At 44.2% G+C, this 133839-nt stretch overlaps 1 protein-coding gene and 2 non-coding genes across 3 annotated transcripts; 2 read left to right on the top strand and 1 right to left on the bottom strand.

The window, feature by feature from the left end:
• Positions 1-31657: 31657 nt before the first annotated feature.
• LOC145406425 (uncharacterized) lies at positions 31658-89104 on the bottom strand. Its single transcript, XM_080277581.1, has 7 exons — positions 89026-89104; positions 86872-86995; positions 44309-44433; positions 43978-44097; positions 41584-41726; positions 32103-32216; positions 31658-31789 (listed from the first exon to the last, which is right to left on the bottom strand). Exons 1-7 carry the CDS (start codon positions 89102-89104, stop codon positions 31658-31660), a joined length of 837 nt encoding a protein of 278 aa, XP_080133707.1.
• LOC145406514 (5S ribosomal RNA) lies at positions 51153-51271 on the top strand. The gene has a single exon (XR_013898539.1). It is a non-coding gene; the product is annotated as a 5S ribosomal RNA (ribosomal RNA).
• Positions 77305-77423, top strand: LOC145406531 (5S ribosomal RNA). The gene has a single exon (XR_013898554.1). It is a non-coding gene; the product is annotated as a 5S ribosomal RNA (ribosomal RNA).
• Positions 89105-133839: the final 44735 nt, after the last annotated feature.

Raw genomic sequence — 133839 nt, 5'->3', positions numbered from 1 at the left:
ATTCAACGACTTCCCATCTACTCCATATATTCTTAATATTTTCCACAATCCTTGTTGATCCACCCTGTCGTGTGTTTGCTCCAAATCCATGAAAGCTGCATACAACTTCTTTCCCTTCTCTAGAAACTTTTCCACTAAAGATCTAAGAATGAATATCTGATCTGCACAACCTCTTCCCCTCCTAAAGCCTTCATGTTCTTCTCCAAGTAATTCCTCTGTTCTTTCTCTAACTCTGTCAGTAAGTATCCTACCATACACTTTTCCTATTATATTAAGAAGACAAATGCCCCTATGATTACCACACACTTCTTTGCCCCTTTTCCTTTGTACAAGGGAATAATTATACCTGACCTCCAATCCTCTGGGACTCTACCTTCCTCCCAGGCCAATCTGCACATCTTCCACATCCATTCTATTACTCTCTCTTCCCCATGCTTCAGCATTTCACCACACACTCCATCACTCCTGTGGCTTTCCCCAATTTAACTTTCTTCATTGCTTCCACAACTTCTATCCTACTGATTTCTTCTTGTCTTCTCACCTCCCTCCTTCTCCCAGCCATTCCCTAACCACTTATACTCGCATTACTTCCATCCTCTGTGTTCAGCAGTTTCTTAAAGTGTTCTTTCCATCTGCTCGCCTTTTCTCCCTGCTCCACTAGTAATCTACCATTTTTATCTTTCACTCCCCTGCTAACTTCACTTCCACCCTGTCTTACTGTCTTCACCTCTTTCCAGAACATTTTCTTACAGTCCCTCCACTTTACACTCAAATTCCTTCCAAATTCCTCATGCACTCTCTTCTTACTCTCTCTTACTAATCTTTTCATCTTTGTCTTTCTTTCTACATATAACTCTCTCTTCCGGTTCTCTAATTCATGGTACTTTTCTAGCCAAACCATGATTGTTTTGTACATCGCGGTAACCAGCGACACATTTCCGAGGAGTTTTCCAGGTTGCGGGATCATTTACACTAGTTATGACTGGAAGCCAATCATATTCAAGCATGACAAGCCAGTCAGTGCTTCTCACCCATGCCTAACGGCAAGAGGGTGCACTAGTCCATCTTGTCGCTGCTACTACCGCCCTCACCTCGTGCTGAGAGGCCATAGTGTGCCTCAACCCTCTGAACCCCTCCCCCTCCCCCTCCCCCGTCCACTTAAGCGTTGTTGTCAGTCGGAGTCAGGTAAGAACCTTTCAATATTGTTCATTCCCATTAAATAAATGCATTAAATACTGTTTTGAAAGGGGGTTAGTGTTTGCTGGTGACTAGTCAGGTGTAAGGAAGTTAGTCAGGGGGCTACTTTGCCAAGAGGTTAGACTCACAAGTAATTTTCCCCATGTCATGTTATTTATAATTCATGGAATTCCTAAGTCACAGTAGGTACGGTATTAAGACAAAAATAACTGCGAACGACTCGAGTTGACTGTATACTGTACAATAATCCCCCGATTATCTGGATGTCCATTATCTTAATGATCTTTTACCGCAACATGGTGATTTGGCTGTATTGAACCACCATTCGTACATTTTTCATTTTATCTGGACAAAATGCTTGCCTTCCTTACAACTAATCCTTCTGCTTACACTGTTAATCTTTACTCTCTTCTGGGTTCCTCTGATCACAACCTTATCACCTTAACCTGTCCTATCTCTCCGGTACGGCCTGTGGACCCTCCAAAGAAACGTCATCTGTGGCACTTTGGAGCTGCAATGAATATTGCTTCCATGGCCGGGAGCCATCTGTGTGTGCCTTGCGCATTTTTTTTTTTTTTTTCTTTTTTTTATAAATAACAGAACAAAGGAAGGAAAAACAAATGGGTAAAAAAAAATAATCCATACACCAGATTACTGGTGTCCTCTGTTCATAAAATATCTGTAACAATTAGACTTGAACAGTTGTGGGTTGAAATTTGGAGGAAAACAACTCTGGGGAAGCGAGTTCCAGAGAGATGCAGTTCGGGGAATGAAAGAATTCTGATAGGCAGAAGTTCTGCAATATGGTTGAGTGACATTCCAGTCATGAGCGCTACCAGATGCCCGTGTAGCACGAGGGAAGGCATAGAGAGGTGGCATCATGGACGCAACTTCGTCTGAGCATTTGCCAAAAAAATATCTGTAAAATAATGCAAGGGAGGCAACATTCCTTCTTACTTGCAGGGGAGGTAGTTTATATGTAATGGCAGGGTTGTTAATGATTCTAACAGCTTTATTCTGAAGTTTGTCTAGTTGTCTTAATGCAACCTCTCCACAACCATTCCACAAGGGTGAGCAATGTTCAAGCTGAGAGCGCACATGACTCTTATAAATTATAGCTAACTGCTCATCGGCGAAGAAGTTACGGACTCTGTACAATAATCCAAGTTTCTTTGAGGCGGTTTTAGCAAGTAATCTGACATGAGAGGTCCAGCTCAAGGCACTGTTAAGTGAGACACCAAGAATTTCAATACTTTTGGAGATGGGAATATTAGTAGCACTGAAGGTAATGTATGAATCTGGCAATATCTGTCTATTAGTAAACTGTATATATTTAGTTTTACTAGCATTAAAAGAGACAAGGTTGTTTTATCCCCATTCACTGATTGTAGATAGATCTTGATTTATCGAGATGGCTGTACTGAGTTGAGAGGTAGAAATATTAGACTTTGTAAATGGATGTCTGAGTGTGAATGAACTATGTAGTGTTGAGTAATCTGCATATGAGTGAATGGAATTGTGAGTGACAGATAAGAGATCATTAATATGAACCAGAAATAGGGTTGGCGCCAGAACTGATCCCTGCGGCACGCCAGCGTTAATTGAGTGGAAATTCGAATATACATCATCTACTTTTATTTTCCTGTCACTAAGATAAGAAGAAATCAAAGGAACAAAAGACGTTAGTCCATAACAAGGGAGTTTGGACAGCAGGGAATGGTGCCATACTCTGTTGAAAGCTTTAGAGATATCAAGAGCTACTGCATGAGTTTCTCCAAAAAGATCAATTGATTGATGGATGGAATGAGTTAAGAGATTGAGTATGTCAATGGTGGATCTTTCATGGCGAAAACCGTATTGTCTATCACTAATTAAGTTGTTGGATTCAAGATGTTTAACAATATGCTTATTAATTAAAGTTTCAAATACCTTACCAAGAGAAGATGTGACAGCTATTGGTCTGTAATTGGAGGGGTCAGACGAACTTCCTTTCTTCGGAACTGGGTGGATATTGGCTTCTTTCCATGAATTTGGGAATAAAGAAGTACGTATGCATAACCTGAATAATTTAGCTAGGACAGAGGCAAGTTCAGGGGAACACTTTTTCAAAACAATTAGCGGAATTCCATCTGGGCCTGGAGCTTTGTTGGTAGGTAAATTGTCTAGGATGGATTTTACATATCTTGTCTGTATTTTAAGAGGGGCAATTTTGGTAGAATCAAGTTCCAGTACTGAGACATTCTGGCTGGTATCATCTATGGTAGAGTTTCTGGCAAAGGTACTAGCAAAGATATCTGCTTTCCCACGTGGGTCATTTGTAATATTGCCATCTGAAGATTTTAGTGGGGGAATGGAAGATGACTTGTTAAAGTTATTATTGAAAGAATTAAGAGTTGACCAGAATATTCTATGGTCATTAGGGTTGTTAAGTAGTTTTGATGCTTGCTTTTGAAGAAAGTTTGATTTAGATAGATTTATTACAGCTTTTGCATGATTTCTAGCAATTTTAAATTGGGAGAGTGATTCAGATGTTTTTGATTTTAAGTAAGAGTTATATGCTAATGACTTTTGGGCTGTTGCTCTGGCACAATTGCCATCAAACCATTTTGGAGAGTTTGATCTTTTAGTGAATTGTTGACTTGGTATGAATAAATCCATACCAGCTAGTATTAAGTCGCAGATGTGGGACTGGGTAGAATTGGGATCACTAGAGAAGAAAGACTGCCATGGAATATCAGCAAGATAATTTCTAAATCCATCCCAGTCTGCCCTGTCAAAGTGCCATCGGGTCACCCTGACAGGTTCAGAATGGGGAGGTTTAGGAGGGTTAACTAATGAGGCTATTCTCACAGGCATGGAAGCATACATTCCTTTCTCATATCCTTTGACTAATGCAAGAAATCCTTGGTTTAATCATGCTTGTTCTAATGTCCGCAACAAGGAGAGGGCATTTAGAAGGTACCAGAGCCAACCCACCCCTCAGTCACATCTTTTATAGGTTTCTGCCCAGAATCGTGCTAAGTCTGTTCTTCGCTTTGCTAAAAATAATTTCATCCGTACTAAATGCTCTCAACTCTCCTATTCGAATTCTTCCCACTCCTGGCACCTTGCCAAAATCCTTTCTAACAACTTCACCTCATCATCCTTCCCTCCTCTTTTCTTCTCTGATGGCACTGTAGCTATTTCTTCAACTGATAAAGCAGATCTCTTCCCTCAGACTTTCTCATCCAATTCCACCTTAGACGATTCTGGTGCTGTTTCTCCATCACTTTCCCCCTCTGACTTCCTCATGGCTGACATTAAAATTTCTTCAATTGATGTATTTTCTGCCATCACAGGCCTCAATACTAACAAGGCAATGGGCCTGATGGAGTCCCTCCTGTTGTTCTCAAGAACTGTGCTTCTGTGCTTACACCCTGCCTAGGTAAACTCTTTTGCCTTTGTCTCTCAACTTGTACCTATCCTTCTTGCTGGAAGTTTGCTCTCATTCAGCCAGTCCCAAAGAAGGGTGACCATTCTCAACCCTCTAACTATCGTCCAATTGCTTTAACATCCTGTATCTCAAAAGTTTTCAAGTCAGTTCTTAATAGAAAAATTTTAAGGCATCTTTCCTATCACAACCTTCTTTCTGATCGTCAGTATGGGTTCTGTCAGGGACACTTCACTGACGATCTTCTCACCTACCTTTCAGACTCCTGGTCAACCTTCTTTCGAGACTTTGGTGATAGCTTTGCCATTGCACTTGACATCTCAAAGGCTTTCAGTTGAGTCTGGCATAAATCTTTAATTTCCAAACTGCCCTCTTACAGTTTCTATCCTTCCATCTGTGCCTTCTTCTACAGCTTCCTTTCTGGTCATTCTGTAGCCACTGTTGTAGACGGCCATCATTCCTCTCCTGGATCTATCAACAGTGGTGTTCCTCAGGGCTCTGTCCTATCACCAACTCTCTTCCTTTTATTCATCAATGACCTTCTAAGCTGTACATCTAACCCTGTCCGCTTATATGCTGATGACTCCACCCTTCACATTTCCATTCTGTTCCTGCAACGCCCATCTCAGCAGTTACTTCAACAAACAAGGGATGAGGCTATGACACACTTGATGTCTGACTTGGCTCGTATCTCTGAGTGGGGTAAAAATAATCTGGTTGTTTTTAATGCATCAAAGACTCAGTTCTTACACCTATCAACCCAACAAAATCTTCCACAGGTATACCCAATAATGTTTAATAATATTCAGCATAATCCATCATCATCCTTGAACATGCTTGGGGTTTCATTTACTCGGGACTCTTCTTGGAAAGATCATATTACATATCTTGTAAAATCTGCTTCCAAGAGATTAGGTGTGCTAAGCCAACTCCATTCCATCTTTACCCCTGCACAATTGTTGACTCTATACATGGGTTTTATTCACCCCTGTGTGGAGTACAACTCTCGTGTGGGGAGGTTCCCCAAATACAGCTCTTCTCAATGGGGTGGAGTCAAAGGCATTTCGTCTCATTAACTCTCCTCCTCTTGCTGACTTCCTTCAACCTCTGTCTCTTCACTGCACTGTTGCATCTTTATCTCTTTTCTATCGCTACTTCAATGGTCACCGCTCTCCTGAACTGTCTGCATGCATTCCTCCACCTCTATGACGGTCTCTTATCACCAATCTAGCAGCAAACTCTCATCCCTTTTCTGTCCAACTCTCTAATGCAAGAGTTAACCATTACTCCCAGTCCTTCATTTATGCAACAGGTCAACTCAGGAACTGTCTCCCTCTGTCTGTATTTCCTGCCTCCTATGATCTCCAGTCTTTCAAATGCAGTGTGTCCGTGCATCTCGAAATGATCGAATCCTAAATTTGGCTCTCTCTTGTGTTTTGTTTTTCTCTTGGAAGGAACAGTTATTTTAGGCTCATGGCCTTTGGTTCCTTCTTCCTTGCATTAAAAAAAAAAAAAAAAAAAAAAAAAAAAAAAAAAATTATGGGCACGTGAACATTTTCGCCTGCCTGGGCGGGAATAGCCAGGCGGTGCCATGCTGTCTGGCTCAGTAGTTCACCCAGCGTCTGCTAGAGACCCCTTTGGTCGTTCCAAGTTCCCGCCTGGTGACCGTGTAGTGAACAGTTCCTCTCAGACAGTTGTTATGGCGGTGCCTGTGATGGCTTTTGTGATTGTTTCTTACATGCTGAAGGCTTTGCTATTCCATGCATGCCTCTCCTAGGATGTGCTGTGCGGTTAAACAGCTTCGCCAACCACAGTGCAACAGTCAGAGTCAAGGAGCTAGCGGGTTATTCAGCACGACTTCCTGCAAAGAATCATGAGTGCTGACGATTTTAGCGTACTGTACTGTGCCATGATTTTATTCTATTTTACCATGATTTTATTCCATTTTACCATTATGTTTTGTGTGCCCACTGCATTGTTCTTGTGTATCCATTTTTTACATGTTTTTTTCATGTCACTGCAGGGTATGGCCCTGCAGTGATGATTACTTGTCTGTGGTTGATGGGTCTGCTTGACCATGGTAATTGCATGACTGGTTTATAGGTCAGCTTGACCAGATAGAACAGTGTTAAACAACAGGAAGAAAGGATGTTTGATGTACTGTAGTGGCCTTTTACAATGGCTTTCAAAATTAGGATATGTATGAAGTGAGGACCAGGGGAGAGGTCCATTATTCATCTGGACCCACTTTCTGGACATGCCTTTGGCTCTGTTATGTCGAATAATCAAGGGAATACTGTACTGTGTGTATATATATATATATATATATATATATATATATATATATATATGTCATCATCATCTAATTCTGCATTGCCCCATGAGGAGTGTAGGAGCCTAGGGCTAGGCAAGTAGGTCCTGACATTTAAGATGAGAGTGACCAGCCTCACTCATTCCTGAGTGGCATTATGTGAACAGTAAACCCCAACTACCCCTTGGATATACATCTGTACAGGCTCAATCAAGTTGGAGTGCTGTAATTACCCACAAAACCACCAGATGCCATAATTTGGTTATATGGTTACCACTCAGCATAGTAAATGGTTTGCTGGTGTACAGGATATCATTTGGCTTGTCACTCAGTGTAGTCACCCAATGAAGGAAAGTAAGACAGAAGAGGATGGAAGGAAAGAAGGAAGGAAGAGAGGGAAGGGTAGTCACCCGAGAACAGCACGACATCAAGTATATATATATATAGATAGATAGATAGATAAATAGATAGGTGGATAGGTAGCTAGATGAGTATACAGGTATAATTATAATTGTCATACTGAAATGTGTCCATGGCTTATATTGAGGACTACCAGTGTACAGTACATTACAGTCAAACACAAAAGTGTGTTCTTCTCTGTTTTTCACTCATTACAACCCCGTCATCCTCCATCCCCAGACATTGCAACACCCATGTCTAACCTCTCAATCTGCAAGAGAATGTGCATTGTAATCCAAGCATCTGTGAATTCAGTAGTGAGAGAGAGGCAGGAGAAACGAAAAGGATTTTTGTAGTTGACATTGCTGTATAGCTACCAGTCTGAATCACCTTTTACCACTTAGCATATCACATCCTGACCTCATTTGTGCTGCTTGTCTAGGTGGCCAAACCAGCTACCCATCACATGTACACGTGATACAGCAGAAATATTGAGATGTCTCTAGTAAATTTAGTTTTTTATTTCTTGTGGCTTTGGAAATTAACGCACATCAGGTGTAACTTGGTAAGTTTGTATTTTTTAATACAGTATATGCAAATTAATTGTAGTACTATGCATTTTACTCTGGTTGGGGTTATTACAGCACAGACTCTACCAGTGTATCATAATTTGTTCGTGACCTTAGTCTTTTGAGCTTAAGAGACTTTCCAGCTTGTCATCCATATAAGTTTCTTTTGTATGTTGCATATAAATAATCTTTTGTACAGGTGTCAAGAGGAATATCATGCCAGTTTGTACTTGAACAATTATGAAACATCTTACACAATACACTGAAAAGGTTGTTGATAACCAAGGATCACATCACGGTTTTGAAAGGGAATGCTCACCGTCTGTATATTTCAAAAGGAAGTGCGTTGATATTCATGTCCGCAACCGTACATCAGTCGTGTCTTTTCATTACTGACATACTGTAGACTGCATATCATACCCCTCATAAAAAGACTGCCCAAGTCATTTTTTCAACTTTTCAAGAGAAAAAAAAAAAAAAAGTCTCATTTTCTTAATTTTCAATGACTTAGGCAGAAACCTGAGGTGCATTTTAGACCACTCACACCCTAGACCTGACAAAGGCAGCTATACCAATAGATGCACCATGTGATGAAGAATTGATTTAGGCAAAAATCCAGAAATCGCCGAAAAATGACAGGCAATTTCTTTATGAGGGTGACGATATATAACACAGAAGGCAGTATTGATTTTGTGTGTGTTGAAATAAATTGGGAAGAATGTTCTAGGGAGCCTTCTTAACTGACGAGTATGGGCCAAAGTTTTATCATTTATCCTCAGGCCCATGCTCCTCGGAAGGGATAGTATGGGATTAGCTGCTACCATTACTATATCTCTTAGCCTTCTTCAATTTTTCCTCTTAGTGGCAGTGACATATAGTAAATACCAGTTCATGGATAGTTGTACCTGAATAACAAGGCCCTTAATATTCATATCATCTTTAGCAGTTGACAGAGTGTAGATTTCATCAGTTACCATGCCAGTTGCCATCAGCCCCTTTTTTTTTATGTACAGTATTTAAATAGTACTCTTTTTCCTGTCCTTTGAGTTTCATTGCATATAATTTCATTTCTTTCCCATCCTTTCATTTTCCTTACCAATATTTGATTTACATTCTTTTTCCTGTCCTTTGGATTTTATTACATATTTCATTTCTTTCCTATCCTTACATTTTCCTTATTATTATTTGATTTGTGTGTGAGTCATAGGAAGAATCATGTACATAATTTAACATGACAGTACATAAATACTATCCTCACAAAATCGTAATGGTTTATGTTTTATTGTTGTGCAATTCTCTTTGCTTTATCTTCACTTGGACTTAAACTGTCGCAAAAGATGGAAAGCCTCATGTATTAACTTATACACAAATCATTTAGTGGCACTGCAGCTCCAATACAGTTCCCGGTATTTTAATTGTAGCCAATATAGAAGCAGTAGACTGCAACCCATGATGACAATACACTGATATTCTTTTAACTGTAAAATGGAGGATTTTGCAAGAAATTTTTAACAGTTGAATTGAATGATAATGTATTTAAGCTATCTGATTAGCAGCATGTGCAATATGACAATACCATTTATTGTTAATGTTTGTCCCCTGAAAACTAAACTACATATTCTGTAGGTTTGTTTACTGCAATGACCTTTTCAGGCTGACAGTAGCAAGTCAATAAATATCTTCCAAGGCTGTTTGTGATAGTACATTAAAATTAAGATATAACTGTTGTTTGTTAAAGAGGTTGTACCTTACAGAAGAAATATAGCTGATAATAGTTAAGAGAGTACCATAGCATATATATGATAATATGTGAACTAAATTTTTAGTGTCAGATATGTAAGAATACAGTAGAAACTAGATGCAATGTAAGTTTTGGCATCAGATCAAACATTTCATTTATGATGCTCACATTCCAGTTGCTGTTGTAGAGAAGTTTGCAAATATCCTTTTTAAAGGTTGAGTATTTATTATATATTTACTGTATAGCAGTTTTGTAATAAACAAAACTGAATCACCACTAACCTAAGTTATTTCTCATTTTCCAGTGCATTTTAGAATATCTGGCCACTGTTAATACCTTTTTTATTAACTATTAAGAAGAAAAAAGTACTGTACAATACTGACAGTAGGTATGCTTGATTCTCTTGAAAAAGATGCAGATGAAATTGAACTGCAAAAGTGTGTGTGTTGAAAGTACAGTATAGGATATGAACACAGAAAGAAGACAAGATTGATTCAAAATAAAATAGAAATATAGGTACTGGGTAAGAGCTAGAGATCTGAAGGCTATGCAGAAAAGTGGTACGAAGAAGGGGGTGGTGTACTACTGGAACAGTATACTGTAGGAGTGCTGTATATCACTGATATGTGTTGTAAGAAAGTGATAGGAATATATACTTTACTAATAGTTAAGAATAAAGACAGCAGTAACAGAAGTGAATGAGTGATTAATGACTTGAAAATTTTGATGAATGAGTGAATAGAAACTGGTAGGATTAAGGGTAAAAATAAAGTGGATGAGTTAGGTTGCTAAGAGCATTTCATATATACAATACACATGTTGGTTAACAATGATTTAGAGTATATTTGGGATTATTGATCTCACCACCAGTTGGTGTATAGTGATACCTGTCTCTCCCATTCTGTCTTCAAAAATTTAATAACAGAGACACAAATGGAATGAATCTGTTGCATCTAGTTCCTACTGTGTTGGTGTTTGCATTTCTTTCCCCCTTTCTGTTGGATAAAGTTTTTTTAATTTAAATAATCTACCACCAGATGATTTTAATTAAGTTTCCTTCACCTGTCATAGTTAAGGGATTAACAAAGGATATGTCTGACTCCCACGTTTCAAAAAGTCTCCCCCCAAGCTTGGTAAAATATCTGAGGTTAGCAAGGCTAAAATGTAAGATATATCCTCAGCCTGATGGAGCTAACCCCTTCAGTCAGATTATGTAATATTCAGTTTTATCCTTGCAACCACCAGATGACTATATTCAAATTAGGATGAACCTCTAGTAATGAAGAGACTATTCGGTGTTGTATCATAATTTCTTATGTTTGAAATGCCTCCTAAACTGAATCCAGAACTGAATAAAATAGTCTGGTGGTAGTAGTGGTAGAATGTAAAATCAGACTGAAAGGGTAAAAGGCTTCATTACCAGCAGCAAGATACTAGTGTAATGATGGTTTAATTATGCAGGTACTTTATAGCTTTTGCACAAGGTTAGTTGATTTTCTTTAGGACAGAGTAAAATGTCCTTTTTGTCTTATATTTACACTAGGTCGGGCATTACTTTTCTTGTGTAGTATCACCTCATTTGTTAATGCTCGAACATCCTTCGTTTTTTATGAAGGCTAACTACTTCTATAGTGTATCATGCATTTATTTTGTAACCAAAACTGCATGAATTATTTAGCAGGCTACGTTCATACAAGTTCACTTTTGTGTATTTTTTGTAATACATAATCATATAGCATTATTATCATTATTTGTACAGTATAATGTATATAACCATAACCTAAATGTGGACAAGACATTGTCATACAGGACAATGTATTAACACAACTCTAATTTATTTTCTATAAGAGCTAATGTTGAGTTTTGTTTATGACTAGGGACAAGGTGAAATGAGACACATGTGTAACCATTCTAGTGACCTGAGCTGAGACATTTCATTGAGTACGTAATTTTTATGCAGTAAATATGACAAAGCAATCAAAGGGATGGGTCACTTAGTGTATTCACTTAGGATCTAAGTCAGTTCAACTCATGATTTGTGCTGTACCATTGAATCTTTAGAATAACAAAGGGTGATTTCTTTTGGCTTAAATGATCCGGACTACATTAACCAAGCCTCTGGCCCACCATGGTCTCCAGCCATCCAGGATATAATACAGTAAAGGACAACCGTGAAATATTTTGCATACCATAAGTACTGTAAATAAAGTATTCCATCTCTTAACTAAAGAAAGACCAGAATCTTAAAAAGTTTTTATACGTAGTGAAAAGTTCTGCACAGCATTCCGTCATAGCAATCATATTAGTATGTTATCACTCAGATATGGTACCAGCTGTGTCAGATTCAGACTTTAATTATGATTTTGTGCAGAAATTTCCTTCTGGCTAAATGATCATTATTACGGAGGCAGAACTTCATATCTTTTTCTCTGCTCAGTTTGGACCAGTTTCATAGTTAAATTGTTGCTGCTGGGCACTGCTGTGGCATCATATCACTTATTAGATAGTGGAGTACTACATTACTGGTACTGTAATATGCAGTGCTTGCTCACTTGATTACAATAATATGATAATTCTGTTTATTTGTAAAACTCCAGAGTACTTGTACAACTGCTGAGTATGCTTACAGTTCTTGAAGAAAAATCAGTAACCCCTAATGAGGGAGGAATATATATATGACATTATTTTCATACAAAGATTTTTATTAAATAGTAGAGCCTCCAGATTCAAGTGGATCATTTGTTTGTGCTGCATTCATCAGAACTTCGGTTTAGTCCCAGTTGGAGTTGACATGTAATATTTATAATAGTTGTTGTTCTGTATTGGCAAAAGTGCCAGTGCTTTTCAAGAAAATTCACTACCTATATTGCACACAAAAAATTTAAAATCATAAGTAAATGTAGTAGTGAATATGTCTTGACATGTATTACCAAATGTTATACCTTGTCCACTTCCCCTGATGATATATGAGGCCCTTAGGACCACAGGAGCACAACCCCCCCCCTCCCCCCTGGTCACTTTGTTTTTTTTCTTATTCTATTTTTCCTTTTTTCCCCTCTGTCTGAAGAGAGACTGTCTGTCCCAAGGGGGAAGTAAACATAAGGCTGGAAGTCACAGTAACCAAGGTGGGTGGTGCATCCAAACCTGCACCAAGCACCTGCAAGACATTCATTTCGGGACTACACAGCAGCTCACAGTGGTGACAAACCACGTTGATGTTTGCAAAGCCAGAAATCGAAATCTGGACCAATGGGAGTGCATCCTGTAAAAGCAGAGCTCAGGGGTAGCATTTTAGTACAGTAGAAGTGAGATGAGGTGTATATGGGGGAAGGAGGGGGGTGAGAGATAGAGGTAAGGAGGAGAGGTACCAGGTGGTAGGGGGTGAATACTGTCCCCTACACCACCAATCAGTCTTTTCTCTACTGAATGTCTGCCAATGAGAGAGCCATATTGTGGTGGGAAAGAGAGAGGGAGCAAGTAAAAGAGGAAGGCTGTAGGAGGGTGGGGGGGGTAGTACTGGACTTGTGCTAGTGTGTGTCTGGCTGCAGTGTTGTGAACCTGCGAGGAGTTGTACATGCTTGGCGGCCAGTGGGTTTACTGTTCTCTCATGCCGTTATAATGTTATCTTGGCATGTCAGTATGATTATTTTTTTTTGTTTTCATTGCTGACAGTGACTAGTGGAGGTAGAAGTTCCTGAGTGGCAGATGAGAGTGAGGGCATTGGCATTAGCAATATCAGTGCAGTTGTCTATCTGTCTTTCCACCTGTAGGTGTTTGCTTATTCTGTTAACATTAAATTAGAGATAAGTACGTATGTTTTTTACACTTTTAGTTACTCTGTGTGATTATTAGTCTCCTTGTATAACTGTATGAGCATCATTTTTCCCTACTTTCAACATTTGGTCTGGCATTGTGTTTGTTGTTTTCCCCCATGGCTTCTTCCTCACCCCAACGTTTCCCTCATGGCTTCTTCCGCACCCCAACGTTTCCCTCATGGCTTCTTCCGTGCCCCAATGTTTGTCCCTCCACTTCCCTTATTCCAGGTCCAATTCTTCTTCCCTCATTCTCCATTCCTGGTTTTTAGACCATCTTTCCTGCCATTCTTCTGCATTCTTTGTACACACAAATGGTTCCAAAATGCCAGACGGTGTTGGTTTTGCAATTCTCTTTCCTGACACCTTTTATCGCTTTGGTGTTCCTGGTTATGCGAGTGCTTTAATGGCCGAGTTGTATGCCCTTTTGTTTGCGTTGTGGTATATTTGTCACTCCTCCTCTTCCTCATTTGTGATATTCTCTGATTCTTTTGGTCTTCTGTCCTTTCTTCAATCGCCTTCTGCTTCTCACCCTTTAGTCCCTCATATCATAGAATGATTGTTCTGTACTTCTTCTTGTTACAAATCTGTCCAGTTCTGTTGGGTCCCAGGACATGTAGGCATCGCAGGCAATGAACATGTTGATCAGTTGGCTCGCACAGCTGTTGCCAGAAATGCTTGTCCTTCTTTGCTCATTCCAGTTTCTGAATTCCTTCCTGTCCTATCTTTCTTTGTTAAACATCGGGGGCAGTCTTGCTGGGACTCTATCACTAATAATAAACTCCAATGTTGTTAAACCCTTTGTTTCTGTCTGGTTGACCCCTTGCCACTGTAATAGGAGGTGGGAAACTGCTTTAGCCCGTCTTAGAATTGGCCATACAGGTTCTAGGTTTACTCACTCTTATTTGATGTCCGGTGACTACCCTTCTTCTTCACTCATTGCAATACCATCCTCTCCATACACCATATTTTCCCTGATTATCCTCTGTACACTTCACAGTGACATGTTACTTTTTCTTTCTTGACTCACCTTTGACATCCCGCCCTTCTTGAAGACTTCCTCCGAGAATCACTGTATATTTCCATCCATAATATCATATCCTTTCTTACCTCTCTTGGTATTCTTTCTGACATTTAATTCCATTTCCTGTTTCAATAGTCCTGCTTGTAATATGATATTCTTCTTCTGTTAATAAATTTCTTCAAATGCGCTGCATCAGTGCTCATGGCCCACCCAATATAGCTGATGATCCGGCTCAGAGCTGGATTTTGGTAGTATGTTCTTATTGTTCTTCTTCCCAAGGTGATCAGCAAATGTGAATAGGCATGTTTGCATCATTGCAAGTGTTTTTGAGGAAAGAAGTAAAAGGTAAAATGATGGTGATGAGTGATGAACACTCATGGTAATTTTGTAAAAAGAACTTCTATTTTAAAAATAGAAGTACATTATAGTACAATGCATCATATTAGTTTAAGGAATTGGGATATATCCAGTGGGTTGAGATACCTGTATGCATGTAATTGTGATTTCAAGTTGTATTGTCAACAAGAGCACATAATGATAAAAAAGTTTAAGTTGAGGAGCAGAGAGGCAATTCTGGTTGTTACATGGAAAACTGCAGTTCACTTCATATTTGATAGCAAAGTTATGAACAGGATCTAAAACTTACTGAAAATATTTTGTTTCCAGTTGCATCATATACTGAATTTTCAGTGAAGATGTATACTGTACATAAGGAGAGTGGGCCTAAATTAAGATACAAGCCTAAGTACAGCACAAACTTTGAGTAGGATGGCTTTAATCCCAGAGTGGAAAGTTTCCAGTCAAATGAAAGCTAGAAAGTCTCTAGTCCTCACCATGTTATATCAGTCATGAGCTAGCCTACTTCATCTGCACATTGTTGTGTTCATGTCTTAGTCATATAAGTACCTCAAGTTTCATTGTCTGGTGCTTCAGTAGTGACATCTAGTTACCCCTTAATGTGTAGTTTTCATATACTTAAAATAAGGGGGGAGGGGGAATAATATAAACTATTTTTGTATCGGTGCAGATTGCATCAAAAATAACAAACATTACGCTTTGAGATGGCTTGAGAAAAGTGCTGATAATGTGATGATTCAGAACTTATATTGTTCAGTATATATTATCCTGACCATTTACTCCTGTACCTTCATTCTTTAATAAGTAGAGTACAGGGTCAGAATATTTGTATACAGTATTGATGTGAAATGTCAGTAGTTTGTTGGTGTTCATAGCCTGTAGAAGTTGCAATATGTGAATGGGGATAGGTTCATGACCAAATGAGTTGGTTAGTTCATTTATGCTTGGAAATCAAAGAGTACCACCAAGCTCAACACAGTATGACATGGAAGTTGCTAAGTGACATTTTAATAGGGTGAGGAGACTTTGTTTTCAGTGTTGTTACAATTGCTGGTGACATTTTACTGAACTCTTCAGTGCTTCGCAATATTTTGTAGTGGAGAAGAGTCCTCCATACCATTAACTACATCAGGCAAGTTCCTTACCCAGCTGTGAACTGGGAGATGTTATTTTGTGTTTGTGAAGTAGGCACTCTTTGATTTTCCACATGTATATTAAAGAAACACAGTATGACAAACTTCATACATGGAATTACTAATTTATCCTAACTACGCATGTGTGTTATAGCTCATTGATATAGGAAGTAGGTTAAAATTATTTATGCTGTGTAGATTATACTAATGCAGTATTGAGCTTGAAGTTTGTGTACAAGTATTAGCATTTGCATTTATAAGCTGATATCATAGCGATGAAGATAACCATGATGTTAGTTATTGGTTTTGATAAATTTGCAGGTCAGTTTGATATGTAATACACTTACTATACAGTGTAATGGACAGACCGCTGACACAGTAATGGACAGTGTTAAGTACATGAACTCTTCCATTGTACTTACCTGGGATGGTAGTGCTGTAGATATTATTACATTGCTACTCATAGATTTTGATTTATCATACTATATATATATATATATGTATATATATATATATATATATATATATATATATATATATATATATATATATATACATACAGTAATCACTTGCATATCCGAACACACAATATTCAAACCTCGACATTTTCCGAACCACCATATTGAATAATTAACAGAACTACTGTAATAAATAATAACAAATACACGAAAGAAAGAAATTTTAATTTTGTGCGCATGGTGAAACTTAAGCAGTGGCTGGTTGGTGGCAGAGCAAATCAAAACAAGCCACCCCTATGCCTAAGGCTGGGAAAGTCAGGAAAGCCATTGAGACCCTCATTGATTATTGTGAGCACCCAGATTCTGTATCACCCTTCCAAAAGGCCCCAAGCTCCCTATGAAGTGTTTGTCAGAAATCAGAGCAAATGGGTGTTCAAGCAAGCAACAATCGACACCTTCTTCAAACCAACCATTCCCGTAACATCGCCTTTGTCTTTACCTACATCGTACAGCCAACCTTTCACCTCAACAGCACCTTATCCAACCACAGTATCCATGAGTGACGACAACAGTGAGGATGAGGTTGAAGACGCAGGCTTGTAAATTGGTGAGCAGTGTAATGCACCAATACTGTACGGCCAGTTGTATGCCTGAAATACTTGCAGGTATTTGTCATTATTCAAATTTTTTGCTTTATCTGACCCTCCTTTGGCCCAGTTAGCTCGGATATGCAAGTGATTACTGTGTATATATATATATATATATATATATACAGTATATATATAAACACAGTAATCTCTCGATTATCTGGACAGCCATTATCCGGACCCTCCATTACCCGGATGCTGTGTTCTGGCTGTTCCAAACCATTATTTATACATTTTTTCCCACTATCCGGACAGAATGTTTGCATCAGTTTCAAAATTATAGTCTTGTGAAAAATTTCCACCCAAACAGGCGAGAACAGCCAGGTGGTGCTGCCGTGTCAGTCAGGCTGGCTTGTTTACCCTACATCTGCCAGACACCCCCGTTGCTCACTCTTAGTTCATGCGCGTCACTTGTGTAGTGAGCAGCTCTTCCCAAACTGTTGTTATGGAGATGCATGTGGTAGTTTTTGTGGTGATTTCCTACCGGCTTCAGGCCTTGCTATTCCCTGCATGCCACCTCCTAGAGTGTGTGATGATGGCCACTTCACCAGGGAAAAGGAAGAGGGTAGTGCTGATTCTTTGGAAGCAGATCCTGGGTAAGTTTGATGCGGAATGGTTGAATCGTGAGTGTTGACATTGATTATATTCTGGCTTACTGTACTGTACCATGATTTTATTCCATTTTACCATTATGTCTTGTGTGCCCACTGCATTTTTCTTGTGTAGCCAGTTTTTTCATGTCACTACAGGGTATGGCCCTTCAGTGGTGATTGCTTGTCTGTGGTTGATGGGTCTGCTTGACCATGGTAATTGCTTGGCTGTGGTTCATAGGTTATCTTGACCAGACTGAGTAGTATTAAACAACAGGAATGTTGAACAATGTACTGTAGTGACCTTTTATACTGTCTTTCAAAGTTAGGTTCTGTACGAATGGGCGCCAAGGAAAAACTCCACTATCCAGACGGAGCCACTACGTGGACATGCCTTTGGCTTTATTACATTGGATTGAGGGATTACTGTATATATATATATATATAGTGTATTTCAGTTTGAGCAAAATGAAAACTGTCAGGGTTGATCAGCTTTATAATCCAATCATCCATAAAACTGAAGAGTATGATATTTAGTATACTTTATATTTTCTTGTTTAATTATTTCTTTATTCAGAATGATTCTTTTAGCATTAATAAGGGAAAACACAAGCATATAGTGGCTGTTTCATGCATGTAACCAAAATTATCATCCTTTTTGTTTGAATGACATGATTATTAGAAAGTTAAAGTGTGGGTGATACCCAGTGATCTGTATCACATTATATACTAGGTTTGCACTGCAGAACTTGTTCATTGCCAAAAGTAAACAAAAAAGAAGATATGCAGTCAGAGTTACACAAGCTTATATTTACCTTCATGTTGCTGCACTGGCAAGGTAAGCCACCTGGGCCCATGTGGCTGGAAGTAGTGCAGATGCCTCAGAACAACAGTGCAATACTTTGGTGTTAGGAATGTCACTTTTATTTCATTAATATTTCATAGCATTTGAAGAGTGTAATGTTATAATTATTTGGTGTTGACCAAAGCTGCACTTAGAAAGTTGTCCTGTGCAACTCCTGATAATGTTATGGCTGAGCTGTCGTAAATGTTTTAGATATAAATAGAATCAAGGGACAGTAGCATGTGGTAACAGCAGTGACATAGAGCAGGTGGCAGGATGGTTACACATTTTAAAGTTTCTGGACTGTGGTAGCCTAGCTCCTTGGGCTCCTGCATCTCACAGGAGGTAATATGAGACTTGCAGTTGCCAATAGTGTTAGGAGTGTAGATGAAAGCTGATAGTTGAAATACAGGTCCTCCATTCCAGCTGATCATGGTGGAAGCTTTGATGGAAGCTTTTTATGTGAAGCTTTGATTTTTAACCCCTTCATTCTGATGATGTATTTTTCTTTTTTTAACCCCTTCATTCTGATGATGTATTTTTCTTTTTTTTAACCCCTTCATTCTGATGATGTATTTTTCTTTTTTTTAACCCCTTCATTCTGATGATGTATTTTTCTTCTTTAACCCCTTCATTCTGATGATGTATTTTTCTTTTATATCAGGTTACCACCAGATCTAATCATACTTAAGGTAAATATCTTTATAATGATGGGGTTATTGAAGGCTTTAACCCCAACCATTCAAAAACGAGTTTCCTTATCTGAATAAAATAACAACTGGAGGTAGCAGGAATAGGTTGAAAATTACATCCCCAGACTAAAGAGGTTAATCATGTAGTCAAGATTTCCAAGCTCAGTTTGATAATCGATTCAAGAACTGTTCATCCGAAAGGTATATTTTGGAGATGCAGCCTTATGTGTAGTTCAGAGTCAAGATTCACAGAGTAATTTAGGCTCATTTTTTGGTCATGACTAAGATTTATTTTTCCAGGAAGAACAAGAGACATGGAAGGATTCAACACTTTCCTTTCCCTGTCCCTTTTCCCAGGAAGAACAAGAGATATGGAAAGATTCTGCACTTTCCATTCCATGTCCTCTTTTCCATGAAGAACGAGAGACATGGAAAGATCCTGCACTCTCCTTTCCGTTTCCTTCCTGCATAAGTAAATCTTAGTTTTGGCAGTGAGTTGGTGGTAAGTTTGTGAATCATCCTCCTGATACTTTTATGAAGTCCTTAAATACACTACTGTAACCTGTAGCCATACACATAGTTAACCTCATCTTCATATTTAAAGTACAGTACCTGATCAGTAAAATCAGGAGTTTATTGATTATGCATTACATTATTCATTTTTGATAGCCCCTTCACTACGAAAGGTCTTTCATAAGTTAAGATTATAGGGTTTGATAGTTGCAGAAATAAAGTACTATATAAAAGGGATAATCTTAATCTTCCAGCAGCAGAAGTGACATATTAAAAGGTTAATGTACTCATAGATTGCATTGACCCTCACTAAAAGAAGTCTTTCCAAAGCTTAATTGCTATTGCCATAGAAGTAACAAGATAATAACACAAAATGAAGAAATAAAAGAGGAAAAAGGTGTCATTGTATTGAAGGGGTCAATTGTTGTGAAATACCTAATTTTACATTATTTTGTTTGTTTCTATTGATGTTATGCTTACATCTTGCACTATCCACTGGGGTTTGTGATTCACCTTGTTGATGGCTGCACAGCACAAAGTGTGGTGGCAACTTGGACCAGAAATAGAAGCATGTGTGTTGTTTTTGTCATTTAAACCAAAGAGAAGTGAGGGAAACTGTTTGCCAAGCTTCACCCTGAAAATTGTTACATGGAGGGACTGAGGCTTGTATTCTAAGTGGCCTTGGAGAGATCTTAACACTTTTACCCTAGAGATTTTTTCTGCGCCTTACACATCAATACCCTCTTGTACAGTATGTTATGCAAAGTACATCAAAATGCTGCTACTGCATCAGACACGACTGAACACAGACCAAGTGGACTGCAGACTGAAGTTGTCCATTCCTTCAGTTCACAATCCTCCTTCAAGGGAAAGGGAACTAAGGGATGTTTTTGTAACATACTGGTATCACTTCATATTGTTATGCTTACATCTTGTCCAATACCAGATTAAACTGATATAAATAGCATACAAGAGAAACTTACAGTGTGATATGCAAAATAAATCACTATGGAGAGGTGTAATTAAGGTTCCTATACCACCTAGAATATGGTCTGGTTTGCAGTACACATATATTTTTATGAATGTCACTGAGTGAGAGGAATCATGTATAATATTATGGGCAATATTCCAAGTAGGATAGGAGATTGTAGCACGTCTCTCCAGATGATTTACCATACATATTACAGCCACATATTCTGTTTTATGTTACTTATATCCTGTATTTCTAGTGTCAACACAGTTCAGTGATCCACACTTTAGTCAGAAAATTATGAAACATGTACACAATATTCCAAAAAAACAGACAAGATTCTAAAAATTACAGTACTGGATGCTGGAAGTCTTTGCCCAATCTCCAGTTCTGCATAATACTGAAGTGTATCAATATTTATGTCCACAATTGTACAAGAGGATAAATTAATATGTACAGTAAATTACTGAGCAAGAGGTGCTACAAAGTGTTGTATGCCATTTAGAATACAGCCCTGTTAGTGGTGAATCAGAATTTTATAATTTTCTTTTTCAGAACATTGTATAACCACAACTACTTTTTTGTGTTAGGAATACTAGAAATTCCATAATTATACTAATTGATTAATAAGAAATGTTATTTTATATTTATGTATTTTATCTTGCATTTAAGCATTCATTGTAACACTAAAATAAATTTGTGCATTTTCTTCAGATGTTGCAATATACACATCCTCATTTGTTGGGCTCCTTACAAATTACTTAAATATTTTATTAACCCGTTAACTGCTCATGGTGGATTTTTGGAGGAGTGTGTGGTGCTCAGACATAGGGGTAAAACTGAAATTTCCCAAAGGCCAAATTTTCTTACAAATTGAGAGAATACATGCCAAAGTATATAGTAACAAAATATTAGCTCAATATTTACCTTGGTAAAGCCATGGAAGAACATCGAGGTGTCTGATACCCAATTGGAATGTATGGTTTTCATTTTTGTTTGCCGTTTTGAAGGCCCCAACATGCTTGCATGCATCGGCCTTGGTCACCATGGCGCTATATTTGAAATGCACCTGCGCGGGCAGGGCTGTATTGAGCAGTCACACTCGGAACAGCCCAGTCTGCATAGAGTTAACGGGTTAAATGTATGATTAAATGTGGTAGGTGGGGTCACTCATTATCCACTCATTCAGTGTAGTGTTGCCTTATGGTCTCTACACTAAGTGACAAGCCAAATGATTTCCTGTACTCACGAAACCATTTGCTTCGCTGGATGGGAACCATATAACCGGGGTTTTTGGCTGAGTTAAGTGTTCCCCAGATTCCTCTATCTAAAATCACTAAGTCATGGCAGACGTTTTGGAGAGCCTCAGAGGGCCCAATACCTGCCCAGGGCCCCAACCAAATGGGCAGACTCGCATGGCCATGTGGAATGTGAGAGGTGTGAATGAGCTGAGCAAGAGGGTGGAAGTAATGAATGTGTTTAGAAGTGAGATATGCTGTGATGTCACTGTGTGAAACAAAGATCAAAAGGTGTGCAGTGGGAAGGTGTGAAATGTGTAAGGTCGGGCATGAATGAGCGAGGTAGATGCAAGGAAGGAGTTGCTTTGTTGATGAATGAAGTGGGGCAGAGTGGAATGAAAGACAACAACTGTGTCAGCTTTGAGATGTATGTACGTCAAGTTCAAGTCTGATAAGGTGAAAGTGGGGATGACTGTAGCATATGCACTGTGTGATGACAAGGGTGAGACAGAGAAATACGGGTTTTAAGATGAGCTGGATAAAGTAGTAGGAGAAATGGTCAGGAGTTATAAAGTGCTTGTAATGGGCAACATGAATGGGAGAGTTGGCACTGGTCCTGTGAATGATATAATGGGTAAATTTAATGGAGCACTAGGAGAGAATGATAACAGGAAGCAACTGAAGAACATGTGTCAGGAAAGGAGGTTGTGCATTTGTAATTCTGATTTCAAACAAAGATGCACATAAATATACATGGTACAGTATAGAGAAATGGAGATCGTGTCAAAAGGAGCCTGATTGATTAAGCCCTTGTAGAGAAATCAATACTGGGAAATGCTGCTGATACTAGGGCATTGAAAGGATGATGTAGAGGTCTGTCAGATCATATGATTGTGGTATGCAAGATTAAGCTGAGAAGAGTGAGGTGAACCAAAAGAGAGAGAAGCAGTCAGGGAGACTGAAAGTCGAGAAGCTGAGGATCAAAGAAATGGCATATGAACACAGGGCCAAAATAGGAGAAGCAGTGAATTGGAATCAAATGGATTTGGACAGCTTGTGGAATGCATACAGGGATCACTTAGTTAGAAATGCTAAAATGGTGTGTGGTGTGGCAAGAGAAATGGCAGAGGAGAAAGGTATGGTGTGGTGGGATGAAGAGGTTAAGAGAGCAGTGGAAGAAACAAGGAAAGGGCTAGAATGGATACATAAGTGGCTAGAGTGGATACACACTAGGGGTTCAGTTGAAATAACTGAATATACTGAGATCAAGATGCATGTACAGAGACTAGTGAAGAGGAAAAAGGAGGTAAATGATACTCCTAGAAGATATATTGAATGTATATTACTCCGAAAATTGGAAGTTATTCTGGAAAGAGGTGAGGAAATGTAGAAATGACAGTGGAAAGAAATGTGAAAGTGTGAAGGATGTAAGTGGTAAATTATTAACCCATGGGGATGAAGTAAGGACCAGATGGAAAGAATATTTTGAGAGTCGGATGAATGGGTATGGAGAAAGCAAAGTGACTGTTAACATGATTGGTTTGGGGGATGTGCAGAGAAAGAATCCAGTGCCAGGATACATGGCACTCACAGAGATGAAGAACGCTGTGAAGCGGCTGAAAAATGGGAAAGAAGCTGGGGTTGATGAGGTGTATGTAGAGATGATTAAGAGTAGTGGAGAGAGTGGAATTAAGTACTAGTTGGAGATAATGTGTGAAGGCATGGAGGAGTGAAAACTGTGCCAGTTGGGCAGAAAAAGGCTGTGACAGTACCCCTGCGCAAAAGTAAAGGTAACTGAAGCAGGTGTAAGAATTATCAAAAGTAACCAAAACCAACATGAAGAAATGGAGAATGGAGAGATACATTATCATATATACATGGAAAAATTTTGAAAATCTAATTACACTGCCCAAGACAGAGCCCATCCTACCGTCAGAACCACAAGAGGAAGCAAGAACAGGGAGAAAATGTATCCAAACTCACCTTCCATTGGTATGCCCTGCCAGAATCAAGACTGTCCAGTACAATAACTTATCTAGAAAGGGGGCAAGACTCTTTAACTGCCTTCCTGAACACTTAAGAAACATCACGGTTGTGACAACAGAGGCATTCAAGAAGAAATTAGACAAGTTCCTGACTACCATCCCGGACCAATCAGGAGTTCCAGGATACACCTTGTCACGTCCAGCAACCTCCAACTCCATTGTGGCCCAGCTGGAATACCTGCAACATGGTTAAGGGTGGTGGTGATGTCATGGCCTTGCCTCAAGAATAAATGAGGGATCAACACCACCTTGAGGCAGAAGCACTTCAAAGTAAGTTCAAGGTATCGTGACACAAGTCTGTTGAGTGTTGTAGGGAAGCTGTATGGAGGAATGTTTATAAAGTGAGACAGATGTCAGATGTCCTAGTGAATGATGATTAAGGTGGCTTTAGGAGTGGCAGAGGATGTGTAAATAAAATATCTGCAGTGAGACATAGTGGAGAAGGCTTGTGAGAAGGGCTATAAGGTGTTTATAACATTTATGGATCTGAAAAAAGCATATGACAAAGTAGATACAGATGGATTGTGGAAGGTTTTGTGCATGTACAGTGTAGATGGTAAGCTGCTGGGTGCCATCAAGAGTTTTTATGACAGTAGTGAGGCATGTGTAAAGGTAAATGGGCATCTACATGAATGATTCACGATCAGTGTAGGCATGTGGGAGAAATAAAAACATGAATAATGGAGAGAGGGATGGCGTTGGTAATGGATGGTGATGGATTGAATATCTCAGACTTGTTGTACAATGATGATGCAGTGCTACCTGCAAATACCAGACATGAGCTTGGTAGACTAGTGTAGAGTTTTGTAGATGTCTGTGATTACTGTGCTTTGAGAGTAAATGTAGAGAAGAGTAAAGTGATGGTTATTGAGAGAGAAGGTGACTCCCAGTGTGATGTTACAGTGAATGGAGAGAGGCTGGAAGTGGTGAGAGTTCAAATACCTGGGTTCAGTGATAGAAAAGAGAGGAAAATGTGCAAAAGAAGTGGAAAGTAGAGTACCACAAGGAGGGAGTGTAGCATGTGCTATGAAGGCCTTGATAATAAACAGAGGCTTGGGTGTTGCAGCTGCACGTGGCTTACATGAAGGAGTGTTAGTGCCAGCTTTAACATATGGATGTGAGACTATAGTGTGGCATGAATATGAAAAGTCAAGAATAAGAGCAGTGGAGAGGGACTGCTGAGGAATGTATGTGGAGTACAGAGAGTGGATAGGATACGGAATAATGTGATTCTTGAAAGATGCGGAGAGAGCAAGTCTGTGGACACCAGAACTGAAGAGAGAGTACTGTACTGAGATGGTATGGTCATGTGGAGAGAATGGATGATAACAAAGTAGTGAAAAAGGTATATCTGTGCGAATTTGAAAGAGGGAGGAGGTGAGGCAGGTCAAGAAGAAGGTGGAGGGATATGGTGGATGAGGTGTAAGGAAGAGAGGTATGGAAGTTGGTGAGGCTAAGGGACTGACAAGAGATCATGCTGGTTGATGAAGTTCGTGTGAAGTGCATGACCAGGGAGTTGGCACCCCTTTTTAACGTGACAGCATTCAGATTGGCTCTATCAGATAGGTATGAGTGAAACTACAGAATGGGGTGGAATTTCATGCAGCCTATCTGACAGAGCCAGGATTTCAAGGGCTTGAATGATGAGTGAAGCTACAGAATGGGATGGAATTTCATGCAGCCTATCTGATAGAGCCAGGATTTCAAGGGCTTGAATGATGAGTGAATGGAAGCAGGGTCCACGGAACTAGGCAATCTTTGGCTGTCTGGACGTTACCACTCTTCACCCTGCCTTAGGATGGGAATGGAGGTCCGGATGATGATTATAATTAAATGTGTGAAGAGTGGGATAATATAAGGGATGAATATGAAAAAATGCTAATACTGTAAATGGTGAAAGATAAATATTGTACAATACTTGGCAGATGGATCAACTTGAAAAATTGATAAATGGGAGTGAGAGAAGCATGGTGGAAAGTGGCATATTGCTATAGTCTATTTGATTGACCTGTGCAGGTGAGATGTATGGGGCAAGTAGGGTGTGCTTGATTCACAGCTGCTGATTGGCTGCCAATGATATAAATCTACAGCTCTTCTTATTTTAACAAGTATATATTTATATTTTTTAACTGCTTGCAATTTAAGCAACCAGCTTTAATATGGATTAATTTCCAAAGCTAAAGAGGTCAAAATTAGCTTTAAAAGTTTACTGTTATCAAAGAAAATTAAAGTTGATTATAAGTTTTATAAAACGGTGAGTGACGTTTGAAGTAAATTATTCACCAACCGTGTACACCCACGTCCGCATGTTGCACTGCATCCACCCACAGTGTACACCTGTGTCGGCACATAGCACCAAAATATCCACCCACAGTGTACACCAATGTCCACATGTTGCACTACAATACATGAATGCATTTACAGTACTTTAATGACACCATCAGCAGCCATGAACCAAACACACCCTACTCGTTCCATACATCTCAGCTGCACAGGTCAGTCAAATAGACTACAGTATAGCGTAGGCTGGTGCACAAAGAATGAATGTTTCGTGCCTGAGAATGTACTGTATACTGTAAATGTTAGAAGTGAAGAACATGGTGACCGGGCTGAAGAAGGCCATGTGTTGATGCAGTTAACTGTGCAGTTTTTGTAAATGGTAAAATGTAATGGAGACAGTTCTGTGATGTGTTTATACAAAATACTGTATACCAAAATGCGTTATGAGTGGAAGTGTACAGAGAGACACACGTATCTTCCCAAAGTTTGACGAACATATAATGGAAAATTGAACCATTTGAAACATGCACTAGCAGGGATAGGGTTTTCACTGTATTTTGCCAGGTGTAAATTTTCTCTAGACAGAACTGGGAAGATAGTTATACCTTTGATTGTACCTATGGAGTAAGAAAATGCTTCAGTTTTACCATGGTTATTACAGCTGTTCCCTGTTGCACTTTATGGAACATTTCTCTGATCAAAAGTAAGACTGTCCTGTTTACTGAGGTAATGTATTAGCTTCACTATCCACATTGAGTTATTAGATTTCTGGTGGTCTAGTGAGGTATGGCACTTCAACAAGATGTGGTTTATTAAGGTGTGGTTCCAAGGAATGGTTTGTGTTTGTTGCTCACATAATGCTGCAACAGGATGAGCAACTGGTCACTCACCTTAAATGTTTGGACTAAGTAGCAAGGGCCCCAGGCCCCTGTGCTCCCGGGATAATACAGTATTGGCCTGGATAATGTATGGATGGATATCAGAGGTGAAAATTTTGAAGGCTTGGATGATTAATGAATGGAAGTCAGTCATTTTAATGGCTATGAGATTGATTTTTTTTTTTTTTTTTTTTTTTTTTAACCTTTGAATTTACCACTAGAAATGAAATGAAATGAAATGAAATGAAAAGATAGTACCAGGTAACAAAGACCATATGGCACTAAGTCGCATCACAGAATGAAAATATGGTAAAGGATGAAAATAAGGGAAAAACAGAAGATAAAATTAAATATCATATAAAATTCCTAAATGAGTTAAAAAGAACATTAAACGGGTAATAGAAAAATACCGAGACTCACTTAAAATATCGCTTAAAACTGGTGGTCGGCAAAGGGAGGATAAAAACGGGAATAGTTGAAGGTGAACTCCTGTATGTCGGGGACTGAGAATGTGGTGTACTGACAGGGGAACATTGCAAGCAGGGCAGAAAGGCAGTGAATCACAAGACATCAAATACTCATGAGCAAGACGTGTATGACCAATCCGTAACCGAGCGAGGGCAATCTCCCAATGGCGGTTACAATGACAAGGATTGGACCACGGAGAAACAGAAGATTTAACAGTCTGGAGTTTATTACCAGTCAACAAGGACCAGCAAGACTGCCACCGCTGTCAGAAGAACACTCGGAAGATAGGAAAAAAATCAGAAACTGGAACAGACCGAAAGGGCACAAAAGGGGACTGGAGGGCTTCGCGAGCCAAGGCATCCATGGTTTCGTTACCAGGAACGCCAGCATGACCTGGCACCCAGCAGAAAGACACTGATTTTTTCTTGATAGACAGACGAAACAGCCACTATTGAATCTCTAAGATGAGAGGATGGAAGTGCAAAGTTGACTGCAACAGATGGAGTGCACTAAGGGAGTCAGAGAATAGAATGAAGGACAATGAAGGATGGCTGTAACATTTACGCGCCGCAAGTAATAAAGCATGAAGTTCAGCCGTCATACCTGAAGCTATTGAAGGAAGGCTATACTGATATGAATGATCAGGAAACTGAACTGCAAACCCAGTACCATGTGCCATTTTCAATTCATCTGTACAGAGACATGGACTGCAGAAGCATGTTCGACAAGACGTGCATGATCTGATGGGAGGAGGTACTGTAGGTCCTGCAAAGCCTTCATGTGGTGGCACCTTTATAACCAGTTAGAACCACTGCCCATTCATAACCTATTCCCCACAATGTGTTTATACAGTACTGAAATGAATTATAGGCTGGTGTTGGCCAGAACCACTGCCCATTCACAACCTCCTCACCACAAGGCATCTACATAAAATGGAACTATCTCAATGATAGCAACAAAATCACTATCACCACACTAATTGGTTTATAGTGTGTTTCATGGCAAATAAAACCCCTTGGTGTTACCCACAACAAAATACAACAAGACATTGGAGGGACACAAGTATTACTTTTACCCTATTAATATCACAGGGGGGGACTGTGGTATATTATTACATGCATTACATGGCACTTAATATTAACACTCCCTCTTTTAAGTGTAATGTTTGCTGGATTTTACTGTGGATAATGCCTCAGGGTTTCATCTGCCTGAATTCAGTCTATATTACAGTAAAGCCAACAAATGGATGCCTGGTGGTTTAGTGGGTTAATGTGCTCTAAATTACTGGGATGGAGGTTATGTGCACGACCTCAGGAATAAGGGATGAACAGAGAGGCTGCTAGAGACTGAGCAGTATAGAGACCTGATAGAGGTTATATGTGTGACCTCAGAAATAAGAGACTGAACCGAGATTTTACCACCAGAGTTTGGATAATTATGTGTTTGATCATGATTAACATTATTATTTTTTTACACACACAAAAAAACACTATTACATTCACAATACAGCACTTTTATGTACTGCCAAATCTTTGAATTTTAATTCAAGAAAGCACATTTTATAGTGAACTTTCCATTGTATTTTGGATGACTTCATGAGCTCAATGAAAAAATCTGTCCGTAGAATGATGTAGTGAGAGATTAAATACAGTAACTAATCTTCATTGTTTTAAAGTGTAATGAAATATTTTGATGATGAAACAATCATTCATGGTAATCCATCCATCCATCATCCAATCCTATGTTGCCTCATAAGGAGCATACGAGTCTGGGGCTAGGCAAGTTGGTCCTGACATTTAAGATGAGAGTGACCAGCCTCACTTTGGGGGAGGCGGTGGCTCAGTCGGTAGAGAGGTGGCCTGCAGTCCTACAGGACCCAGGATCAAATCCCCACTGGGGCAGGGAACAGTTTAAGGATTTGAATTTCATCAAATCAGACTTTACTGATCTACCAGAAGACCACTGACACATCGTAAAAATACCCCCCCTAATACCAATACACCAGTCCTGTATGAGACAGCCCTAGCATGTGCCCAACATGGACAGTGGGTGTTAGCGCCAGAGTGGTGACACGTAGGGGTGGATGGTACGTAGGAGGACTAACGGACCTTGATAGCAGGCTGTGAAGCCTATGCTCAGTCGGACACATACAAAAAATTAAATAAATAAATAAAAATTGCCCCTGATTGGCATTACATGAGCACTAAACCCAAACTACCCCTTGGATATAAACCTACACAGGCTCAATCTGATTGCAGCACCTTAATTACTCACTAAACTACCAGCCACCATAATTTGATTATATGGTTACCACCCAGAACAGTAAATGGTTTCCTGGTGTACAGGAAACCATTTGGCTTGTAACTCAATGTAGAATCACCCACAGGCAGAAGGAAGATGAAAGAATGAAAGAAAGAAAGACAGATGAGGAAGTGTAAAGTCACCCACAGGCAAAAGGAAGAGGAAAGAATAAAGGAAAAAATGACAGAAGAGGAAAGAAGGAAGAGAGGAATGCGCAGACACCCAAAGGAGCACCACATCGAGTGAATGGTGAGCACCTTGACCTACCACAATTAAATACATAAATACTGAGGTAAATACAAGCTGCTTTATAATTCTTTTTAAGTCTTGGATTCTTCTGCAGTGATCCTTGTTATGAAGTAAAAGCTGTCTTATAATTCTTTTTAAGTCTTGGATTCTTCTGCAGTGATCTTTGTTATGTTTTCATGGTAACTTAGCATTTGGTGATCATAACATTCGAGTGTAATTGTGTCCATGAAGATATGGTGTCCAGGTATGCACTACAGTGGGGGAAACAGTTCTTATACAACAAATATGCAAAGCAGTAGCATCTGAACATGACAGTGGGTTCTTTAAAATATACAGTAATGGAATTTGATATGACAGCATAGGTATTTTTAATGATAATATGCACTAAAAGACAGCCAATGAATGCTCTTCCAGTGATCAAAAATATACTTTTTCTGGATTGCTGGTGGATGGCATTTTATTTATTTATTTTTTCTTGATGAAGAGATCAAAAGTTTGGAACCCACAAACAACTGTCTTTCCCAAAAGAAATCACAAAATAGTGAACCAAATTTAAGATTGGTTCTGTTCATTATTTCTGTACTCAGTACATATGAAAGACTGGAAGGGGAAAGGGAAATATTCCTCCAAGCTAGACCTTATTAGATCATATAGCCCTGCTAGGTGACAGGAGGGCGTTACCCCTCCCAGCATGGCAGCTACAGGATGTGGCTCGAACTCACAACCCCCCGGTCCTGAGTCCAACGCTCTACCACTGTGCCACCCTGCCCCTTTGGAAAGACTGGAAGATGGCTGTCTCAGAGCTGACCAATAGAATACTGTACAGTCAGCCCTCCCCAGAAAGTACCGGTATCTGAACTTTTCTTCTGTATACATTTTGAAACAGTGGATAAAGCATTTGAAAATAATCTCTGGTAAATTTCATGAATATGTTTGCCTGTGGTTTTTATTAATGTACCATAAAGTAGGAATTTTATGCAACTTAGGAAATACTGTACACTATCTTAGAAATTATGGTATTACCATAAAGAAAAACTTGCAGAGCAACAACATTTACCTGGAACAGTATTATGAAATCTTGAATAACTTGGTTTATGATTCTTTTCTTGACTGCATATACAGTATATGAAAGGCTAATACTGGACAAAAAGTGTTGTGTGTAGGTGATGATACAGACATTCCCCATTTAAAGTTGTATCACTTTAAATGGTTCCATAATAAAGTTATTCATGAATTAAAACCCATCCTTCATTTATAGTTGTTCGTGATTCTTTGTAAAGTTGTTCTGAATTTAATCATTACTTTTTTTCTTTTTTCTTTTTTTAACTACTCTGTAGTAAATAAGAAGTATGTTGCACATGAAGTCATAGTTTGCCTGCATAGCCTTTAAGAGAGAACTGACTACTGATATTTTCAGGAGCTGGCCTCGTACTTGGGTTACAGGTACACTGTTTCTACTGGAGATGGTGATTTTCATAAAGTCTTCATAAGCCGAAGTGTGCTGAAGCATCCTAGCACTTGTTTTGAGTGTAGGAAATGCTGGGATTCTGGTAGGCAACACCACCAGTGCTCTGATGATCATTGCCGTTGTCATAGAAACCCAGGTAGAAGTATTGTAAGCTCTCCGAGAGTGTGTACGTCAACTGAAATATATGGATTATATATATTAGAATAATTATTGAAGCAAAGTGTACATAAAAGTATATGGTACAGTATATTATAAAGTTTGAAAGAACAGTACCATAAATATGACACCAGAAGTAATGTGCAGATAAATATCATATTGTACTGTGCTGTATTGCGATACTGTACTTCCTCGTAAAAATGCCCAGTTACAGAAAGTTTTCATTGCATTCTTCATTATTTTACTGTTAATGGTGATTCTGTTTTGCTTTTTTTTCTAAAAGTCAGTATTTTGCATGCATTTACAGTTTACAACATATTAGGAAAACATACCGTATTGGTTTGTGGAGGAGAATTGGAGCAAGCTCTTACAAGAGCTGAGGTGCCAGGACGTTCAAAAAGGTCAGAACATTGGGGTAGGAATCTTAGAGATTCCGAGTAAGTAATCTGAAGGAAAAAACAACTAATGATTAACTTAAGTATCAAAGGAAAACTCATCTGCATTTTGTATACATTTCTAACTTAGTTGTATTGGTTATCCAAAGCAATATGTCATTTGCTTGATTTTGTTATGATTATTAGGAAGATAACATGATAGTGTTTGGTGATGTGCAGAGAAGGAGTGTTGGTGGTAGATGAGGCATTCATTCATCATCTAATCCAGTGTTGCCCCATGAGAAGCGTAGAGACCTGGGGCTAAGCAAGTTGGTCCTGACGTTTAAGAGGAGAGTGACCAGCCTCACTCATCACTGAGTGGCATTACAGGTGCAATAAACCCCAATCACCCCTTGGATATAAGCCTGCATTGGCTTTATCCGACTGGAGTGCCTTAATTACCCACTAAACCACCAGGCGCCATAATCTGGTTATATGGTTACCACACAGCGTAGTAAATGGTTTCTTGGTGTACGGTAAACCATTTGGTTCATTATTCAGTGTAGAGTCACCCCTAGATATAAGGAAGGGGAAAGAATGAAGTAAACAAAGACAGATGAGGAAGGAAGGAAAAGAGGACAGGGCAGGCATCCAAGAACAGCATGATATTGATACAATGAATGTGTGGATAGTGAATGCATATGCTAAAAAAAGAGGTTGAAGAATGGGAAGGCAGCATGTGTTGGAAAGTCATGTGTAAAAGGGTAAACTGCACCGGAGAGAGTGCATTGACCAATTTATGCGAATGTAAAATGAAAGAAAAAAAAAAAGTAAAGAAATGGAGTTGAACTAATTGAGTGGAAGAAGGCTGTCATCATTCCCACTTACAAACTAATGTAACTGTCACTAAAATTTGTGCAGAAATTATTGGAGGATAAGTCTTCTGCTTGTTTTGGGAATTATGCAGCATATGAACAAAATGCAAGAAATGGTAAAGAATGTCTGGTGAGGATGAACAATGTGGTTTCAGGACTATTAGGAGATGTGCATATCAAAAATTTGCATCAAGACAGAAAACAGAAAGCAGATGGGACTTGTAAGCATAAGCCTGTAAATGAGCCATCACAAAAGGCCAGCTGTAGCAACAGCTTAAAGTGGCATTTCAAGATATCACACCTAATTTGAGAGGAGCATGCAGAGTCACATGGAGAGACAGACTGACCAATGAGGAAGTGAAGGAGTGTTGTGGTGTGGATGTGGATGTGACAGGAAGCATTAAGAGAAACACACTGAGGTGGTTTGGCCATGTGGAGAGGATGGAGAGTCAGAGACTGACGAGGAGAGTGTATGTGAGTGAGGTGGAGGGGGGGAGAGGGAGGGGGATGCAAAGGATGAGATGGAGGGATGGAGTGGAGAGGTATTTGAGAGAGGGGGGTGTGAGCTGGGAGCAGGGCAGTGAAATGGATTTGGACGGGGTGACATGGAGGCGATTTGTATGTGGCCACCCCTTAGGAGATTAAGACGTCTGGCAACAGATAGAGATAGACCCCTAATGTTTTACTCACTTTTATTTCTGTGCATTTCTATGCCACTCCAAGATGGCACCCCTAATGTTTTACCTCCTTTCTCTCACTCCTGCATATTTCACTACTATTTCAGGATGTCCCCCATGTTTAACTGCCTCGAACCTATTTCACTGCCACAGCAAGATATGATCCACCATGTTTTACTGTCTTTCAATTTCATGCTTATATTTCCTGCACTTCCTACTTATGGTATTTTCATGTGATCAATTTTTTTATTTTTTTTTATTACATGTTCTTCAGTCTTCTCCAAATCAACCTTTTCCTTCAACCCTCCCAAGTCCATATGTCATTGACTATGCAGCATCAGGCAGGCTATTATTATGTATAAAATTACTGTATTTATATATCTATCTATTGGCAGATGCCATAATCCCATAAAGGGCGGCCATTTGACTTTGAGTTAGTTGTTTTACAGGGAGGGGCACAAACCCTCTGCCAACCCATTTGTTGACTCGTATGGGCTGGTTATAAGGTTACCACCCAGCATTGTAAATGGTTTCCTGGTATTAGGCTTGTCAATCAATGTAAAGCCACCTGAAAAGGAATGGAGAGTACTAAAGAGTAGCAGGAAAGATGGGAGAAATAGCAAGAGAGGAGGGCAGACACAGAAAAACAATGATGAAGGTGAAGGAAAAAATAGGCAGCATTACATCAAGTGTGTAGATGATGGTCATCACCACCTACCACTGTGTGCTGTAATGAAATACAGTATTCTGTAACTTGACTATTTGCAGTGCTACACTGTAGGTGAGCTGCCAAAATCATGTTAGAGAACTTAAAACTGGTGAACATTTTTTTCTTCAGCATGACTTGCCCTTCCAACTCTGCCCCTCCTCAAAATCCCACAGTGAAACTTGTACGACGATGCCAGATGACCTTGTGGTTATAATGCGTGGCAGGAGTGATGGCCTCTCTCCAAGAGGAGACTTTTTTTTTTTTTTCATATTAACATCTAATAATGCTACCAAAGTGAGTAAGGTGGTGGTCTACCTATAAATGTAGTGGACTGCAGTAGCCTAGCCTTTTGTGTCTATACTTCCATGAGGATGAAATGGGATTAGCTATTACAGTACTCTTACTGAGACATCTAGCAGTTGTTAAAAAAAAAAAAAAAAAAAAAAAAAAAAAAAAAAAAAATGAGGGTGTGTTTTGGGACTGTATGTTGCTGATATTGTTACGGAGACTTGTGGGGACATTACAGGAAAGAGATATTGTGGGACTAGCTATTAATGTACTGTGACAACTTTACAGGAATGATATTACGAGAATGGAGTTACTACATTGTGACAGCTTTACAAGAAGGATATGGTATAATGAAATTGGCTGTTATTGTACTGTGACTTTACTATCTATCTCTTTATTGCCAGATGCCTCAATCCCGTATAGGGTGGCCCCAAACAAATCGCCTCAATGTCACCCTGTCCCTTGCCAGTTCACTGCCCTCCCCCCAGCTCACACACCCCTCTCTCATATGCCTCTCCACTCCACCTCACTCATATACACTCTCTTGTCAGTCTCTCACTCTCCATCCTCTCCACATGGCCAAACCATCTCAGTGTATTCCTCCTAAAGCCTTCTATCACATCCACACCACATCACTCCTTCACTTCCTCATTTGTTGGTCTGTCTCTCCATGTAACTCCACAGGCTCCTCTCAAATAACCTATTTCCATTGCTCTCACTCTTGTCTTGTGTCCTTCCAACATGGTCCAAGCTTCACTTCCATATGTTAGGGTTGGTATCACAATACTGTCATGCAGCGACTTACTTACTTTCATGCTCACTTTTCTATTTCTTATCACTGCTTTCAAAGAAGCAGCAACTTTTCTTCCATGTTGCACCCATTCAAGCACTTCATCCTCCGAACTTCCATCCATACTCATCACACTACCCAAGAACTTAAATGCACCCACATTTTCCATTTCATCATCATCCATCCTCACTGTACATTCAGTGACTTCATTTCTCTCAAAGACCATAACTTTAACCTACAATCACCTTTAGATTTTGTTTCTTCACACACTCCCAAACTCATTCACTAAACTTTCAGTTCCCCTTTGTCTTCACTTAACAATACAATATCATCTGCAACCAACAGTACAGAAAGTTTCCAAATGCTGCCCTCTCTCATTAGGGCTGCTTCAACATTCTCTGCCCTACCTTGTAGCTCTTATAACCTCTTACATATACAGACTGAACAACCTTGGAGACATGACACATCCCTGTTTCAATCCAACATTCAGATAGAAAAATTCACTCAGTTCACTATCCACATGCACTGCAGCCTTAGCACCCTCATACAAAGTTTTCAAGGCATTCAACAACTTCCCATCTGCTCCATATATTCTTAATACTTTCCACATTCCTTGTCTATCCACCCTGTCATGTGCTTTCTCCAAATCCACGAAGGCTGCAAACTTCTTTCCCTTCTCTAGAAACTTTTCCACTAAAGATCTAAGAATGAATATCTGATCTACACAACTTCTCCCCTTCCTAAAACCTCCCTGCTCTTCTCCAACTAATTTCACTGTTCTTTCCCTAACTCTGTCAATAAGTATCTTACCATATAGTCTGCCTATTACAATAAGAAGACAAATGCCCCTATGATTACCAAACACTTCTTTTTCCCCTTTCCTTTGTACAGAGGAATAATTATACCTGACTTTCAATTCTCCGGGACCCTACCCTCCTCCCAGGCCAATCTGAATATCTTCCATATCCACTCTACTACTATCTCTCCCCCATCTTCTATATCCACTCTGCTACTATCTCTCCCCCATGCTTCAGCATTTTACCACACATTCCATCAATTCCTGGGGCTTTCCCCATTTTGACTTTCTTCATTGCTTCCACTGCTTCCATCCTATTGATCTCTTCCTCCCTTCTCACCTCCCTCCTCCCAGCCATTCTCCAGCTACTTAAACTAGCATTACATTCATTCTCGATGTTTAACAGTTCCTTAAAATGTTCTCTCCATCTGCTGACATTTTCTCCCCACTCTGCCATTTTTATCTTTTACTTCCCAACTTCCCTATCACCCTAATTCTCTTTACCTTCTTCCAGAACATTTTCTTACATTCCTTCCACTTTATACTCAAATTCCTTCCAAATTCCTCACCCACTGTCTTCTTCCTCTCTCTCACTAAACTTTCCACCTCTTTTTTCCTATCTATCTATCTATCTATCTATCTATTGCCAGACGCCTCAATCCCGTTCGGGGTGGCCACAAACAAATCGCCTCCACGTTGCCCTGTCCCCCGCCATTTCACTGCCCCGCTCCCAACTCACCCCCCCCTCTTTCATATACCTCTCCACCCCATCCCTCCATCTCATCCTCGGCCTCCCCCTCCCTCTTCCCCTCTCCACCTCACTCACATACACTCTCTTCGTCAGTCTTTCACCCTCCATCCTCTCCACATGGCCAAACCACCTCAGTGTATTCCTCCTAACGCTTCCTATCACATCCACATCCACACAACAATGCTGTTTTATATTCTCATTTGTCGCCTGTCTCTCCTTGTGACTCCACAGGCTCCTCTTAAATAACTCATTTCCACTGCTCTCACTCTTGACTTGTGTCCTTCCAGCAACGTCCAAGCTTCACTTCCATACGTTAGAGTTGGAATCACAATACTGTCATGTAGTAACTTTTTCACTTCCATGCTCACTTCCCTGCTTCTTATCACTGCTTTCAAAGAACCAGCAACCTTTCTTTCCTGTTGTACCCTTTCAAGCACTTCACCTTCCAAGCCTCCATCCTTACTCATCACACTACCCAAGTACTTAAACATACTCACATTTTCCAATTCCTCACCATCCAACCTCTCTGTACATTCACTGACTTCACCTCTCACAAAGACCATCACTTTACTCTTCCCTATATTCACCTTTAGATTCCGTTTCTTACACATTCTCCCAAACTCGTCCACCAAGCCTTGCAGCTCCCCTTCGTCTTCACTCAACAACAAAGTATCATCTGCAAACAACAGTACAGGGAGTTTCCAAACACTACCCTCTCTCACCAGGGCCACTCCAACATTCACTACCCTACCTTGTACCTCTTTTATTACCCCATCCATGTACAGATTGAACAACCATGGAGACATGACACATCCCTGTTTCAACCCAACATTCAAAGAGAAAAATTCACTCAGTTCACCATCCACATGCACTGCAGCCTTAGCACCATCATACATACTCTTCACAACATTCAACAACTTCCCATCTACTCCATATATTCTTAATACTTTTCACAATCCTTGTCTATCCACCCCGTCATATGCTTTCTCCAAATCCATGAAAGCCGCATACAGCTTCTTTCCCTTCTCTAGAAACTTTTCCACTAAAGATCAAAGAATGACTATCTGATCTACACAACCTCTTCCCTTCCTAAAGCCTCCCTGTTCTTCTCCAACTAATTCCTCTGTTCTTTCTCTAACTCTGTCAATAAGTATCCTACCATACACTTTTCCTATTATACTAAGAAGACAGATGCCCCTATGATTACCACACACTTCTTTTTCCCCTTTTCCTTTGTACAAGGGAATAATTATACCTGACTTCCAATCCTCCGGGACTCTACCTTCCTCCCAGGCCAATCTGCACCTCTTCCACATCCATTCTACTACTATCTCTCCCCCATACTTCAGCATTTCACCACACACTCCATCAATTCCTGGGGCTTTCCCCAATTTAACTTTCTTCATTGCTTCCACAACTTCTATCCTACTGATTTCTTCCTGTCTTCTGACATCCCTCCTCCTCCCAGCCATTCCCCAGGCATTTATACTCGCATTACTTCCATCCTCTATGTTCAACAATTCCTTAAAGTGTTCTCTCCATCTGCTCACTTTTTCTCCGTTCTCCACTAGTAATCTACCATTTTTATCTTTCACTCCCCTGCTAACTTCACTTCCACCCTGTCTTACTCTTTTCACCTCTTTCCAGAACATTTTCTTACAGTCCCTCCACTTTACACTCAAGTTCCTTCCAAATTCCTCATCTGCTCTCTTCTTACTCTCTCTAACTAATCTTTTCACCTCTCTTTCTTTCTACATATAACTCTCTCTTCTGCCTCTCAACTTCTTCCACGCCCCTATTTCTCATCCATTCATTGTATGCTTTCTTCTTTTGTGCCACAGCCTGTCTCACCTCTTCATTCCACCACGCTGTTCCTTGCACACCCCTCTGTCTTCTCTTCATCCCACACACCACATCACATGCAGCACATATTTCTTCTGTGAATATCCTGCACACACCTTCCACATCCCCCATCTGCTCCATTTCATATATGCCCAATCGTTTCTCCACTTCACTCTTATACTCTGCCTTTTTCTCATCCTCTTGTAACCTTTCCACTCTCCTTACAAATACTCCTTCTTCCCGTCCCTCTCTTCTTCTATTTCTCCATCCTAATTGGACCTTGATTCTGGCCACCACCAAGTAGTGGTCAGAAAGTCCACTCCCCCAACCTCTATAAGCTCTTGCATCCATTACACATTTTCGCATCCTTTCATCCACACCACACATAATCAATCATTGCCTTCCTTTCATTCAGTTCACCACCCAACCTTCTCATCACTCGCCATGTATGCCTGTGGATCATCTTGTGCCTGAAGAGGGTATTGGCTATCACCAACCCCCTCCCAGCACAAATGTCCACTAACACACTGCCATTCTCATCTATCTCAGCAGGCACACCCCACTCACCAACTATTCCATCCACCTTCACATTCCCTACTTTACCATTCATATCACCGATCAAAAACACTCTCTCATTCCTTCCAAACTTTTCCATGCACACTTCCACATTTGTCCAGAACCCTTCTCTCACTCTGCTTGCATGATTTTCCGTTGACACATACACACACACAATCGTCCACATTTGTATTCCAACTTTCAATCTTACCCACACAATCCTTGACCCAACTGATCCATACTGTCTTATGCTCTTCTTCCATCTTTTACTCACAACTATACATACTCCTTCTTTTGCCCTCTCATTCTCACCTACTCCTGCACATATACCCCTTCCATACGCCCATTCTCTCACACTCACTCTTCCATTTCGTTCCAGTTATTCCCCATACATCAACTTTCGCACCCTCAAGCACCTGGACAATCTCTCTCTCACCTCATCACTCGCTCCCCTTACATTCCAAGTTCCGATAACCATGTTCCTTGTCCAGTCCTTGGTCGTCATCTTTTGGTCAGTCCTTGTCTGAGGCTTATTGTTTGTCTTTTTAGTTAGTTGTTTTCCGGGGAGGGGCACTAACCCTCCGCCAACCCTTTTAGTCGCCTTTTACAACAAGCAGGGATACTGGGGGAGTATTCTTGAAAAAAAAAGACCTACCCCCAGGGGTACTTTTTTCCTCTCCACATATAACTCTCTTCTGTCCCTCAACTTCCTCCAAGTCTCAACTTCCTATCCAGTCACTGTAGATATGCTTTCTTCTTTTGCACCACAGCTTGTCTCACCTCTTCATTCCACCATGCTGTTCCTTGCACCCCCTTACATCTTCTCTTCACCGCAAACACCATCTCACATGCTGCACAGATTTCTTCTGTGAATATCTTGCACACACCTTCCACCTCCCCCATCTGCTCCAAATCATATATACCCAATTGCTCCTCTTCTCTCTTATATTCTGCCTTTTTTTTCACCCTCCTGCAGCCTTTCTACTCTCATTATATGGACTACTTTCTCCTGTCCTTCCCTCCTTCTATTCCTCCATCGTACCTGAACCATGACTTTCACCACCCCTAAGTGGTGGTCCGAAAGTCCACTCCCCCAACCTCTGTATGTTCTTGCATATTACATAGCTTCTCATTCTCTCATCAACACACACACACACACACACACATAATCAATCATTGCCAACCGTTCATTCAGTTCAACAGCCACTCTTCTCAACACTTGCCACATATACCTGCAGATCATTTTGTGTCTAAAGAGGGTATTGGCTATCAACAACCCCCTCCCTGCAAAAATATCCAGAAGAGCACTGCAATTCTCATCCACTTCTGCAGACACATCCCACTCACCTATACTCCATCCACCCTCACATTCCCTACTTTTCCATTCACATCTCCAAACAAAAACATTCTCTCATTCCTCTCAAAGTTTTCCATGCATGCTTCCACATTTCCCCAGAGCTCTTCTTTCACTCTGCTTGCATGATCTTGTGTTTGTGCATAGACACACAATTGCCCACATTTGTAATCATACTTCTAATCTTATCTACAATCCTTGAACCAGCTGATCTATATCCTCCTATATTCCCCTTCCATATTTTGCAAACAACTATACGTACACCCTCTTTTGCCCTCTCATTCTCACCTACTCCCACACATATACCCCATCCATACTCCCACTCTCGCCACTCCATTTATTCTCCGTTAACCCACATACGTCCACTTTCACACCCTCAAGCACTTGCCCTATCTAGATCTCTTTCTCCTCATCATTCGCACCCTTACATTCCATGTCACAATCTGAACCATGTCTTTTGTCCGGTCCTTAGTCGTTACCTTTTTGTCCCTCCTGGTCTGAGGCTTCTTGTCTGTATTTTTAGTTATTTGCTTTCCAGGGAGGTGCACTAATCCTCCACCAACTCACTTGCTGACACATAGAGAACACATGTTGGTTGGTTATCAGGTTACCACCCTGCATATCAAATTATTTCCTGGTTTACAGGAAATGATTTGGCTTGCCACTCAGTGTAGAAGTACCCCGAAATATAGTACCACCAAATTGAGTGGGTGGATGATGGGTGCCCCCACTGACCATAAAGAATGGTATTATAGGCTGTTCCCATACTGTAATATTACAAGGAAGAATGAAGTTGACTCACAGTGCAGTAGCCGGCCTCCCACCGCACACACATGGCGTAATTCTGGTTATCAAGGTAGTACCAGTTGCTACCAGGGTCCACATTGTTCCAGGGCTCCATTTTGTTGGTTGTGCCCCAGTACCACTGACCACATCCCTGGGGTGCTGAGAGTCACAGAGTTTACAATACAGTACAGTGAGTCACTACTTCTAATTGTTTTGGAGGTTACAAAGTCCACAATGTATTACACTAAATTGACCACTAAGTTCTGTTATTATCATTATAGTTGATACGCCAGTTCCACCTAATTTTAAAACCAAATTCTACCATATGAAAAACTTTGTAACATTTAGAATTGCCTGTTCAGAACTGCCCAGTGTCAAAAATGAATCTTGTCTTTTTTTTTTTTTTTTACTATAATCAAAACATCTTTAGTACTTTTTCCAGCTACTGCCAGGTTATTTTATTGAGCTAAGAGTAAGTGAAGGAATCTGAGAGTTAATATCAGCCCTCTCATGCTTGGAGAGTTCTAATATACTATTCCAGCTAATGTCAGATGATTTGGTTTATCTTAGTGACTGGAAGTAGCCTGAGAATATTAACCTTTAAGACACAATGTTCAACTAAAGTCAAATAAAAAAATCAATTATTTTTCTTTTACATAAGACAGCATTTTACAGCACAAAATATTGGTCTTGTCAACTGTTTTTCACAGATACAGATGCCCCCTAATCAACTTAGCACAGAAAAGGTAATTTACAAGAAATTTTCAACAATTTCATTTTTCGGCAATATTTTGACAGTCTACCTGGGTCTCTACGAACCGTTGTATCTAAAGGGTTAATCTTGTTACTGACAGGCTGTTGCATTCATCTTATGAGCAACTTCATCAAACTGAAAGTACAGCCTTTATTAAGCCATCCTTTACAACAGGCTGAGTAAACTTCTGTGGGAACTGAGTAATTAATGTAAGTTATGAAAGGTGCAGTGTGTTTGTTTCTTTACTTCTTTAAATGTGATAGCATTACTTTGTGTCCAGTGATATTAGACAGGGATACTGTAAAACAACACCTCCATGGCAGAAGGGTTTCATGTTTTATGCGTTGCCTGTATCTGGCTCTGGCAAGATCCTATGTCACATGCCACTGAGTAAGGTCAGGTCTGTGTTGCATGCCAGTGGATCAGGTCAGGTCTGTGTCATATGCCAGTGAGTCAGGCTGGGTCTGTATCGCATACCAGTGGGTCAGGTTGGGTCTGTATCGCATACCAGTGGGTTAGGTTGGGTCTGTGCCACATGCCAGTGGGTCAGGTCAGGTCTGTGTCACATGCTGCTGGGTTAGGTCATGTCTGTCACATGCTACTATGTCAGGTCAGGTGACAAATGCTACAGGGTCAGGTCCAGCCTGTGTTACATGCCAGTGGGCCATCTAGGGTGGGGTCTGTGTCACATGCCATTAGGTCAGGTAGGGACTGCATCATATGGAGGTACACAAACGTACATGGCTAATGGTAAAGATCACATCCGTCCATCTATCATCCAATCCTACATTGCCCCATAAGGAGCGTAGGAGCCAGGGGCTAGGCAGTTGGTCCCGATATTTAAGATGAAAGTGACCAGCCTCACTCATCCCTGAGTGGCATTACATGAGCAATCAACCCCAACCACCCCTTGGATATAAACCTTCACCAGCTCAATCTGATTGGAGCGCAATAATTACCCACTAAACCTCCAGGTACCAAAATTTGGTTATATGGTTACCACCCAGGAAAGTAAATAGTTTCTTGGTGACAACACCTAAAAGACTGAGGACCATTGCCTTATCCTAACTGACCCAATGGCATGCGATGCAGTCACCTGCCATGTCAGGTAGGTACTGCAACACATGCCACTGGGTAAGTTGGGATAGGGCAATGGTCATCAATCTTTCAGGTGTTGTGAGATCTTTACCACTAGCCATGTACAGTTTTGTATCCCCAGTGCCATACCCATCCATAACTAAGGACAGTAAGACCATATAACCTTCATGCACTGCAACTTTAAAACCTTTACTAAAATGCTTTAAAAATATTGGGCAACTAGCCTAACGATGACAAAAAATTTTTACCTATTAAATTTCTTTGGCTTAGTAATGACCATTGTTACAGTGAGGAAATTGTAAGTTTCCCTTACCAGTCCCATTTTTGCACACTCAGCTTTTAAGTAGAGTATTCCCCCACCCCCCATTCCTTTTCTTTCAAAGATACATAAGCAGAACAAAGTGATTACAGGACACCAAACACAGATTAGTCAAATATCTGAAGGTGACCTGTATAGCCTACCCCTAGCCAGAACTTCATGTATCCAAGGTTTAGAAACAATGGAAAGAAGGTCAGTAATGTCCCTGGGTCAGATAGGATAGAGTGAATTGCACTTGCCATTAGTACTCATGAAGTCACAGGTTAGCTGCTGGACATAAATCTCCCAGGACCTGGTGTAGGAGATATCACCACTCGTGTGGAATGTGAACACAACGTCATCCTGAACGTCAATGTAATCTGTAGACAACATTTACGTGTAACATCTTTTTGCGCTTTTGTTAGCAGTAAATTTGCAATAAGAATTATACACCCTTTCATGTATCATCATGTTGTTCTTGCATTTACATGTTAAGTTGCTAATAAAATTCAAATATCAGTTACACACCCTTCTCAGTTTTTGTATTCACATATGATGTTCTTTGTTACACCCAAAACAGTTCGTACTCACAGTGGATGTCTTTAGACTGGCCACACACCCTATCAAACTTGTTATCTTGGCTGACGGTCATATAGTCATAGAAGCAGGATCCATCACTTTGTGGACGGTACAGGTTCAACTCCTTTACATCCAGCCTAGTGAGGAAAAGGGAAACAACAGGTGAGATGAACAAGAACTTAGTTTTAGTAAGTCAATGCTTCCTTCCTTCCTTCCTGTTTCTTTACAGTCTCATTCTACTAGGGGCTATCCAACCTCCTTGGTCCTACCCACCCATCCCTTGACATGGTTAGTGTCATGTGTTTCTCCAAGCAAACTATCAAACTGAAAAAATTTTTGATTTTTATGATTGTCTTTTAGTTTTTCGGATGTGTATAGCAAATGAGTTATTTAGGCAAGTTAAGGAGGGGTTCGTTAATGTGGAGGGTTCATGCAGTCACCAACAGATTTACCATTATGATATCAGACTAAGTGTTCTTTTGTACTACTCTGTAAAATACCCGGGAATCCAGCTCAGACAGAAAAGTATACCACCTGCCTCCAACTGCGACCAGAAACCACCACCGGGTAGCTGAAATACAAGTGAGAAGGACACAAAGAGCCAGCATGCCCAGCATCCAGAAGTCTCTCTAGCCTGGGGCTGCTGCACCACCACCACTGCAACCCAGTACCAATGACAGCAGGGGCTCGTTAGCTTAGTGCCTGCTAGAGGCGGGACAACCAAGCTTGTTAGATGCAGTTTGGCAACACAGAAGGAGCTCCAGTGTTCCAGAGTGCTTGCTAGATGTAGCACAACCGAGCTTCCTAAAGGCAGCTTGGCGACGCAGAAGGAATTCCAGTGTTCCAGTGTGCCTGCCACACGTAGCACAACCGAACTTGCTAGAAGTGACTTGGCAACACAGAGGGAGTTCCAGAACACACACTCCCCGGAGTCCGGCAGCTTCCCCATCGTGACGCTGAAGCTGGAGTCAGTCCCCCCCCACACACACACATCCCCACACACACATAAAGAGTGCCCTCCTACCCCTGGAAAAGGAATCCTGGGCTTAGCAATATAAACCTCTTGTCCCGACCATCTCGGGTCCCTTCTAACGTCACTGCTAGACCCACTCGGGGTACAGACTACACTACTCTATCCCCAGGCTGAGAGAGAGAGAGAGAGAAAGAGAGGGCCAGACACTGGGTCTCCACTTTGCTGGAGCCAGAGTCGTGATCTATTTCCCCCTGGGTCCTCCCTCAAATAATTCACTATGCACCAACATCCCCTACAGACGTACAGACAAAACCCGGCCTCATCCTTTTCCAGAGTGGTCTTTGTGATGGGTGTCAGTGTTATATGTAGGATATCCCCTCCAGATCTCTATTTCTTCTATACAGATTCACGATACAGGAAGTAAGGTTGTATATAGAGGTCAGTGTAATAATTCATTTTTTGTCCTGCCATCTGGAGTTCCTGTGTTTGCCGTGTACTCTTAAGGGGTTTTGAATCATGCTTTGGTGTTCCCCCCTGTTTAGAACTCCACTAGACTAGGGGACTCTAGCATAATACTCTGCATAGTAATTTTGTGTTAAATATGAATCTTCCAGTGTCAGCACATTTCTGGCACAATTCTAGCATATTCTAGATCAGAAGGAAGAAAAATCTGGAATACTTAGCGACCAGTTCTCATTCACCTTTCCTCCCCCTTTGATGAAATCATAGGAATGTGCAAGAATATATATTATTTATTTAATTTCCCCAACCACATTTCCTTTGTCTTTTTCCTATACTAATGCCCCTTAAAATGATATCTGTTAGTGAAATGCGTGGCTTGCAAATCAGTGCTCCTGGAGACGATGTGAGAGAAGAACAACATAGTGCCCCCAGAAACACGGAAGAACAGCGTAGTGCCCCCAGAAACACGGAAGAACAGCGTAGTGCCCCCAGAAACACAGTGAGAAAGAAACAGTGTAGTGCCCCCAGAAACACACCGACACCTTTACCCGGACCCCACAGATTAGCCACATCCACACTAGGGGACCCAATACGACAACGGCATAAGCCAGCCTGGGCCGTGCGCCCTTATCACACTCAGCCATCGCACCGCCACCATAGCAGACGGAGGACACGGCCTTCGGAAAGCAGGACTGCCGAATCAGACTGGGGTGGAACTAATACTGTATTTCAATTTCCGACAGCGCCCCTCTGGAGACAGCCGATTGCCACTCCCGCCTTCGTCAGTCGGCCAAGCGTCGCACTGAAGGTGTTTCTGCCGAGACGGGCGATTGCCGCTCATCTCTTCTGCCCCAGGAGACAGCCGATTGCCGCTCCACCCTCCTGCCGAAGGAGATGACCAATTGCCGCTCTAGAGGCGCTGCCCCTGAGATGGCCAATTGCCGCTCAACCCTCCTGCCGAAGGAGATGGACGATTGCCGCTCTAGAGGCGCTGCCCCTGAGACGGCCGATTGCCGCTCTGGAAGTGCTGCCCCTGAGACGGCCGATTGCCGCTCTGGAAGTGCTGCCCCTGAGACGGCCAATTGCCGCTCACTTCTGCCGAAGGAGGCGGCCAATTGCCGCTCCAGAGGCACTGCCCCTGAGACAGCCAATTGCCGCTCCAGAGGCACTGCCCCTGAGACGGCCAATTGCCGCTCCAGAGGCACTGCCCCTGAGACGGCCAATTGCCGCTCCAGAGGCACTGCCCCTGAGACGGCCAATTGCCGCTCCAGAGGCACTGCCCCTGAGACGGCCAATTGCCGCTCCTTCCTCCTGCTGAAGGAGATGGCCGATTGCCGCTCTGGAAGCGCTGCCCCCGAGACGGCCAATTGCCGCTCTAGAGGTGCTGCCCCCGAGACAGCCGATTACCGCTCACTCCTCCTATTGAAGGAAACGTCCGATTGCCGCTCTGGAGGTGCTGCCCCCGAGACGGCCGATTGCCGCTCCATAGGCGCTGTCCCTGAGACGGCCGATTGCTGCTCCCCCCTCCTGCAGAAGACGAGCCCACGGCCTCTGGAGAGATGACCAGAGGTGCGCTGACTCCCCCACACAGCCACGGCCTATTGCCGGGCCCTACGACCAGACAGAGGTGCCGACATCGCCCCTGCGTGAGACAGACGCCCGGCTCCCCAGCACCAGAGGGACCCTGCGAGGCCTAACGGCCTCCCCTGGCCTCCGGTCCCTACGCCTGGCCCTGGAGAAGACTCACCTGTTGGGCCCCAGCACGAGACGGTGCCGCAGCCCCCACCTGACGGCGCCCCTTGATTTTGGGGACTGCAGCCCTCAGCCTCCTCGGGCCCTCCCCAGGACTCCCGGGCGCAACCTCTCCATGCCCAAGAGATGGCGACGGACCTCCACCTCTGGCCAAGACAGGAGCCAGAGACTCCTAGACCTGTTTGGCCCCAGCCCTGAGGGCCACACCCCTAATCCCAGTCCAGAGACTACGGGCCCTTGCGCCACGTGCAGCCCTGGTCGAGAGAAGACGCCCCTGCGAGCCGCCCCGTGCCCTCTCGGCACACCTTTCCCTGGCGGTGCCCCTAGCCTGGCCAAATAGATGCCGGCATGTCTCACCGTTGCCCCCACGACACGAGTGAATATATGTTAAGTGTGGTATTGCCCAAAGACTAGTGACGGAAATTATATTAAGTGTGATGTTGCCCTAGAAAACAGGTTACAGTGATATAGTGACTAAATGTATGTCCAGTAGCAGGGCGAGTGAAATCACGGGCGAGTGAGTAAGGATGAGAACAGTGAGTGAATCCCAAGAACTCTGACTCATAAGTGATGCCCTCATAAGAAACCAGTAAGAACTCTTCCCCTGAGGAAATCTCTGTAGTGAAAATATACATATGTCCCTTGTTGTCAGAAAACCATAGAAAAGTGAGAATAATATCCGTCCCTTTGTATTACCGTAAACACAGTGAATGTCCAGTGCCCCGCTAGTCCCTCTCTCCCTACAACATCCCCTCCCCATAACTAACGTAATATAAACGAGAGATAGATCAAATGTCAAAACCCTTTTTCTATCAAGTGATACTAAGAGTGAATTAGAAAGACGTATCCTTTCCCAATATTACTATAACTCTGTTCCGGCTCGTCGCGAGCCCTTCCCCCCCCCATGTGAACTCCCCCCTCCCGCGCTCTCACGTGCACCCGTTCCCTGTACACCTGTTCACTAGACTTCTGTATTGGCAACCATAGTGGTTAAGTCAGTATCCTGTGAGATACTAATATCCTAAGTAAGGTTTTTAAAATACCCGCCACCGGACTCTCCACCCTGCCACCCCCCACCCCACCACCGGGCCGCTACCACACCACCACCCCAGGAGGACACAACAGTGGGGCTAGTGACCCACGTCAAGAGGGTCACCGGGACACTACTGTCCTGAGTCCCTTTTCCCCGCAACTACCCCAACACCAGGTGACCGGAAAAAGCCAACGACCTTGCAGGTGGGACAGCCATCGCCAGAATTGGGGTGGGACTGAACAAGATTCAGTCCCAGGTAACACCGTGTTGACAGCTATTGTTACACCCTCAAGGGCAGGAGGCCCAAGGCTACGGCCTAAAGTGTGTACCAGGGTAGTGAGACCCTCGGCTACGGCCTTAGTGCACACCGGAGAGAGAGTTGCCTCTGTGGATCCCTTTCCCACTGTTCTATCCTACGGGAGCAACACCGCCCCGATGGCCGCTGTACGTGACGGGGAAGTAGCGGCCACTGTACGCCCTTCGGTTGCTTCTCTACGGGAAGATCAGCTCCCGGCTAAGGCCAAAGTACGTACCAGGGTAGAGAGGCCCTTGGCTACGGCCTCAGTACATGCAGCTTTTCCCTACTACGGGAGCAACACTGCACCGACGGTCACTGTACATGGCAGGGAAGGAGCGGCCACTGTACATGGCGGGGAAGGAGCAGCCACTGTACGCCCTTCAGTTGCTTTTCGTAAGACAGGTAGGTTAACGGCCACAGCTGAAGCACGTACCAGGGTAGAAAGACCCTTGGCTATGGCCTCAGTACGTACCGGAGAGAGCGGGACCCCTGTGCACCCCTCTCCTGCTTTTCCCTACTACGGGAGCAACACCGCACCGACGGCCACTGTACGTGGTGGGGAAGGAATGGCCACTGTACGCCCTTCAGTTGCTCCTCGTACGACGGGTAGGCTTACGGCCACAGCGCAGTACATACCAGGGTAAGGCGACCCGAGGCTCCGGCTTCAGTACGTACCGGAGAGGACATGAACTCCGTGAATTCTTCTCCTACCTCTTCCCCCTGTGGGAGCCCTTCGTCACCATCCGGGAGTGTTGCCCCGGAGGTGTCGCCAGAGTGGTGGCAAGGCCCTATACCGGACCTACCTCCTACGCCTGGGAGATCTCTGTTCCTGCCAGACACCAGACGGAGACGGTGCCGCAGCCCAACCCCGTCGGCGCCCTCCCTATAGGCGACCGCAGTCCCAGGACCCCTAGGCCCGATCAGCAGACTCCAGACGAGGGCAACCCAGGCTCCCTCACCCCACGGAGCCAGAGACGACCAGCCCGCCTCCTCCAGCTGTTCGGCCTGTCCCGAGGGCCACCTCTCAGGTCGAGGCCCCCAGACAGGAGGGCCTCCCTGCACCCCACCAACGAGGCTCCAATTCTAGGGCCACCTCTCAGGTCGAGGCCCCCAGACAGGAGGGCCTCCCTGCACCTCACCGACGAACAGGACCCGGGCAGTGACTTCCCTGCGGGTAGTGTATTGCCCTTTGCAGGCCGGGTCCCCCTAGGGTTCTCCCCTCACGCCCATACTACGGAGTGAACACTACCCAGGAAGTACAGGTAAATAGTGACGCCTCTTGTACCGAGAACAAACCAGGGGAAATAACAGTGAACAGTGACCGAGTGAAGACCAGTGTAAAACCAGTAACAGTACTATTAGTCTAAAAGAACTCGATACCCGGCAGAACAGAAAATGACTTAAACCCTCAGTAAGAGAACTTATAGTAATTGTGTGAGTCCCCAAGTAAAAGAACTTTCAGGAACTGTAAACGGAGACTGCTGGGCCTTGATAGCAGGCTGTGAAGCCTATGCCCAGAGTCAGACACATTAAAAAAAAAAAAAAAAAAAAAAAAAGTGCGCGGGCGAATCAGAAGTCTGTGTGTAAGTGCCGCCGCGAATAAGTGACTACAAGTGTTTCGATCCGCACCCTGTCTTATTTATAGTAGTATTTCCCCCACGGACTCTTAATCTTGTTTATTCCCCGTTTCCAACTAAATATATATTCTGCCTGAAGGTGAAATACGGGTATCAATACATATAGTTCAGGACATTAGTGTAGCCTACATGCATTATACCGTGTGTTAAGTGTGACTCTGCATTGTGGTGTCAAAGGCTAACTCTGTGTCCCTGTCTCCTGTATCTCAAATATCACTCTGTGTTGTATTGTAACGGTTTTAGAATTAAGGCAATAGATGTGTTAAGGTATACTGCCTAGTTTTGTTCCTCTGTTGGTGCTTTATTTCCGGTCCGGAAAGAGGACCCCGCTCAGTCGCTAGTGCTTTTAGGACGAGAAGTCGACCTAAATACACTCAGCATAACAGTTTTATTTCTGTGTCACTATTCGTGTTGTAATATCTGTATTTTGTCCTCTGTCTGACTGTGGGAATATACGTGTAAAAGGTTATTGCCTAGAGTTTTTGTGTCCTGCCTCTCTTTCGTTGCACTAAGCTCCGGTCACGAAAGAGGACCCCGCTACACGTTAGGTGTTTTAGGACCGAGGAGTCGGGCCTTTTTCACCTAGCATTACAGTTAGGTTCCTTTTACACAGTCTCCACTATGAACTGTTTGCCCATCTACAGTTTTCCCTATCCTCTTGTTTTTTCTATTTCCCATTTTATGCTGGTATTTTTATGCCTGCCAACGGCCATACCACGTTGAGTACACCGCTTCCCGTTCGATCAGCGAAGTTAAGCAACGTTGGGTCTGGTTAGTACTTGGATGGGTGACCGCCGGGGAACACCAGATGCTGTTGGCATCCCTACGTCAAGTGGGGTTGGTGGAGGATTAGTGCCCCTCCCTGTAAAACAACTAACTCTAAGCCCTTGGCCACCCTGTCTGGGATACATGGCGTCTGGCAATGAATGAATGAAAAAAATTTTTATGCCTTGGGCCTCACACTTAACTGTCAAAATTCGTTTCCCTTATTCTCCTAGTTTTTTTTAAACATAATTCCTTGTGGCTGTGCTTACTGTATCTAAATACTTTCAGTTCATCTGTACTTACTGTATCTAAATGCTTTCACTTCATCATTGGCATCTTACTCGTCTCATAAAGCTGTGTCTACCCCTTTTGAAATCTTATTTGTACGGGTTTTCTTTCATCCACAGTAAATATTATATATATATAATCACCTTGGTAATAGGGTAGTTATAATACTGTACGACCCACACACAGTTAGTGCATATTTCAAATTGTTTCACTTAATATTGCTTCATTATTAGGTTGCTCATAGTTAAATAATTATTTTTCTGGTGAAATTGCTCACGATTCATCATTGTTTAGAAGTCAAGGTTTGTGTGTGTGTGTGTGTGTGTGTTCTTACCTAATTGTATCTTTACAGGAATGAGTCAAGCTCGTACTGTCCCGTGTTTTAAACCATATTTATCGTACATATCCTTAAATTTGTGAGTTGTTTTGGCACACACTATGTCATTCGGTAGTGCATTCTCCTGATCAATTGTTCTATTTGGGAAACTAAATTTCCTCACGTCTTTATCACCTCTCTTTTTATGCAGTTTTTTGCAGTGTCCTCTTGCTGATGCTTCCCCTTAGGTTAAGTAATCATTTGTCTATTTTCCCCTTCCCTGATATGCATTTATATAGCATAATCATGTCACCTCTTTTCCTTCTCTCCTGTAGTGTTGGTAGATTTAGTTTATTTAGTCTTTCTTCGTAGCTTAGATCCCTTAAGCATGGTACCCATCTTGTAGCGGCCCTTTGAACTTTGTCAATCTTGTCTGTGTTTTTTGAGATGAGGACTCCAGACTACTGATGCATACTCCAAGGTTGGTCTGATGAATGATCATATTATCTTTCTTAGCATGTTTTCATTTACGTATGTGAATGCTATTCTCATATTTGCAAGCAGTGTATACATGTTCCATACCTTCTCATTGATGTGGTCAGCCGGAGATAGTCTGTTATTGATAATCACACCTAGGTCCTTCTCTCTTTCTGATGTGTGTAGGGTTTTATTTCCTAACTTATAATCCCAATCAGGTCTTTTTCCACTTTTACCAAACTTGATTACATGACACTTGTCCACATTGCATTCCATTTGCCATGTATTACTCCATTCATTTATTTTATTTTATTCTTCTTGTAGCTCTTTACAAGAATCAGTTAGTAATTCTCCTTTGTATTTTTGCATCATCTGCAAACATATTTAGCTTTCATTTCCAGTGTTGCTGTCTATATCATTTATGTACACTAAAAACATGATTGGTGCCAGCACTGAGCCCTGTGGAACTCCGTTAGTCACTTCTCTCCATGAAGAGTAATTTCCCCTTAGTACTGTTCTCATTTCTCTTTTTATGGGAAAATCTTGCATCCAACAATACAGGTTGCCTTGGATTCCTCCTTGATGGTACAGTTTCCATAAAAGTCCTTGATGTAGTACTGTCAACTTTATTTATTCTGGAAGCCAGTAATTATAGGCCTACATACATACACCAGCCTATATATATGTTTAACCCGCGGCGTCCCGTCGACGTTCTTTAACGTCCACATGTTTTGTCACTGCCAATCCCGTCGACGTACATGAACGCGAAAAAATTGCAAGGTCCGTAATTTGCACAATTTTCAATTTTCGTGAGTCATTTTTGGTACGTATACACGTGACAGCTTCCTCAACAAGATGCCAGGCAGGGACAATGCCTTACCCAGCATGACCTCCTCCCCCCCCTGCATGCCATTGTCTCAGCAATTCACCTGTTATCAGTGACCTGGCCAGTAAAGCCATGTCATGCCATGGTACGAAATTCAGGGCCAGAGTGATTCCCCAATCAATGACAATGTGGAGGACAAACTTTACATAGCATTAGAGGAAGAAACAGTTAGAAATGATGATCAGGTAATGTGGCAAAAAAAAGGTCAGGTATTAGTGAGTGAAACAATGCTTATAATGCCTATATTACTGCTTGAAAACCAATATACTCTTGTACTACATATAAATTCGTACCAGTTAAATAAATAAATACCGTTTATGAGTGGTGTGAAATAGTTATCCTCCCATAGAACTCGTTTTCTTTGGTGCCAGCCTGATAGAAAACCCAGTAAGGTAAGGAGGTACTCCTACCTGTAATGAGTATTTTAAACCTCAGGTGAGCGATTTCTCTATGAATTTTCGATGGTTCTCACCAAAAGTGAAGGTTTGAGCCAAAAAAATATTTTTCCTAAAATGGTCGGGATTGGGGGGAGTCAGTGGTGGAAAAGTGGTCGGGATGGGGCGGGTTAAAATAGTTTAACATAAAATGCATAATTGACAGTATATGTCAAAACTGTCAAGTTAATTTTTATGTTGCAACTGAAACATAACATTGGCACAAATTTAAATTAAGGTCATTTATTTCATTCTGATGAACACCACAACTTAGAGACTTCAATATAATTTTAATGATTTTACATTTTACATTAACAAAAAAGTCATAGCACATACCTCGTAAAAGATAAATATAAAGGGCTGATGATAAAAGTACAGTATTTATTCTCTCATGTGCGATTAAAGTATTTTTGTACTCAGTGAAAAATGCATATTTAACCCCTTAACCACGGGGCGTCACTTTCGTGACGCATGGGAGCAAGGGATCATACCGTGGGGTGTCACTTTTATGATTCTGTGTTATTTTGAATTCGCCCAGGCTTTCAAGTGGTGGCTTGTATCATCTATCAGTACTTTCAGTGACCAACAGTAGTCAGCACTCCTAATCTTATCTACTCCCATCCATTGTTGACAAATTAGCCATTTCTCCCTGTTCTTGACTCCCCTCCCTACTTCCCCTCCATTACCCTCTCCTCTCGCCTGCCCGGCCGTGCTGCGCTAAGTAAATCTTCCCTGCAGTTTTCTACTGATTTCATCCATTGAAATAAGCCCCATGCCCTATTCTTATACCAAATAATATATAAAAAAAAGAAACAAAGTAAGTGATAGTGCCATACACCTGGAATTGGCTAATTATAACCTGACAACACCTCAAGTGCACTCGTTCGCTAATTTTGGCTGTTTATTTCCCCTTGAAATATGCCTTATAATCTATTCTCGTGATGAAAATATATATTAGAAAGGAAGGGAGAAGCCTAAGTGATATTTACATTCACCTGGAACTACCTAATTTATTATGTATTGTCTAGCTTTCCTGCCAATCATTTCATAGCGTATATATTAGCAGCTGTCACCATGCTGACATTGGCAGCATTGCACTCCCCCTAGGCCACCATAGTGTTCAGTTTACTGTCGTCTTTCAAGGTGAAACTACGTCGGATTCATGCCTGTCCAATTCTGTCGCTTTTTAGTCCCATGTAAAGGGCTCTGTGACCTCTACCCCCTACTAAACCTCATGTGGGAAGGGGTAAAGGGCTAAGTGACTGCTGTGGAAACGTGAACTGGTTAATTTATCAATGAAAATGATGGACAGTGACTACGATCCTTCTGGTGACTAAAAGAGTGCAAGTGGAAATGTAAATAATGTGTAAATAGCAAGTGAAAGCAATGAATGTAAATATAAGTGAGCAGTGGAAAATAGTTTTATAAGTTACTGCAAGTGACAGTGCATAACACAGTGTAAATAAAATAGAAATGTAAATAATGCAAATAAAATAGAGAATGTAAATAGAAATGTAAATGAGTAGTATTATAAGAATACAAGTATATATACTAGGAGTAAGAAAAGTGAAAGTTTCACTCGAGCATGTATGAATACTATGAGTTATGAAAGTGGAAGTGAAAGTGACAGATTTGCTCTCAACGCTAGTATACAGGACGAGAAAGTGAATGCTACATATTTTACTGAAAGAGAAATTGAATGCCTACAGTGACAATAAACTACTATTACTGAAGGAAACTTATGAATAAAGACTGCAGATATATATAAGTGTTATATAGTAATAGAAATATAAAGTGTGAGTGTTTTTATGAATAATAAATGACAGAACACCAGCGGCGAACGAGCATAAGTGGGAAGGTCATACGCGCTTGTAATTTTCATTGCTTTCACAGTGTTTTTTTGGAGTATGGATTCCAAACTATTTGATAATCATAGAATAGTGCTTCTAGTGATAATATCAGGCAGTGGTAATCATATTACGGGTTATCGGGAAGTGTAAAGTGGAGACTTCGTTACCCAACTTCAGAGGTCTCCACAGGTCCTACGGTACTTGACGAAGGCTCAACAAACATCCCAGGAGAAAGCTGAAGGTATGTACCATATGCATATTTAATTTTAATATTCTAGGACTAATAACTGATTTTTGGCAAATATTTTTAGAGAGTCTGTCGGAGTGCGAATATGCTCGCGGGACACGCAAGTCAAGCCAAAACAACCCTGTGGTTTAGGGGTTAACTGGAGCATGTACTGTATTGCAAGTTTGGCTTTCAGTGGAGCAATAGAACTGAAAATTGTACATAGTATTAGTAATTTGGCTTTCAGTGGAGCAATAGAACTGAAAATTGTACATAGTAGTATTAGTAATTATGTTTTAGCTGTAACTGAAACATAGTTTAGCATACACACTCACAGTGGGATATTACAGTTTTACATTCAAGTGTTCAATAGTGTTCTGAACTGCACTACTGTTAAAGTGACCCACCATGACACAAATACCAGTTTCAAATGAATCACACTGAAAGACATTTAATTCTATCCATCTATCTATAGCCTGACGCCCTAATCCCGCAAAGGGTGGCCGCAGACAAAACGCCTCCAAGTCGCTCTGTCACCCACCATTTGACTACCCTCCCCCCAACTCACCCCCTCCTCCCTTATATACCTCTCAACTCCATCCCTCCACCTCATCCTCGGTCTACCTCTTCCTCTCCCTCCCTCCACCTCACCTACATACACCATCTTAGTCAGTCTTTCATTCTTCATTCTCTTCACATGTCCAAACCACCTCAGTGAATTTCTCCTAAGCTTCTCAACCACATCCACATCCACCCCACAACGTTCCTTCACTTCTTCATTCGTCAACCTGTCCCTCCACGTCACTCCACATGCTCCTCTCAAGTAACTCATTTCCATTGCTCTCACTCTTGACTTGTTCCCCTCTTGCAAGGTCCATGCCTCGCTTCCATACATCAGGGTAGGGATCACAATACTATCATGCAGTGACTTCTTAACTTCCATACTCACCTCCCTATTTCTCATCACTGCTTTCAGTGTACCAACAACCTTCCTTCCCTGCTGTACCCTTTCACGCACTTCATCCCCCAAAGTTCCATCCTTACTCATCACACTACCCAAGTACTTGAATGCACTCACATTCTCCATATCCTCACCATCCAACCTCACTGCACACTCTGTGACTTCATTCCTCTCAAACACCATAAGACATAAACTTTCAGATTCCTCCTCCTACACACTGTCCCAAATTCATTCACCAAACCTTGTAACTCCCATTCATCAACACTCAACAGTACTGTATCATCAGCAAACAGCAACACCGGAAGCTTCCAAATCTCACCCTCATTCATCAGAGCCACCCCCATATCCACTGCCCTACCCTGCACCTCCTTTACAACCCCATCCATGTATATATTAAGCAGCCATGGAGACATCACACAACCCTGTTTCAGTCCCACATTGAGATCAAAGAACTCACTCAGCTCACCATCCACTTGCACCGCAGCCCTAGCTCCCTCGTACATACTCTTCACAGCACTCAACAATTTCCCCTCCACTCCATATATTCTTAATACCTTCCACATACCTTGCCTATCTATTCTGTCATAAGCTTTCTCCAAGTCCATGAAGGCAGCATACACTTTCCTTCCCTTCTCTAGATAATTCTCCACTAAACATCTTAGAACAAATATCTGATCTACACACCCTTTTCCCTTCCTAAATCCCCCTTGTTCTTCTCCAACTAGCTCCTCTGTCATATGCCTAACCTTATCAATGAGTATTCTACCATATATTTTACCAGTCACACTAAGTAGGCAAATACCTCTATGGTTACCACATACTTCTCTCTCCCCTTTTCCTTTGTATAAATGAACAATTATACCTGATTTGCAGTCCTCTGGAACCCTTCCCTCTTCCCAAGCCAATCTACACAACTTCCATATCCACTCCACAACAATCTCACCCCCATACCTAAGCATTTCACCACACACTCCATCAATTCCTGGGGCCTTTCCCAACTTCATCTTCTTCATCGCTTCCACTACTTCCGCCCTACTGATCTCTTCCTCCCTCCTCTCATCTCTATCTTATTTAAAAAAATAAAAATTTAAGTTTTAACCTAACCTAACCTAACCTTCACCTAACCGGTAATTTAATCAATTTTACTTAACATCTAACATTCTTGATCATCCCTTGCTATGGAGAATATAGATTGTGTCCAATTTTTGTTTGGGTGAAACTCTGGAATAACACCAAAACAAAGCCTGTGACATGGACCCTCCTCCTGTTTTCACACACACACACATGGCCAAATGGGTCTTGTACTCTGTGACATTAACATAATTAGGATATCCCATGACATCTGCAGCTACAAAGAATGATATGCCCGTATCTACTCACAAATCATAGGCTCACCTGACATGAATTGCTTGCTACAAAGCCAGGTGTAGGCCAATTAAGATATCCCATGACATCTGCAGCTACAAAGAATGATAAATATGCCCGTATCGGCTCAATGATATGAAATGCTTGCTACAAAGTCAGGTGTTGGCCGTCGGCTGCCAATTCTCCCTCTTCATGGCACCTACCCACTTACATCGTCTTTCCTCATTGGCTGGAAACCGGTAGAAGTGTACCCCACTTCCTGGTTTCCGCCTTGGCTTACAACCGATTGCACAGCAGTAGAATACCATTGTGGGATCTGCAATTCTCTCTCGCTGTAGACTACCGATAATTTTCCGTTCAATATGGCGATGTAAACAAAAGTCACATGATTCGTGACATCACATGGAAAAGATCTTATTGTGTGCAATTACCATTTATTTTATCACTCTAACAGCATTAAGTATTAAAAAAAAAAAAATCGTGGCTGAACAAGAGATAAAGGCAGGACATTTTAACTTGCTGCTAGCGTTAAACCAGCCAAGTTGGCAACACTTACCAGCTGACGAAAACAATAATGGTCTCTCTATCTCTCTCTCTTCATTACAGAGTTTAATGATATATTAAATTTTTCGAGATAAAGTGATGCAAGCAAAAATTCCGGACCTTTACATGTCACACAAGTGTATTATAAAGCAGCGTATATCCCGTTCTCCCTACGTGTCAAGTGGGGTTGGTGGAGGATTAGTGCCCCTCCCTGTAAAACAATTAACTCTAAGCCCTTGGTCACCCCGTTTGGGATACATGGCGTCTGGCAATGAATGATGATGATGATATATATCCCGTCTGTGTCATGCGAGTGTATTATGAGTGATATAATATTGTGTTCATGTCACGTGAGTACACTGTAATGTAACGTACATCCTGTTCATGTCACGCGAGCGTACTGTGAGAGATACCCTGTTGCATTCATGTCACACGAGTGTACTGTGAAAGTGAGGTAATATCCCCGTCCATGTCATGAGTATGTGTCAATACCGAGATAGACTGTGTCGAAGGCCCTATTGCGCCCACATCCCTACGAGCGTTCCAAGAAAACATACTTAGCGGCCTATAAATGCCGTCTGTGTATTGTATCGTGGTGTATAGTTAATGTAAGTGTGACTCGTATTGCTCTGTATTGTTTAATATATTCGTACTGTGTAGGATTGGTCATGTACTGCTGCTTGTATTGTTGTCAGTGTTTTTGTACTTTGTTCATTGTTTAATATACATGCACACTTGATTAGTTTGTGTTTGAGCCTGACATCTTGTCTGCATACTCTGGCCTGGTCAATAACAAAGAATCCAAGGCCTGCACCGTATCTGAACTCAAGGAGCCGGGTGCAGAATACACTGTATAACACTTGCCATACCTTGAGTCTCCTACCTAACTCCTTTTTATTCCCTGTGTGTGTGTGTTTTCTTATCTAATTCTTCATACCTAACTGTATCTTTTCAGGAATGGGTCAAGCCTGTACTGTCCCTTGTTTTGAACCATTTTTATCATACATATCTTTGAATTTATGAATACCATTAGCACACACTGTATCAATAAGCAGTGCATTCCACTGATCTATTGCTCTGTTTGGGAACTGAATTTCCTTACGTCTTTATCATCTCTCTTTTTGTACAGTTTTTTGCAGTTTCCTCTTGATGTTGCTTTCCCATAGGTTATACTGTCATCTATATCTATTTTCTTTTTTCCTGTGATGCATTTATATAGTATAATCATGTCTCCTCTTTTCCTTCTCTGTTGTAATGTTAGTAGGTGTTGGGGTGAGGACCTGGCGGAAGACAGAAACAGCGAGGCCAGCTGGAGATTCATTCTAAGAGGTCCAGGCATGGGCGCTTTGTATCACTAGCACGGCCTGAGTCAGACTGTCCACCAAGTATGAGTGGGCATATCGATACCAAAATATCGATACTTGTGATAGCTACCAGCTATTTAAGCTTAAATATCGATACTGGTGCCTAGGTATCAATATTTCAATTACTAAAGAAAAATGTTCCAATTTGGCAGTTTTTAAGGAGAAATTTAGTAATTTCAATATGCAGAGAGAAAAATAAATATTTAGTATGCTGAAAGGCAGGGATAATATTTTTGAGTCTGGCAGGCCGGTGTCTTTATCTCCTGTTGTACCGCGTCACCGGGCTTGTGACTGTTCTGTATAACAATCAGTCACACCACTGACCTTGACCGGAGACCACTGTAACAGCAGTGCTGGCACTCCCAGGCTGTATATAAAAAAATAGCATTAAGCAAAGATCTACGTGTTGGTATCGGTAATTGATACCATCGATACTAGTAAAAAAAGTACAGTATGAAATGCGTGGCTTTGACGGACACACATACGGTACTCCGGAATATTCCGGAGAATACCATAGTATCCCCGACAACGAGGCGAACCAGAAGCAGCGGAGTTCGCCCTCAAGAATGCCGACACCCCCACTCGGACCCCACGGGGTAGCCGCCACCAGCCACCACCACTCCGGGCAACAACGACGTATGTCAGCCCGGGCCGTGCGCCCCTGTGACATTCAACCACCACGCCGCCGCCACCGTAGGCGAAAGACACTACCTTCGCGTGGCGGAATCACCGAGTTAGCTAGGGGTGGAGTCAGAAACAATCCTCCAGGCAGCGCCCCTCTGGTAGAGACGATCTATGGTCGCTCCCACAGTGAACAGGTAGAGACGATCTATGGTCGCTCCCACAGTGAACAGGTAGAGACGATCTATGGTCGCTCCCACAGTGAACAGGTAGAGACGATCTATGGTCGCTCCCACAACATCCAGGTAGAGACGATCAATGGTCGCTCCCTTAAAACCCCGGTAGAGACGATCAATGGTCGCTCCCATAACACCCAGGTAGAGACGATCAATGGTCGCTCCCTTGGCCCTCCGGTTGAGACGATCAACGGTCGCTCCCACAGTGCTCGGGTAGAGACGATCAATGGTCGCTCCCCCAAAATCCAGGTAGAGACGATCAATGGTCGCTCCCCCAAAGCTCAGGTAGAGATGATCAATGGTCGCTCCCTTAGCCCTCCGGTCGAGACGATCAATGGTCGCTCCCCCAAAGCTCAGGTAGAGATGATCAACGGTCGCTCCCCCAAAGCCCAGGTAGAGACGATCAATGGTCGCTCCCTTGGCCCTCCGGTAGAGATGATCAATGGTCGCTCCCACAGTGCTCGGGTAGAGACGATCAATGGTCGCTCCCCCAAAATCCAGGTAGAGACGATCAATGATCGCTCCCCCAAAGCTCAGGTAGAGACGATCAACGGTCGCTCCCTCAGCACTCTGGTCGAGACGATCAATGGTCGCTCCCACAATATTCGGGTAGAGACGATCAATGGTCGCTCCCCCAGTGTCCAGGTAGAGACGATCGATGGTCGCTCCCAGGGTGTAGTGAGGAGAGGGACGTCTCCACAACCGGAGGTTGAACTCCAGGGGTCTCGCTCCAGAATATCTCGGAGAGACCTCCCTGTTTCCCCTGGCCTCTGTTCCCTACGCGTGGCCTTCGAGCAGACACACCTGTCGGGCCCCCGTGACAGCCGCTGCCGCAGCCCTCCCCTGACGGCGCCCCTGGTCGTGGGAGACCGCAGTCTGTCGCCTCTTCCGGCCCGCCCTAGGACACCCGGGCGAGACCTCACCGCGCCCCCGCGACGCCGGGACCTGACCCAGAGGTTCCTAGACCTCTTCGGCCCCAGTCCTACGGGCCTTACACCGGAGCCCAGTCCGGAAACCCCCGGACGCGAGAGGATGCCCTCGCGAGCCGCCCCGTGCCCTCCCGGCTCGCCCCGCCCGGACGACGCCCTCAGTCCGACCGGATCGCCGATGACGTGTCCTTGTTTCTCTCCATGAGGAAATACGAGTGACCCTGTAACAATCGTGAAGTAGGTTAAGTGTGAATCCCTGTCTCTTAGAATAAGTATTGTGCAGTGACTTTATGTAATCTCCATTGGGGTAAATCAGAACACAATATCCAGTTGAAGGACGAGAATGTGGGTTGAGACCTAAAGTGAAAATACGTGCGAGTGCCACCCCGAATCTTTCTAAAGACATATCTCTAGAACCCGGAGAAAGACTAAAATATTACTGGAGTTCTATTGGCTAGTCGCTATGTAATATGGTGAAATAGTATTTACGAGTATTCCGACTTTGTTACGCGTTGTGAAGCGAGAGTCTACATATCATACCGAGGAGATGTGTAACGAAGAAGTGGTGCCTACAGAAAACCATATTTCCACCAAAATATCAAGGAAGGCGAGTATTAACGATATTCCCCACCTCCGCCCGCTATTTCTAAAAACTCTCCATTCCTCGCTCCCGCTCTTAAAGCCAAAGTAAGATTCAGAGTTATTTGTCAAAGAATCTTCGCCAACAGAAAACACCTAAACTCCCTTGCTAACATCGGGCATCCTTCAATATTACCATAACTACCTCCTCGCCGTTTTAAGTCACTCTCCGTGTCTCCCCTACCTCCTCCTGGTGGATCACAACCCCCCCCCCTCATGCGCTCCGCGCGCACCTGTATTTACTGCACTCCTAGTACTAAGATTTGTTGTATTGTCATTAGTATCTAGAAAGCTAGTATCCTGCGAGATACACAATATTTTAGATAAGGTTTTTGTATTGCTCTATATTGTGTTGTAATATCTGCTGAAGTGTCCTGTGTCTGACTGTGGTAATATACGTGTATGGTGTTGCCGAAGGTTTTTATGTCCTACCTCTCTTTATTGCACTAGCTCCGGTCTCAAAAGAGGACCCCGCTCCACGTTGGGTGAAATAGGTACGAGAAGTCGAGCCTAATTCAACCCAGCATTACACTGGTGGCCAGCGGTGGTTCTAGATCCGAGCGGAGAAGAGAGGTAAATAGGAAATATTTGGGAAAATGGCAACTAAACCGCACGTTCAGTTACCCAAGTTTGACCCTGACCAGTATGACATACACACATATCTTGCAATAGTTAAACCGTTACTAGATATTGCCTTCGATAATGACCAACAAAAAATTGCAGTCACACTACCACTACTGGGTAAAGCCGCAGCGAATATTGCGCCAAAAATTGTCCCAGAACTCACGTGGCAGAACTTTACCAAGTTCGCGGTCCAAGCCATCACCCCATCACTAGGGAAAGTGGTGGCTCTATCCAAATTGGATAGCTTTACTTATGACGGGGATTTAGATAATACCCTGTTGCAGGCAAGACGCCTGATTACTGCTGCCTACCCGGAGACAGACGAAGAAACCCGGGATCAGCACACCTTCAATACTCTGCTCCGAGTACTCCCAAGTGTTGTGAAGCAACACTTTACTATCCACGACCCGACAGGAGACATGGATAGGGATATACAGCTGATACGGCACCTCCTGACCGCCTGCCCTCCTCCACAACAAATTAATGTTGTCAAGAAATTCCCCACCCGACCCCCGGCTCCCCCAGCCACACCGTGTCCGCCCCTGCCCCACACCAGCCCGACCCCGACGCCTAGCCCACCCAGGGCGCACCCCTCTCGTCGGCGCCCCGCCCCGCGAGAAAACCCAAACTTAATTCTGATCAACCCGTGGGAATTCACAGCCTGCAACTCCCGTTGCCCCCTTCTTGACATACGGGACCAGCTGAAAGCTGCTCGCCGCAAAAGCACAACCCCGGGTTCGCGTAAGGTTTCCGCCCTAGAAGGCGAAGCCCCTGGGGACGAGCTGGCGCCGGCGGACGACCCCCCACCAGGAGAACTAGAGCAGGAACAGGAGCAAGAGAGCCCTAGCCAGCTGGATTTTTAGGCCCTCCCCCGCACCAACCCACGGTGGCGGGGGCCATCACCCCTAAGTATCGCCCCCCAGTATACCACAAGATGAAAATCAACGGCATGAAGGCCAGACTACTAGTTGATACGGGAGCAGCCAGATCCTGCCTTTACAGCCATTATTTCTCCCGCTACAAATCATGGTTTGGCCCGCTCCGCCCCACTACCACTCACCTTATAGACGCGGGGGATGGCCCCCTGCCCATCCGTGGGGAGACTCGGGCCCTTCGGGTCGACACCCACCAGCCAGTATCTGCCCAGCACCCCTTCATCATTTTTTATTCCTCCTGCCGGAGCTATGACGGATATTTAGGGCTAGACCTACTTCAAAAACTCGGAGCCACTATCGACTGTCGCAACCGACAACTCCAGTTCCGCCCCCAACCCCGCTCCGCTCCAGCCATTTGTACCTGCACGCCGCAGCCCCGGCCGGAGGACCCACACAACCCCCCCCCCTGCACTCTCTCTCTTTTTTCCCCCCTTCTTCGCCCCCCCCTTCCCCCGTGCTGCCCCACCCACTCTTGCCCCCTCCTTCCCTGCCACCATTTCCGCCGCCATTACCATCCCCTCACACCACGAGGCATGGGTGCCCCTGAACAGGCCCTCGGGCCCATCCGTTTTGTTCTCCCCCCTCCTCCCTGCCGGATCCCTTTCTGCCTGCCCCGTTTCCCCTACCTTTCTTCCCCCCCACCGCGCTGCCATTCGCATCGCCAATCTCGCACCATCCCCTCTCACCCTCCCCAAAGGGCTTATCGTCGGAGAGATAGAAGAAGCCGAGCCCTGCGTCCCGTCCCCCCCCCACCGCCCCGCCCCCCTTCCCCCCATCCCTGACCATCTCTCCGACCAACAGTCAGACGCCTTATGCCGCCTCCTCCTGGAGTTCCAGGATTTGTTTGCGACAGGGCCCGCAGATATAGGACACACTACGTACCTGTCTCACGAGATCCATACGACAGGCCCTCCGATACGACAACCTTCCCGACGTAAGAACCCCCGACAGAGAGAAGAGGAGGACCGCCAAGTGCGCGAAATGGAAGAGGCGGGTGTTATTTCCCCCTCCACCAGCCCGTGGTCCTCCCCCGTCGTTCTAGTAAAAAAAAAAGACGGCACGATGCGGTTTTGCATCGATTACCGCCGCGTGAACGACGTCACGATTAAGGATGCTACTCCCCTCCCCCGCATCGACGATTCCCTAGACTCCCTATACGGGGCGTCTTGGTTTTCTACCCTTGACCTCCAGTCTGGATATTGGCAGGTCCCCGTCCACCCGAATCATCGAGGCAAGACGGCCTTCTCTACCAGTAATGGCCGACATTATGAATTTAATGTCCTGCCATTCGGCCTCTGCAATGCCCCTGCCACGTTTTCCAGGCTGATGGAATCTGTCTTAAGCGGCCTCACTTGGGAGATATGTTTGGCCTATCTTGATGATGTCATTGTTTTTAGCCAAACCTGGGCCGACCACTTGCAGCGCCTTCGCCGAGTTTTCACCCGAATTCGCCAGACAGGCCTCAAGTTACATCCATCCAAATGTGTCCTGGCCGCAAAAACCGTCGCGTTTCTAGGCCATACAATTTCCCAAGCAGGAATTTCCCCAGACCTCGACAAGCTGCGTGCCATAGCGGACATACCACCTCCGCAGGATGTCCACGGCGTCCGTGCCTTCTTGGGGCTCACATCCTACTATCGCCGCTTCGTGAAGGGGTTTGCACAGATTGCTAAACCTCTTCACGACCTGACGAGAAAAGGGGAACCTTTCCTCTGGACAGAGGATCGACAAACCGCTTTCCAACAGCTGAAAGACAAGCTCATCTCGGCCCCCATCGTGGCCTTCCCCGACTATGCCCTCCCTTTTCGCCTCTACACGGACGTCTCCCTTGACGCCATTGGCGCTGTTCTAGCCCAGGTACAGGCCGGTCGGGAACACATTATTGCTTGTGCCAGCCGCACACTGAACCCGGCCGAGAAAAATTATGCCGCCACCAAGCGAGAATGCCTCGGCATAATCTGGTCCCTCCAATATTTTAGAGCTTACCTTTCCGGGACCCAAGTCACTATAATAACCGGCCACCAATCACTCCAGTGGCTGCGACAATCGGACTCCCTGAACGCTCAAATCGTCCGATGGCGTGACACCCTAGAGGAATTCCAATATGAGATCTCATACAGACCTGGGAAGCTCCACACCAACGCAGATGCCCTCTCCCGCCTTCCCATCCGCGCGATCCAACCAGACCGGGACCTGCTAGAACTCTGGCACCACAAGGAACGCCCCCCCCGGATTCCAGCCCACCTGTTTCCCAAATTGTGCCGACAGGGCGACCACCTTTTAATCCCGTCTGGACACATCCTCTTGGCCCCCGATGCGGCACGTGACACCCTGCACCAATTACACGCCCACAACAGCATCCATTTGGGCACAAAAAAATTGCTGCAGGTGTTTAATGACGTCTACTGGGCCCCGAACCCCTCCACCCTCGCCAAGGAAATTATTCAAACTTGCCGCGCCTGCGTGCTCGGGAAAGACATTACCCGGACCGCCGGGCCTTCTGGCCATATCACCGCCCACAAACCCTGGCAGCTCCTAGCAGTCGACGTGGTAGGGCCTCTCCCTCCTAAATCGGGATATAAGTACGTGATCACTTTTGTCGACACGTACTCCAAGTTCGTAGTAGCCTGCTCCGCTAAAGAACATCATGCCGTTGCTGTCGCTGATGCCTTACTCCGACATGTTTTCCCCTACTTTGGCATTCCCCAAGCCATCCATTCCGATAATGCCCCTGAATTCTCCGGAAAAGTCTGGGAAGAGCTGGCCAGGATTTTTGGATACGAAATCTCCCACTCCTCACCATATTGGCCTCAAGGGAACGCGGTGTGTGAACGCAGCCATCGTACCTTGGCAAATCAGCTACGGACCAGAATCAAGGCTACAAAAGACAATGATTGGCCAGCACACGTCAAAATCGTCCAGTGGGGCATGAATTCGTGCCCCCGAGAGGACGGGGTTTCCCCCCACGAAAGGATCTTTGGCGAAACCCCCCTCCTACTACCTTTACGCCATCATCTGCAACCGCCCACCTCCGCCCCCGCCACGGACCCGCTACACTTGCTAAAAAGGCGGATATACCACCTACAGCGGAACTTAGATCTTGAACCCGACACAGCCACCAACCCCTTCAAGCCGGGTGACACCGTAGTCATCGCCCAACTCCCCACTCCCCACAAACTTGCCCCCCGTTTCACGGGCCCCCACACCATCACAAAGATCCCCAACCCTTACCAGGTGGTCGTGGACTACCACGGCACTCCCCGTACCCTCCGAAACCGACACGTGCGCCCCTTCCACACGCCCATTCCACCCGCCCCGACCTCACCCCCCAACCCCCCACGGCTCCCGCTCCACCATCTACAACCACATATGAGTGCTACATCTCCTCCTTCCCTTCCCCCTCTCCCCCCCTACCACCTCCACCTCACCTGCCCCAGGCGCCTCACCTGACGCCTCCCCCGCCACCCCCCCTCCCCCTCGCCCCACCCGTCCATGGCTTCCCCCTCAGTCCTCACTCCCCCATCTCCAGCCCCTGCCGCCACCCCCTCCCCCCAGCCCACCACCACCTCTTCCGCCCGCACCACCACCCCTTTGCCACACCCCCCTTCCACCCCCCTTCCCCTGCCCACCACCCGTACGCCCACTCCACCAATACCACGTTCTACCACGCCCACGGCACGAAAGACAACACGCCCACACCCAACGCCCCCCTCCCCCCCACCCCTACCCTCACCACCACCACCACCACCCGCTCCGGTCGCCTCTCACGCCCACCCGCCCGATATTCCCACACCCCTACACCACCCACCTCCCCGCGACTTCACACCGTCCAGCTACATCGGGCCCAAATCCCTCCTACCTGTACTCCCCAGAGACTCAACGCCGCATTACTGCCGCACAAAACCCGGCCTTCGCCCACTCTATCCAGCATTCAACCTCCAACCACACCGACAACCACACCAAGCAACATGAGGATTAAGTGGGCTGTATGGGCCCCTTCCTTTACCAAGAACCACCGGCTCTGCGGGCCACACCACCTGTTAAATATCCTCCAGCACACCACCACCCCCTCCGCCCTCTTCCTCACCTATGACCAAGCACAAGAGGAAAATTATTACACTGTCGCCTGGCAGAACACACTCCGACACCTCCAGCCCGTTTACACCACCCCCAACACTCTAGCGTTCCACCTCCAGCCACAGGGACGTGGCTTTTTTCAAGAATACGGTGGTGAAATGCGTGGCTTTGACGGACACACATACGGTACTCCGGAATATTCCGGAGAATACCATAGTATCCCCGACAACGAGGCGAACCAGAAGCAGCAGAGTTCGCCCTCAAGAATGCCGACACCCCCACTCGGACCCCACGGGGTAGCCGCCACCAGCCACCACCACTCCGGGCAACAACGACGTATGTCAGCCCGGGCCGTGCGCCCCTGTGACATTCAACCACCACGCCGCCGCCACCGTAGGCGAAAGACACTACCTTCGCGTGGCGGAATCACTGAGTTAGCTAGGGGTGGAGTCAGAAACAATACTCCAGGCAGCGCCCCTCTGGTAGAGACGATCTATGGTCGCTCCCACAGTGAACAGGTAGAGACGATCTATGGTCGCTCCCACAGTGAACAGGTAGAGACGATCTATGGTCGCTCCCACAGTGAACAGGTAGAGACGATCTATGGTCGCTCCCACAACATCCAGGTAGAGACGATCAATGGTTGCTCCCTTAAAACCCCGGTAGAGACGATCAATGGTCGCTCCCATAACACCCAGGTAGAGACGATCAATGGTCGCTCCCTTGGCCCTCCGGTTGAGACGATCAACGGTCGCTCCCACAGTGCTCGGGTAGAGACGATCAATGGTCGCTCCCCCAAAATCCAGGTAGAGACGATCAATGGTCGCTCCCCCAAAGCTCAGGTAGAGACGATCAATGGTCGCTCCCCCAAAGCTCAGGTAGAGACGATCAATGGTCGCTCCCTTAGCCCTCCGGTCGAGACGATCAATGGTCGCTCCCTTGGCCCTCCGGTAGAGACGATCAATGGTCGCTCCCACAGTGCTCGGGTAGAGACGATCAATGGTCGCTCCCCCAAAATCCAGGTAGAGACGATCAATGGTCGCTCCCCCAAAGCTCAGGTAGAGACGATCAACGGTCGCTCCCTCAGCACTCCGGTCGAGACGATCAGTGGTCTCTCCCACAATATTCGGGTAGAGACGATCAATGGTCGCTCCCCCAGTGTCCAGGTAGAGACGATCGATGGTCGCTCCCAGGGTGTAGTGAGGAGAGGGACGTCTCCACAACGGGAGGTTGAACTCCAGGGGTCTTGCTCCAGAATATCTCGGAGAGACCTCCCTGTTTCCCCCGGCCTCTGTTCCCTACGCGTGGCCTTCGAGCAGACACACCTGTCGGGCCCCCGTGACAGCCGCTGCCGCAGCCCTCCCCTGATGGCGCCCCTGGTCGTGGGAGACCGCCTCTTCCGGCCCGCCCTAGGACACCCGGGCGAGACCTCACCACGCCCCCGCGACGCCGGGACCTGACCCAGAGGTTCCTAGACCTCTTCGGCCCCAGTCCTACGGGCCTTACGCCGGAGCCCAGTCCGGAAACCCCGGACGCGAGAGGACGCCCTCGCGAGCCGCCCCGTGCCCTCCCGGCTCGCCCCGCCCGGACGACGCCCTCAGTCCGACCGGATCGCCGATGACGTGTCCTTGTTTCTCTCCATGAGGAAATACGAGTGACCCTGTAACAATCGTGAAGTAGGTTAAGTGTGACTCCCTGTCTCTTAGAATAAGTATTGTGCAGTGACTTTATGTAATCTCCATTGGGGTAAATCAGAACACAATATCCAGTTGAAGGACGAGAATGTGGGTTGAGACCTAAAGTGAAAATACGTGCGAGTGCCACCCCGAATCTTTCTAAAGACATATCTCTAGAACCCGGAGAAAGACTAAAATATTACTGGAGTTCTATTGGCTAGTCTCTATGCAATATGGTGAAATAGTATTTACGAGTATTCCGACTTTGTTACGCGTTGTGAAGCGAGAGTCTACATATCATACCGAGGAGATGTGTAACGAAGAAGTGGTGCCTACAGAAAACCATATTTCCACCAAAATATCAAGGAAGGCGAGTATTAACGATATTCCCCACCTCCGCCCGCTATTCCTAAAAACTCTCTCCATTCCTCGCTCCCGCTCTTAAAGCCAAAGTAAGAATCAGAGTTATTTGTCAAAGAATCTTCGCCAACAGAAAACACCTAAACTCCCTTGCTAACATAGGGCATCCTTCAATATTAACATAACTACCTCCTCGCCGTTTTAAGTCACTCTCCGTGTCTCCCCTACCTCCTCCTGGTGGATCACAACCCCCCCCCCCTCATGCGCTCCGCGCGCACCTGTATTTACTGCACTCCTAGTACTAAGATTTGTTGTATTGTCATTAGTATCTAGAAAGCTAGTATCCTGCGAGATACACAATATTTTAGATAAGGTTTTTGTATTGCTCTATATTGTGTTGTAATATCTGCTGAAGTGTCCTGTGTCTGATTGTGGTAATATACGTGTATGGTGTTGCCGAAGGTTTTTATGTCCTACCTCTCTTTATTGCACTAGCTCCGGTCTCGAAAGAGGACCCCGCTCCACTTTGGGTGAAATAGGTACGAGAAGTCGAGCCTAATTCAACCCAGCATTACACAGTAAAAGCCTGATATAACGAATGCAGGATAAAACGGAAGCTTGAGAGAACGGAACAACTTTTTTCCGAAAGGGACTCGCAATATACCAGAAGTTTTTCGTTCTGTTGTGAAGCATCCGGTTTCCGTAACGGAAACAAGCCGGTTTGTTCGTGCCTGTGGAAAAAACTTTTTTTCTTTTTTGCGAGGAACAAGGAACCAAAGCCATGAGCCCGCAGTAACAGTTCCCTCTAAGAGAAAAACAAAATACAATTGAGAGCCAAATTCAAGATCCGATCATTTTGAGATGCATGGACACACTGCGTTTGAAAGACTGGAGATCATAGGCAGCAGGAAATACAGACAGAGGGAGACAGTTCCAGAGTTGACCTGTTGCATAAATGAAAGACTGGGAGTAACGGTTAACTCTTGCATTAGAGAGCTGGACAGAAAAAGGATGAGAGTTTGCTGCCAGACGGGTGCTACGCGCCCGTCGTAGAGGTGGAGGAATGCAAGCAGACAGTTCAGAGGAGCAGTGACATTAAAGTGGCGATAGAAAAGAGATAAAGATGCAACAGTGCGGCGAAGAGACAGAGGTTGAAGGGAGTCAGTAAGAGGAGGAGAGTTAATGTGACGAAAAGCCTTTGACTCCACCCTATTGAGAAGAGCTGTATGTGGGGAGCCTCCCCACACATGAGAGTTGTACTCCACACAGGGGCGGATAAAATCCCTGTATAGAGTCAACAATTGTGCAGGGGTAAAGAAAGAGTGGAGTCGGCTTAGCACAAGTCATATCCCCCCATTTGGAGGTGAGTTTTTTACTGTTTTATGTATTATTATTACTGTATTAATATTATTATTATTGTGGATTCATACTGCTGTGTGTGTATCTTTATGACTAGCATAGGCAGCATGTCTGTGTGTAGCAAGAGAAGCTATTTAGTAGTAACTGTGTACAGGTTTCAGGTCATGAGTTTGGGAAGAAATATTGGAAAAATCGCATATTTCCAGAAAATTCCATTCCATCTATGGTTTTGAACGGAAGGTTGAAAAAGCGGAATATTTGATAAAACGGATTAGGGGTTGGCTGAATTTTGCGTTATATCAAGCTTTTACTGTAATCGGTATCATATCAATATGAAATAACTGGTATCGCCAACCACTACCGCCAAGCCCCAAGTATGGCCTGGTGGTGCGTGCCAGAGCTCCTCTTGGCGGGAAAATTTCCCGCGCAAGCACACCTCCAACACCCCCTCTCCATTTGCAGTGATTTCCCCACCTCCTGGAGTATTTACACAAAGCACATTGGTCGAGGAGGAGGGAGGCCACTTCAATAACACAACAATGGGCAGATACTGTCACTCATAACTTAAGACTAAGCATTACATGACACAGTGCTGACAAAATTTACATGTTAAATATATGCTGACTTAAGAATGGCATAATTGCTATAACAATAAGGAATTCAATTACCGGTACATGCATGGGAGCAACCTTTGCTTTAGTATCATGATATAAGCACAACAAAGTTATGCACATTCTAAAACACTTTAACATGCCTAGGGGAAGAAAACACTGCAATGTTATGGTACCGTACATAGTTTTCTAGGTGTCTTGGGGGATGCGTAGCGTGCTGCGGCCTCTCCATGGGAGGAAGAGGCTGAGGGGCCTCCCCCTGCGGTCATCTTCCCGCCAGGGACCACCTGTAATGTGTGTGGCGGGTGTCTGTTCCCCTGTCTCCTCGCAGCGGCATAGGTGGTGGTGATTCCTGAGGGAGTTTCACCCACTGCCGTCCAGCCACACCAGGTATTGCCTTGGGGATAGTGTCAATAATAACCCTACACAGTCCCACTACCCTGTCTTCTGGTTCCATAGGCACACCCACTGGACTGGGTCGAGAGGGGTGAGAGTGTGTGCCATCTGGTTGAATCTCATGGCCGTTGCGTCCGCAGTGTGGTCCATGGCCTATTCCCTGCTTCTCAGCATCCTGGTCCTCTGCCTGCTGATCCTGTAGTGTTTTTTGGCAGCAGGTATGGAGTCCCTCAGCTGATGCCCCATAAGCAACTGGGCTGGCGATGCGTAGGTGTCGTGCTGCGGGGTGTTGAGGTACTGTACTGCAATATGGCCCTGGCAGCTGCATTCGAGTCCAGGGAGCCTCCCGGGCCAGTGTTGTTTCTCAGCAGCCTCTTGGCAGACTGACTGCAGTCTCCGCTTGGCTATTGGACTGTGAGTAATGGGCCGACAGCACTCTCAACTGCACATGCCACGCGGATAGAAATGCCCTCATTTCCCCACTCATGAGGTTTGTACCCCCGTCACAAGACAGGACCTCTGGGCTACCAAAGCTTTTGAACCACTTGCGAAAGGCTGTTATGAGTCATGAGCTGGCGGTGCCACTGGACAGATGCTCCACCTCCAGCCAGCAAATTAACCTGTCTACATAAGCGATGTACTCCTCCCCTTCCAGTTGGAACAGGTCAGCCACTGCTTGTTTGAAGGGGTACTCCGGTGGGGGTGTGGGCTGCAAGTTTTCCACGGGTTGTGATGGGGCATTGATTTCGCATACTTGGTAGGGCCTCCTCTTCTGCTCCACCACAGCATCTATGCCGGGCCAGTACATACATTGCCTAGTGCACCTGAGCATGGAGTCCCTGCACTGGTGATTTGTGGAGAGGTTGGCTAGGACTGCACGTCAAAGGGCTGTGGGAATTATGAGTCGCAGGTGCCCCTTGTCGCTGGCATACATGACAGTGTCTCCCTGGCATGACAGGTGCCTCCTGATCCTGTAGTATGGGCAGAGTTCTATCGGCTCCTCAACCTTTCGGTCAGCCCAGTCCCTGGTGCCCATGTGCTCATGGAGGAGCCTGTAGTCCTCGTCCTGGTATGCTTCCTCCTCCACTTGACAGGTTCGCGGTGGCACCTTCTTCACATAGGGCACAAGCCATCACTGCTGCGACTGCGGAACATGTAGCCTTGTCCTCCGACAGGTCTGTCTCAACTGATGTGCCTCATAGCAGGTGATATCTTGATAGTGTGTCTGCTGCACAGTTTGTCTCCCCTTTCAGGTACCGGTACTTTATGCGAAATGAGTACATCAATGTCTTCTCCTTGAGGTTGAGGATGCAGAGGTTGCTGATGTCTTTCAGCTCTTTGTCCTTGAAGACCTTGGTGAATGCATACTTGTCTGTGAAGAAGGTGAGGTCCGGACATCCCAACAGGAACAGGTGCACCTTTTTCAGGCACCAGGTGATGGCAAGGGCCTCCCCCTCCAACACTGAGTTGTTCTTCTCAATCGATGTTAGAAGGCGGCTGCTGCACAGGGCCAATTTCTAGCCGCCCTTGCAGCACAGGAGGGCCTCTTAAACACACACGCTGGCAGTACTGCTGCATGACCACGAAACCAATGCCAAGCCTGCTGAAGTCAGTGAGCACTGCTGTGGATTATGTGGTGTCATAATACCGGAGACCCTCCATTGCAAGTTTGCCTATAGCCTCCTTTGTCAACTCGAAGATGGACTGGAGTTGGCTGTCCCAGTACACCACTGTCCCTAACGGTTTTTTCAATAATTCTCTGAAGGGCTCAATGACTGGTGCAATGGCAAGGAATGGTGCCACCTGGTTCACCAGTCCAAACTATGACCGAATATCTGTGAGGGAGGGGCATGGTGGCATCTGGAAGTTGGTTATACTGCCTAGGAAGTCCTGGCATGGCTGATACTCCTCTCAGGTGAGCAGATAAACTGCAAAAGTCATGCTTCTCCTGCAGAAGTGGAGTTTGTCTGGGTGGAGCGTGATCCCATTTTCCACACATTGTTGCAGGAACTAATAGGTGTGCCAAAATGCATTGGCGTTGCTACAGTCGTACAGGAGCATGTCGTTGACACATTTCAGTTTCCTGGGGATCTCTGCTGTTGCATCGTCAAAGTACTTGGTAAAGGTGTCCTGCCCTGCACAGTGGCCCATGGGTGTGCACCAGTAGCAGAAGCAACTCCATGGGATGATGAAGGTGGTCAGCTTCTTGCTGCCCTAGTCCAAGGGGATCTGGTGGTACCTCGAATAAGTGTCCACTACTGTTTTGAATGTGTGCTTCAGCACACTGGTGATTGCATCGAATGGGAGGCGGGTGTGGTGGGTCTCCTGCTGGCTTGCCTGGTTGAGTTGCTGATAGTCCACTGTTCTGCTCGGCCACCCGACTTTCTTCGGGGCCATCACCACATGGGAACCTCACTCCATGGGTTCTCCAGGTGGTACGGGCTTTATGATGCCCTTCCTTATGTCCTCTTCCAACTGCTGGCGAACTTCGTCTTAGAAGTGATGGGGGATGCAAGCTGGTGTGTGCACTGCATAGGGCTTTGAATAGGGGTGCAGATGGATGTGGTGGCCTGGCCCTTTCGTCTCTGGCAGGGGGGCGCAGTTCACTGCAAATGTCATGCACCCGAAGTGCTCCAGGAACCACTTTTCCAGCAGGTTCACATTTTCTTCAATCAGGGCATATGGGGGAGTATTGGGTTGGGTGGGGATTGGGGGGCTTTTCCACCTGTTCGATGGCCCCTACAGTCGCCAGCACATTAGGGAAGTCGCGTGACACCATGCCCAACACTTTGCACGTCTTCAATGACAGATACAGCTGCTGCACCCCATCAGCGGCATACAGGTTCACCATAACAGACCTTCTGCCCATGTTGAAGCGGCATTCCTTGCATACCACAAAGCATATGCTCCTGCCTGTGAGGTGATTCATACTTACGGTAGGTCTCTGTAGACCCAAGGCCCCGCATGAGGTGGCACCCTGCTTTGCATACCTGTGCGCCCGTATCGGCTACCGCTGTCACCTTGCATGCTGCAGGTGGGTCGTCATGCTTGACTTCCACCCTTAAGCACACTGACGCCTCGGTGCTGGTTATTATGACACTGCTGGTGGTCTTGGTGGGGCTAGGCTGCTCCGCTGACCTACACACTCGCTGGAAGTAGCCAACCCTCCCACATCCGTGGCAGGTGGCCTTGATGGTAGGGCACTGGTGCTCCCCACTGAACTTGCTGCCGCCACACCTCCGGCAGCCCTTTGCTGGTGGGGGAGAGGCACGGGGCTGGGGTGGCCCTACACCTTCCTTCTGCAACCAAGTGGTACTGACCGCTTCCTTTTCTTCCTCGTCACTCACTGAAGCACTTGCCACATCACTATGGCCATGCACTCCCGCCATTTTATCGGCCAATTTGAACACAGGTGTTTGTGATGTCTTCCACAGATCACAACACAGGAAGTCACTGCAGCATATCTGTTTTCACACTGAGGTTGCACAGCCACATCACAAGCTTTTTCAATAGCATGAAATCATCGAGATCTGTAGAACACTAGGGGCACCTAAAATCACTCTACTGGCTTGGCTCTACCTTTGCCACATATAGACACACATAATTATTGGGCTCCTGCGTGTACATGAAAAAGTTCAAACATACTTCCACATTGCACCTGGGTAGCACCACCACATTCCTCACCACGCCGACGGCCTCCTCCGTGCACATGGCCTTGAATCTGTGCCTGGCCACCAGTGTGTCCACACATTGCTGCACTTCAGGATCACACAGCAATCTCACGTAACCCATGGCCAAGGGTGGGACCCACCTGCAACCATTGCTGTAACACCCGATGCTGCGGGCCCAGGCCTCAAACTGGGATGATGACGTTCCCATAGCAACTTTACTGGGAGTCGCAGGTGGTGCTGGCACTCACCACTGGGCCAGTGCCTCCGGGTGCATGGGTGGGTACATCGGCCAGTTGGCTGTCCCCAACCCTGGAGGTTGTAGCTGGGGTGGTGGCACATTGTACATGTTGCTGTGCACGTTGTCTCCTGGCGCCATGTGGCGGAACCAGTCCTTTGACTCTGGGTTCATCTGCTTGAGCGCGGGCAGTGCCACCCCTGGGTCACCTGTAGAACTCCGCTGTGCCATGTTAGGGTGAGGACCAGGAGGGAGATAGGAGGAGCAAGGCCTGCTTGAGAGTTATTCTAAGAGGTCCAGGAACGGGCGCATCCTATCACTAGGGCAGCCTGAGTCAGACTGACCACCAAGCCTCAGACACGGGCCGGTGGCGTGCATGGGAGTTCTGCTTGGCGGGAAAAGTTCCTATGCAAGCACAAACTCCAACAATATGTTTTAGTTTTCTAGTCTTTCTTCATAGCTTAGATCCCTTAAGCTTTGTGCCCATCTTGTGGTGGCCCTTTATACCTTTCCAATATTATTTACGTGATATGTGTTTTTTGAGATGTGGATTCCAGACAACAGATGCATACTCCAGAGTTGGTCTAATGAATGACGTGATTATCTTTCTCAGCATGTCTTCATTTATATATGTGAATACTACTCTCATATTAGGATGCCATGTGTACATGTTCCATACTTTATCATTAATGTGATCAGCTGGAGATGGTGTGTTTTTGATAATCACTCCTAAGTCCTTCTCCTTCGCTGATATGTGTAGGATTGTACTTCCTAGCTTATAATCTCGTTTTTTTTTTTTCACTTTTACCAAACTTGATTACATTGCATTTGTCCACAATGAATTCCATTTGCTATCTGTTGTTCCATTCATGAAACATGCTTCTGTAGCTCTCTACAAGAGTCTGTGCTTGTAACTTTCCTTTGAATTTTTGCATCATTGTAATGGGGCAAGGTGAAGTAAGGTGGAGCGGCCTGGAACTCTACAACAGGTGTACCGAGTTTTAGTAACTGCAACGGCCATACCACGTTGAGTACACCGCTTCCCGTCCGATCAGCGAAGTTAAGCAACGTTGGGTCTGGTTAGTACTTGGATGGGTGACCGCCTGGGAACACCAGATGCTGTTGGCATCCCTACGTGTCAAGTGGGATTGGTGGAGGATTAGTGCCCCTCCCTGTAAAACAATTAACTCTAAGCCCTTGACCACCCCATCTGGGATACATGGCGTCTGGCAGTGAATGAATGAATGTAATGGGGTCTATAAAAGACGGCATTGCTAGAGGCAATGCGGGAATCCTCTCTTTGGCACAGTGGGTAACGCGCATGCATATCAAGGACGATTGCCAGAGATTGAATTTTGGCCAGGACAGTGTGATTAATTTGATAAGTTTCATCTCGGTTATTTCATTTGTTGGCAGTGGTGTGGGATGTGAGGCGAGGCTTGGAGGGCAATGATGTTGTTGGTTAGCTGGCAGGATCTTAGTCATTACATCCCAGTGGTGAGCTGTCTAGTATGGTCCGCAGCACCCCCATTGGTGGCCTCTAATGCTACGCTACTGTGTATTTGAAACTGACCAGTTAATTACCATGGGGAAAAAGGAATGATGTAATGGGGTCTACAAAAGTCTGTGTTGCTAGAGGCAAAGTGGGGATCCTCTCTTTGGCTCATTGGTAATGTACGCGCGTATCAAGCGCAAGGGCCTGAGATGGAATCTTGGCCATGACAGTGTGATTAATTTGTTAAGATTCATTTTGGTTATTATCAGCAAACATATTAAGGTAGCTTCCATTTCCTGTTGCTGTCTATGTCATTTATATATACTTAAAACACAGTTGGTGCCTGTGCTGAGCCCTGTGGGACTCCAGTAGTCATTTCTCCCCATGATGAGCAGTTTCCCCTTAATACTGTTCTCATTTCTTTTTCAGAGAAAATCTTGCATCCAGCAGTACAGATTACCTTGGCTTCCTCCTTGATGGTACAATTTCCATAAAAGTCTTTACCGTGGTACTCTGTCAAATATTTTTTTGAAATCCAAATAGATTCTGTCTACCCATCCTTCTCATTTCTGTAGTGTTTCCACAAGTCTACCATAGTAGCTTAATAGATTAGTAACTCATGATTTACCCTTTCTAAAACCGAACTGTCTTTCTGTTACTGTTTTTTTCAGATGATTTACCCAGATATCAGCTTTTTTGATATCTTACCTACAATGCAGGTCAATGAAACTGGTCGGTAATTAAGTGGATTTTGTCTGTTTCCTTTCTTGAAGAGGGGAACAATGTTTGCCTTCTTCCATATATCAGGTAGTTTACCTTGTCTTAAGGATTCCTTGAATATTAAATGTATTGGTCTGCTTAACCGTTCTGCACATTCATGTAATACCCAGTGTGAAATCTGTCAAGACCATTTGCTTTCCCTGTGTCTAATTTACTCAACTCTTCCTGGACCTCTTGTTCCGATATACTGTACATATATTTGTTAATATGTATGAGTAAGCTTGTTCATTTTAATCTTTCTCGAATCTACTTTCTTCCATAAAAGCTGATTGGAATTTTTTGTTTGGTACGTCACAAATATCATATTCATTGATAGATTTTCCCCTCATCCATGATGGACTGTATTTTTATCTTTGACTCTAGTTTTACTTCCTATGTAACTGTAAAGCAGCTTTGGTTGATCAGTACTTTTATAATGTCTTCCATGAACTGCCTCTGAGCTTCCCTTCTTATCCTTGTATAATCATTTCTTGACTGGTTGTAGTTGTTATGTGCCCTCTTGCTATGATGTCATCTGTACGTAATCCACAGCAATTCTCTTCTTTTTTGCTTTTTTTACATTTGATATTAAACCATTTCTTTATCTTACCCTTATTTCTGTTTCTTTGTGCTGTGGGATATACATTTGGATTCCAGCTTTGTAAAATTCACAATATATATTTATATATATATATATATATATATATATATATATATATATATATATATATATATATATATTGCCAGACACCTCAATCCCGTTTGGGGTGGCCACAAACAAATTGCCTCCAAGTCGCCCTGTCCCCCACCATTTCACTGCCCTGCTCCCAACTCACACCCCCCTCTCTCATATACCTCCACCCCATCCCTTCATCTCATCCTCGGCCTCCCCCTCCCTCTTCCCCCCTCCACCTCACTCACATACACTCTCTTCGTCAGTCTTTCACATTCCATCCTCTCCACATGGCCAAACCACCTCAGTGTGTTCCTCATAATGCTTCCTATCACAACCACATCCACACCACAACGCTCCTTTATATCCTCATTCGTCAGCCTGTCTCTCCATGTGACTCCACAGGCTCCTCTTAAATAACTCATTTCCATTGCTGTCACTCTTGACTTGTGTCCTTCCAACAACGTCCAAGCTTCACTTCCGTACGTTAGAGTTGGTATCACAATACTGTCATGTAGTAACTTTTTCACTTCCATGCTCACTTCCCTGTTTCTTATCACTGCTTGAGTATCCGCTGCAGGACCGGCCTATCCCGACCGAAGTCGGGACGATGCAGCCCATGTATCTCTACCAAGTGGCTTAGGCTGCCTGGTAGAGATTGTATGTAGGGTGAGAAGTGCTTGTAAGTGTAATTGTAGTGTTGGAGTGGCTTTGGATGTGTGTGTAACCTGTGAACCAAGTGTAATCGGCCGTGCAAGCCGACTGGGTGCAAACATACTTTATAGTAAGCGACATTGGTTCAACCACAGCACCCCTTGTGCCCGCCAATGCAGTACGGGGCTTGGTGAACACTCCCAAAGTTTATTACCCTGGCGGGGCGCGAACCCTGGCTCACCCAGGTATGAAACGCACACTCTACCAGTGTACCACAGAGGCGCATATATATATATATATATATATATATATATATATATATATATATATATATATATATATATATAATCTCCCACCATGTGCCAGCTATTTTTAGCTGTATGGGTCGCCTTTGTGCCGGCCATTTTTCAGCCTTTTTTTCAGTGGCTAAAATGATAGCTTTTGATGTGAAAACAATGAATTTCACCATTAAAATGCTCAACTAAGCTCAGAAATGGGTTTATTGAGTCCTGCATACTCTATATTGTCTACCCGCTTTCTCTCGCTTACCATGTAGGTGAGAGAAAGCAGTTTTCTATGTAAGGTATACTCAGGTATTTATGCTGGGTTGTGGCAATGTTCAGTTCACTTTTCTGATTACTTATCACTCCAACATGTATCATAATTTGCGTCTTTCTCACTGTGAATGCATTATCATACACTTACTTGAAGATAGGTACAATCTGACTTCATTATGTACAGTCCTGGCACTTGCAAGAAGGTATTTACAACTTCTATCTATCTATCTATCTGTAGCCCGACGCCCTAATCCCGCAAAGGGTGGCTGCAGACAAAACGCCTCCAAGTCGCTCTGTCACCCACCATTTGACTACCCTCCCCCCAACTCAACCCCCCCTCCCTCATATACCTCTCAACTCCATCCCTCCACCTCATCCTCGGTCTACCTCTCCCTCTCCCTCCCTCCACCTCACCTACATACACCCTCTTAGTCAGTCTTTCATTCTCCATTCTCTTCACATGTCCAAACCACCTCAGTGTATTTCTCCTAATCTTCTCAACCACATCCACATCCACCCCACAACGTTCCTTCACTTCTTCATTCGTCAACCTGTCCCTCCACGTCACTCCACATGCTACTCTCAGGTAACTCATTTCCACTGCCCTCACTCTTGACTTGTTCCCCTCTTGCAAGGTCCATGCCTCGCTTCCATACGTCAGGGTAGGGATCACAATACCATCATGCAGTGACTTCTTAACTTCCATACTCACCTCCCTATTTCTCATCACTGCTCTCAGTGTACCAACAACCTTCCTTTCCTGCTGTACCCTTTCACGCACTTCATCCCCCAAAGTTCCATCCTTACTCATCACACTACCCAAGTACTTGAATGCACTCACATTCTCCATATCCTCACTATCCAACCTCACTGCACACTCTGTGACTTCATTCCTCTCAAACACCATAACTTTACTTTTGTTTACATTAACTTTCAGATTCCTCCTCCTACACACTGTCCCAAATTCATTCACCAAACCTTGCAACTCCCATTCATCTTCACTCAACAGTACTGTATCATCAGCAAACAGCAACACTGGAAGCTTCCAAATCTCACCCTCATTCATTAGAGCCACCCCCACATCCACTGCCCTACCCTGCACCTCCTTTACAACCCCATCCATGTATATATTAAACAGCCATGGAGACATCACACAACCCTGTTTCAGTCCCACATTGAGATCAAAGAACTCACTCAGCTCACCATCCACTCGCACCGTAATCCTAGCTCCCTTGTACATACTCTTCACAGCACTCAACAATTTCCCCTCCACTCCATATATTCTTAATACCTTCCACATACCTTGCCTATCTATTCTGTCATAAGCTTTCTCCAAGTCCATGAAGGCAGCATACACTTTCCTTCCCTTCTCTAGATACTTCTCCACTAAACATCTTAGAACAAATATCTGGTCTACACACCGTTTTCCCTTCCTAAATCCCCCTTGTTCTTCTCCAACTAGCTCCTCTGTCATATGCCTAACCCTATCAGTGAGTATTCTACCATATATTTTACCAGTCACACTAAGTAGGCAAATACCCCTATGGTTACCACATACTTCTCTCTCTCCTTTTCCTTTGTATAAAGGAACAATTATACCTGATTTCCAGTCCTCTGGAACCCTTCCCTCTTCCCAAGCCAATCTACACAACTTCCATATCCACTCCACAACAATCTCACCCCCAGACCTAAGCATTTCACCACACACTCCATCAATTCCTGGGGCCTTTCCCAACTTCATCTTCTTCATCGCTTCCACTACTTCCGCCCTACTGATCTCTTCCTCCCTCCTCTCATCTCTTCTTCTCCCAGCCATTCCCCAACCACTTATACTCGCACTACTCTCACTCTCCACATTCAACAAATCCTCAAAGTGCTCCTTCCATCTCCTCAGTTTCTCTCTCTTCTCCACCAACAATCTATTATTCCTATCTTTCACTCCCCTACTATTTCCCCTTTCACACTGCCTTACTTTCTTTACCTCCTTCCAAAACAATTTCTTACTCTCCCTCCATTTCACACTCAGATTCCTCCCAAACTCCTCATCCACTTTCTTTTTACTCTCCTTCACCAGTCTCTTAACCTCCCTTCTCCTGCTCACATATACCTCTCTCTTCTCTCTCTCATCTTCTCCCCTACCTCGACTCGCTAACCATTCACTATATGCTTTCTTCTTTTGTTCCACAGCTCGTTTCACATCATTCCACCATGCTGTCCCCTACACACCCTTGCATCTCCTCCTCACTCCACAAACCGCCTCACACGCAGTGCCTATCTCTTCCGTGAATATCTTACATACGTCTTCCACCCCTTCCATCTGCTCTAGCTCATACCTTCCCAGTCTTTCTGCCACTATGCTCTTATACTCTGTCATTTTCTCACTATCTTGCAATTTCTCCACTCTTCTCACAGGAGTTGCTTCCTCCTGTCTTCCCCTTCGTCTCCTCAACCACTTTCTTTGCAGCTCTACCTTGGCCATCACTAAGTGATGGTCCGAGACTCCATTCCCCCACCCTCTCCACACTCTTGCATCCAACACTTGTCTTGTCATTTGCTCATCCGCACACACGTAGTCTGTCATTGCCTTTCGTTCAACAAGTTCACCATCCATCCTCCTCATTACTCTCCATGTATACCGGTGGATCATCTTATGCCGAAAGTAGGTGTTGGCTATTGCCAACCCCTTACCAGCACAGATGTCCACCAAAGCACTTCCATTCCCATCTACGTCAGCTGGCACACCCCACTGACCAACCACTCCATCCACTCGTACATTCCCAACTTTGCCATTCTTGTCTCCAATCAACAACTTGACTTTACTCTATATAGTCCTTACACTTACAAGAAAATTTTTACAACTTACATTTACATCAAAATATTTACAAACTCCCTTCACTATGTACAGCACTGGGTGAGGCACACAGGCAGAGTGAGGCAGAGCGAGCGTCAGGGGGGGAGCAAGTGAGTGTATGGCCTTGACAGCTTGGAGGATGGTAGAGGAACAGTTACCATACATGCCTGCCAAAATTTACACGCGAATCTTGAAAAATGCGGTCACAGTGATTTTTTTTTTTTTTTTTTACCATTTTAAAACAGCACTGGCACCGACCGTGGAATTATGTCAGGCTGTTTTAAAATGGCACTGGCACACGGCGATATATATATATATATATATATATATATATATATATATCATTTATACCTTGTCCTCGTAGCTCCTTTTCCCAATCTCTTTCTATAAAGTTCTTTATGTCATGCTAGTTGCCTTTTTTGTACTTAAGCCTCTTTTTGTAATTTTCATTATCGCTAACAATATCATATGTTATCCTGAAATTACAAGCTAACTCTGCATGGTTGCTTTTGCCGAAAGGAGAGTGATAAATTATGTTGCCAGTTTCATTTTCTTGCCCAGTAAATATGAGATTTAATGATGATGGTTATTCTGGCCCCATTTTTGTGGTGTTTTCCTTTACATGTTGAGTTAGGATAAACTCCTGCTTAAGATCTAGGAGTTTTTGATCCCAACAGCTTTCATTGATTCTTACATCTGGAGTATGCCATTTTATATGTGTGTAAATCTCCAGTTAGTGTAATTCTTCCAGATTTTTCTTCCATACTACACAGTTGGGTCATAAAACTCTGTGTTGTAATTTCTGCTAGGTCATCGTATTAATCTCTGTTCCATGTGTTAGTCTTGGGTGGCGTATATAAATCTGCCACAGTTATATTCCCTTCAGATGTGTTGATCTCAGCTGCTTACTTGTGAGGATATATCTGGTTCTGTCTCTTTGGCTCTGAGTTTTTTCTTTGTTAATATCATAACTCCTTTTTTTTTTTTATTATTTCTGTCCCTTCTCCATGCACTGTATTCATCAAAATTAAAGAGCCACTGTGTAATGGGGTGTATAAAAGCTCGTGTTGCTTAGAGGCGAAGGGGGCTTGAGATCGAATCTTGGCCAGGACAATGAATAATTTGTTAAGTTTCATTTCAGTTATTACATTGGTTGGCAGCGGTGTGGGATGTGAGGCGGGGCTTGGTTGGCAATTTGATGATGTTCCTTGGTTAGCTGACAGCGTCCCTATCCTTACGTTCCGGGGATGGGCTGTTCAGTGTGGTCCACAGCACCCCCTATGGTGGCCTCCAATGAACTACTCTACCACGTATGTTCGAAACTGACCAAATTAATCACCAAGGAGAGAAAAGAGTGATGTAATGGGGTGTATAAAAGCCCGCATTGCTTAGAAGCGAAGGGGGATCCTCTCTTTGGTACAGTGGTAACTACGTGTGGGGATCCTCTCTTTGGCACAGTGGTTACATGCACTCGTAGGAAGCGCAGGGGCATGAGTTCGAATCTTGACCAGGACAGTGATTAATTTGTTAAGTTTCATTTCAGTTATTACAATTGGATATCCTTGGAGTTAATTTTGTTTCTGTTAGGCAAATAATATGAGGTTCCTTTTCATTAATATAGTCTTTTATTTCTGATAATTTGGATACCATTCCATCTACATCTGAATACATCAACTTGGTCATGTTATTTATATATTTGACACTGGTTGAGTATACTACCTTAATTTTTTTTTTTTTTTTTTTTAGTCCCTGCTGTTTTTTGTCATTTTCTACTACTTTGTAAAAAAACATTTATCTCTCTCTTCATCTGACCTTTAATCATTTTTTACTTTTGCTTCTTCCCTCTTTTCCTTTTGTAATTCCCATTCTTCCTGAGTTTGGCATCTTTTTATCCATACTGTTTTTAATTCCGCAGATTCCTCAAGTTTGCTAGCAGTTTTTAACACTTCTACAGTGTTCACACTTTGAAAGGTTACTTTCAGGGGACCTGGCATGTCTCTCATATTTCCCTAACCTTTGAAATCTTTCTGTGTCTTTCTCACAGAGGTCCTCTGACACTTCTTTTAATATATTCATTATAATTACCATCTCCTGGTCTTTGTAGATTCTATTACTTATTTCTTCTTCATCAGTGCCAGTGATTACTACAGATTATCCCAGCTGATTCTTAGATCAGTCTTGGGCTGTTTCTTATGATTTTTTTCACATCCCTTCTTATGCTTCCTGGTTCATCCTTGTTATTTATCTCTTGCTTGACTTTTGCGACTCTGAATATGTGCTTTGTACTTCGTTTTTGCAGTTTGCCAGCATTTCATTTGCCTGGGTTATCATCTCCTCAGTATCACTGCTTTGATCTATCACACTAGGCAACCTGCTTGCTTAACGCGAGGCATCCCATTGACGTATGGGTACATCGCAACATTTTGTCACAGCTAGACCCGTCGATGTACTGGTACGTCGCGCAATTGCAATGTTCATAATTTGCACAATTTTCAATTTTCGCGCGTGATTTTTGGTACGTATACATGGGACACCTTCCTCTATTCCTTTACAAGATGCCAGGCAGGGACAATGCCTTATCCCGCATGACCTCCCCCCCCCCACGCCATTGTCTCTGCAATTCACCTGTTACCAGTGACCTGGCCAATAAAGACATTCAGGGCCAGAGTGATTCCCCAATCGATGACAATGTGGAGGACAAAGTTTACGTAGCATTAGAGGAAGAAACAGTCAGAAATGATGATCAGGTAATGTAATAAAAAAAGGTCAGGTATGTTGATGTGTTAGTGAGTGAAACAACGCTTATATTGCCTATATTACTGTTTGAAAACCAATATACTCTCGTACTACATATAAATTCGTACCAAATAAATAAATACTGTTTATGAGTGGTGTGGAATAGTTATCCTCCCATAGAACTCGTTTTCTTTGGAGCCAGCCTGATAGAAAACCCAGTAAGGTAAGGAGGAACTGTTACCTGTATCGAGTATTTTAAACCTCAGGTGAGCGATTTCTCTATGAATTTTCGATGTTTCTCACCAAAAGCGGAAGTTTGAGCCAAAATTTTTTTTTCCAAAATCGGTTGGGACTGGAGGGAGTCAGTGGTGGAAAACCGGGATGTGACGGGTTAATTATATGTGCATGATTTTTGAACTCCTCCAAAACTCTCATGGCTGACTACTGTACTCCACATTTCACTGTGTGTGTGTGTGTGTGTGTGTGTGTGTGTGACCCCTCAATCATGAACCAGAGGCATATATCACTTAAAAGACTTATTTTGCCAGCACAGTTATAGATCAAGTGAATATTGATCATATTCCCACTATTTTGTAGAGACTAAAAGGACTGAGTGGTAGGTGGTGGTGCCCATCTTCCACTCTCTTGATGTAATGTCGCCTACATCTTTCTTTACTTTTATCATTCTTTTTCTGTCTGCCCTCCCATCCTATATCTCCCATCTTTCCTGTCGCATATTATTACTTCTGTTTATGGCGTCTGATTGTAGGTTGATGACAACAGACTGAACATATTTTATCCTCCTTTTCTTCCTGCTTCTTTACCCCCTCCCCCTCCCCACTTTCCCTTACCTATACTGGCAGATGTCTGAACTCATTCTCTTGACTGTGTAGGTGATGTCCACCCCTTTATTGAAGTTCTCACGCAGGATAAGTGTGTTGTTGCCGTATGACACTCCATTCTCTGTGGCGATGACTGCCGGGAAGGGGGGGGGGATCATTAGTACACATACATACGTTACCTCTGTTTAAACGTCTCACACACACACACACACACACACACACACACACACACACACACACACACACACACACACACACACACATATGCTGACTAGCACTCACATATTCCCTCCCACACTCATTCATACACCCTCATTTGCTCACATCATTCTCACATTTTTGTTCACGACGACTGTTCTGTTGCCTCAACAATACACAACTAAGTCCCTATACTTTCCGTATTCTTGTTATCTCCATCTCGTGATCTTTGTTGGAGACGTCATTACTTTTCTCGTTTAAACATTTTTTCAGAGGAGTTGAGTCGATGCCATGGTCTGTACAGTTGCTGACTTTTTCAGGGTATTCACTCATTCCTGTGTGGAATATAGCATTCTTCTGTGAGTGGCTTGGAACACAGAGGTCATCTGTGCTGCAGCGTGTAGTTGCTAAGTCACTTGCTATTGCTGAGTTACACTGGTGGCCAGTAAAGCTAGAATAGAATTTAAACTGTGTCTCATTACTTAAGATTCATCAGTTTAGTTTACCAAAATATCTTGCCGAACTGTTGAAACTTTCGTCGGCGCACCCAGGTGTGATGTTACGAAGCTAAGATGATCCCTTGCGCCTTAATGAGCCTATATAGAGGTGTTCATCAGTCATATGTCTCTGATCGATCTTTTTCCTATACTGCCCCTACGTTATAAATTGCCATTACCCACTAGGCAATTTACTCTCTGAATCTTTTAAGGGGGCAGCTCAAAACCTTTCTTTTCAAGGAGCTGTGATCTGGGGAGAGGTATTGTGACTGACAATAAAAGATTTGCTGCTGCATCGCCTGACTGTGCTTGTATATGAATGATATCATAGTTATTTTTATTATTATAAAAGTGTTGAAAATGTGTCGAGCGCTAATGAATTCGTAATTAAAAGAACTGGCGCTTTTGAGAAACAAGACGTTATTATTATTACTATAATTATTGTTATTCTTATTACTACTACTAGTAGTAGTAGCAGTAGTAGATAACAGTGGTAGTATTTTATTTGCAGCCTTCAAAACATGTGTTGCAATGTCACTTCACTTTTTCTTTACCTTAATTACACCAGGCACTGTTGTTATGAAATTAGTTCCAAACGTAAGAAGGCATTGCAACGTCAGCTATTCGCAATTTTGTCTCTATTCCGTCCACTTTGCCTTTAAGCTGACAGTTAGTAAGTAGCCCTTGAAGAGCTGTTCACAACCACTGTTTCTTCCTGTCTATTGTCTCATGTTTTTAGTCTTTCAAACGTAGTGTTTCTTATCCTCCCTACTTACGCATCGTGGCACAACGTCTCTTTTGATATGATTTTTATTAGTGACAAAGGCTGCAGGTTTGAATATTTAGTGTACTTTCCTGTCATAAGTATAAATAGCTTCCCCGTCCCCAAACACTCCTCCAACACACTCCCACAGCCCTTCCCACCCTCACCCACACACACCCTCCTCCAACACCCACCCCACACAGACACAAACACAAACACTCCTAGCCCCACTGCTACACCCTTTCCCATCCTCATCCTCACACTCCATCAGTCCATCTCTCCCAGCCATAGACGCCCTCTGTTTCTCACACACTCCCTTCTCACATAGATACATTCCACACGCTCACAAACCTTCCTGACTTTCCCTTCCTCATCCTCACACTCCATCAGTCCATCTCTCCCAGCCATAGACGCCCTCTGTTTCTCACACACTCCCTTCTCACATAGATACATTCCACACGCTCACAAACCTTCCTGACTTTCCCTTCCTCAAACATTATCGCGTAGTCAGAGTCCGGGGTGGCACCAGTCGCTCCAAATTACCTGGAGAATACCCTTGGACCATCTTACAGAGTTTCCCTTCGGTCACCCCATAATTAGTCTTGGTCACTCACATTCTTAAATCCTTGCTACGCCCCTGTTACTTCCTCTTTTCTTCTCTCTCAGACAAACTACCTCTCCAACAGACTTTCTACATCCACTCACTCAAACAGCAGACGCCAAAACCGCTGCCACAGAGATCCTTCTTGGTGCCGCCTTTCTTGTAGCACTCGATGGCGGTCATGCAGGTGCCAGTTCGGCCGTCGTCAGCGTCACAGTTGGTGTTGGCCAGCCGCACCAGCGTCAGGGGGGACACCAGCAAGTTGTCTGAGGGGAGGGGGGAGGCAGGCACAGCATTTAGGTACAGGCAAGTCTTACAGTGTAGGGTGCCATTTTTTGTACTGTGTTACAGTTATGTTCACAGTAAATAATAATAATAAAAAAGAATGCATAAGTAAGATCCAGTTTCCTATAAAGCTGATATGCAAACTTACCCATATTTGCATTGCTGGTTGTATGAAAAACGTTCTGATATTTTGGAACTCATCCTTGACATAACTAGAACATACCTTTCTGTCACAAGCAAAAGTTCGCCAACGCTTCCTTGCCGGTTGTATCGATGGAAGTTGTTACATAGAAAATATATGTTAGCAGTATGAAGCACACAGAGTATGAGAAGAAGGGATGCTCTCTGACGTTCGAGGAGGTATGGCAAAGAGGAAAGGCAAGACACAGTGATGGCACTGTGAGCGAACCATTGATCGCAATTGAATTTCGGTCTGAGGAGCTCACGTCTTATCATACAATTTTCCCACACCTGTATAATGTAAACAAGAGACAACTTACTGAAGAAGGACTTGCTCTGTGACGCATCCGGTAATATCGATGTGTTGAAAGAGGCGCTCACCACACCAACCAGCCCAGCCACCCACACCGCCCACATCATCACCAACACAGCCACCACCAGAAAACGTATTTAAAAACTCTCCTAAACCTGCGTTGTATACGACTAAGTGTTTTTTATCCTCACTCATACAGCTACTAGACACTTCTCAGTCGTATCACCGTTAAATTAAAAATAAATAAATTAATAAATAAAACGGGATAAGATTATTCTTCAAACTGGTTAATATCCTTTTTAAAGCCTTTATAAATGCGACCCTAACTCTTCTCGAGGTGGAATCACATTTGAATACACTGGTTATTATGTGCAGAGTTCCAACGCGCGTGTTGTATGCTCGGTAGGCAGGAAGGAAATGGTGTGAGGCGGGTGTTGGTAAGTAGAACGGAGCTGGGTTAGGGGGACTGCTACACCCCTTACCCCCTACATCCCACCCACTTTCATCTCTCCCTCCCTTGCTGTCTACAAAAACAGATGGAGGTAGCAGAACCTCCCCTCCCCAGTTCATAGCGGTTATTAGCGTGTCAGACCCTTGTACAGTCGGTAGACATAAAACTATTTTAACTAACTCCATCTGCTCATCTGTCTGGGTTGTATTTTAAAACCTCCAACCTGGAAGCTTCAGCGCTTTAGACCCTTCATAAAGTTGGCCTATTTTTTATTCTTGCAATGTCCACAAACTGTCATTCAGCTAGCCTACCATCTCGATCCTCCTTCCTTCCCAGCTTTCACTTTTGTCTTAGGGAGCTTTCTGATTTCCTTTAATTTTCCCAACTTGGAGGCTTCAACAGCTCGTTAACCTCTTCAGTATTATTATTATTATTATTATTATTATTATTATTATTATTATTATCCACACGCTTTCATTCAGTACAAGGAGGATTTTTTCCAAATGAGGTACCTCCCCTACACGTAAGACGGAATGTTGCATCCCGTGCATTATTTTACAAATGCTTTTATGGCAAATGTTCAGTCGAAGTTGCATACATTGTGCCACCTCTCCACTCTAGAACTCGTGCTACACGGGCATCTGATAGCGCTCATGTTTTGACCGTCACACTGCCATATTGCAGATCTATTTCTCAGAACTCCTTTATTCCCCAAAATGCTTCTATTTGGAACTCGCTTTCCCAGAAAAGTTCCCCCCCGCCCCTCCAAGCTTCAACCTACATCCTTTCAAGTTCGACTTTTACTTTTTTTTTTAATGAACTGAGGACTCATGTAATCTGTTTTTTATTATTGCTCGCCTTTACCAAGGCGGAGCGATGATGTTTTTGCCCGCGACTGTGTGTCGGTGTGTGTATGTACGTGTGTGTGTATTTAGTCCCATTGTCTGTGTATCAGTTACCATTAAATCTCATGAACGGCTCGAGCTGTCAACATAAAACCTTCAGGGTATCAAGATATGACCAAAATATTGGACGAGTTCGAAAATGTGCACTCTGGACCAAGGTCAAGGTTACTAATATGGCTGCCAGAGGTCAACTAGTTTTTATCACCTGCCTTTAGCACCATTATATCTCATGAACAGCTTGAGCTATCAACATGAAACCTTCAGGGTATCAACACATGGCCAAAATCTTAGAGGAGTTCGAAAATGGGCACTCGGGGTCAAGGTCACCAAAAATGGCTGCCAAAGGTCAACTAGTTTTTATTGTCCTTTAACACCATTATATCTCATGAACGGCATAGACTATCAACATGAAACCTTCAGGGTAGCAAGACATGGCCAAAATATTTGACGAGTTCGAAAATGGGCACTCGGTGTCAAGGTCAAGGTCACCAAATGGCTGCCAAAGGTCAACTTTTTTTTTTTAAATATGGATTGGCTTACTGTGAAATGCGGTGACTGAATTCCGTAGAGTATTGCGAATTTTCTTCACAGTTGGTAAGTAGCTTGTAACGACCACAGCATATTCTGGTGGGCGATTAGCATTCGGCTCCCTAATGCTTTTCATTAATTTAATTTGTTCTTCCATCTGCTCATCTGTAAAAAAAAAAAAAAGTCAATTACTGTAGGGCCTTGCCTTCATTAACCCTTGCACCATTAGAGAGTCCTTCCAGAGGTGAAATGAAATAGTTTGCTGGTAGACACACACACACACACACACACACACACACACACACACACACACACACACACACACACACAAGTGTACGAACTTTCCATGTTTGTCTTCTTGTAAATAATTATCATATAAGCGATAAGTTATCGGGAATAATCCGTCGACCCTGAGAAGGTGGAAAGAAGTTTATAATGTACGAATTGCCCTCCTCCTCCTTTTTTCTCTCTCTCTCTTTTCGTGAAGGCTAATATCAACGAAATTTGCTTGTTTGACAGAATTTTTAGTCTTTATATATTATCGTAGGGTTCTATGAGAAGAAAGAGAGGTACGGTGTTCCACATTTGAGTAGGGTGGCTCTGCTAACACTTCATTGAATTAAACGAGGTAGTACAAAGTTATCTCCCCTTTTAATCTACAAACAAGGTAGAGGTAAAGATGGGGGCAGACGCCATCAGGTTTGTAGCCGATGTGCTCATTTACGTAACTTGGGCCTTTGAACCTGTGATAGGTTTTGTACTCAATATCCTGGGGTGCAAGGCCGCTGTATGATCCAGATTACCACAGTTACCTCCCCTAGGTGTTACCCTCGGTACTCATTTTACCTCCCAACTCATAAAGGGTGGATGGACGCCTGAGCCGAGTGACCTAAGCTGCCCGCACTAGGATTCGAACCCAGACGCTAATGGGCTGGCAGTAACCTTCATTTTTTTGACCGTAGATTCATGTTAATAAGGCTTTCTAGCAACGCAGAAAGACAAATAAACCGAGGTATTCAGTGCAAAATAAATCGCCAGGGAAGAGGTGCAAAAAGGCCTCGAGCCTACGAGAATATGGCCCACGGAAAGTTGCCTCCGTCAAGTGTCAGGTATATATGTTCTGAAGGCGCCAGTGGTTGTAATCTGGAGGACACGGAACAGAAGAATAATGCTTGCAGGCTTATGCTGAGACTTTAGGTTCAGTTCTACGCATAGAGAATATAAACTGGGTGATGAAATGATGCAAAGAAAGTAGGTGCACTATAATAATGTTTCTTTAAATCATTATTATTATTATTATTATCTTATTCATGTTATAACAAAACTGCGAAATTAAACAGTCGTGCGGGATTTTGTCTACTGTTTTTTATTCCTCTGCATGATCTTGTTTGACGGTAGCCGGAAAATCGCACTTGCGTCTGTTGCCCGGGAAAGTGCTGCTACTTCCCGGAAAGATTGGAAAGGATGTCAGTTGAGGCATGAGGTCAGTCAACTCCCATCCTTGAGGATAAAACGATATTACAATCTACGTATTCCCAGTCTCGAACAAGACTGCTATACTGGGCTGGAAGAGGAGACAGAGCTCTTTCTCATCCCCCTCCACCTTTTCAGCTCTTCATAGATTTTGTTACTTATGCAGCCTGGAAATGCTTCGAACTATAAATAACAGGGCTTCTTTCGGTGTATACAGTAGGCCTTAATTCTTTGTTTAGTGTATAGACCTCGAATCGGGCTGCAATTTCTTTCAGCCAGGAATTAACATAGAGAGTGAGTGAAGCTATGGCTGACGACCATATGAGGGTGAGGTTTGGAAAGGTTAGTAATTATTCTGGGGAAAGCTGACCCACAAAAACAACTAAAGCGAGCTGTATGGGTCCCGGAAGCGAGAGTTGTAAGTGGTACACCCACGATGCATGTAGTTATTGTTCGTCCTCCTTACCTGACGGAAATCTTTTTGCTGCATATTTCGCGTAGCTCTTTGACAGAATAAGAGAAGATTATGGCTCTGTATCCTTTCCATACCACTCTGTGATTAGAACCATATTCATGATACAGCCAGTGGATACAGCTCAGTGTTGAGGATGAAGAGATGACAATTTTAGGCCTAGTTGAAATGGAGTGAATATAGTATTTGGATCCTAGGTACGTACACGCGACAGACTACGAACTGGCGTTTTCACTCAAGGACGATATCATATTCACTTTATTCTCTTACTTGCCGTGGTTGCTATAAACTGTGACAATAATATCAAGAACTCCGTAGATGCCATACTTACCTGTATTAAGGCGAACTAGGAGTGTTTTCAAATACTGTACTTTGGTATGTAGCCTTCATTTGGTTTTTAACAGAATGCGTGTAAACAGGCTACATTAAATCACACTGCCATCTAGTTTACGCAGCGTCCCAGAGCTTAATATGAAGGAACAGGATAACGCATGACCCAGGGTACTTAAGCAGAATTCAAGAAAAAATGAACTGCCGCATCCATGAAATTATCAGACTTCCTGCAGTCACCTCTACTCATGTCTGCGATGAGTGGCCACAGTATGTTACGTTACTAAACTCAGTAATGGTAGTATGTGATAGAGATGCGAGTGCTACCATCCACTTACCTGGAGTAGATTTGCCTTCAGGCAACTACACTGTGACAGTCCAAATGATTTAGCTCAGGAAAATATTTACTTCGTTGGGTGGTAACGCTGAGCTCTATAAAGGCCCTCTCCCACTTCGGCGAAAGTGTGGAAGATAAAGTCACTATGTGTCAAAAATCCCTAATCGTGGGTATTCGTCATCAAAATCTTGTCCATTCGTGGCATGACGCCGATACGTCGCACGAGGTGGAAATTTGTCGTGGGGGACCACGACGTTTTCATGCTGCATGAAAACGTCGTGGCCCTCCACGATTTTGTAAAATTTCGCAGATTAGTCTTAAACAACAAGGCGACGCCCCGGCGACGTCGGCGATTACCTTGCGTATAAACCGCGTATGATCGCCGACATCGGCGAGGCATCGGCGGTGAAAAAAAACGTTGAGATGTCATACGGTCATACGGCGAAGCGTCGGCATTGTATCGGCGATGCATCGGTGAGGTTAATACGACATAGCCTACGTAAACCGTACGATATGTACCGGGTTGTGTGACAGTAATATTTCATCTTATGAATGTCGGTGATATATCGCCGACATTTCGCGGATGAACCGTCGATTAATCGCCTTAAATACGCCGATGACGGCGAGGCACCTGTGATGGCCTCGGCATTTTGTCTGCGAGGTGCGTGCGATGCATTCGCCGACACATCGACGATACATCGTCGACAGCACGCCGCTGTTGTACCTTTATCGCCATTGAGTCGCCATAAAAAAAACTTTAAAATTTGAATTTAGAATAATGCTTGTGCATTACGCTGACAAATCAGCGATATGTCGGCTACTAGTCGCCAGTTATATCATATACTCCGCCGAGGTTTCGGCGTTTTGTCGTACTGGTGTCGCCGGTATTACGCTGACACCACTATTCTTGGTCAGAATCGTCGACACATCACCGACTTCAGCCACGATTTTCATCGTGGCTTCATCGTGCCTATTTACGCCGAAGTGGGAGAGGGCCTTAATATGAAGAGGCTTTCTCTCACGATATATATAATCGTGGCTTTCTCTGGGGTAGCGCCGCATAATTTGTTTTTCATCATGGCTTCATCGAGCAGGCCCTCTCCCACTTCGGCATAAATAGGCACGATGAAGCCACGATGAAAATCGTGGCCGAAGTCGGTGATGTGTCGACGATTCTGACGAAGAATCGTGGTGTCGGCGTAATACCGGCGACACCAGTACAACAAAACGCCGAAACCTCGGCGGAGTATACGATATAACTGGCGACTAGTAGCTGACATATCGCCGATATGTCGGCGTAATGCACAAGCATTATTCTAAATTCAAATTTTAACGTTTTTTTTTATGGCGACTCAACGGCGATAAAGGCACATCGGCGGCGTGCTGTCGACGATGTTTCGTCGATGTGTCGGCGAATGCATCGCACGCACCTCGCAGACAAAACGCTGAGGTCATCGCAGGTGCCTCGCCGTCATCGGCGTATTTAAGGCGATTAATCGACGGTTCATCCGCGAAATGTCGGCGATATATCACCGACATTCATAAGATGAAATATTACTGTCGCACAACCCGGTACATATCGTACGGTTTACGTAGGCTATGTCGTATTAACCTCACCGATGCATCGCCGATACATTGCCGACGTTTCGCCATATGACCATATGACATCTCAACGGTTTTTTTCACCGCTGACGCCTCGCTGATGTCGGCGATCATACGGAGTTTATATGCCGGGTAATCGCTGACGTCGCCGAGGCGTCGCCTTGTTGTCAATGACTAATCAGCGAAATTTTACAAAATCGTGGAAGGCCACGACGTTTTCATGCAGCATGAAAACGTCGTGGCCCCCCACGACAAATTTCCACCTCGTGCGACGTATCGGCGCCATGCCACGAAGGGACAAGATTTTGATCACGAATACCCACGATTAGGGATTTTTGACACATCGTGACTTTATCTTCCACCCTTTCGCCAAAGTGGGAGAGGGCCTTTAATGCCCACACTGACCACCGCTCATAAGTCGACAACGACGATGACGATGACGATGATGACAGTGTCAGCTCTTCATTTTTCTTTCAGTAAAAAAATGTGGTTAGTAAGATTACGCACCTGTCCTCAGCAAAAATATTCAAGAGATGAATGAAAATAAGTTGGAAAAGAATATGCATGATGTGTGTGTGTGTGTGTGTGTGTGTACCCACTTGAATGAGTCTGCAGTAAAGGTTGTGTGTGTGTGTGTGTGTGTGTGTGTGTACCCGCTTGTATGAGTCTGCAACAAAGGTTGTGTGTGTGTATATGTGTGTGTGTGTGTACCCGCTTGTATGAGTCTGTAAAGATTGTGTGTGTGTGTGTGTGTGTGTGTGTGTGTACCCGCTTGTATGAGTCTGTAAAGATTGTAAGTGTGTGTGTGTGTGTGTGTGTGTGTGTGTGTGTGTGTGTGTGTGTGTGTGTGTGTACCCACTTGTATGAGTCTGCAACAAAGGTTGTGTGTGTGTGTGTGTGTGTGTGTGTGTGTGTGTGTGTGTGTGTGTACCCACTTGTATGAGTCTGCAACAAAGGTTGTGTGTGTGTGTGTGTGTGTGTGTGTGTGTGTGTACCCACTTGTATGAGTCTGCAACAAAGGTTGTGTGTGTGTGTGTGTGTGTGTGTGTGTGTGTGTGTGTGTGTGTGTGTGTACCCACTTGTTTGAGTCTGCAACAAAGGTTGTGTGTGTGTGTGTGTGTGTGTGTGTGTGTGTGTGTGTGTGTACCCACTTGTATGAGTCTGCAACAAAGGTTGTGTGTGTGTGTGTGTGTGTGTGTGTGTGTGTGTGTGTGTACCCACTTGTATGAGTCTGCAACAAAGGTTGTGTGTGTGTGTGTGTGTGTGTGTGTGTGTGTGTGTGTGTGTGTGTACCCACTTGTATGAGTCTGCAACAAAGGTTGTGTGTGTGTGTGTGTGTGTGTGTGTGTGTGTGTACCCACTTGTATGAGTCTGCAACAAAGGTTGTGTGTGTGTGTGTGTGTGTGTGTGTGTGTGTGTGTGTACCCACTTGTATGAGTCTGCAACAAAGGTTGTGTGTGTGTGTGTGTGTGTGTGTGTGTGTGTGTGTGTACCCACTTGTATGAGTCTGCAACAAAGGTTGTGTGTGTGTGTGTGTGTGTGTGTGTGTGTGTACCCACTTGTATGAGTCTGCAACAAAGGTTGTGTGTGTGTGTGTGTGTGTGTGTGTGTGTGTGTGTACCCACTTGTATGAGTCTGCAACAAAGGTTGTGTGTGTGTGTGTGTGTGTGTGTGTGTGTGTGTGTGTGTGTGTACCCAATTGTATGAGTCTGCAACAGAGGTTGTGTGTGTGTGTGTGTGTGTGTGTGTGTGTGTGTGTGTGTGTGTGTGTGTGTGTACCCACTTGTATGAGTCTGCAACAGAGGTTGTGTGTGTGTGTGTGTGTGTGTGTGTGTGTGTGTGTGTGTATGTGTGTGTGTACCCACTTGTATGAGTCTGCAACAAAGGTTGTGTGTGTGTGTGTGTGTGTGTGTGTGTGTGTGTGTGTGTGTACCCACTTGTATGAGTCTGCAACAAAGGTTGTGTGTGTGTGTGTGTGTGTGTGTGTGTGTGTGTACCCACTTGTATGAGTCTGCAACAAAGGTTGTGTGTGTGTGTGTGTGTGTGTGTGTGTGTGTGTGTGTGTGTACCCACTTGTATGAGTCTGCAACAAAGGTTGTGTGTGTGTGTGTGTGTGTGTGTGTGTGTGTGTGTGTACCCACTTGTATGAGTCTGCAACAAAGGTTGTGTGTGTGTGTGTGTGTGTGTGTGTGTGTGTGTGTGTGTACTCACTTGTATGAGTCTGCAACAAAGGTTGTATGTGTGTGGGGAGGTGGGGGGGGGGTCACTAGATAGCGGGTCCAACCACAGGTCAGTTATGATGTATGGGAGATGTATGGTGTGTGTGTGTGTGTGTGTGTGTGTGTGTGTGTGTGTGTGTGTGTGTGTACCCGCTTTTATGAATCTGCAACAAAGGTTATACAGGAATGAGTCCAACTCGTACTGTCCCGTGTATTAAACCATTTTTATCATACATATCCTTAAATTTATGAATTGTTTTGGCACACACTATTTCATTCGGTAGCGCATTCCACCGATCAATTGCCCTATTTGGGAAACTAAATTCCTTACGTCTTTATCACCTCTCTTTTTATGCGGTTTTGTGCAGTGTCCTCTTGCTGATGCTTCCCCATATGTTATATACTCATTTATGTCTGTATTCTCCTTCCCTGATATGCATTTATATAGCATAATTATGTCTCCTCCTTTCCTTCTCTCCTGTAGTGTTGGTAGATTGTTTTTCTAGTCTTTCTTCGTAGCTTAAATCTCTTAATCTTGGTACCCATCTTATAGCGGCCCTTTGAACTTTTTCAGATTTATCTATGTTTCTTGAGAATTCCAGACTACTGTGTGTGTGTGTGTGTGTGTGTGTGTGTGTGTGTGTATCTCACTTGGTTTATAGCAGGTCCAACCACAGGTTAGTCATGGTGTGTGTGTGTGTGTGTGTGTGTGTGTGTGTGTGTGTGTGTGTGTGTGTGTGTGTGAACAACATTTGTACATTCTGTGAATGTTCACCACTGCACATGCTTCAATCGCGTTACGAGCTGCGTTATATTTTAAGCGACCTCACTAAGATAAACTTCGCGTTAAAGTAACATTTTTAAGTACCGGATTACCGTGACGGCTGAGTAATACTGACGGCGGATGGTAAGAGTTGCCGCGGGGTGGGAGTGGTCCCGTTACCGCTCTGTGGTTAGTTTCCCCGGACATATGTCTTCCATCACCCCTGCCTCACTGCCCTCAATTTCACACTCCCTTCTGCAGTTTCTTGTTTCACTTGTAAGTCTTCGATTATTGTCTTTTTAGTACACACAACATATAGTTGGTTTGAATCCATTGTTGTATTTGTCTTGTGTATTCCTTTTTCTTTTTTTCTTTCTTTTTTTTTTGTGGGCTTGCTTCGTCTTTTCGATTGGAATGAATTTAATGACATCTGCTGTTTCCGAACCCCCGTTTTTTTTTTTTTTTTTCCCACAAAGACAAATATGTAAGAAAACAGAGGTAAGACTGGAAGAGGCTATGTCAAGAGTAATATGAAAAGGAGAGAACGATAGAAAGATATAGTGTTATCTCACCCAGTCCTCCAAGTTATTACAAGTTTAGCTTAGGTGAAATCACAAACGACACGTGCCCACACAGTATAACAAATAATGGAGTACTGCATAACTCATGTTATACCAAGACGCAGACATCAACGGTGTAGGAAACCAATGAGACACCGTCTTAGGGGCGGTTTCGCATCTGCAGTCAACAGGAGTATTTGGTCAGGCGGACCGAGGTTAAGCAACAACAACAAATGTTAAAACAGAGTCTGAAAAGAAGAATAAAAAAAGATATTTCAGAGGAAACAGTGTTAGTAGAAAAAGGTCGGAAGTTTCGTAGTGACGGCAGTTAAAGTCAGAAACTTAGTAAGTGTTATGCTGAGTGTTTTTAGGTCGACTCCTCGTCCTAAAAACACTAGCGACTGAACGGGGTCCTCTTTCCGGACCGGAAGTAAAGCACCAACAGAGGAACAGGACATAAAAACTAGGCAGTATACCTTAACACATCTATTACCTTAATTCTAAAACCGTTACAATATAACACAGAGTGATATTTAAGATACAGAATACAGGGACACAGAGTTAGACTTTGATAGCACAAAATACAGTTGCACTTAACACACGATATGATACATGTATACCAATGTCTTTAGTTATTTATATGGAGATACCCGTATTTCATTTAAACCCAAAACATATATGCACTTGATAACAAGGGGAATAAACAAGGTTAAGAGTCCGTGGGGGGAATATTACTATAAAGAAGACATGGTGCGGATCACGACACTCGACACGGTTACGTGGTCGCGGTGGCACTTTACACAGGCTTTTGATTCTCCCGCGCTCGCTGATCTTCATTCACAATTACGGGAAGTTCTTTTATTCTGGGGCAGGCGCAATTACTCTACTTTCTATGATTGGTGGTCTAAGTATTTTCTATTCTGCTGGGTATGTAATTCTTTTGGATTAATAACAATAGTCACTGGTTTTACATTAATCACACTTTGTCACTGTTCACTGTTCTTCTTCCCCTGGCTTATTTTCGGTATAAGGGGCGTCACTTATTTACCCTTGTTTCCTGGGTTGTTACACTCTGTCGTCGGGCGTGAGGAGAGGACCTCAGGGGGACTCTGCCTGTAACGGGCAGCACACTACCCGCAGGGGAGTCACTGCCTGGGTCCGGGCCGTCGGTGAGATGCAGGGAGGCTCTCCTGTCTGGGGGCCTCGACCTGAAGGGAGGCCCTTACCTCGGGGCCTCGTTGGTGGGGTGCAGGGAGGCCCTCCTGTCTGGGGGCCTCGACCTGAGAGGTGGCCCTCCTGTCTGGGGGCCTCGACCTGAGAGGTGGCCCTCGGGACTGGGGCCAAACAGCTGGAGGAGGCGGGCCTGGCATCGGTGGCTCCGCGGGGTGAGGGAGTCAGGGTCGCCCTCGCCTGTAGTCTGCTGGGCTCGCCTGGGGGTCCTGGGGGTGCGGTCGTCCGCCAGGGGACGCGCTGTCAGGGTTGGACTGCGGCCTCGTCTCCTGCTGGTGCCTGCAAAGGATAGAGATTTCCCAGGCGTGGGAGGCAGGTCCGGTCTCGAACTTTGGCACCACTCTGGCGACACCTCCGGGGCAACACTCCTGGGTGGTGACGAGCAGTTCCCACAGGGGAACGAGATAGGCTGAGTGTACAAGGAGACCATGTCCTCTCCTATATACAGGGAGGGAAGCACAGAGGCGACTCTCTCTCCTGGGTCTGTCACAGCCGTGGCTCCAGGTCTTTTCACCCTGGGACCCACTTTTAGCTGTCTGCTAGGGCCTCCTGCCCTTGGAGTGGCTGAGGGTACTAACACCCCGGTGCTCACATAAGGGCCTCCTGCCCCGGAAGTGGCTGAGGGTACTGACACCCCGGTGCACACTATTGGGCCTCTTGCCCTTGGAGTGGCTGAGGGCACTGACACCCCGGTGCACACTATTGGGCCTCTTACCCTGGATGTGGCTGAGGGCACGGACACCCCGGTGCTCACTATAGAGCCTCTTGCCCTGGAAGTGGCTGAGGGCACTGACACCTCGGTGCACACTATTGGGCCTCCTGCCCTGGACGTGGCTGAGGGCACTGACACCCCGGTGCACACTATAGGGCCTCCTGCCCTGGACGTGGCTGAGGGTACTGGCGCCTCAGTGCTCACTCTAGGCCGTAGTCTTGGGCCTTCTGCCCTTGAGGGTGTAACTATGGCCGTCGCCAAAACGTTACTTGGGACTGAAACCTGTTCAGTCCCACCCCACTGCTGACGATGGTTGTCCCGCCTGCAAGGTCGTTGCCGATCTTTGTTCACCTGGTGTCGAGGCAGTTGCGGGGAAGAGGGGCGCAGGTCAGTAGTGGACAGGTGACCTTTTTGCCCTGAGTCACTAGCCCCCCCGTTGTGTCTTCCTGAGGTGGTGGTGTGGTGGTGGCCCGGTGGTGGGGTGGGGGGTGGCGGGGTGGGTGGTCCTGCGGCGGGCATTTTAGTAAGAGTTCTAATACTTCAGTGCTTAGCTTTCCTTTTTTTCCTTTTTTTTTTTTCCTTAGTTCGAATGACACGCATTCTGTGGTCAAATATGTAATGTTTCTGCATGTTTTTGTTGCTCTAGTAGTTTCAAGAGATTCAAATTGGTATTTTTAATTCTTCCACATTCTGCCTGTCTCTTCTCTTTACAGCTTGTCTTCATAAAAGATTGAGCATATTTCCTGGTGTGGCATTGTTAAAGGAAAGTGAAAAAGATGAGAGAGATCGTGAATTTCAGGTCAGTCGGGTAATGCAGTATATTATGCATCCGAGGGTAATAAACGGTAATGACACGGCAACAGTGAAAAAAAAAAGGCCAGCGTTGTATATATATATATATACTTTATGCACGATTACTTGGCGGCAGTTTTCGTCCTTTGCAGCTTATTTCTCGTAGTTCAGTGGCAGAAGTCAATACTTTGGGTCTAAATTTAGTTTACTTAATTTTGGTCATATGTGAACAAATACAGACAAGTGCAAATGCAATAAGATTTTCATTGGATGTAATTATCGCCCTCCTTTAGAAGACGGAGCGATAATGTTTTTGTCCGCCTCCGTGTGTGTGTGTGTGTGTTGTTCACAGTATATCTCATGAACGGCTTCAGCTATCAACATGAAACCTTTAGAGTATCAAGATATGACCAAAATCTTGGACTAGTATCAAGATATGACCAAAATCTTGGACTACTGTAGTATCAAGATATGACCAAAATCTTGGACTAGTATCAAGATATGACCAAAATCTTGGACTAGTATCAAGATATGACCAAAATCTTGGACTAGTATCAAGATATGACCAAAATCTTGGACTAGTATCAAGATATGACCAAAATCTTGGACTAGTATCAAGATATGACCAAAATCTTGGACTAGTATCAAGATATGACCAAAATCTTGGACTAGTATCAAGATATGACCAAAATCTTGGACTAGTATCAAGATATGACCAAAATCTTGGACTAGTATCAAGATATGGCCAAAATCTTAGACGAGGTCGAAAATGGGCACTCGGGGTCAAGGTGAAGGTCATCAAAATGGCTGCCAAAGGTCAACTAATTTTTATCGCCCTCCTTTAGCACCACTGTCTCTCATGAACGGCTTGAGTTATCAACATGAATCCTTCAGGGTATCAAGATATGGCCAAAATCTTGGACTTGGCCAACAGGATATTTTGGCGGGTGATTAGCATTCGGCTCCCGCATGCTTTTCCCCAGTGGCGTACCCAGAAAGTTGAAAAAGGGGGGGGCTTTTTTTTTTTTTAACTGTGCAGCCCTTGCCTTTGGCAAGCGCAGTGAGTCCGTACAGCTGGGGGGTTCGAGGGGGGTACTGAAAGCCTCCTTGAGAAAATTTTGCATTTTGGCCAATTTTATGATCATTTTGAGGCCATATGGAATGGGTATACGACATAAATATAGAATATTCTAAAGTCATTTTTAACTACTCTGTGCCACTGAGTTATGATTCAGTCTCTCCAATAACGTTATACTGCTAAAATTCAAACACTCACATTTCGATCAAACAACTTTACAACTGTAATAAACTAATAACAAATTATATATATATATATATATATATATATATATATATATATATATATATATATATATATATATATATATCCATCCATCATCCAATCCTACGTTGCCCCATGAGGAGCGTAGAAGCCCGGGGCTAGGCAGTTAGTCCTGACATTTAAGATGAGAGTGACCAACTTCACTCATCCCTGAGTGGCATTACGTGAGCAATAAACCCAAATCACCCCTTGGATATAAACCTTCACTGGCATATATATATATATATATATATATATATATATATATATATATATATATATATATATATATTTGCAAAAGGGGGGGCCATGGCCGCATCCCCCCCCTCCTCGGTATGCCACTGCTTTTCTTTCATTTGGTAAATAACATTGTTCTAATAGATGGTCGATGGATAGATGGACTTTTTACCACATTACCAGCTACTGTACAGCTTAAAGCATTTTATAAAACCATGTATTACACTGTATAATATTTTGACAAAGCTAGAAGTGGAATCAGTGGCTAATCCCATATTAACCTACCCTTTTTTTAGGTGTAAGGGCTCGAGACTAATGGCCTAGTGAGTCGAGTATCTCACTAGGCCTTGCCATATATCAGCAGCCTACGGGTAGATGACCAGTCTGCTCTTCATGGTGTCATTACAGTTCGCACACACAGAGATTCTAATCATTTTCACCATATCAGGAGTGTGGCTAGAGCTAGACTGTATGCAGGCTCATTATTAACCCGCTGCGTCCCATCGATGTGAATTAACTTCCACACGTTTTGTCACTGCCAATCGCGTCGACGTACATAAACGCGAATCAATTGCAAGGTCACTAATTTGCACAATTTTCGATTTTCACAAGTGATTTTTGGTACATATACACGGGACACCTTCCTCTACAAGATGCCAGGCAGGGACATTGCCTTGCCCAGCATGACCTCCTCCTCCCCCTGCATGCCATTGTCTCAGCAATTCACCTGTTATCAGTGACCTGGCCAGTAAAGCCATGTCATGCCACGGTACGAAATTCAGGGCCAGAGTGATTCCCCAGTCAATGACAATGTGGAGGACAAACTTTACATAGCATTAGAGGAAGAAACAGTCAGAAATGATGATCAGGTAATGTGGCAAAAAAAGGTCAGGTATGGTGATGAGTTGGTGAGTGAAACAATGCTTATAATGCCTATATTACTGTTCGAAAACCAATATACTCTCGTACTACATATAGATTCATACTAAGTAAATAAATAAATACCGTTTATGAGTGGTGTGAAATAGTTACCCTCCCATAGAACTCGTTTTCTTTGGAGCCAGCCTGTTAGAAAACCCAGTAAGGTAAGGAGGTACTGTTACCTGTATCGAGTATTTTAAACCTCAGGTGAGCGATTTCTCAATGAATTTTCGATGTTTCTCACCAAAAGCAGAGGTTTGAGCAAAAAGAAAAATTTCCCCAAAATGGTCGGGATTGGGGGGAGTCAGTGGTGGAAAAGTGGTCGGGATGGGGTGGGTTAATTATTAGGCGAGGGTCCAATATAATTTCAATACTTTCTCATGCATGTCAATGAATTTTGTTGTAATATTTGTACGGTTTGACCAAATAATTTCATAAACACTAAATAATAATAAAAAAAATATATATATATTTCAGGAACCGTACCTAAGACGCCCTTGTGTTGTCTTCATCTCAAAGTAGGTTGTTCGAAGTAGGAGCGAAGAATATAACAAAAATTCATAATGGTAAGTGTGTGTTAGATGTTTTGCTTACGTATGAGGGTTGTGCAGAGATCAAAAGAGGATTAAAGGAATGAGAAGGAAAGAAGAGAGGTGGTTTGGGATGATGTCGGTATAGAGGATGGTGTATGATTGCGCAGCATCGGATGCTACAGCAGTAATTGGCCTTGGGTTACCTGAGATTGCTGTGTGATCCTGAAGTGCAGCAATGTGTGGATGCATGGGTGGCTAGGCATAGATTCGAGGCCATGTGCTGTTGGGATGGTGAGGAGCGTGGCGGTGGGACCCAGGTGCACTGTGGGAGCATGTTTCGACTTTTTCACGTACACGCAGGAGCTCAATGATAATGTGTGTTCATATGTGGTAAAATGTAGAGCCAAGGGGGTAGAGTGTGAATTTAGGTACCCCTGTAAAGGACCAAAGTGATACTTAGCAAATTAATCACAGTGGTCTGGCTTGGATTTGAATTCATGCCCTTCTGCCTAATACGCATGCACGTTACCACTGAGCCAAAGAGAGGATCCCCACTCTGCCTACAGGCAACGAGGGCTTTTATACACCCCATTACATCACTCTTTTCTCCCCCTGGTGATTAATTTGGTCAGTGTCGAACACACGTGGTAGTGTAGCACACTGGAGGCCACCATTAGGAGGAGCCCGCGAACCACACAGACAGCTCACCCCCCCAGATGTAAGGTTTAAGATACTGTCAATGACATCATGGCCCCGCCTCATCCCACACCACTGCCAACCAATGTAAAGGACCAAACTGAAACTTAACAAATTAATCACAGTGGTCTGGCCGGGATTTGAACTCAGGCCCTCGAGCCTCATACGCGCACACGTTACCACTGAGCCAAAGAGAGGATCCCCACTCTGCCTACAGGCAATGCGGGCTTTTATACACCCCATTATACCCCAAGTGTTCTATAAATCTAGATGAGTTCATGCTATTGAAAAAGCTTATGATGGAGCTGTGCAACCTCAGTATGAAAACAGATGTGCTGCAGCGACTTCCTCTGTTGCGATCTGTGGAAGACATCACAAACGCATGTGAAGTGTTCAAATTGGCAGAGATAATGGTGGGAGTGCATGGCCATAGTGGTGTGGCAAGTGCTTCAGTGAGTGACGAGGAGGAAAGGGAAGCTGCCAGTGCCACTTGGTTGCAGCAAGCGGGTGCAGGGCCACTCCAGCCTTGTGCCTCTCCCCCACCAGCAAAGGGCTGCCGGAGGTGTGGCGGCAGCAAGTGCAGTGGGGAGCACCGGTGCCCTGCCATCAAGGCCACCTACCACGGATGTGGGAGGGTTGGCCACTTCCAGCGAGTGTGTAGGTCAGCAAAGCAGCCCAGCCTCGCCAAGACCACCGGCAGTGTCATGATAACCAGCGCTGAGACGTCAGCATGCCTGAGGGTTGAAGTGAAGTGTGACGACCTGCCCGAAGCATGCGAGGTGATGACGGTAGCCGAAACGGGCGCACAGGTATGCACTGCGGGATGCCAGCACATGCAGGGCCTCAGGCTGGCTCCGTGAAGTCTAAAGAGACCTATCATTAAAATGAATCATCTCACAGGTGGGAGCATACACGTTGTGGGATGCAAGGAATGCCTCTTCAACGTGGATGGAAGGTCAGCTATGGTGAACCTGTACTTTGCTGATGGGGTGGAGCAGCTGTATCTGTCATTGGAGACATGCAAAGTGTTGGGCGTGGTGCCACGTGACTTTCCCAATGTGCCAGCGACTGTAGGGGCCATTGAACAGATGGAAGAGCCCCCAATCCCCGTCCAGCCCGATACTCCCCCATATGCCCTGATTGAAGAAAATGTGAACCTGCTGGAAAAGTGGTTCCTGGAGCACTTTGGGCACACAACATTTGCAGTGAACTGCTCCCCCCTGTCGGAGATGAAAGGGCCAGCCCACCACAATCACCTGCACCTCTGTTCAAAGCCCTATGCAGTGCACACACCAGCTTCCATCCCCCACCACTTCTAAGACGAAGTTCACCATCAGTTGGAAGAGGACATAAGGAAGGGTATCCTCAAGCCCATACCACCTGGAGAACCCACTGAGTGGTGTTCCCATGTGGTGATGGTCCCGGAGAAGGATGGGTGGCCGCGCAGAACAGTGGACTATCAGCGACTCAACCAGGCAAGCCAGCAGAAGACCCACAACACCCGCCTCCCATTCGACGCAATCACCAGTGTGCTGAAGCACACATTCAAAACAGTAGTGGACACTTATTTGAGGTACCACCAGATCCCCCTGGACTAGGGCAGCAAGAAGCTGACCACCTTCATCAACCCGTGGGACCACTTTTGCTACTGGTGCACACCCATGGACCACTGTGCAGGGCAGGACGCCTTTACCAAGCACTTCGACAGTACAACAGCAGAGATCCCCAGGAAACTGAAATTTGTCAACGACACACTTCTGCATGACTGTAGCGTTGCTGATGCTTTACCAGTTCCTGTGAATGTCTGTGAAAAATGGGATCACGCTCCACCTAGATAAATTCCATTTCTACAGGAGAAGCATGACTTTTGCAGGTTAAATGCTCGGCTGGGAGGAGTATCAGCCAAGCCTGGACTTGCTAGGCAGTATAACCAACTTCCAGATGCCACCATGCTCCTCCCTCACAGATAATATCGGTCATGGTTTGGGCTGGTGAACCAGGTGGCACCATTCCTTGCCGTTGCACCACTCATTGAGCCCTTCAGAGAATTGTTGAAAAGATCGTTAGGGAAAGTGGTATACTGGGACAGCCAACTCCAGTCCATCTTCGAGTTGACAAAGGAGGCTATAAGCAAACTTTTGGTGGAGGGCCTCCAGTATTACGACGCCACATGGCCCACAGCAGTGTTCACTGACTTCGGTAGGCTTGGCATTGGTTTCATGGTCATGCAGCAGTACTGCCAGTGTGTGTCTCAAGAGGCCTCCCTGTGCTGCAAGGAATGTCAGGACCTCACCTTCGTCACAGACCATTATGCGTTCACCAAGGTCTTCAAGGATAAAGAGCTGAAAGACATCAGCAACCCCCACATCTTCAGCCTCAAGGAGAAAACATTGATGTGCTCATTTCGCATAAAGTACCTGAAGGGGGAGGCAAACCGTGCAGCAGACGCACTACTAAGATACCCCCTGCTGTTGGGAAGACCAGACAAGACAGACCTGGCGGAGGACAAGGCTACATGTGCCATGCTCTCAGGAGCAATGGCTTATGCCCTAGAAGGTGAAGAAGGTGCCATTGTTGACCTTTGTCAAGTGGAAGAGGAAGCGCACCAGGACGAGGACTACAGGCTCCTCCATGAGCATGTGGGTGCAGGGGACTGGGCTGACCGAAAGGTTGAGGAGCCGATAGCACTCCACCCATACTACAGGATGAGGAGGCACCTGTCATGCCAGGGAGACACTATCAAGTACGCCAGCGACAAGGGGCACCTGCGACTCATAATTCCCACAGCCCTTTGATGCGCGGTCCCATAGTGTTTCCTTTCTATCAAGTCACTTTGGTTGTGGTCGGCTAATGAGTGTAAAGAATGCATAAGTGCCAAATCTGTAATTATAAATAACAAGTCTCATATTTTTAGCTATTAATTACTTGTAACTGTATTTTAAATACTCTGTATAGATTCATTTATAAAAAGAAGCTGTATACTTATTATGAATGATTCTCTTTTTGAGGATGAAAACTGACTTTCATAAGACTTGGCAACGTTGTTTTTGCGACATTGGCAAGTCTTGCACCCTGATCCCGTGACCCTGGTCACTTGTTAGCAATGCCCCGCCATGGACTTATTTCCTTCAGTTTGCTCTCATGTCCTCCACAGTCAAACAAAAGAAATTATTTGCAGTGTAAGTAAATATTTCTTAGAAGGAAAGGCAAACAGAGGACCATTAATAGTATGTACTTAGAAGAACCGTCTTAGCATTCTACGAAAGGAAAGAAATGTAAAAAGAAAATTTTGGTTTCCCCGGACTAGATGTGGCAGCGTCGCTTGCAGTCACAGCCCTGAGGGAACCATACCTAAAGTGACTCGATAGAATAGGAGTATAGCCAACCTCCCCACAGATCACCAGTGCAGGGACTCCATGCTCAGGCCCACCAGGCAATGCATGTACTGGCCTGTTATAGATGCTGAGGTGAAGCAGAAGAGGAGGCACTGTCAAGTATGCGAAAACAACGCCCCATCACAACTCGCGGAAAACTTGCTGCCCACACCCGCACCGGAGTACCCCTTCAAACAAGCAGTGGCTGACCTGTTCCAACTGGATAGGGAGGAATACAATGCTTATGTAGACATGTTAACTTGGTGGCTGGAGGTGGAGCATCTGCCCAGGGGCACCACCAGCTCACGCTCATAATGGCCTCTCGCAAGTGGTTCAAAAGATTCAGTACCATTGAGATCTTGCCTTGTGACAGGGGTACAAACCTCATGAGTGGGGAAATGAGGGCAATTCTATCCGAGTGGCATGTGCAGCTGAGAGTGTCGTCAGCCCATTACTCACCGTCCAACAGCCGAGCAGAGGCCACAGTCAAATCTGCAAGAGGCTGCTGAGGAACAACACCGGCCCGGGAGGCTCCCTGGACTTGGATGCAGCTGCCAGGGCCATATTGCAGTACCTCAACACCTCACTGCATGACACCGACACATCCCCAGCCCAGCTGCTGATGGGGCATAAGCTGAGAGACTCCGTACCTGCTGCCAAAGAACACTACAGGATCAGCAGGCAGTGGAGCGGGATGCTGAGAAGCAGGGAATAGGCCATGGCCCACACTGGGGACGCAATGGCCATGAGATTCAACCAGACGGCACACAACATCGCCCCTCTCAACGCAGGCCAGCGGGTGTTCCTACAGAACCAGGAGACAGGGCAGTGGGACCGTGTAGGGGTTATTGTTGACACCAGCCCCAAGGCAATACCTGGTGTGGCTGTACAGCAGTGGGCGAACCTCCCTCAGGAATCTCCACCACCTACGCCCCTATGAGGAGACATGGGAACTGACACTCACCACACATGTTAAGGGTGGTCCCCGGCTTGAGGATGACTGCAGGGGGAGGCCCCTTAACCTGTCCCTCCCATGGAGAGGCTGCTGTGCACTAGGCATGCCCCAAGACACCTAGAAAACTGTGTACCATTACATCACAGTGTTTTGCACCCTTAGGCGTGTAAAAGTGTTTTAGAATGTGCATAAGCATGTTTTGCTTATACCATGATAGTAGAGCAATGGTTGCTCCCACGCATGTAATTGAATTCCCTATTGTTGTAGCAATTATGCCATTCTTAAGTCAGCATATATGTAACATGTAAATTTTGTCAGCATTGTGTCATTTGACGCTTAGTCTTGTGTTGATGAGTGTCAGCATCTGTCCATTGTTTTGCTATTGCAGTGGCCTCCCTCCTCCTCGACCAGTGTGCTTTGTGTTAATACTGCAGGAGTGGGGAAATCACTGCAATGGAGAGGGGGTGTTGGGGTTTGTGCTTGCGCGGGAACTTTTCCCACTAAGATCGAGGAGCTCCCCCACGTGCCACCAGGCCGTGCGGCGCGCAGCCGACAGTCTCACTGTCTGACTCAGGCCACGCTAGTGATAGGACGCGCCCATGCCTGGACCTCTTAAAATGAATCTCCAGCTGGCCTCGCTGTTTCTGTCTCCCGCCAGGTCCTCACCTCAACACCTACCAACATTACAACAGAGAAGGAAAAGAGGAGACATGATTATATTACATAAATGCATCACAAGAAAAGAGAAAATAGATATAGATTACAGTATAACCTATGGGAAAGCAACATCAAGAGGAAACTGCAAAAAACTGTACAAAAAGAGAGATGATAAAGACGTAAGGAAATTCAGTTTCCCAAATAGAGGAATTGATCAGTGGAAAGCACTGCTGATTGAAACAATATGTGCTAAAACTAATCTTAAATTCAAAGATATGTATGATGAAAATGGTTCAAAACCAGCGTTCTTACAGTTAGGTAAGAACAATTAGGAAAGCGCACACACACACACACACACACACACACACACACACACACACACACACACACAAACCCTCTAAACAATGATGAACCGTAAGCAACTTCACCTGAAGAATAGATATTTAACTATAAGCAACCTAATAATGAAGCAATTTTAAGTGAAACAATTTGAAATGTGCACCAAGTTTGTGTGGGTAGTACAGTATTATTTCTACCCTGTTACCAGGGATATATATATTTTTTTCAATATTTACTGTGGATGCAAAAAAATCTCGACAAATAAGAGATTTCGAAAGGAGTAGATACAGCCTTATGAACGAGTAAGGAGATGCCAATGATGAAGTGAAAGCATTTAGATACAGTAAGTACAGCCACAAGGAATCATAAAAAAAAAAAAAAAAAAAAATTAGGAGGCGTGGACCTTGCAAGAGGGGAACAAGTCAGGAGTGAGAGCAGTGGCAATGAGTTACTTGAGAGGAGCATGTGGAGTGACATAGAGGGACAGGTTGACGAATGAAGAAGATGTTGTGAGGTGGATGTGGATGTGGTTGAGAAGATTAGGAGAAATACACTGAGGTGGTTTGGACATGTGGAGAGAATGGAGAATGAAAGACTGACTGAGAGGGTGTATATAGGTGAGGTGGAGGGAAGGAGAGGGAGGGGTAGACCGAGGATGAGGTGGAGGGATGGAGTTGAGAGGTATATGAGGGAGGGGGGACTGAGTTGGGGGGAGGGTAGTCAAATGGTGGGTGACAGAGAGACTTGGAGGTGTTTTGTCTGTGGCCACCCTTTGCAAGATTAGGGCAACGGCCTAGAGATAGATAGATAGGAGTGAAATGTGCGCTCCCGCCGCCAGACCCCCACCCCGCTACGGAGCTGCAGCCCCACCCCCACCCCAGGAGGACACCACAGTGGGCTGGGTGAGTGCGACGCTGGCCCAGAGCGAGACGGGCTTAGGTGCATCCTGACCTTGTATCCCTCTATCCCTCAAGCTGCCCAACCACGACGTCACAGGGATGTGAGACTACTTCTCAGCCAGACAAGCCCTCGTCAGGATCGGGGTGGGACTGCTCCAAATTCAGTCCCAGGCAGCACTGCGGTAATGGTCACTGTATGTCCCTCAGCTTTTTCCCCCTGCAGCACCGCGACGACGGTCACTGTACGCATCAGAGAAGGAACGGCCACTGTACGTCCTTCTGCTGCAGCCACATCTGGAGCCTGCCTCGGTGTGACAGCCACTGTACACACACTGACAGGCAAAGGTAGGAGGAGTGGAATCGCGACGACAGCCACTGTATGCGTCGGGGAGGGAACGGCCACTGTACGTCCCTCATCCACCTCCTTCTCCTCCTATGGGAGTACCACCGCGGTAACGGCCACAGGACGTATCGGGGAGGGAACGGCCACTGTACATCCCTCAGCTACTTCCCATTGGGCAGGCAAACCCATGGTGATGGCCATTGTACATGCCGGGGAGGGAACGACCACTGTACGTCCCTCATCTGCCTCTTCCTCTTTTGGGAGGAGCACCGCGGCGACGGCCACTGTACATGCCGGGGAAGGAATGGCCACTGTATGTCCTTCTGCTGCTATCCCAAGGGCCTTTGGAACCGCGACGACGGCCACTGTATGTGTCGGGGAAGGGACGGCCACTGTATGTCCTTCGTTCACACTCCCGAGGGTTCTCCCAGAGGAGAAGGCCCCTTGCGCGGCCCACTCTCCACCTGGCAGCTGTGAGGGACACCCCTCTGTCTTTCCCTCCAGGTGTGGTTCCCCGGAGCTGGTGCCGTTCCAGGAGTGGTGGCAAGGCCCGGTCACTGAAGGCGGGATCCATGCCCTCCAGCCTGCCCCTGGACGATGCCGGTGTAGCGTTATAATCTGTCCCCCTGTCCGCCCCCCTACGGCGCATGCGTGGGGGGTTGCCAGAGGCTGCCACAAATATGCCATTTGTCCTCTGATCTCTGTAGGGGTGTCGTATGCACGGAGTGACCTATGCTGGAAGTAACCGTTTCGCTCAGTGCGCATGCGCCGAGTGGCCGTTTAGCTTCTGTTTTGAAAGTATCCGTATGTTATTAAAATGCCCACCGCCGGACCTTCCACCCCACCACCCCCCACCCCACCACCATCCCACCACCACCCCACCACCCTAGGAAGGGACAACGGGGGGGCTAATGACCCAGGGCAAGAGGGTCACCCAACCACCACTGACCTGTGCCCCTCCTCCCTGCAACTGCCCCGACGCCAGGTGAGCCTGGATCCGAGACAACCTCACCGGCGGGCTAACCATCGACAGCAGTGGGGTGGGACTGATAAAAAATCAGTCCCTAGTAGCTTTTTGGCGACGGCCATAGTTACACCCCTCAAGGGCAGGAGGCCCTTTGGTGAGCCACGAGGTGTCCCCACCTCTGCCACAGTGAGCCACGAGGGAACACCACCCTCTGTCACACCAATAGTGAGCCACGAGGGGCTATGGTCCTTTCGCAGCAAGAAGTCCGTTCAGGGTGTGGCAGAATTTGGAATTCCCCCGAGTGCGACGTTGCCAATTTGACCACCAATTATCGGATTATCACTCTGTCTCCCTACCTACCCCCATCACACCTGTTTCTCGCTCTCTCTCTCTCTCTGTATATATATTATTTATTTCCAATTTTTTTTCCACACCACTTATGAGGTAAAAGTCTAGGCGCGTTTTATTTTTAAGAGGTTTCCCTTGTAGGCCTAATCCTCTCTCTGATCTTTAATCATAATTTTCTTCGTCATCAGAACTTTCTGTTATATTGACGAGAGAGAGAGAGAGAGAAACAGGTGGGATGGGGGTAGGTGATAATCCGATAATTGGTGGTCAAATCGGCAACTCTACGGCGTGGCAACATGGGAAAAAAGCACTACCACGTTTCATAGAATTCATTCAAATCGTTGTTATAATTCTAAAAAGTGATACTCAATGTACTATATAGCTTCCTTTACTATATACAGAATATAAAAAACAATTTCAAATAGCACATAGATAGGAAATAAGAGAGAGAGAAGCATGTACTACGGTTGATTTGGCAGCATCGCTAGAGGTGATTCACCAGGTGGGCCCCACCCTGAACGGACTTCTTGCGGTGAAAGGACCATAGTACCCTCTGCCATAGTGAGCCACGAGGGAGAAATACCCTCTGCCACAAACAGGGCAGGAGGCCCAATAGTGAGCCACGAGGGGCCAGTACCCTCTGCCACAGTGAGCCACGAGGGAACACCACCCTCTGCCACACACCAATAGTGAGCCACGAGGGGCCAGTCCCTTCTGCCACAGTGAGCCACGAGGGAGAAATACCCTCTGCCACAAACAGGGCAGGAGGCCCAATAGCGAGCTACGAGGGGCCAGTACCCTCTGCCACCCCAAGGGTAAGAGTCCCTAGTAGAAAGCCAAAAGTGGGTCCCAGGGTAAAGCAACCTGGAGCCACGGCTGTGACGGAGACAGGAGAGAGAGTTGCCTCCCTGCTACCCTCCCTGTATATAAGAGAGAACATGGTCTCCGTGTGCCCTCTACCTTCAGCGTTCCCCTGTGGGAATAGCTGGACACCGCTTGGGAGAGTTGCCCCGAAGGTGTCACCGGAGCGTAGGCAAAGTCCCAGTCTGGACCTGCCTCCTACTCCTGGGAAATTCTTGTCTTCTCCAGGCACCAGCAGGAGACGAGGCCGCAGCCCAAACCTGACGGCGCGTCCCCTGGCAGACCTCCGCAGCCCCAGGACCCCCAGGCAAGCCCAGCAGCCTACCAGCGTGAGTAACGCTGACCTCCTCACACCACAGAGCCTCCGACGCCAGACCCGCCTCCTCCAACTGTTTGGCCCCAGTCCCGAGGGCCACCACTCCAGGTCGAGGCCCCAGACAGGCGGGCCTCCCTGCACCACACCGACGAGACCCTGAGCTGAGGGTCTACCCCAGGTTGAGGCCCCCAGATAGGAGAGCCTCCCTGCAACTCACCGACGGAACGGACCCGGGTAGTGACTCCCCCTGCGGGTAGTGCGTCGCCTGCCACGAGTCCCCAGAGGTCCCCCTCCCCGACTAGAGTGACAGAGTGAATTAACCCAGGAAAAACGGGTAGATCAGTGACGCCTCTTCGACTTAAATATACCCGAGAAAGAGGAACAGGAACAGTGACGGAGTGAGATCTAGAGGAAGTCAACAGATAAGTGTTAGTAATCCCAACAAATTCACATTCACATGCCCCTTAAAAGAAAGTAATTCAATAATAGTAAGACAAGTGTTGTCCCCCTCCCAGAATAGAGGAGTTTCCCCGTCAGTGTGAACGGCAGTCGGGTGCTCGGGAAACCTGAAACTCCCTTTTTTTTTTTTTTTTTTTCCTATCGACCATTGAGGCCGGAGCCCCTGGTCATTAAGGCAAATTATATATATGTATATATACTTACACATATATACATATATGCATGAACATATATATATATACATACATACATACATACACACACCCATGCATATGAACATACACACTTTCATGCACACGTACATATATATATAATAATTTTTATTTTATTATTTTTTTGTAATTTTATTTTTATCTTTTTTATTTTTTATTTTTTTAATTTTTTAACCTTATATTACTTATAAACTAAAATACCTAATGTAAAGACCCTAAAACTAATCACCTAACAGACAAATCGCTAACCTATACTAAATCCTACAGAGACAAATAGCTAGACCTACACTAATGGTAAAAATACCTCGACTAACAGAACACCATCGACTGCAGATATGTAATGCCTTTCTACATGACATACCTGCACTCATCACCTGGTGACTGTCAGTCGAGGCACAACCTAATATAGGGGACATCAATATATGAAAGGGAACCAGACGAGTCAGGAACATTTCCATATGTCAGCTGTCGTCCCTAATTAGAATAACTTAAGCCAGATAATATAATGTATTTACATAATTTGTACAAAAAGTGAAGAACCTCGGCCAGCAGACCACCATCGACTGCAAGTGCCCAATACCTTTCTATATTGCACACTTGCACTCATCAGCTGGTGACTGTTAGTCGAGGAACTTGGCTTAATGTAGGGGACATCTATATTAGAAATAGATCAGTGGGAGGAGGAACTATTTCAAATATGTCAACTGTCAACCCTAATTAATATTACAATATATACATATTTACTGTTGATAAAAACCACAACCACACAGTAAAAAAAGTCACATCACTCTGATCAGTCCGGTCTCTCTCAAGAAAGCCATCAATTTATCAGTCATGAAACCTCAAGGAGAGTCGCCGCGCTTAGTTAACCAAGTCGAGTATCATGATCCGCACCCTGCCTTTCTTATAGTAATACTCCTCCCCTAGACTCGTAATCTTGTGTATTCCTTTTACTACTGTGAGTATAGATCTTTTGGGCTTTGATGAAAGACAATCACCCCCACTTATAGAACCACAAGCCATTGTTATATGTGATCATATTGTGTGTTGAGTATCCCGTGTCATCCTAACATAACTCTGTGTCTCTGTATCCTATATCCTAAATATCACTCTATCATATTGTAACGGTTTTTAGAATTAAGGTAATAGATGTGTTAAGGCATACTGCCTGGTTTTTATGTCCTGTTCCTTTGTTGTTGCTTTACTTCCGGTCCGGAAAGAGGACCCCGCTCAGTCGCTGGTGTTTTTAGGGCGAGGAGTCGACCTAAAAACACTCAGCATAACAGTTATCTTGGTATTATTTTACTTTAATCCCACCCGGTCGCTGGAAAATGTGACTTATCTCTATATGTCGGGTGTATTGAGTACATCATTTTCTTCTCAGTAAACATCCGTCGCAAATAAATACTTTCCGAGATATTTGTTATTTTCCTTAATTATTTGAAGGATCCAGGAGCCAACATGGTGGACTAAAGTAAAAATTTACCGAAATTTCAATTTATTTTTTTCTGCGTACACTGTGTAGTAAGGCCTTCCTGATCCCAGCCCAGATTAAGACTTGTTGATTCCTCCGTTTCTGAAGACATTGTTACGTCATCGGGTGAACCTGAATCTACGTGGCCTGGGAGGCTTTGTAGACCTCTTCCTACTTCCTTCATTACAAAGTTTGCACAATAATTATTATTTGAACAGCTGATAATATATTCAAGAGCTTCTGTGCATAAAATTCGCCATTGAAAAGTATATAATTTTACGGGTGGAGGGTGACGTCATAGGAGCATTGTGGGAGATCAGACGGAGCTGCTGGGGATGATGAAGGTGAGCGATGACTGCATTTATTATTATTTATTTATGGTGTTTCTTCGCTTATTTTTACGGTAATTATCATGTCTGTATATTTATTAGTATCTGGTGCCTCTATGGAGACTTGGAGTTGGTTGATATAGTGCATAATTCTTTAGTGCTTCACAAATATCCTTCTCTTGTGTATAGGTGATTCCCTTGTCCGTAATGGATTGTATTTTATTTTTTACTTTGTGTGTGTGTGTGTGTGTGTGTGTGTGTGTGTGTGTGTGTGTGTCTAATGAGAGAGGAGGGGGAGGAAGGGGGGGGATGGAGGGGAGAGAGGAGGTAAGGAGGGATGGAGGGGAGAGAGGAGGTAAGGGGGGATGGAGGAAAAGTGTTTTTCAAGGAGGAGGAAGAGGGAAGGAAGATTGATGACAAGAGATGGAGAGAGAAGTAGGAGAGGAAGGAAAGAAAAAAAGAAAAAGAAAGGAGAGAGAGGTGGAGGAAAGATGGGGGGGGAACTAGTGGGGGTGGAGGGAAGGGAGGATGTAAGGAGGGAGAGGGACAGGAGGAAGAGTGCTTTTCAGGGAGGAGGAAGAGATGGAAGGAAGAAGGAAGACAAAGGAGAGAGTTGGAGGAAAGAGGGGGGGGAGAACTAGTGGGGGTGGAGGGAAGGGAGGATGTCAGGAGTGAGGAGAGTTGGAGGAAGAGTGCTTTTCAGGGAGGAGGAAGAGATGGAAGGAAAAAGGAGGAGAAGGAAGGTAGGAAGGAGAGAGAGAGAGAGAGGTGGAGGAAAGAGGGGCTGTGAAGGGAGGGAGGAGGTGGTGGAGGGGGGGAGGAAACTAGTGGGGGGGAGGGAGGGAGGGAAGGAATGTGGGGGTGGATGGAATGTGCCGGCTTTTGGGCAGTCAGTCAGGCTCCAGCAGTCACAGGGGAAGGGTATGCAATTTTGGTAAGATATTTTTCCTTTCTTTTTCCAGTAATTACATTTCTCTCTCCATTAATTGCTTCTGTGGTAATGATGTTGATTTTAATGTGTATTGTAAACAGGCCTGAGTGTTTCTAAAGCATACTCATGATTGAAAGGGTAAGAAAGTAACAAGACAGAGCTGGGTGTGAACTCTGGGGTGGGGTGTATGTATGTGGAGCTTGGGGTGTGTATGTGTAGTGTTTTGGGTGTGTATGTGTGGTGTTTTGGGTGTGTATGTGTAGTGTTTTGGGTGTGTGTGTGTGTAGATTTTGGGTGTGTGTGTAGATTGTGGTGTATGTGTGGAGTTTGGATTGTGTATGTATGTGGATTTGGGTGTGTGTGTGTGTGTGTGTAGATTGGGGGTGTATGTGGAGATTTTGTGTGTGTGTGTGTGTGTGTGTGTGTGTGTAGATTGGGGGTGTATGTGGAGATTTTGTGTGTGTGTAGATTGGGGGTGTATGTGGAGATTTTGTGTGTGTGTGTGTGTGTAGATTTGGGGGTTAACATGTGGAGTTTGGGGTATCTGTGTGTGTGGAATTGTGGTTTTGTTTGTGTATGGATATTTTGATATTTTTTGTGATTTTCATGTGATGGCTTATAAGGAATATTCTTTTTCAGGAGTGTGAGTTGGGGAGAAGGCAGCCTGATAATGAAGAAGAATAGAAAAAAAGATCTGGAGGGTTCATTAATTGGCCATGTAGCTGTAGAGAGACTGCTACCACAACCACAACTACCACTATCACAACAACTACCCCCTACCACAACTACCACAACCATCTTTGGGGGACATTTAATTGGATACTTACTAGGTGAATATGCCAGAACCTTCTCAATTTTATTATTATTGTTATTATTATTTTATGCATGCTACCTGGAGGGGTTAGGTATATAACTTTCCCAGCTAATTTATAAAAATAATTTGAGTTTTTAGTGACAGACCCCCAGCCTTCACAGTTTATGGCCAAGTGTAGCCTGATTGGGAGGGTAATTTTGACTAGTAACCAAGGAGACATTCCATACTCATGACCAGGGCTCTCTGTAAAATCTCTAACCCTTTTTCTGTTAATGGCCAGGTGTAGTCAGATTGGGAGGGTAATTTTGACTAGTAACTAAGGAGACTCATGACCAAGGCTGTTCGTAAAGATCCCTAACCCCTTTTCGGTTACTTTATGGCCAAGTGTAGAGATTGGAAAGGTAATTTTGACTAGTAACCAAGGAAACTCATGACCAAGGCTGTTCGTAAAGATCCCTAACCCCTTTTCAGTTACTTTATGGCCAAGTGTAGTCATATTGGAAGGGTAATTTTGACTAGTAACCAAGGAGCTTCATGACCAAGGCTGTTCTTAAAGATCCCTAACCCCATTTCAGGTACTTTTTGGCCAGGTGTTGTCAGATTAAATCATTCCATAACTAAGGTTCATAAAATTCCATGCAAAGACTATGTAAAGATTCCTAACTCCCTTTCAGTTACTTTATGGCTGTGTAGTCAGATTGAGATGGTAATTTGGGCTAGTAACCAAGGAGACTCATTCTTTAACTAAGGCTAAAATTCCACGCTAGAATAATGTAAAGATCCTTATGCCTTTTTTCAGTTAATTTATGGCCAAGTGTAGAGATTGGAAAAGTAATTTTGACTATTAACCAAGGAGACTCATGACCAATGCTCTTTATATACTGCATTTCTGACCCTTTTATTCAGTTACTTCTTGGCCAAGTGTTGTCAGATTGGAAAGGTAATTTTGACTAGTAACCAAGGAGACTCATTCCCTAACTCAAATTTCATGCGACAACTTTCCAAAGATCCCTAACTCCTAACTCCTTTTCAGTTAATGCCAGGTGTAGTCAGATTGATGCTTTTGATGCATATTTTGACTAGTAACCAAGGAGACTCATTCCCTAACCAAGGCTCAAATTCCATGCAGCGACTATTCAGAGATCTCTAACTCCTTTTCAGTCAGTGGTTGGCCAGGTGTAGCTAGATTGGAAAGATAATTTTGACTAGTAACCAAGGAGACTCATGACCAAGGCCCTGTGTAATGATCCCTAGCCTGATTTCAGTTACTTTATGGACAAGTGTAGTCAGATTGGGAGGGTAATTTTGACTACTAACCAAGGAGACACGACCAAGGCCCTACGTATTGATCCTTAGCCTAATTTCAGTTACTTTTTGGCCAAGTGTAGGCAGATAGGAATGGTAATTTTGACTAGAAACCAGAGACTCATTCCCTAACTAAGGCTAGTATTCCATACAGGAACTATGTAAAGATCCCTCACCCCTTTTCAATAAGCTGATGGTAAGTAGTAGTCAGATTGATGGTAATTTTGACTAGTAACCGAGGAGACTCCTTACTCATGACCAAGGAGGCTTTTCATAATTTTCAGTTAGTTTATGGCAAAGCTGTCAGATTTGGGGGGTAATTCTGGCTAGTAATCAAGGAGACTCATTCTTGACTCATGACCAAGGCTTTGTAAAGATCCCTAGCCCCTTTTCAGTTAATTGATGGCCAGGTGTAGTCAGATTGGGAGGGCAGTTTTGACTAATAACCAAGGAGACTGTCACAATAGCTTTGCCCAGGTGTTCATTCCTTTGTATATTATTTCACATAGCGCATTGGCAGAAATAAAGCAATGGTATGGCTGTACATTCATCCCATAGCACTTGTTTGTGACTAGCATCATGTTCTAGTGTTTATCTGATAACAATTAAGCATTCAGGATGGAGAGATGGCAATTTTAGGCCAAGGTAGAATAAAAGCAAGCTAGTAACCAAGGAGACTCATAGCACTTGTTCAGGACTAGCATCAAATTTTAGTTGTAAATTGGAATAGTAACCAAGGAGACTCATCCCTGACTCAAAACCACAGCTCGTCAGATGCAACCACATATTCGTATTTTTTGTGGGGTGACCAGTCAGATTTTAGTAGTTGTAAATTGGAATAGTAACCAAGGAGACTCATTCCTAACTCATAACTACAGCTCGTCAAATGCAAACACATCTTGGTATTCTTTTGCAGGAGTGACTGATTCAGAAGTGGCTATAGGTATAAAAACAACTTTCACTTTGAATACCTGGCTGTAACAAAATTTTATTAGAATATGATGCTATGCCCTCCTTTTTTGGTTTAAAGTATCATAGCATCATGAATTTTGAATTGTAAATGTAGATGAATAGAATGTTGGTAGTCATGGAGAAGTGCTGTGGAAAGGTACTCTAGAGCATTACCTTGTTCTGCCACTGAACTGTGTGAGATAGACTGCGTAAGGCAAAATATAGGCCAAGTAGAAGGTAGAAGAAGTAGTGCTATATACTGTATAACTGTCTACTCTAAACGTGAATAATTTGTATTATGTTCCTACAATCATTGCAGTGGTGTTCCTGTGGCGGCCTTGGGTTTGTGTGGGTGTAAGTGAAGTACAAGAAAGCAGGGTTCCAGAGAGATGGCAGTGTGATGGCGGTTCAAGAGGAGTGAAGGGAGACTGCCTGGAGAACTCAGAGTAGCAGAGAGGCCACGACTGCTTGGAGAGGTTGAATATTGTTGTGATGAGAATAGTACTGTCTCCTGTCTCTCCCATCTGTTTTTCCTGTCTCTTGTCTTTGTCCCTCTTGTCTGTCTCTCTTGTCTGTCTCTCTTGTCTGTCTCTCTCTCATGTCACTTCTCATGTTTGTCTCTCATGTCTGTCCCTCTTGTCTTATGTCTTTTCTGTCACTCCTGTTTGTCTGTTAGTGTAGGCAGGAAACTATGGAGGGTTGAATTGAGCAAGGACACTCATTCTTACATTATAGCCAAGGATGAGATGGAGGGCTGGAGTGGAGAGATGGGAGGGGGTGTTAGTTGGAGGGATGGAGAGTAGATACAAGTAGATATGGGAGAGAATGTGTGTAAGAGGGAGGAGTGTGGGTAGATATGGTGGAGGGAGGGTGTGAGTTGGAGGGATGGAGATGAGAGGGGGTGTGTGAGTTGGAGGGATGGAGATGAGAGGGGGGGGGTGAGTTAAAGGGATGGAGATGAGAGGGGGGGTGTGAGTTGGAGGGATGGCAGTGAAATGGCAGAGGACAGGACAGTGTGGAGGAAATTTGTGGCCACACCTTACAGGATTAAGATGTCTGGCAATAGATAGATTAGATAGATATATAACTGAATTTCCAGCAAGCACACTGTATTGATGTGGGAGTGGTAATGTCCAGTGAAAACATGTAGTAACCAAGGAGACTCATTCATACCTCCATAACTATAAAATTAATGAAACTGTAATTAAGTACTAAATTTGTGAGAATGGGCCAGTTCCACCAGGTGAAGGACAGACTACAGTATAGCTAAGTGGCAAGATTATTTTTTCCTTGGTTATGAAATCTAAGTGAGATGGAAACACAGATTTTACTCTTAAATTGGTATAGCTTTTTGTCCTTTTGTGGAGGGATACAGCTTAATGCCGGATTGACATTATCTTGCCTGTACACCTTTCTCATAGGCCAGAGGTCAGCAACCCTTAAAGCTACAAGAGCCATTTAGTTTAAAGTTTCAAAAAATGTAGTACTCTTGGAGCCGCAATACAAAAAATTCTCACTGAAATCTGCAGTATTCTAAACAAAACATTACGGTAATACTGTTTGATCTACTTATAGTATATTGTAGATCTTTTCAAAGTTTCATAAAAATGTAGTACTCTTGGAGCCGCAATACAGAAAATTCTTTTTAACCGAAATCTGCCGTATTCTAAATCTAAACAAAACATTTAGTGATATTGTTTGATCTACTTATAGTATAGATCTTATCAGAGTTGAATGAAAAATCTAATGTTGCCTTGCATGTATAATATGATGCCTTTGTTCTGAAAGAATAAATGGTTATTTATGAAGCTCCTGGAGCCGCAAAAGTGTCCTAAGAGCCTCGTGCGGCTTCTGAGCCGCAGGTTGCCAACCTCAGCCATAGCCCTTCTTTAGCATAATTAACAAGTCATTAGATACGTGTGTTAGAGCAGTTAACAGACTATACAGTAGACTATGCAAGAAAGATTAGGGAACAGGTGATACGTTATGACCTAAGTTTTATCCAGTGTGGGTGAAGGCATTGGTAAAGTATACGGTATATCTACATAGGTGCAGTCATAGAAATTTACTGTCCATTGCATTTGGCATGTGGAGAGAATGGAGGATGACAACTGGATGCAGCGGGGTAGAGGTGTGTGTGTTGAGGGTATAGTTAAGGGGTAGATTGAGATGGTTTTGGGAGGCAGGATGGGGCTGGAGTGTATTGGTGTTGTGATGTGAAGGGGGTAGACTGAGATGGTTTGGGAGGAAGGATGAGACTGGAGTGTAGTGGTGGTGTGATTAGGAGGGGTAGAGTGAGATGGTTCGGGCATGTGGAGAGGATGGGGGATGACATTTGGGTGCGGAGGGTGAGAAGTATGAGCATGGAGGGTAAAGATGAGAGGCAGACTGAAAGACCTGGGATGAAGTCAGTGTCCTCAGGGATAAAGGGCTGGACAGAGAAGCTGCTAGAGATCAAGCAAGATGGAGAACTGCCATTAGGTGATCAAGGGTGATGTATGGAAGCATCTTGGAGTTTTTATAAAGGAATGAATGAAGGAAATTAGTTCCTTTTTCCTGCTCCATTAGGCGGGTAAAGATGTTGAGGTATAAATGTAAGTCTATCTATCTATCTATTGCCAGACGCCACAATCCCATAAGGGGTGGCCATTTGACTTTGAGTTATTTGTTTTATGGTGCTTCCTCTATTATTTCTTTCCCTGTCCTTCCTTTCTGCACCCTTCCTCACTCCAGCATAAGGTGAAAAGGATCTGGATGAAGGAAAATGAAGATTGTTCCTAGCTAGTTTGCTGTTTGCATTTGCTTAACTTGAATAGGGAAGTAGCATTATACTGTATAGGAATAAATTCATTGGTTACTAGGCATATTTGAGTGTTAACATATTTCACTGAGAAACTTATTTACTAGAGCCCTTAACTCAGTTTTGGGTTCATGCTTATCTGGATATGAATCTAGGAGACTTCATGCTAAAATTCCCCTTCTGCAGTCCACCATCCTCCTCCTGAGAGATAGGTAGATATGTGTATGGCAAGAATATTAACTGATAGACTCTTTGAAATGGCTGGTTTGATACAGCCTTCGGTATGTCCTTCAGCCTAAGGTTTAACTAGTGTTCATGGTTGAGGTAGCACTGGCATTGTAGTTCAAGGGTGGAGTTGTAAAGCATGTTTGTACTTTAGGGCAGTATGACGAGGGCAGCTTGATGACAGAGAAGGCCACCCCTGCTGTGGTGGTGTCGGGTGGTAGACATCCACCACCACCAGTGATGAAGGGGAGCAACTTTGCTGAATACTACAAGATGAGTACATTTAAAAATGTTATACTTAATCACGTAGGTGCCAGTCTGTTGAAATAACCATTGATGGGCCAGTGGAGTGTTTTATACATAATGTATAGTTTTCTGTAAATCTTGCTGTGGTGCTGCTTTTGCTAATTGCCAGTTGGTTGCAGAACTTGCCTCAGTAGGTGTTAGTAAAAATGCACTGCAACTTGTGCTTAAATAGCTGAGGAAGCTAAAGTTGCAAGAATCATGCAGATCATTAAAAACTTAATTTTGCTAAGTGGAATTATTTGCAGTAAGTGTGCTGCAGTTAAATTGGCAGTGCTAACAACCATATTCCAGGAAATGATCACTGCCACCCCTTGTGCCTTAGGTTTTTCTTAACTTTTCCATATAGTTTTAAGTCTTTGGAGACTTGCAACAGAAGCCATTATTACCCCATCAGTAAATAAAATATCCCCAGAGCTGGATAAAATCATTGGCTGTGGCAGGAGTGAATTAACACACAACAGGAAGCTCCCTGACATCTCTTTCTGTAATGATTTATTTTAGGGGTTAAACTTAAGTCAGTTGGAGACCCCTGCATTCAAAAGGAAGCTCACTAACACCTCTTCCTTAGCTATTTATCTAGGGAAATCAGTGGTGTGATAGTAAAGCCTTGTCTTATATGCAGATTTCTAAGTTCCATTGGTACTTGTTGTTCTCTCAAATGCCTCGATTTTATTTTTAATGGAGAATAACGTTGGGTGTGGAAGGTGATAAGTGGCAAGGTTGAGGGTAGGGGTGAGAGGGAGACTGAAAAAGACCTGGGAAGAGGCCATAGGGTGTGACCTCAGGGCTAGGACTGAATAGGGAGGCTGCCAGAGATTGAGCAGTGTGGAGAGCTGCTATTAAGTTATGAAAACCGACGCATTCAAGCATGTTGGAGCCTTTATAAACGATATGATAGCAGTATTTCCGGAGTCTATATAAATGATACGAGAGCAATATTTCCAGAGTCTATATAAACGATATGAGAGCAATATTTCCAGAGTCTATATAAACGATACGAGAGCAGTATTTCCAGAGTCTATATAAATGATACGAGAGCAGTATTTCCAGAGTCAATATAAACGATACGATAGCTGTATTTCCAGAGTCTATATAAACGATACGATAGCTATATTTCCAGAGTCTATATAAACGATACGATAGCTGTAATTCCAGAGTCTATATAAACGATACGATAGCTATATTTCCAGAGTGTATATAAACGATACGATAGCAATATTTCCAGTCTATTAATCCTGTATTTTTTGAACTGAAGATGTAGCCTTATTAACCCCGTCAGAGCTGTAAGTCCTCCCTGAGTTTTAAAATGCCTGGTGGTGGCAAGAATAAAACAATAAATCAATAAGGAAGAGGTGTTAGGGGAGGTGCTTCAAGAGTACCAGCCCCTGAGTTGTAAAAATTGCCAAGTACAGTAGTAGCAAGAATAAAACCAAAAATATATCACTAAGGAAGAGATGTTTGGGGAGTCAGGGAATTGGAAGTACTGTGTAAGTTTGAATTAATCTGACTTATTTTTTTTTTTTTTTACAAAATGCCTGCGTCTTTCTCCTTCTGCCTGCGTCTTTCTCCTTCTGCCTGCGTCTTTTTCCTTCTGCCTGTGACTTTTCCTTTTACCAGTATCTCCTTTCTCTCTCCTTCCCATCCTCTCTCTACTGTTCAACCTTTTCTTGATATTTCCATAATTCTATTGGCCCTGCATTTCCCCCCTACTATCAGGCTAGACTTTTGGTATTATGCCATGGATAGTTTAAGGCCCTGCCCTTAACACTGCCCCGTCCTTCCTTCCTTCCCTATCCTCCCCTTCTTCCCTATCGTTCCTCCCTATCCTCCCCTTCTTCCCTATCGTTCCTCCCTATCCTCCCCTTCCTCCCTATCCTCCCCTTCCTCCCTATCCTCCCCTTCCTCCCTATCCTGCCTTCCTCCTTGTGCATTAACACCAAACTGTTTCATCACCAAGCATCTTCATGGCCAAAGCTGCTCCCATGCCAGTCTTGGTGCCATGTAGCCAGTGTGACTTGGTGCAGGTTCGTTGGTGCTGGTTCATTGGTGGTGGTTCGTTGGTGCAGGTTCATTGGTGCAGGTTCATTGGTGCTTCCTACTGTGACACTCTTAAATGCAGTAGCCAGGCATCTTGCACTGAATGGTTCTTGACTTTGTTCATTTCTTGTTTGGGAAGATTTTTTTTAACTGTAGTAGCTTCCTCATGTAATGCAGACATTGAAATAGTCTCCAGAATTACTTCAGTAGATATAGATAAATAGATATAGATGGATAAAGCACTCAGGGAGTATGGTGAATTATCTTTAGGTGTATTAGCAGTGGTTATAGTTTCTGCCGTCTTTCTAAATCTGGCCATCGTCAGTCGTTCAGTGAGTCTGATGCTTTGAATGTGTCAGGTGGTTGTGCTGCTGTGTTTACTGTAGGTGCCTTGTGGTGTAGTGGGTTAAGGTGGTGGTGTCTGAGGCTTTGAATGTGTCAGGTGGTTGTGCTGCTGTGTTTACTGTAGGTGCCTGGTGATGTAGTGGGTTAAGGTGGTCCAGCCAGATGTGCTGTGGAATATTAATAGGTCTGTTCACCTGTGGCAAAGCTAATAGGTCTACAAGTGTTACTTTTTTTTTCTCTCCAAGGAAAGTGTAAATATCTGCTCTTGGAGAGCTTTGAGTGATTTTATGAAATACAAAGCTGCTCATCCTGAACATTTGTTGATTTATCATGTCAGCCATTGCCTAAGCTGACTGTTGGGTGCATTTCAGTTTGGCTTTAAGGAGGCATTGTAGTGGCTTATGAAATAAAAAGTTGCGCAGCTTGAAATTTTGATTTGATTTGATAGGTCAGCTGTTGCATCAGCTGATTATTAAACAGTTGTCAGTTTTGGCCATAAGGAGGCATTTTAATACAAGTTTCACATTGAGTTTGAAAGAAACTTAAATATTGATTGCAGTCTGTGCAGATAGGCTCTTGTTGTTTAGGTACAGAATTTAAACTTGTGATCTTGTGTTTAGGTAATCCAGTTGGCTGGTGTTTGAAGGTTAGGTGTGTGTGTGTGTATGTATGTGTGTGTGTGTGTGTTAGATTAGGTCAGTGGGTGTAGGTGTAGAGTAGGTCAGTGGGTGTTGCAGATTAGGTCGGTGGGTCTGGGTGTACATTAGGTCAGTGGGTGTAGGTGTAGAGTAGGTCAGTGGGTGTGGGTGTAGATAGAAACACAGCTAATGTGTTGTTGTATTTGCAGGAAACAGATGGCGTCTAACAAGATCTATGAAGAAGATATCAAGATGGCAAGATGAAGCCAGCTGGGTAAATAAGCCAGCTGGGTAGAGGAATATGCTGTATGTTGGAAGAAGATTGGTAATGTGTTAAAACTGCATCTCAATCATTTTGCTTTAACTTGGCCTAAAAATACCTTGCTAGTCACGAAGAAGTGCTGTGGAAAGGTTTCAACGACCTAAAATTACAATCTTTGAATCGTGTTTAGCTATACTGTATTAGATCAAAATTAGTGATGTTAGTCATGCAGTGTGGTGGAAAGGTTGTAGAGCCAGTGAACTAAGTGAAGTCAGCTGTCAAAGGATATGTCTTGGCCAAGTTTAAGTGAAAGAACTGTAGTTGTGTGTACAGAAAGTCCTCGTTTATGCTAGTCATGAAGAAGTGCTGTTTTCATGTACTTTAAATCGAAGTAATTGTCAATGTGTTCCCTGGCTGGTTTATATGGTAGTGCTGAAGTGATGTATTTTGTGGCCAGGAGAACAGGAACATGTTGGTCTGCTGGCTGAATTGGCCCTTATCCTGTAGTCCACCACATTCCTTTATGGGATGATAGGGAGGTATTAGACTAGTAACCAAGGAGACTCGTGTACTCCACCATCCTTGGAGGATAAGGGAGGGAACTGGGGCATGTTTTGTTTGATGGCATTGTGAATTGAAGTACATTCTTGATCAACCCCAGTCTGCCTGGCCAAGCAGACCTATCAACCACAGGCAAGCAACAGCCTTGCCACCTCATTTAATGAACCAGTGTTCCATTGTGGGTGACAGTGCCCTGCAACGGCAAGGTGCGTTGAATAGTGTGGAGGTTCGGTTCCTGGATGGATGCTGCATTTGCATAATCCAGTTAACATGGGCACGATAGCAGGCCCCACATCACCCCATTATTTGGTGATATGGTTACCACCCAACATTGTAAATGGTTTGGGGGGTTGCAGGAAACCATTAGGCCTGTCACCTGGTGTAAAACCACATGAAGTGGAAAGAAGAGAAAAAGTGACAGGAAGGAAAGGGAGAAGTAGGGAGTGAGGACAAACAGAATGATATAAGTTGAAGGAAGAATAGGTAGTACTACAGTGCAACCTCAAAAGTTTGCAAACCTCTAAAGTTCAATTGCCTTAATTTATGAAAAATGTCATTTTTATTTACCAAAAGTAGCTAAGAAATAACCAGAGACTAGTAAAAAAAAAAAATACCCAGCTACACCCATCTGGTACTGATGACCTCACCATAAAGCGTGTGGTCACCCATAATAATAATAATTTCCTTTCCTCGTCTTGGGTAAGCTCTTTATTATTTGAGTCAGTTTTATCGTATCCAAATTTGACCATAATTGTGGCTTCAAACAGGTGTCCTGGCTTTACCAATTAGTGCAGTGCTGGGAACAAAAATGATGCAGTATAAGAATGCAGCCACAAGTACCTAGTGTGTGTTGTGAAATGACTGGTGATGGAAACTACCATGTATGACAAATTTGACAGTTCTCAGTGCTGTACCAACTGAAACTAGAGTAAATAACTCTTTGCAGGTGTTGTCAAAGATAGCGGTGATGTTAAACTTGACAGTGTATGACATTACAAAGCAGTGTGATAAGGTTTTTAAGTTTTTGAGTGGAATTATGGTAAATATTCCTTTATCACGCAACACCATGCAACACCACTTGTCAGACGTCAACTGATTTTATTCACATTTGACTGAAGCATGATTATTGTTAGGCAGCAGTCTTAGTGTAATTCTAATAGATCATTTGCATCACAGTTAAACCACTGTGTAATATATTTTTGAGTAGATATAAACCACCACCATCTTCCATTTTTTTTTCACACACACACACACACACACACACACACACACACACACACACACACACACACACACACACACACACACACACACACACACACACACACACACACACACACACACACACACACACACACACACACACACACACACACACACACACACACACACACACACACACACACACACACACACACACACACACACACACACACACACACACACACACACACACACACACACACACACACACACACACACACACACACACACACACACACACACACACACACACACACACACACACACACACACACACACACACACACACACACACACACACACACACACACACACACACACACACACACACACACACACACACACACACACACACACACACACACACACACACACACACACACACACACACACACACACACACACACACACACACACACACACACACACACACACACACAATGTACTTATGTATTTCATCACTGAGGTTGCAGTATTTCTGCAATATTATAGTAATGCAGACTGGCAGTAATTGTACTTATCATAAAATGTCATAAAATAAACTGTGTAATCAGTGCACAATATGTGAAGTGTAGCATCACGTATGGGTTGGTTATATGGTTACCACCCAGCATTGTAAATGGTTTTCTGGTTTACAGAAAGCCATTAGGCATGTTACTCAATGTAAAGCCACCTGAAAAGGAAGGAGTAATAAAAATTGACAGGAAAGATGTGAGAAATAGGGAGAGAGGAGGACAGAAACAAAAATAATGGAGATAGTGGGCAGTGCTACATCAAGGAATGGATGGTGGTTGCTGAAAGATGTAAATATTCATGTTCAGTACTGTAGTTTTTACGTAAATAAATGAATGCATAATTACTGTCCCTTACAACTTACTGATTGATGTTAAATATGAATACAACTGCAAAGTGGTTTACAACAAGGGGACATACACAAGATGAGGAAAGGAAATGTGAAAGAAACACTTCATGGTTTGTAGCTATTACAGTACTGATCCTTGAGTTAAGAGATGAGATAAATGGTAGTGTTAACAATGGAAAATAGGATGCCTGAAGCCAGCTAGTTAGCCCAGACAACAAAGCTTGTGTCAAAAGCATGTCTAAACCATGAGAATTAAGACAGCCACAGAAATGCTTTATTAAAAGTTCAACTTTTTCAAAAGTGTCAAAAGGACACAAGAACTTCGAATTTAAGAGGTTGCACTGTATATAAAGTGAGTGGATGATCACAGTCACCTACCGCCTGCAGGACTAGTAATCAAGGAGACACATGAAAGCAAGCCTCCTGTACCTGTAAAGTTTATTGCTATAGCACATTGATATGACTAGTAGCCATAACCAAGGAGACTGCCACCTCATGAAGGCAACTTTCTCCATTGTCTGTTTAATTTGTTATAGCATGTTATCCAACCTGACAGATCCCTGTTCCCTTTTGTTTCAGTTGATGGCAGTGTGTAGTGTGATTGGAGGGTTGATACGACTAGTAACCAAGGGTGATGGTATCTAGGGCTGGTGGTGGTACTGTCAAAGCTGAGGGAGTGTGGCCATGTGTGGATTACCACTAGGGTGTGGGAAGGAATTACAACTTGTTCAGTGTTGGTGAGAGGCTGTGTATGTGGTGTTAAAGGTAGACTGTGAAAAATGCTGACATGGTGTGTGCAGTGTGTGTGTGTGTGGGGGGGAGCATATGGAGATTTCAGGCATGAAAGGATTAGTCTTGCTGTTGAGTGTGTGGCGGATTTTTTTAATTTTTATTTTGAGGACCTGCTATGTGCTGGAGGTGAAGCTGGTGTTGGCTGTGTGGCTAGGGTAAGGAGTGGCTGGAGGAAGTTCAGAGAGCTGTTGCCTCCTGACATTGAGAGGGCTTTCCCTCAGTGCTAAGGGATCTTTGTATGTGGCACGTGTTAGGAGTGTAATGCTGTATGGTGGTGAGACCTGGGCAGTGAAGGATGAGGATGTTCATAGGCTTAAACCTACAGTAATGACAACAATTAGATTTGTTTTTAGTGCACCCTTGAATGACAGGCCTTGGGAGGGGTGTTAGGACTGCAGTTGAAGAGTTGAGAAGAAGAATGGGACTTGAATGTATTGATGTAGTGATGAGGAGGGGTAGGTTGAGATGGTTTGGACTTGTGGAGAGGATGGAGGGTGAGAGCTGTGATTGTTTAGGGTCGAGTTGTGAGAGGCAGACTAAAAAAAAGACCTGGGATGAAGTCAGAGTGAGACCTCGGGGATAAGGGACTGGACAGGGAGACTGCCAGAGATCAAGTAGTATGGAGAGTTGCTATTATATGGTGACCAAGGCTATGCAGGCATGTTGAAGCCTTTGTAAGCGATAGGAAAATAAACGAAGTAACCAAGGAGACTGTCATACCTCATAATTAAGGACCATCAAACAATGCAACCCCTCCCCTGCCCCCCCCTGTTTTTTTTTTTTTTTTCCAGTGCAACCCCTCTATTAATTTTTTTAAACAATGCTACCCCTATCCTCCTATCTTTTTTTTTTTTTTTTTTTTTTTTTAAATCAAACGGCGTAACCTTCCCCCCCCCCCTATTTTTATTTTTATTTTTTTTTTCTCCACCAATGCAACCCCTCTCATTCTCCAGTGTCTTCATTTTTTTTTTTTCCAATTCTGTCAGTTGGTAAGTGTTTCTGTAAAGTTTAGTCAGGGTGCAGAATTTTCCATTACCAGTTGTATGGTGGGAATACTCTTAGTTTAGGCCATACCTGTGGCTAAACGAGGACATCTGTATATGCACTGTACAGTATTTGTGGATGTGGGAGCGTCTCTTGGCCAGTCAATTAGACCATAGGATTTTTCAGCAGAACTTCACTTGTGTAGATTTTAATATATTGCGGCCCTCATGATCCCATATCCATTACTTATATATTTATATGTGCTGACCATATTTTCTTTATTCCAATAAATGTATCTTTAATGTAAATGCTTCTTTAATATAAATGTTTCAATATTTTGTCTAGTGGAGTAGAGTTTATCGCCTTTTAAGACTAATGAAAAACAGCTTGATTTTGACAAGGCAGTCTTATAATTTCCGATATTTGAGAGGTAGTAAAATTAATTGTGCTTTTTAAATCTAACGTCAGTTGCTTTGCCCATGAGTGAAGTATTGCTGCAACTTTTAATAAAAATACTAAACATACAACCAAAGAACTGCAGCTAAAAAAAAAAAAAAATGCATGCTCCTGGTGCAGACCAAAAATTATTTGAAACATCTCGACATATTGCATCAGTGGCACATAGTGATGCAGCTTGCCAATTTGTATTCCATCTGACTACAACTGTTGCATGTTTATCTCATTTATACTGCTGTCAATGGTCACTGTCCCTCCAAAACATCTGCTTGGATCCCTCCACCATCCTGGCGGGTGCATAGCACCTGTCTAGCAGCAAACTCTCATCCGTTTTCTGTCCATCTCTCAAATGCAGGAGTTAACCTTCATGTACGCAATAGGTCAACTCTGGAACTGCTTTTCACTCTTCCTACTGCCTATGATCATCCAGTCTTTTTAATGCTGTGTCTAGGCATCTCAAGATGAACGATTTTGAATTTGGCACTTAACTTAGTTTTTTGTTGGAGGGAAGAGTCGTTCAGGTTTTCTAGCATTTGGTTCCTTCTTCCTTGCATAAAATATTGATTTAAATTGTTGTGGGAACAGCATTGCCTAAAAATTACCTACTTTAGTGTTCATCTGTCTTGTTGGACTAAAAGACCTGTTGCCTGGTTATGAATGGCTTGGTAGGCCAGGAACAGCATTACTGATTTTATACATACAGTACTTTATTAGTTGCCTACTTGCACCAGACCATGAGCAATAGATTTAAACTTCAGCCAGTCTTGGTTAAGATGTGTGTGTGTTTATGACCAAGAAATTAACAAGGGTTATATAAACTGTAGCAGCCAGTTCATAAGTAACCTTGTAATTTTTTAGAAGTGCTGTTCCAAGGTTTTTTAAGGGAACGAAGTCTTAAAAGGCGAGAAATGTTACTTCATTACTTGTAAAAATATAACGTGGCCATTATTATTATTATTATTATTTATTTATTTTTTTTTAAAGATCTGTTAT

The sequence above is a fragment of the Coenobita brevimanus genome, chromosome 70, assembly GCF_032717465.1.
Source record: "Coenobita brevimanus isolate Jiangsu-jjx chromosome 70, ASM3271746v2, whole genome shotgun sequence".
NCBI lineage: Eukaryota > Metazoa > Arthropoda > Malacostraca > Decapoda > Coenobitidae > Coenobita > Coenobita brevimanus.
The sequence above is the reverse complement of the archived record's forward strand: the minus strand, read 5'-3'. Positions and strand labels throughout refer to the sequence as shown.

Bases quoted from the DNA above. Each gene is read 5' to 3' on its own strand.
- LOC145406425 (XM_080277581.1), bottom strand. From the start codon at position 89,104: ATGACCGCCATCGAGTGCTACAAGAAAGGCGGCACCAAGAAGGATCTC. The intron at 41,727-43,977 runs GCAAGTGCAATT...TGTGACTCTCAG, and splicing joins TGACTTCATGAGTACTAATG to CACCCCAGGGATGTGGTCAG. The intron at 31,790-32,102 runs GTATGTTTTCCT...CATATATTTCAG, and splicing joins CTCCTCCACAAACCAATACG to TTGACGTACACACTCTCGGA.